Raw genomic sequence first — 141567 nt, 5'->3', positions numbered from 1 at the left:
AGAGGGTGCTACCGCTGATGGCTCAGCAGCAATGCCTGTTCAAGATGACACCGAGTGAGCCGATCGACGGTATCCGGTTGTCCATCGTTGCCCTTTCTAACAAGGAGATTCTGCATCGGGTGAGAGAGACGGTGGAGGGGCGATAGAGGAGTAGTGATTTGACCCTATTCCCGATGCGCCCGTCGCGGGGGGTACATCTCTCTGGTGAGTCATGCGTCGCTGCAGCCCCTGAGGCCTCCTTGCTCCTTATGTTTTCAATCTGTTCCCTTATTTGCGTTTGCCATTCCTACAGGGGATGAGGGATGTGCGAGCCTCCCCACCACCCATTCCCAAGGACGTAGAGCGGCGGGCGGAGAACAGGGCGCACGCCAAGGCGTACAAGGAGCGGAAGGACACCGAGGAGGCAAGGTGCAAGAGGAAGAGCCTCGAGCACGACGAGCTAGAGAAACGTCGCTGGCAATAGAGGCACGATGGTCTCCCGGAGGAGCCGTCTCCATCATCGTCGTCGAGGGATTCTTCGAGCGATGATGACGAGAGTGAGGTGGGGAGGGGTCCCTTGGACCATCTCCCTAACATCAGGGAGATGGCGCCCGGGGCATCGGCGAGCGGCCTGGCGTCCCTAGGAGGAGGAGGAGAGGGTGCCTTGTGGCTGGTGATCGCCTGTCCCTGGGCCGAGGCCGACACGCCCGAGACATGGGCGTCGAGGAAGCGCTCCATCAGCCCAATGGCCTCAATGGCGGAGGTGGAGTGGGTGATGGCGGGGGTGACCCAACCGCCTCTGCAGAGGGCCGAGGAGGTGTTGGTGTCCGGCGAGGGCCGGCCGGTACCGGTGGACACGGGGGCCGTGCCACCGCCGTCGCCACCACCATTGCCGAGGATGAGGGATGCGGTGTAGAAGCTATTGCTTCCTTGTTCGAGGTAAGTGTTTTGTCAGTGGAGTTTGCAGCATCTCCCACTCGTTCTTTGGTCGTATGCTGACCTCGTGAGTGTTTTGTCTTTAGCCGGAAGCGTCAGGTGGAAGTGCCCGCCTTGGCGTCACTTAAAGCGCTCAAGGTGAGCACCAGCTCCACCGCCCAATGGGTGGTGGACGCGTAGGCCGCCATACAGCATGGCGCGGCGTCGGCCAGGGCTGACCCGAAGGAGCCGGTCGCCCAAGGAGAGGCTACTAAGGCGGCCATGAAGCAGGTAGGGGAGGAGGCGCCTACGCCCCGCGAGGCCGGGGCCCTCGAGTCAGGTGAAGCCGAGGCGCCTTCAATCGTTGAGGCCACCGAGGGTGAGGTCGAGGCCCCTAGGACCTCTGAGGCTAAGGTGGCGGAGGCCGGGGCTTCTAGGGCTTCCAAAGCCGAGGTGGCGGACGCCGGGGCTCCCGAGACCACCGAGGCCGAGGTGGTGGAGGCTAGAGCTCCTAGGACCACCGAGGCCGAGGTGGCGGAGGCCAGCTTGGGCGTGGTGGAGCCAGCGGCCCAGGATTAGGGGACAGAGGCGGGGCAAGCTTCGGTACCACCCCCGGTCCAAGACCCGCCGCCGTCGCAGGAGAGCGCCCGGGAGGTGGAGGTTCATTCAATCTCCTCCGATGATACTTCTTGGGGGAAGGAGGTGGCAGACGCTGAGGCGGCCAGCACCGTGGAGCAGCCAGCTCCGACTTTTGGTGAGGGAAGCTTGACCCTCATCCGGGTACAACCCAAGCCCCACGGGTGGGATAGTCTGCGTGTCTTGTGGCAGAGCCAGGATGACCCTAAGGGGGAGCCTCTATTCGCCCTCAAGGACGCAGACGAGGGGGGGCACTAGGGCTCCTTTGAGTAATTCTGCCAGCTAGCGGAGCAGTTGCTGCGGACAGCACTGTCTGTCATGGCTGACAACCTGCCTGGCATTGCCTAGGTACGCACTTTCTTTTCTTGTGCTGTGTCATCTTTTTCCTGAGTTTTCTCGCAGTGCTTGACGTTTGTTCTGCCTATCCAGGAGCTCGAGGCTCGGTCCCTCGAGAAGTCGATGTTCCTTCGGCGGGAGAGGGACGTCTGGGACCAGCTCTGGCAGCAGAAAGACCTGCTCGCCAATGCTAATGAGCTTCTATCAACATGGAGTGTGGAGGTAGAGGACCTCCGCCTTCGCTGTGCTGACATGAAGGCCGAGGCGGCCAAGGCTCGGGAGAAGGCCGCCCCTTTAGCGGCGTGGATCAAGGAGCTGGAGGAGGAGCTGACCCAGGTGGTCGGTGAGCGGGACACCTTCAGGTCCTAGGCTGAACAAGAGATGGCCTCTACCAAGGCCGTCGCCGAGTAGCTAGAGGTGAAGTAGGGCGCACACCTACTAACAAAAGGTGCCCTGGCGGAGGCTGTCAAGGTGGCCAAGGCCTCCCGGGTCAAGGCCTTAGCTTGGGTGGAAAAGGCTGAGGGTGAGTCCTATCGAGCCGCGCCCCTTGTTTTATTTGTTCTTCTTGCGTTCGACCCTTAACTCCCCGATGTGACGCAAAGCTGGAGAGGGAGGCTTCTAGGGTGGCCGAGGCCTCTCGGGTCGAGGTCCAAAACTGGAGGGAGAAAGCCGAGGGTGAGTCTCATAGGCTTGCGCCCCGGTTTGGCTTGTTTTCTTTCGTGCTTAACCCCATCCCGCTTGTCTCGGCGCAGGGTTGGAGAAGGAGGCCTCCCAGGCAGCTAAGGCCTCCATCGTAGTGTAGGCGGTGCTCGAGGTCGAGATCTAGGAGCACAACGCGCTATGAAGCACCGCTCATACCGCCTGCGAGGCCCTAGAGGTCGAGGGGGTCATGTCGGGCAGCTCCCTCGGGAGCCGCTTGATCACGTTGAGCGGCCGAGTCCATGAGCGGCTCCGGGGGGCGCTGCATACGGGCGTCAAGCGCGCCCTAGCCATTGTCTCCTCGCACTACGTAGGCATCGACCTCAAGGCCATCAGCGATGGTTATGTCGTGGCTAAGGATGATGAGAAGGCCGAGGAGGAGGTCATGAAGCTGGTGGAGACGGCTGAGGCCCCTGGCACGACACTAGCCAGGTTGTTCAAAGAGGAGGAGGTTCCTCCTACGCCGACCGCCGACGCTGGCGACCCTAAGTTTTGACCTGGGCCAAAGGGGCCATGTAAATAGATTAGGACTTACATCATTGTACCATGACACTTGTGGCCATCGAGGCCTTTTAAAGTACTTGTGTGTATATGCTTTTTAATCGTTTTTTATTTGTATTTCCGAGCCTCTGCCCTCTATCTCGTCTTTGAACATATCTCTTGCAAAAACTCCCTTGGAGCCTAAGCTGCCCTTCGGGCAAAAGGTGGTGAGGGAGTTGCCGTAGCCCAGAGGCGTAGGCCATCTCGTGGCTCGGCCAGCCTTTTGGACCTGAGACAGACTTTCGGTCCTTAGGTTTTTTACAGTCGAATTGTCAGAGTACACGAGAGAGTTTGGCATAGAAATTTTTTCGAAAAATGACTAAAAACGGTGTCTAGGACTTAGGGGGGGTCCCCCTTCTAGCCCCCAAGGGAGGCTCAGTTCTACAGAGGTAGAGCCAAGTCTTGTTCGAGCCCCACGGTGGGCACCTCTGTAGAGGTAGAGCTAAGTCTCCCTTGTAGCATTATCGTAATGCTGATCCCCCATCGATGGGCTTGGGGGGTTTCTCAAAAAATTAGAACAACTAAAGAATGCTTCCCAGTGGGTGTAGCCCCCGAGGGAGGCTCGGTTCTATAGAGGCAGAGCCGAGTCTTGTTCGAGCCCTGTGGTGGGCACCTATGCAGAGGTAGAGCCGAGTCTCCCTTATAGCGTTATCATAATGCTGATCCCCCATAGATGGGCTCGGGGGGTTTCTCGAAAAATTAGAACAACTAAAGAACACTTCTTTATTGTATTTCGAGAAACAATGTATACAATGCTTGGAAATTTAAGGGTAGAAGCGACGTAGCTGTTCTATGTTCCAAGCATTGGTGAGGATTTTGCCCTTCTCGTTGGCTAGCTTGTACGTCCCAGGCTTTAGCACTTGGGCGACAATGTATAGCCCTTCCCATGGTGGGGTCAGCTTGTGGCGACCCTTATTGCTCTACCTCAGTCTCAGCACTAGGTCACCCACTTTCAGGTCTCGGCTTTGAATGCACCGGGCTTGATAGCATCGTAGGGCTTGCTGGTACTTGGCCGAGTGTAGCAGCGCAACGTCTCGGGCTTCCTCTAGTTGGTCGAGGGCGTCCTCATGGGCAGTGTGGTTGCTTTGCTTGTTGTAGGCCTATAGCCTCGGGGAATCGTACTCCAAGTCAGTGGGGAGGATGGCCTCGACTCCATAGACCAGGAAGAATGGTGTGAACCCCGTGGCTTGGCTCGGAGTGTTCCTCAGGCTCCAGATGACCGACGGGAGTTCGACAAGCCATTTCTTGCCAAATTTCTTCAACCGGTTGTATATTCTTGGCTTGAGGCCCTGTAGGATCATGCCGTTGGCACGTTCTACTTGGTCATTTGTCCTAGGGTGTCCTACGGCCAACCAGGCCACACGGATGTGGTGGTCGTCGCAGAATGTCAGGAACTTGTGGCCGGTGAATTGTGTCCCATTGTCAGTGATGATGGTGTTTGGAATCCCAAACCTGAGGATGATATCAGTGAAGAACAGCACCGCTTGCTCGGATTTGATTCGAGTGATCGAACGAGCCTCGATCCACTTGGAGAACTTGTCAATAGCTACCAGCAAATGGGTATAGCCCCGGGGGCCTTCTATAGAGGCCCAACCATGTCTAGCCCCACACGGCAAATGGCCATGTAACGGGGATGGTTTGGAGGGCTTGGGCCAAGGGGTGCATCTGCTGCGCATAGTACTGGCATCCCTCGTAGGAGCGTACCAGCTTGGTGGCGTCAGCAACCGCCGTTGGCCAGTAGAACCCTTGGCGGAAGGCATTTCCGACGAGCGTCCGAGGTGCTGCATGGTGCCCGTAGGCTCCCTTGTGCAAGTCCCAAAGTAGGGCTTGGCCGGCCTCGGTGGTGATGCACCGTTGGAGGATGCCAGATGGACTTCGTCTATACAACTCGCCATTGCTGAGGACGTAAGTTTTGGCTCATCATGCAAGCCGTCGGGCTTTGGTCCTGTCTGCAGGAAGCTCTCCTCGAATGAGGCAATCAAGGAACGGGACTCGCCAGTCTATGCCCTGGTCAGCCTCGGGAGGCTCCGCATTGATTTCCATGGCCTCAGGCTCGGCCATAGGGGTCTCGGTGACAGAGGGGGCCTCGGGCCCTATGGTGGGCCCAACTGGTGGGCCCTCTTCTACCGCCGAGGCGTAGTCGATGGAAGGCTTGTGGAGGTCTCTAGCGAAGATGTTCAGGGGAACTAGGGCCTGTGCCGATGCCATCTTTGCCAGTTCATCCGTGGCCTCGTTGAATTTTCGCGTGATGTGGTTGAGTTCGAAGCCATCGAACTTGTCTTCTAGGAGACGTACCAACTTGCAGTACACCTCCATTTTGGGGTCATGGCAGTTCGACTCCTTCATCACTTGATCGATGACGAGCTATGAATTGCCCTGTATGTTGAGATGTCGTACTCCAAGTTTGATGGCGATCTGCAAGCCATTGATGAGGGCTTCATACTCGGCTACATTGTTGGAGGCAGCGAAGTGGAGCCGGATCATGTAGCGCATGTGCACTCTGAGGGGTGAGATGAAGAGCAGACCCGCGCCTGCCCCGGTCTTCATCAGGGACCCATCAAAGTACATGGTCCAGCATTCTGCCTAGACTTGAGTAGGTGGCAGTTGGGTGTCGGTCCACTCAGCCACAAAATCAGCCAAGACCTAGGATTTAATTGCTTTCCAAGGCACAAAAGATAGGGCTTCCCCCATGAGTTCGATGGCCCACTTGGCTATTCTACCCGAGGCCTCCTGGTTCTGGATTATCTCTCCAAGAGGGAAAGACGACACCATGGTCACCGGGTGGGACTCGAAGTAGTGACGCAGCTTGCGTCGAGCCAAGACTATGGCATAGATTAGCATCTGGATGTGGGGGTAGCATGTCTTAGTCTTGGAGAGCACCTCGCTGATGAAGTAAATAGGTTGATGGATGGGTAGAGCATGCCCCTCTTCCTGCCTCTCGACCACTATGGCCACGCTGACCACTTGGGTCATTGCGGCGATGTAGAGTAAGAGGGCCTCGCCCTTGGTTGGCGGCACCAGGACAGGAGGATTGGTGAGCAGTGCCTTGAGCTTGGTGAGGGCTTCTTCGGCCTCGGGGGTCCAAGAAAAGCGTTTAGATTTTCTCAAGAGGCGGTACAGAGGCAAGCCTTTTTTGCCAAGGCACGAAATAAAGCGGCTCAGGGCCAGAAGGCATCCTATAACCCTCTGCACTCCCGTGAGGTCTCAGATTGGTCCCATGTTGGTCACGGCCGAGACCTTCTCTGGGTTGGCCTCGATGCCATGCTCCGAGACTCTGAATCCCAAGAGCATGCCTCGAGGGACCCCAAAGACACACTTCTCGGGGTTGAGCTTGATGCCCTTCTCTCTGAGGCATTTGAAGGCTATCTCCAAGTCATCGATGAGATCACTGGCCTTCCTAGACTTGACCACAATGTTGTCCATGTAGGCCTCGACAGTTCGCCCGATGTGCTCGCCAAAGACCTAGGTCATGCACCACTGGTATGTGGCCCCTACGTTTCTGAGGCCGAATGGCATAGTCACATAGCAGTACATGCCAAATGGGGTGATGAAAGATGTCACGAGCTGGTCGGATTCTTTCATCTTGATTTGATGGTAACTAGAATACGCATCAAGGAAAGATAGGGTTTCGCATCCCGCAGTGGAGTCAATGATTTGGTCGATTCGAGGTAATGGGAATGGGACTTTTGGACATGTTTTATTCAAACCAGTGTAGTCTACACACATCCTCCACTTCCCATTTTTCTTCTTAACTAATATGGGATTAGCTAACCACTCTGGATGGGACACTTCCTTGATGAATCCGGCCGCCAAAAGCTTCTGCAACTCCTCACCGATGGCCCTACGCTTTTCCTCGTCAAATCGGCGTAGGCGCTGCTTCACCGGTCTAGAGCCGGCCCAGATGTCCAAGGCTTGCTCGGCGACCTCCCTTGGTATGCCCGGCATGTCTGAGGGACTCCACATGAATACATCGGCATTCGCACAGAGAAAGTTGATGAGCACAACTTTCTATTTGCTGTCGAGGGTGGCGCTAATCCTCAGCGCTCGGTCATTAGAGCAGGTGGGGTCAACCGGGACGAGCTTGACGGCCTCTGTGGGCTCGAAAGTCCCAGCACGATGCTTGGAGTCAGGCGCCTCGCTACCAGGTTGGTCGAGGTTAACAATGAGGGTCTCGGCCTCCATGAGAGCCTTGGTGTACTCGATGCATTCGACGTCGTAGTCATATGCATGCTCGTACGTGGACTCAACCGTGATGATGCCGTTGGGGCCCGGCATCTTGAGCTTGAGGTAGGTATAGTTGGGGATCGCCGTGAACTTGGCGTAGCACGGGTGGCCCAGGATGGCATGATAGGTCCCCTTGAACCCAACCACCTCAAAGGTGAGGACCTCCTTGAGGTAGTTGGAGGGAGTGCCAAAGCAGATGGGCAAGTCGATGCGCCCGAGGGGTCACGTGTGTTTCCCTAGCATGATGCCATGGAAGGGCACGGCATTGCCTCGGAGCCGTGACTGGTCGAGCTCCAGGAGCTCTAGGGTGTTGGCGTAGAGGATGTTGAGACTGTTGCCTCCGTCCATCAACACCTTGGTGAGCCGGGTGTTGCCGATGATCAGGTCAATGACGAGTGGGTACTGCCCAGGGTTTGGGACATAATCGGGGTGGGCATCCCGATCAAAGGTGATCACCTTCCGAGACTAGTCAAGGTACCGGGGAGTGGCCACCTTAACCGAGAAGACATCCCGGTGCTCCTTCTTTCACTAACGCGCCGTGAGGCACGTTGAAGGCCTGCCAAAGATCATGAAGGTGTTGTGCACCTTGGGGAACTCGTCGTCCTTGTCGTTGTCCCTATCACCGGCATCCTTCTTCTTGGCATCGTCGTTGGGGAGCCCGAGCTTGGCGTAGTAACACCGGAGCATGGTGCACTCTTCGAGGGTGTGCTTCACCGGGCCCTAGTGGTAAGGGTAGGGCTTCTTAAGCATGTCATCGAAGAGCCTAGGGCCTCTGGTCGGGCCTCGGGGATTCTTGTGATCTGCGGTCGTGACTAGATCGGTCTCGAGGACCTCCTGCTTCCCCTGGAGACCCTTTTTCTTTTTCTTGGGGAGGTGGGGGGCCGAGGCCCCCGGGGGCCTCATCCCTCCGCTTCCCCTTGGCATTGTTGTTGGGGAAGATGGCACCGACAGCCTCTTTGCCCGAGGCGAAGTTGGTGGCGATGTCGAGGAGTGCGACCACCGTGGTCGGTACATTCTAGCCTAACTCTTGGACTAGGACTCGGTAGGAGGTGCCAAAGAGGAACACCTAGACAATTTCCAAGTCGCCGACGCTGGGCAACTTGGTGCATTGCTTGGAGAAGCATCAGATGAAGTCTCAGAGAGACTCATCCGGCCTCTGGCGACAACTCTTGAGGTCCTAGGAGTTCTCGGGGCGCATGTATGTGTCCTAGAAATTCCCGACGAAGACCTTTACAAAGTCGCACCAGTTGTTGATCTACAAGGGAGGGAGGTGTTCGAGCTAGGCTCGCGCTGAGTCTGATAGGAACAAGGGGAGGTTATGGATGATGAGCAGGTCATCATCCGCGCCATCTAGCTAACAAGCCAGGCGATAATCGGCCAGCCACAGCTCGGGGTTGGTCTCGCCACTGTACTTTGAGAGGTTGGCTGGTTACTGAAATCGAGCCAGGAAGTGGGCGCCGTGGATGGCCTTGCTGAAGACTCGAGGGCCAGGTGCCCCAGGAGAAGGACTACGGTCCTCCCCACTGTCGTAGCAACCGCCTCAGTGCGGGTGGTAGCCTCGGACGGGCCCATCATTGTTGTGGCGCCGTCGCCTGCTGACCACATCGTGGTCGCCTTGTGCCTCACGTCGGTCGCTGAGGCGGTCATGCACCGAGGGGGCCTTGTTGGCTGTCGGTGCCCGAGTAGGCTCAGGACGAACCAAGGCCTCTCTATCCTATTGAGGCGGTGCCGCGGGTAGTTCCAATGTGCCCCCGCGCCATCGAGAGGCAAAGCTTTTGGCCTGCTATACCGCGGCGGTCTCGAGGAGGTCTCGGAGCTCATCATGGACCCGTCGCCCCTTTGAGGTAGAGGGCTCGGGCATTGTCTAAAGTAACATCACTGCTGCCATGACGTTCTGGCTAGCGCAATTGAAGATAGGGGGTTGCTCGCCCCCTTTGTCATTGTCGATGCGGTGGTTGATGTCGCAATCCCTCTGCTAGGCTGCTCCGCCATCATCGTGACCCCGCTGCTCTCACTCGATAGTGTCTCGGAGCTGCTGCAGAAGGAGTCAGTCTTGTTCAACCTTGGCTTGAAGCTCATGGAGCTGCTCTAGGTCTAGGCATCGAGGTTCCTCGAGGGCAGGGTTCTCGTCCTCATCGCTCGCGCTTGGCACCTCGAGCTCGACGTTGAAGCACTCACGAGTGGGATCATGAGTGCCTTCGTCATCGGAGTCGATGTAGCCGAAGTAGTAGTCGCTCGCGGCCATGAAGCGACGCATGGCTTTAGGGTCGTGAAGCCTGGAGAAGTCCGCTCCAGCCCACGCTTCATCCTCCTTCGAGGAGTCAGCATGGGTGTGGGTTGAGGTTGTGGTGATGAGGTCGAGGGCAAAACGTTGGTGGCATCCTGGGGGCTCTACGTGAGTGGAAGCATAGGCGGCGGCGGCATTGCCCAACCTAAAGGGGTACGGGGATGATGTCATCGCTGGGCTCTGCTCCACCGGAGTCGACTCCTCAGGAGGTGGTGGGGCAGAGCTTGACGACGGGGCGTTGCTACGCGCCACTAGCATCTTTCTCTTGCCCAGGCTTAAGCTAGACAGGTCCCCAGCCGGGGACTCTATACCAATAGCCAGGTATGGGATACTGGCAGAGCGCGGTGCGTCGCCCTGAGCTCACGTGGTGTTGGGGTGGTCCCACCCGCGTCGTGCCTAGCGAGTGTGACGAGAGCGACGGCCTAGGCGCCGCCTGCGCCTAGGCTACTGGTGCGTGGTGTCATCATCAGTCAGTGGGGCTCTGGGTGGGAGGAATACCATATTGTACTCATATCCTAGAGACATGAACTCTAGGCTCCCGAACTAGATCACCGTGCCGAGTCACAGTGGTCGCACGGGGTCTACCATCCGGAACTTGTTGGGATGACTAAGCTAACACGCAGTATGGCCCCTACCTGGCGCGCCAACTGTCAGTGTTTTGGTCCGGCAGGTCCTCAACCAACTAGTGAAAGTGTACTGCGTGCCCCTAATCCTGGATGGTGATGCAAAGAGACACAAGGTTTATACTGGTTCAGGCAATAGGTGCCCTACGTCTAGTCTGAGAGAGCGATCTTGTATTCCTTGCACTGAGGTGCTTATAGTAGGGGCTTACAAGCTGAGCGAGAGAGGGAGCTAGTCCTAGGTCTCTGCGTGGAGTGGCGTGGGTTGGTTGAGATGTTGATCTCTTGTAGTGAGGAAGCGTGTGTGTTACGGAGCGTTGTGCATTACTTGCACGTGTGTGTCTCCTCTTTAGAAGCGGCCCCAGTCACTCCCTTTTATAGTCGAAGGGAAGCACAGGGGTGGTACATGTATATGCTACATGGTGTGTTGTGAGCAGAGGCGGTATGTCTGAGCCCTGCAGCTCATCACTATGGTGGCATGGTTGGTGGAGCAGCCTTGTCCTCGGTGCACTGGAGCGACGCGTTGGTCACGCCTAATCCTATGCGACGTGGGAGCTCCTATGGTGGCATGCATGCCTTCTTCTGTTGGAGGCGTGCTGGTCACTATATGTTTGATCGGCGTGGAGAGCCGAGGCTAGGTAGATACCGCCCTATGCACGATTCCAAGGCTACAGGAGCTTGGCCCTATGCACGACGTGGGGGCTCCTGCAGCTTGACGCAGGGCATGGCGCGTACTACAGACGACGTGTCAGTCCCAGAGTGCTAACAACATAGAGAGCCGAGGCCCAGTCGGTGCTGAGGCTGAACCATGGTGGGGGGCTCGGCGGGTGTGAGTCCCAAGGCTATAGGAGCCTAGAAGCGGATAGCCGAGGCTCGGAGGGTGCAGTCGGTCTTGTATGTTGATTATGAGGCTACAGGGACCCAGACTTGACTTTCCATGCCGCGCTATCCTTGAGCAGGGTCTAGGTAGCACAGTGTAGCACGGGTGTCAGCCGTGGGCATAGTGCTGAGCACAACGGCTGGTAACCCTTGCCCCGTCCTGTCTCGGACGGCATGGTGTCGATGTGACTCCCGTCTCATCACCCACTCTGCTATATCGTGCCGTCGTTCGGCTGATGTCGTGGGAGTGGTTGGACACGTTGGTTGGATGTGATGTCCTATCAGAGAAGTCGGTCAAGGCGGCGGTGATGGGGTTGATGCCAAGCCGGCCTTGAGCAAGTCGATAACTGAGTGCTCGTCCGAGGCCTCATGGCACGGGGCCTTGGTCGAATCAGAGAATCGGTACCTCGTACGAGGCCTTGTGGCGCGGGGCCTCGGGCGAGTCGGAGAATCGGTACCTCGTCCGAGGCCTTGTGGCATGGGGCCTCGGGCGAGTCAGAGAATCGGTACCTCGTCTGAGGCCTTGAGCATGGGGCCTCAGGCGAGTCGGAGAATCAGTACCTTGTTCGAGGCCTTGCGCGTGGGGCGTCGGGCGAGTCGGAGAATCGGTACCTCGTCCGAGGCCTTGTGGTTTCATTTTGGGCTGAGCCCGCTTCAGGTGAGCCCAGATATTGTTCGAGGTGGGCCGGGTGGTCCAGCCAGGCCTCGAATAAGGTGGGGGTTTGCCGGTGGTTGTCTCTTGGCTTTGATATTTACAAGGTCTAAGCGATTTTTTTTCAGTTCTTGCTTAGGGGACCCCTTTTTATGGTACTCGACATATACACTCAGGGGCTACAATAGGAAAGGCTTTCAGTCATTTGAACATATACACTCGGGGGCTACAATAGGAAAGGCTTTCAGTCATTTGAACAACTTAGATTCAAGACCCTCCAACTTTTTGTTCCAAATAGCAAGAGGCTCGGGGGCTACACTCAGTGAGTGCACTTTTTCCTTCAAAAAAAGCACACATCACTCAAAAGACTTCTTCAAGATAGACCACTTCAAGGCCACACGACAAAAAGAACCCGGACATAGCTATATCCGAGCTCCTTTTGACAAAGAACCTGGGTATATGCTCAGGAGCCCTTTGACGAAGAATCAGAGCGATTTCAAGAGAAGACCCTCCAGCTCCTTGTGCCAAACAGCAAGAGGCTCGGGGGATACACCCAAATAGGAGTACTTTTTTCTTCAAGGTACACACCACACGAAGATCTCACGAAGCGCAACACGGTTTCACTCAAGAAAGCACTCGGACGACGCTTGTTCCTGCTCGACAGGACCCGAAGGAACAAGACGAGGCTTCCAGAGCTCAACCATGAAGTGCTCGGGGGCTTATCGGTGCGGGACCCATAGGATACCCCACAAGGAAGGGAGAAGATCTAGTCTAACTAGGATTATTTCCATGTAATCTTAGTAGTAGTATTATTCTATAATCCTACTAGGAACTCTCATTGTAAACCGACTAGGATTCTGACCTCCTGACTATATAAAGGAGGGCAGGGTTCCTAGAGATGGGACTTTTACAATGCGACACAACACTTTACAATCAATCCAACGCAAAGGCTAACACCGACTGGACGTAGGGCTGTTACTCGATCAACGATCGAGGGTCTGAACTAGGATAAATTGACCATCTCTTACGTTAACCGTCGAGTTCCGCATACACTGAAGCCTGAACATTCTGCCCTGGGTACCCCCGTGGTAGGCTATGAGTGGTCAAACATCGACAGATGGCTAGTGATGCGAGTGCCTCTGAGGATGAAGAAGACAGGGGCGCTGTCGTGACCTCGGTGGAGCACCATGAGCCTGCGGCCGCATTTGTCAGTAGCGAGCATGATATGGAGATGCATGGCGACATTCCTGAGTCAAGGAGCATGCCATGAGTGAAGACACCACTGTCGAACGAGAGGCAAAGCGGGTGCGGTTGCCATGCCCTTCGGAGGCGTCGTTGGCTCTGTACCCCCCCCCTACTCTGAGTGTGGTGGAGCATGCTGGTTGGTCGGGGGGACATGATCGTTCCCCTACAACTTTGGGGTCGGTGTGCATGCACAACCCCCAATAGAGAGACACTCCGTCAGTTACTCTAGTGGTTTTGCCACAAGCTGGCGGTCGTGGCCATTCGTGAGCTGATCAGGAACTAGCTGGGTCGGCTCCTCCCTCGGCCAATATGAGGGGGCGCGGGTCGCGACCTGCGAGCGATCCTCGTCTGGTCGGCTTGTCGTCAGTTAGTCAGGGCTTCAGGACTCTACCGCTTTCGTCTAGGTATGCATTCATGCTCTCTCATGTTCTCATAGTTGAGTTTTTGAAGTGTGACTAACCCACACTTGTTTGACAGCAACCAGGGGCTGGTGGGACTAGGAATCTCCCCACCTCCCATGTGAGAAGAGTGGAGACCCAGCCTGTAGCGGGTGAGTGGCGAAGGAAGCAGGCTGGCGACGTTGCGACCTTCCTTACTGGGGGTTACGTCTTCTTGGCCAATTGTGAGCACGGTGGCAGCGGCGGTGGTGGTGATGGCGGTGATCCCTATGGTGATGGTGGAGGTTGGGTTGGAGGTGACCCTCGCGATCCCTCCCCCAATAGCTACGGAGGAGGAGAGGAGGAAAACTGGGCTCCCTTCCTCGGTCGGTGGAGGAGCGCATGGTTCGTGCCTGGTTAGAACTGGAGGGGTCCGGAGGAACCATGACTAGGCTAGAGGTAGTGCATCCGCCGACGGACCATGGAGTCCAGGTGGTGGAGATCCCCTTCTCCGGCGAGGAAAACACTAGGGTGGAGCTGCTGCCCATCCCACCATCCCGAGAGCTGGTGATGATCCGGTCGTCGCATGATACTGTGATGGCTGGATCTTCCAGCAGGTTAGAGGCGACCCGCGAGCTGGTGTGGCCTTGCTCAATGAGCTGGGAAAGGCCTAGTTCATCCTTCGTGATTAGGAGGAGGTGAAGCTCTAGCACCTGCTTAGGGGGGTAGGACTATCGAGGGAGTCCGATCTCGCCCTTACCAAGGTGAGGCTCAAGGAGGCCTTGGAGAGGGTTGAGATTGTCCATTAGGTCATGATAGTCGACCTACCACGCATTGCGGAGGTAAGTTCTCTCTATTTTTGGTGTTGTTCGTGACTTCTTGGCCTTTTAATGGTTGTCTTAGCATGTATGCTTGTTGCCTCATAGGATCTAGAGATGATGTCGATCCGTAAATCCTGATTTCTTCAGGAGGAGCACGATTGGATGGAGTAGGAAGCGACGGCATCATGGTGGGTTGACGAGCTCAGGCACCAGCTAGAGTCTGCCTGCCATGAGTCCCAAGACTAGGCAGCCGAGGCGATAGGAGCACGAGCGGCAGAACTACGTGTGGTCGAGCGGGCGACTACTGCAGAGCGAATAATTGACATGGCAAAGGTCCACTTGGCGGAGATCGAGGTAGCGCTTCAGAAGTCCTTGGAGGCTCTGGAGGCAAAGCAGCTCAGTCAAACGCTGAACAAGAAGTGGTTGCGCTCTGGGGGGGTAGATGCTCAGGGCAGAGGAGTCGAACGCTCGACTGCTCGAGAGGGTGACCCAGTAAGAGGAAGGGCTCTCCATTCTCAAATGCGCCTGCCTTGGTATGTACCTATTCCACCCTCGGTTGATGCCTTGATTTTTCCTTTCCTTTACTTCTAAATTTGTTGTCTTTTTCCAAAACTAGGTGGAAAGATCGGCTCTCTGGAGCAGGAGCTAGAGACGGTCAAAGCAGCGGTCGGTTGGGGCGCGGAGGCGCTAGCCCAGTCCCTTAAGGAGCGACACGCTCTTGAAGGGGAGCTTGACTAGATTCGCAACATAATGTAGGTGGTCATCTCTGAGGTGTTTAGGTCAGGACTGAGCACTAGTATGCCCATCGTCTAGCTGGCGGAGATCCCAAATAAAGTTCAGGCGCTCATCTCCGACGCATGTTCTATGGGACATTGGGGGTGCTGACCTCAGTGGCGACCCATCACCCCGATCTAGACTTTGTGGCCATCTATAGAGGATACGCCGACGGATGGAGCGTAGATGAAATCCATGGGCTGAGGGAGAGTTTGGTGCCACATGCATAGATGGTTGCCGAGCAAGTCACCGTGCATTGGGTGATGGAGGCTGGCCATTCGTCCGTGGTTGAAGATGTGCGCTAGGAAGATGTCATCTAGCCTATGGAGGGAGTGGAGACTGGGTCAAAGGTGAGTGTCATCCTACCCCTAATGGAGCTGAACGTCGTCCCGGTCGAAAGCGAGCTGCCTTCGTCCTTGTCGATCGTACCGTCAGCCGATGCCGCCGAGACGCCATAATAGAGTTTAAAGTAGAAGTAGTCAATTCATGTAAGAGATGAGTTTGTGGGGAAGCCCCCGTGTGAATAGCTTTACATTTGTGAATATTCTAAGTCTATTTTGTGATGAAATCACTTGTAAGGGGAAGCTTGTCCCATTGACCCATAGTGTAGCTTTGTTTTTTCTCCTTTCTTTTTCGCACCTGCCCATTGAACCATAGGCTTCAACCTTAAGAACCCAGGCATGGCCCGTGAGGCTTTATTGCTCGTAACCATAGGTCGTGGCAGGGTGAGATCGATCGGGAGGATAAAACGCAAGTTACATAGAGTAATCAAAGGAACGGAATGCCCTTTCATTTGGGCGACGCCCTTTTGTTTGGGCAAAAAGTATTACTATATGATAGTAAAAAAGGAGGGTGGTATCGCACCCCTATGGAGCCCCCGAGTGACCTAGGCCAAGAGTGCTTGGGCTAGGGTGTTGTAGGAGCAAACGTTGAAATGGAAAGAAAAAGGTAAGACCGAGTTTTAAGGGAAGAAGCGACATAACTGTTCGATGTTCCATGTGTTGGTGAGAACGTTGCCGTCGTCGTCCTTCAGCCGGTAGGCTCCTAGTCGAATCACCTCGGTCACCATGTAGGGTCCTTCCCATGGTGGAGAGAGTTTGTGTTTCTCTTTGGTTGACTGGGTTCTTTGGAGTACAAGGTCACCGACCTCAAAGATCCTCCCCCTAATTTTTCTTTCATGGTACCTATGGAGAGTTTGCTGGTAACGAGCAGAGCGGATGACGATCGTCTCATGAGCCTCCTCGAGCAGGTTGATTGCATCTTGCTAAGCCTCCATGGCTCAGTCTTGGTTAAAGACCTTTACTCTCGGGGTGCCGTGATCAAGGTCGGAGGGCAATACTGCTTTGGCTCCGTATGCGAGGAAGAAAGGGGTGAACCCCATGGATCGGTCTAGGGTCGTTCTTAGGCTCTAGAGGATTGCTAGTCCTCCTTGCCCTTCCCTTCCTTCGACTTGCTAGCCTGTCGCAGGAAGCGCTTGAGGAGCTCACAATCCTTATAGAGGTGCTTGATGGGGTAGGCATGGTTGGTGCGTGGACTCTCCATGAGCTTGTTGAAGTGGTTGGGCTGGCTCTGCTGGGGTAGCTTGCCCGCATGATCGGCTACGGCGACCAAAGCTAGGTCGGATGGTCGGCACCGATCCTTCTTGTTCTTCTTACCCCTTTGTGTGGAGGGGCCCTCACCTTAGTCCTCATGCTTGGCCTTGCCCTTGTCTTGACCGCCATTGAAGACCGCCCTGACTGCCTCCTCGCTGGAGGTGTGGTTCATGGGTGGTACGGGGCTTTAGACAACCGAGCTTGTGGATCAAGGACTCACAGGTTGACCCAGAGAGGAACGCATTGATGGCATCCGCATCAATGACATTAGGAAAGGAGTTGCACCATTTTGAGAACCTATGGATGTAATCCCATAGGGACTCGTTGGACTCCTGCTGGCAGCTCTTGAGGTCCCAGGAATTCCCAAGACGAACATATGTCCCCTGGAAATTCCCTACAAAGACCGTCTTGAGATCCGCCTAGTCGTGGATGCTGTCGGTCAGGAGGAAATCAAGCCATGCTAGAACATACTCCCCCATGCTGATGGGGAGGTTTGAATGATGAAGTGGTCATCATCCACTCCTTCGGCTCGGCAACTGAGCCGAAAGTCTTCGAGCCATATACTGGGGTTTGTTTCCTCGGTGTATCTGGTGATGTTGGTGGGTAGTCGGAAGCGCTATGGGAACAGCGCTCTCTAGATGCGATGACCAAAGGCTCGTGGCCCTAAGCCATCTAGGCTAGGGCTCCGATCATTTGGTTGGCCACCATGCCTAGGATGCGTGTCCCTGCACTCCTCAATGGTCAGGTCAAGGCCTATGTCGCCTGCTCTCGCCGCCACTCGATAGGCATCATTATCGTCCTGAGCATGGTGTCGATTGTTGATGATGCTGCGAGCATCATAGTTCGGCCTGAGGTGTTCATGCATAGGTGGTCGGTGTGGAGCAGGCATCGGGTCGGGCTGTGGTGCAGCCACAGCCTCCTGCCCCATGCCCGGCAACTATAGTGGTGAGTGGATGGAGCGACTCGACTGGTGCGGCCCCTTCCCCCTATGGGGCAAGAGGCCGCGAGTCGGTGTCGCGACATGGAGCTCTCTGCCTATTGAATGGCGGTGGTTTCCACCAGTGTCCGGAGGTTCCGGTGGATTGCCTGCTCCTAGGGGTTGGCATGCTCGAGAAGGCCGCGCAGAAGCATCGCTGCAATAGTGATGTTTTGGCCAGCCCGAGCAAACTATGGGGGGTTGTTCCCTCCATCTAGGATGTCACACTAGACCTGGCGGGCATGACCCTGAGCACCGCTCACCGGGATACGTGCACGTGGTGCAGCGTGCTATGCTGAGCATGCCAGTGTAGGTGGTGGCTGACTTTGCCGCCATTATCATAACTCCTCGCCGTGCTTTTGCGCACACACGAGGGCCTCCGCATGAGGGTTCAGAGGGGTGTGAGTCTGTAGAAACTTCGCTACCATCAGCGGCTGTCCTAGAGCATCCGCCATAGCGCTCTCCTAGGATAGAGGGTGGCTAGGTGCCATGACATCGCCAATGCTAGAGCCATCGCTTTTGACCTTGTCATCCATGAGGTCGTGAAAAGAGGCGAGAGCATAGCCCGCCATCCCCACAAATTCGGATGTGAGAGGGGGAGGCGTTAGCATCCTTCAGAGCCCCCACGCGTACGTGTCCATGGGAGACATGAAGCCATAGGGAACCAGTCGCAAGGCGGTCATGGTGGGGACAACGAGGTCCCTCCAGAGAGTCGGCAGAAGATATTAAACAGCGAGTAAAGAACAACATATACGTTACTCACCGTGGAGTTTGAGCTTAGCATGGGCTCGAGGCAAAGCGAGGGGTGTCTTGATGTTGAGGTCATAGAGTATCCTAGGGCCAGCAGAGGGTGCTCCTCCTCCCATGGGCACCGGGACAAGTGCCTCCTCATGGAGGCAAAGTACGCCGAGCTGCTCGGTGACAAAGTCCAGACTTTCAAAGAGGAAAGTTTGGAGTGGCTCGAAGATGGGAGGAACCCACATCCCAATAGGTGGGAGCGTGGAAAACTCCAGCGAGCCAAAGCAAATCATATCGCTTGAGCCCGCCATGCCAAAGATGGTGGAAAGATGGGCCATCCGATGACCAAAAGCGTGAACACACGACGTCCTCCCCATGGATGGCGCCAACTGTCGGTGCAAAAAGTGACCAACAAGTAAATATTTGTAGTTTTGTCGTGCGTTGTGATCGGTTGTGGCCTAGCACTCAATGACATAGGATTTATACTGGTTCAGGCAACATGCCCTACGTCTAGTTTCAATCGGTCGAAGACTTTATTCCTAAGCCTAGGTGCTTGAAGTTTGTTGTAGGGTTACAAACGAGTAGGAATAAGAAGGGGGTGTTAAAGGCCTAGTCGGACACTAAACCGAAGGGCTAAGAGTGATGGGGGCTCTAATGTGCGCTAAGTATTAGAGCGTGTACTATGTGTAGCTTTAGAGTTCTAGCGCTGTTCGAATGCTCAAATTCTCTAAAGCCAAATTGAGAGCCTCCCTCATTGGAATAGAGCGCATCTCATTTTATAGGTGAAGGGGATGGCCTTACAAGTTAGAGAGAAAGTGAGAAAGTGCATACGTGTGCTACCTAATCTTGTTGCCCATGCTATTGGGTACAAGACGTTGGTTGGTGCCCACAATACTGTTTCTGTCCAGACATGTCTGGCAGGCTCTACCGTGTTCGCCTGGCATGCCTGATGGCACCGTCCTATAGGTTCACAGGGCATGGCAGGGTATGGTAAATGATGGCGTCCACAATACTATTTGGGTTCTAACATGCCTAGAAGGTTGTAGACTACCTATCTGGTATGGCCTGGTGGCACCATCCTATAGGTGCGTAGGGTATAGTCCTTGGTATTGTAGTTTGACCTAAGCGCCTTACCTTATCTGCTCTACCTGATCCCTAGGCCCTCACCGAGCGGGTGTCCCCGATCGGTTGTTCCCAATCGACCCTGACCGTGTTGGTCAGGGAAAAGCTACAAGGAGAGGCTCGACGTATCCCCGGTCGGAAAAGGAGGTCAGAGTCAGACTATGTCCCCTCCTTGGCCAGGCCTTCTGGTCGGGGACCGAATCATTCCCCTGGCCGGTCATTTGGTAACTGGGCCAACCTGAGAGGCGCGTGTTGTCGCTACACCACCTGTTGGGCTGAGTTTTTACTAGGAAGTGGGCGCATTGGGGACCTCGGGTTTATAAACCCGACAATGCGCATTCAAAACTTTTATGAATAAACCCTTGGTCTGTACTCTATTTCAACGTGAAGAAGAAAAAATTCAGCAACCTTGTCATTTTTCAAAAACTCCCTGTCGATGTTTGACCACTGATAGCCTACCACGAGGATACCCGAGGTAGTATGTTCGGGCTTCAGCGTATGCAGAACTCGACGGTTAACGCAAGAGATAGTCGATTTATCCTGGTTTGGACCCTCGATCGTTGATCGAGTAATAGCCCTACGCCCAGTCGGCGTTAGCCTTTGCGTTGGATTGATTGTAAAGTGTTGTGTTGTCTAAAGTCTCCCGTCCCTAGGAACCCTTCCCTCCTTTATATAGTCAGGAGGTCAGAATCCTAGTCGGTTTACAATGAGAGTTCCTAGTAGGATTACAGAATAATACTACTACTAAGATTACAGGGGAAGAATCCTAGTTAGACTAGATCTTCTCCCTTCCTTGCGGGGTGTCCCATGGGTCCCGCACCAACAAGCCCCCGAGCACTTCATGGTTGAGTTATGGAAGCCTCGTCTTGTTCCTTCAAGTCTTGTCGAGCAGGAACAAGCGTCGTCCGAGTGCTTTCTTGAGCGAAACCGTGTAGCACTTCGTGAGATCTTCACGTGGTGTGTACCTTTTTGAAGAAAAAGTACTCCCATTTGGGTGTAGCCCCTGAGCCTCTTGCTGTTTGGCACAAAGAGCTGGAGGGTCTTTTCTTGAAATCGCCCTTATTCTTCATCGAAGGGCTCCTGAGCATATACCCAGGTTCTTTGTCAAAAAGAGCTCGGATATAGCTATGTTCGAGTTCTTTTTATCATGTGGCCTTGAAGTGGTCTATCTTGAAGAAGTCTTCTGAGTGATGTGCGCTTTTTTGAAGGAAAAAGTGCACTCACTGAGTGTAGCCCCGAGCCTCTTGCTATTTGGAACAAAAAGTTGGAGGGTCTTGAATCTTGTGTCATTTGAAAAACTATTGTCTTGAGGAAGTCTTCTGAGTGATGTACACTTTTTTGAGTGAAAAAGTGCACTCTCTGAGTGTAGCCCCCAAGCCTCTTGCTGGGTTCTTTTATCAAAAAGAACTTGGATACAGGTTCTTGGCATGTTCTCTGGTGTCCTACTGTTGTCAGATGTAGTTGTATGGTGGTGGTTGATAGTAAATACTATTTGTTCACAAGTTGTACAGTATTGGTATATTCTTCTGAATATGCTCGTTCTTGAGTACTGCTCCTTCACGCCTGAGTCCTCCTTCATTGAATTCTGTCTTTTCACTGTGTCCTTTGTTAGTTTTGTTCCATTGGTGCTCCTGATCCATGTGCACCTCTTCTTTGGCCTATAAATATCCTCCTTGTGTGCTGTTTGGATTCATCGAGCATTCTGTTGCGTGGTCTGAAATCTCCGTAGTTATGAATATGGTAGTTTGTGAAGTAGAGCAGCCTTCGGGCATATTTTGCCGTTCTTGTGTATCTTGCCGTAGCTGGAGGGAGTCTTGTGATAGGGATTTGAGGTAGGCTAATCCCACAGCAGCATTGTACTTGGAAGTATGTGGCGGTAGTTGGAGGGAGTCTTGTGATGTGGGATGTGATCCTTCATCTGGCAGTTCTGGGTTGATTCTCATCGCCTGCCCTAAGACTGTCCGATGCAGATCAACACCATATCCAGCATCACATCGGACTTGGGTAGACAGATGCCTGCTGGCCTTCTCCGCTCTGTGTTGTCCCACCGTGCTGTTGATTTCTGTCTGGGATGCACTGCGTCCGTCCTTTGAAGAAAACAGTGTAGCCGAGTGCGGTTTGTTCTACCGAGTAGCAATTTGGAACACGTAGTCGTTCCAGAGCCTAGCCGTTTCTAGGTTCCTCTTTGCTACTTTGCTTGTCGTAGTACCAAGTTCGTTGGGTCTTGTAAGATGTGTAATCTTCTATTTTTTTGAAACCATTTATAATGGAAAGAATCTTGTCTTCTGAGTTGTCATTCTTTATTCTCCTGATGTCCCAGTTGTTGATGAGATTTTCGAGTTCTTTCTATAAGGACCGGGTTGTTGCGCTCCTTGTGAGGTAACCCTTCTTTGCTTTATTGTTGATGAGTTCTTTTGTAGTAATATGATAACTCCGCCCTGGTGCTGGATGGATAAGTCTGAAATCTGCCCGTTGAACTGTACCGTTGTGAGGATTTGAGTCGTCCGTCATTTTAGCTGCGTCGGTAAATGGACCATTGCGTCCTCATGCCATGTTAAAATGGGCCTGGTGGGCCACGTTTTTACTGGTGTAAAATCTATTTAAAGGTCTTTCTCCTCCATTTCTTTGGTACCCTGCCTTTGCCTTGAAACCCTAGCCTTCGAAACTCCGCCGCCGCCATTGCTGCCATCGTCTGAGCGCTTCTGTCTTAGCCTTCTCGATTCTTAGAGCCCCATTGCCTTTGGTAGTATATGGGTAGGAAGAAGTCAGCGAGTAAGTCCCAGGCGACCTTTGTCGACGAGGAAGCATCGCTCTCTGTTATTGAAAATCAAGAATTCATGGCGATGAGGGCTGCTCAGAAGATCTGGCCGGCTCCAACAACAACTGAAGATTAGCTTCGCGAGCTCGTTAGCAATGGTCTGATTCAGAGCAAGAATGTTGCTGATTGGAGAGCTCTAGGCAAGCATCGGGTCCCTACCCTAGGCCCTGATGAGATTATTCTTTTTGTCTCCTTTATCCATGCCGGTCTTTGCCTTCCTGCTTCAACTTTTCTTCACCGATTTCTCAACTATTTTGGGATTATCCTTAACTATCTTGCTCCCAATGTTGTCCTTCATCTTTCCATTTTCGTTCATCTTTGTGAAACCTTCCTTGGAATTCCTCCTTCTCTTTCTCTCTTTCGTTACTTCTTTCGCCAGAAGCCACAACCCCGCCGCGATGACACCAATGTTCTTGGTGGCTATGGGATTCATTTTCGCTAGGGTCTTAAGAGCAAATTCTTTGACTATGACCTAGTTGATTCTGTGAGGGATTAGCGTGCTGACTGGTTTTATGCTGCCAACTTGATTCCTCCTCTTTCTGTTCATTCTAGATCTGGTCCCTTGGTTAATGACCGATGGGAAAAGAACCCTATGACGACTACTGAGCTCCAGACGATCAAGCCTTTTCTTGAGAGGATTTGCACTCTTAAACAGCAAGGCTTGACTGGCTTTAGGATTATTTCTAGTTTTCTTCGCCGCCGAGTTCAACCTTTGAAGGAGCGCGAACATTATGGTTTCGAGTACTCTGGGGCGGAGGACCCTTCTCATATGGTCCCTGCCCTTGAGTTGACTGATGAGGAGGTGCTCGAGCGTCTTTAGAAGATGCTGAAAGGAGTAAGTGTCGTCCCGCTTACTGTCCTTGAGTACAGTGCTAACAATTCGCCCCCTGCTGTGAGTTGTTCTTTTCTTATGCGGGTACTTTTGAATGTCTTTTGACGTATCCACTTTTAGCTTAATCTTCCTTGTCTTGTTGTTTTACTCTTTTATAGGAATTGGGGCGTAATTTCGCTGATCCAATTCCCCTTGATGATCTCCCTACAAATGTGGAGGCTGGGGGTAGTCTTGCTGGGGCGTTCTTGACCAGTAAGTTTCAAACTACCATGATGCTTCCTGGTGTTTCTTCCGCATTTTCTGACATATATGAAGAGTATGTTCCTCGTCCAGTTCCTTGTTATGGGGGATATACCCCCGGGTACCACAAGATGGTACATGGGCCACACCATCCGAGGTGGCCCGGCTCGTAAGATCAAGGCGTGCACATCAAGATTACAAGTCGTATTAGATATTGTAATAGTACCAAATTGGATACTTTACTTGTAACCTTGTCTCTTCGGAGTATATAAGGAGAGACAAGGGTCCCCTAGAGGAGAGGTTAATCTGTATACATCTCAATACAATACACCAAAGACACAGGACATAGGGTATTACGTCGACCAGATGGCCCGAACCTGTCTAAATCGCTGTCTCTGCGCCTTATGTCACCATCTGGTTCCTGATCACACGCACCGTCTATCGATAATCTACCACCACGGGCACCCCCCCTCGGTGGACTGCCGATAATATTTCGTCGACAGTGGCACGCCAGGTAGGGGGTGTGCGTATTGCTCTCCAAGCAAACAAGACGGTCATCACCTCCGGCTCCATGGCTACACCGAACGGCCTCACGTTCACCGTCGGCCAGATCACCTGGACCACTGGCTCCGACGATGCCATCGCCATGACCACGGAGGAGGCATGGATTCAGTCTACGCCGACCACTACTTCACTTGCATCGGCTACGGCTCCGACCACTACGGCTACGGCTCCGACCACTACGGATATAGCTCCGACCATGTTGACCATGTCCCGAGCAGCTCCGCCGAGCTCTGACCATGTCAACCAAAGACCATGTCGACCATGTCCCGAGTGGCTTCGCCGAGCTCCGACCACATCGATCACCAGACCACATCGCAATGATGATCGCCGCGAAGAACGGCACTACGACAACCACGACCACCGTCATGACGACAGGTCGGAAAGCTCGAGGACCGGACAACTTCATCATCGTCGACCAGATTTCTATCAAAGATAAGTACACTTCTAATATTTATAATTAATACAATTTTCATTACGACGTTTCTCCACAAACGTCCTCGTCATGATTATTCTTCAAATAACGTTTGTCCATGTATACTATCTTAAATATAACATACAGCTATACTTAATGCAAATCCTCGACCAGTCATGTTGACGCTCGATGCCTCTAGAGACGGCCCTGTCTCCGGCTCCTCCCTACATGTGCACGAGCGTCTGCCCTCTGCGTTATGGGTGGTCGGTAGCGGCTCCTTAGCGACGCTTTGTTCTTCCTACACGTGCACGGGCTCCGCGCCCCGCGTTATGGTTAATGGGCTAGCTAGGGCTAAAGACTCAGCTACATACTAACTGGTCGGGCAGTTTATATTAAGTATAAACACAAACTTCACATTAACACTGATGTTTACAAAGCACCAACTGCTTTATCACATCATGCTCATTTGCAAATGACTACTGAGCGTCATACGCTATTTCTTCACCGCTGATTTTTTCTCCATAATTTATTATTTTATACATCATGTACTACTATTCTACATATTTATATTGCAGGAATTTCGAGCTATGCTCGGGGACTTCGTCGCTCGCTTCTTGACCACGGCTCGGCGATTGCCTCGATCACTCTCCGACCACGGCTCGAGGACTTCGTCGCTCGCTCCTCGACCTGTGCTCGGGGACTGCCTGCCTCGATCACTCTCCGACCACGGCTCGGGGACTTCGTCGCTTGCTCCTTGACATGTGCTCGGGGACTGCCTCGACCACTCTCCGACCACGGCTCGGGGACTTCGTCGCTCGCTCCTCGACCTGTGCTCGGGGACTGCCTGCCTCGATCACTCTCCGACCATGGCTCGGGGACTTCGTCGCTCGCTCCTCGACCTATGCTCAGGGACTGCCTCGACCACTCTCTGACCACGGCTCGGGGACTTCGTCGCTCGCTCCTCGACCTGTGCTTAGGGACTGCCCCGACCACTCTCTGACCACGGCTCAAGGGCTTTGCGTCTCGCTCCTCGACCGTAGCTCGGGGACTGCCTCGACCACTCTCCAACCACGGCTCGGGAACTTTGCGTCTCGACTACATGTGACTGGCAACTCGCATACAGTTGGGATATTTTTTCTCACTTAGACCTTGCTACAAGGCTCATACCTCGCCTTCCAGCAAGCTCGGGTACTACATCGGTACGATGCACCTGCCGGTGCATCTCATATTGCTTGTTCGACAATTGGGTTCTCAACTTAATTGGAAATTCTTTTTAGACCCTGGCACCACGTGCCTACGTCACCTACTACTAGGCTCAGGGACTAAGTGGGCACACTTCACCTTGCGGTGAATGTGTTTGTTTTTCGACCCCTACGCCTCTGATGATCAAGGACGCTACGCTTCAAGACGCACTTACGTTTCTTTTCAGAAATACAAGTGGGCACACTTCCCAGGACGGAAATCTTTTTCTTTCTTCTTAAGAGCACCATACATTCTTCGGACAACCTACTTCTCTAGCGACAACGGTGGTCGAAGATGTCAAGAACTTAAGCCTCACTGTTCGAAGAAGGTTGAAATGGCGTGTCGCATCAGAATACATGGCGCTCGGGGACTAGCTATGGGGGATATACCCCCGGGTACCACAAGATGGTACATGGGCCGCACCATCCGAGGTGGCCCGGCCCGTAAGATCAAGGCGTGCACATCAAGATTACAAGTCGTATTAGATATTGTAATAGTACCAAATTGGATACTTTACTTGTAACCTTGTCTCTTTGGAGTATATAAGGAGAGACAAGGGTCCCCTAGAGGACAGGTTAATCTATATACATCTCAATACAATACACCAAAGACACAGGACGTAGGGTATTACGTCGACCAGACGGCCCGAACCTGTCTAAATCGCTGTCTCTGTGCCTTGTGTCACCATCTGGTTCCTAATCACACGCACCGTCTACCGACAATCTACCACCACGGGCACCCCCCTCGGTGGACTGCCAACCATATTTCGTCGACACTCGTGCTCCTCGTTCTTTTAGAAAGAGGGGGCGAGTGGATAGTTCTTCTTCTGCTCCATCTGCTGTCAAGAAGTCTCGCCAGTCGAGTACTCATCCAGGTACTCCAGTTATAGCTAGCATGCTCTTAGGTGAGCATATTAATATGCTCTGTCCTTTTGTTGTTTGTTTTTATCTTTGATCGAGTACTTTTGTCCTTTTTTTCAGCTAGTGCTATGGTGGCCTTGGTCGAGAGTGAGGAAGAAGAGGATGATGATGCTGCCCTCGTTACTCGTCGGTGAGTTCTTTTCTTGTTTTCCTATTGTTGAACCCCTCTTTTTGTTTTGACTTTGGTCTTGTTCTCTTGTAGTAAGCGGTCATCGGGTTCGAGTTCTTCTAGGGCTCTAGTACCGGCCGCACCGCTCCTATCGCAGGGTGGCGGCGATGTTTTTGCCGCTGTGTTTCCCCCTGTGAGGTCTTCTTTTGGTTTTATGAAGAAGATAGCTGAGTGAGTGAATTCTAGTTTTATTTCTTTGCTTCTGTTCCCCTTTTTTCTTATTCTTATTGGTGAGTTTCCTTGTCAACTTTTAGGCCTTCGTCTTCCCTGAACCTCTAGTCGACTTCTTGTCAGACCTCCGGTGCGCCCTTGTGTACTGAGTCTCAGGACTCGGAACGCACGGTCGTCGAGGTGGCTGTGAGGGGGACAGAGTACGCAGCGGCTGATTTGCTGACTCCTGAGGTGACCGTGGCCATGGCGGTGGGTTCATCTGAGGGATTGGCTGTGGCTTCCCAAGAGATTGCCCTAGTCGTGCCTTCTTCGCCTTGGCCGGCTTCTCCCTCTCCTCTTCTTCCTTCTAGTGGTCCGCTTTTGGCTGATGACGTGGTGCAGCAATTTGATGCCACTCATTGATTATCAGAGCTAACCGCCGCCTAGGGAAGCTTGTCAACCCTTGTGACTTCTTTTGGGGAAAAGCTCTAGGTAAGTTTTTCTGCAGTTCTTTCTTTGGATGTTCATTTTTCTTCTGCCCTTATGTCTTGTTTTTCTCTCTCCCTTTTTGCTTAGTCTTTTTCTCATGATCATACCGACTTCTTTTTCTCATCTGAAATAGAGAAGAAGTTGTCTTCTGAGGTGAGTACCCTAAAGGCAGAGCTTGACCTCTATCGGGTCAAGTTGGAGACCGAGCGTCAAACACATTAGAAGGTGGAGAAGGCTCTCCGTGCCTAGGTAGTTGAGGTAGAAAAGCAGAGTGATGCAGCAGCCCAGGAGGCCTTGAAAAATGTGGAGGCTATGAAGAAAGAGTGCCATGGTATCACGAGTTCTTTTTCGTTTCCCTTTGTATTCAAATTTGCCTTTCTGCTGACTTGTGTTTTGTTGCTTGGTCTAGCTCTCCGAGTTGAAAACAGAAGCTCTCGGAGGGTATCGAGGAGATGAAGACACTCGTTCGTACTAGCCATAATAAGGCTAAGGAGGTAATTACTTGAGCTGAAGAAGAACTCACGCTTGCTAAGTTGATTAGGTGTGGAGCTGATAGAGACCTTGTGTAGGCCCAAAAAACCATTGAGGACTTGACTGGCAAGTTGGCAACGGCTACTGAGAACTGGAAAGCTTTGTGGAAGTCTTTTCGGTCAGTAGCCGACCTTCTCCAGACTCCAACAGATGATGGTCATTCTTGGGCTCAGTTCATTCCCCAAGTGTCGACCCGTTTCCAGGAGTTCGTGAAGAGGTGTGCCCATCTATGTACTAGGAATGTCCTTGCCCAGGTCCAGGTTCTTTCCCCAGAGTTTCCTTTGTCTAAGGTTGTTGATGAATCCGAGAGTCAAGAGTATCTAGATGCTATTGAGAAGTTGGAGATAGAGGTCGATGATTTAGCCAGGAAGATTGTAGATAATCTTAACATTGATGTTTCTTCTCCTGATGACAATGCTTGATGTAATCGACCTTTGTATTCCAGCTTCTGTAATAAAACACTATACTTGAAGACTGAATGGAGATTCTTTATTTTTTGTTGATGTCTTCTTTGTCTGTATTTCTTTGTCTCATAAACAACCCGGCTTAGGTAAATCATTGTCTTGACAAACTTTCTTGATCTGTCGAGTGCTTTTGTGGCTTTAGTTTGTTCCTTATAAACAACTCGGTATATATAGATTGATGTTTTGATAGACTTCCTTGATTTGTCGAGTGTTTGTTTGGCTTTCATCTATGACTTGTAAACAACTCGGTATAGATCGTTGTCTCGACAAACTTTGTGTTCTTGTTAGTACTGAAAAGACTTAGGACATCTCTAGCTTCTTCTTTTTGGCTTAACTCAGAGTGTGGTCAGCATCTGGTCCTATCTTTGGTTGCAAAAACATCCTAGGATCGACAAGCCCCCGATCACTTCATGGTTGAGTTCTAGAAGCCTCGTCTTGTTCCTTCAAGTCTTGTTGAGCAGGAACAAGCATCGTCCGAGTGCTTTCTTGAGCAAAACCGTGTAGCGCTTTTTGGGATCTTCTAAGTGTAGCCCTTGAGCCTCTTGCTATTTGGAACAAGGAGCTGGAGGGTCTTGTCTTGAAATTGCTCTAATTTATGCTCAGGCTTAGTTTCAGTCATTTTGCTTTTTAGTTCGGGTGTTAGCTTATTAGCTACCCTCATCAGCGGGCTCAAGCATCTTTTCAGCTCTTTTGCTCTTGGCCGGTATGCTCAGGCATATTTTCAGCCATTTTGCTTTTTGGTTCGGGTGTTAGCTTGTTAGCTACCCTCATCGGCGGGCTCAAGCATCTTTTCAGCTCTTTTGCTCTCGGCCGGTATGCTCAGGCGTCTTTTCAGCCATTTTGCTTTTTTGTTCAGGTGTTAGCTTATTAGCTACCCTCATCGGCGGGCTCAAGCATCTTTTGAGCTCTTTTGCTCTCGATCGGTATGCTCAGGTGTCTTTTCAGCCATTTTGCTTTTTTTGTTTGGGTGTTAGCTTATTAGATACCCTCATCGGCGGTCTCAAGCATCTTTTCAGCTCTTTTGCTCTCGGCCGGTATGCTCAGGCGTCTTTTTAGCCATTTTGCTTTTTTGTTCGGGTGTTAGCTTATTAGCTACCCTCATCGGTGGGCTTAAGCATCTTTTCTGCTCCTTTGCTCTCGGCCGGTATGCTTAAGCATCTTTTCAGCCATTTTGCTTTTTTGTTCGGGTGTTAGCTTATTAGCTACCCTCATCGGCGGGCTCAAGCATCTTTTCAGCTCTTTTTCTCTCGGTCGGTATGCTCAGGCGTCTTTTCAACCATTTTGCTTTTTGGTTGGGCTCATTGGAAACAACTCTAGGAAAGCCATAATAAGACATATGTTGTCTAGAAAGAACCATCTTTATTGATCATGAACATTGGTAAGTCATAATAGTACATATGTTGTCGATGAGCACCATCTTTATTGATCATGAACATTGATCTCTTGTGGCTTGTGTATATATTTTCCCTTGAGTTGTTTTCATGCGTAGAACCTTCTTAGCTGGCTGACGTGCCATGTATTGTTGACTTCTTTTCCGTCTTCAGTTATCAACTTGTATGTGCCTGGTCCGGTGACTTTCATGACGATAAAAGGACCTTCCCATGGACTGAGTAGTTTATGGCGTCCGTCAGTTTTTTGTATTCTTCTTAGTACTAGGTCTTCGACTTGTACTGATCGATGCTGGGTATTCTTGTTGTAGTGGCATCTTAATCCTTGGAGGTATCTTGCTGATTGAAGGGTAGCATTTACTCTGATTTCTTCTGTACTATCGAGTTCTAATCTTTGGGTGTGTTCTGCTTCTCCTTCATCATATTGTTCTATCCTTGGTGACGTCCAAATCAAGTCAGCAGGTAGTACGGCTTCTTATCCGTAAACCAGGAAGAAAGGTGAGTATCCGGTGGCTCTGCTTATTTGGGTCCGTAGCCCCCATATGACCTTGGGTAATTCTTCAATCCATTTTGATTCATAGTCCACTAGTTCTTCATACAATCTTGGTTTTAATCCAGCTAGTATGAGTCCATTAGCCCTTTCTACCTGTCCATTGGCCTCTGGATGTGCGACTGATGCGTAATCTATTCTGAAGCCGCAGTCCTGTGCCCAACTTTGGAATTCTGCGACTGTGAAGGGAGAACCCAAATCTATGATGATTCGATTGGGCATGCCAAAGTAGTGCATAATGTCTTGGATGAACTTGACTGCTTTGGCTGCGCTGTATTTTGCGAGTGGTTTGTATTCAATCCACTTGGTGAACTTGTCAATTGCTATGAAGATGTACTCGAAACCGCCTTTTGCTTTCTTGAGAGGTCCTACTTGATCCAGCCCCCAGCAGGAGAAAGGCCAAGCAGTTGGGATGCAGATGAGGTTGTGAGCTAGCACATGAGCTTGTCTTGCAAAAATTTGACAACCTTTGCATCTTCTGATGAGTTCTTCTGCGTCTTTCAAAGCAGTTGGCCAGTAGAAACCGGTGCGGAATGCTTTGCCGACTAGTGTTCTTGAAGTGGCATGATTTCCACAGCAACCTGAGTGTATTTCGTCTAGGATCTCTTTGCCCTCTTCAAATAAGACGCACTTTAGGAGTACTCCTGATGATGCGGCTCTTCTGTAGAGCTTGTCTCCTACTAGGATGTAATTCTTGCTTCTACGAACAACTCGGGTAGCTTCCTCTTTTTCCACTGGCAACTTATTCTCTTTGATGTAATCAATAAAAACCTAGGTCCATGAAGTGGTGATTACCAAAATCTGGGTGCCTTTAGCTGAGATTTCAGGGGTTATCTCACCGGGTTGTTTGATAGAGGGAGCTGATAACTCCTCTATGAATACACCAGGTGGGACCTTCGCTCTATCTGATCCAAGCTTGGCGAGGATGTCTGCCACAATATTAGAATCGCGCAGAACGTGTAGAATTTCTAATCCTTGAAAATGTTTTTCGAGCTTTCGTATTTCAGCACAGTAAGCGACCATGTTTTCTTTGGTGCAATCCCAATCTTTGTTAACTTGATTGATGACTACTGCTGAATCACCGTATACGAGTAAACGCTTGATTCCAAGGGTAATTGCCACTCGTAGCCCATGGATGAGGGCTTCGTATTCTGCTTCATTGTTTGTAGCTTGCCATAGCATCTGAAGGACATATTTGAGTTGTTTTCCATCTAGAGAAATGAGGAGAACGCCTACACTGGCTCCGCCTAGCTTGAGTGATCCATCAAAGTACATCTTCCAATAATCAAGGATTGTATTTGACATAGGTTGTTGAATTTCTGTCCACTCGGCAACAAAATCGGCCAGGGCTTGAGATTTAATTGCCTTCCGTGGGGTGAAATTGATATTGAGAGCACCAAGTTCAACTACCCACTTAGATATGCGCCCTGTTGCATCTCTGTTGTGTAGGATGTCTCTGAGTGGGAAATCTGTCACTACGGTAATCTTGTGGCTTTCAAAATAGTGGCGAAGCTTGCGTGAAGTGATCAGGAGGGCATAGAGTAGTTTTTGCACATGCGGGTACCGGATTTTTTATTCTGACAGTACTTTGCTGATGTAGTATACGGGGTGTTGTACTTTATATACACGCCCTTCTTCTTCTCTTTCTACGACAATCGTTGTGCTGATCACAGTAGAAGTTGCCGCAATGTACAACATCATGTCTTCGTATTTCTTCGGAGGTGTGAGAACAGGTGAGGAGGTGAGGTATGCCTTGAGCTTCTTGAAAGCTTCATTGGCTTCTTCTGTCCACTCGAACTTGTCTGTCTTCTTTAGCAATTTAAAGAAAGGTAACCCTTTTTTGCCTAGTCTTGATATGAAATGATTGAGGGCCACCATGCAGCCTGTTAGTTTCTGCACATCTTTGACACTTCGAGGAGGGCCCATCTCTGTTATGGCTCGAATCTTCTTGGCGCTTGATTCAATTTCGCGATGACTGACCAAGAATCTGAGTAGTTGTCCTGAAGGAACACCAAATACACACTTGTTTAGGTTCAATTTCCACCTCCATCTTTTTAGGTTTTCGAAGGTTTGCTTTAAGTCTTCAATTAGTGTATCCGGGTTCTTTGTCTTTACTACTACGTCATCCATGTATGCTTCTACGTTTTCGCCGATCTGATCACCGAGGCACGTTTGGATAGCTCTTTGGTAAGTGGCACCAGCATTCTTGAGTCCAAATGACATGGTTTTGTAGCAGTAAGCACCTAATAGAGTGATGAAAGATGTCTTGCTCTGGTCTTGTTCCTTTAATGCAATCTGGTGATATCCTGAATAGCAATCAAGAAAGGATAATAGGCCAGATCCTGCTGTTGAATCAACTATCTGATCAATGCGTGGTAGCCCGAACGGATCTTTCGGGCAGTGTTTGTTGAGATCTATGTAGTCGACACACATGTGCCACTCGTCCGTATTCTTTTTCTATACCAGAACTGGGTTTGCTAGCCAATCTGGATAGAGGATTTCTCTGATGAATCCGGCTGCCATTAGTTTTGTAATTTCTTTTTTAATTGCTGCCTTCTTGTCGGGTGAGAATCGTCGTAGTCGTTGCTTCACTGGCTTGGAGCCTTCATTGATATCAATTCTGTGCTTAGCCAATTCTCTTGGGACACCTGGCATGTCAGCCAGCTTCCAAGCGAAGATATCTTGTCCCGAAGAAAATTGGTGAGCGTGAGTTCCTATTTTGCCGAGAGGTGGGCGCTGATGGTTGCCATTTTGGAGGGATCATCGGTGCCCAGGTTGATTTGCTTGATGTCGGCTTCTTTTGGTGGTGCTAGGATGCTGGGTTTTTTAGCCGATATCACTAGCTCTTCTAGGCTCATTTCTGCTGCAACAGTGGCTATTTCTTTTCTTCTATAGGCGGCATGTGCTTTTGCTGCAATTTGGATCGCCTGAACATCGCAGTCAAAAGCGCGCTTCAAATCACTCCGAAGAGAAAGGACACTATTAGGCCCTGGCATCTTAAGCAACAGGTATGGATAATGCAGTATTGCCATGAATTTTGCTAGTGCTAGGCGCCCGAGGATTGCGTGATATGATGAATCGAAGTCCGCAACTTCAAACTTGATGAACTCTGTACGGTAGTTCGAGGGAGTCCCAAAAGTAACCAGTAGAGTGATTTGACCAAGTGGCATTGCTGCCTTGCCGGGTACTATGCCATAAAAAGGCGTGCTTGTTGGTGTAATCATCTTGGCGAGATGTAGTCCCATCTTCCTTAGAGTTTTTGAAAAATGATGTTGAGTCCGGCTCCCCCATCGATTAGTACTTTCGTAACAGTCATACCGGCAATAGTTGGATCTAGAACCAGTGGGTAATGGCCTGCGTTTCCTACGCTAGTCCATTGGTCTTCTCTTGAAAATTGGATTGGATACTATGACCAATTGAGATATCTTAGTGTAGCAGGTTCTGCTGCCATGATGGTTCGTAACGCTAGCTTTTCTTGATGTTTGCTTCTAGAATCTAGAACCCTGGCAAAGATTACTGCTACTGTCCCTTTGGATTTTTGGAATCCCTTGTCTTCGTGGTTGTCTTCTTCTTTTTTCTGATTGCCTTCTTTGGTATTCTCCTTACTATCTTTCCTTGTGTATCGATCTTTGAAGGTGTAGCAATCTCCGATGGTGTGATTTCCTTTGGGGTGCAAGATGCAACGCATGTTTTCAATGTCGTCGTACCTTTTGGGCTTGGAAAACTTCCTTGATTTGTCAGTCACTGCTACGGAGTTGTCTAGTCCATGTTTTCTTTTCTGATGTCTGTTGTTTCGAAGATTTTGCCTGTCCGGGTTGTCTCAGTTGTTTCTATCCGGGAATCTTTCTCGTGTCTTTTCCTCGACGGTAATCATCTTTCCACTGTTCATCTGAATTCTTCATTGTTTCTTGGGTTTTCTTTGCAGAAGTCTTGAAATTGCCACCTGGCCATGATTCTGTGAGAGAAAGCTTCGATTACTTCTCGTTGGGTGATGTCATGTACTTGAGCTCGTAGTTCGCTAAATCGTCGATAGTAATTTATGAGACTTTCACCTCCTTTCTGCTTGAGTCCTTTTAACTCTACGTGGGTGATTGGGTGTGTAATGATACCCATGAAATTTTCATAGAAAGCTCTTTGCAAGTCCTCCCAATTTCTGATTGATCCTGGATTCAATTTGTCAAACCACTGAAGGGGCATGGTCTCTAGGGCCATGGGAAAGAACAAGGTCTTGATGTCATCGTCTCCTCCGGCCAATTCAATCGATTGCGAGTAAATCCTGAGCCACTGCCTTGGTTCGGTCTTGCCATCATACTTGGAGTGGTTGGATGGCTTAAACTTGTGAGGCAGTCATATTGAAGTAAGTCTGTTTACAAAACAGGGGAATCTATCGTGCGTTCTGGCTTCTGTGTATTCTGATTCAGCGCCCCCTTCTTGCTAATTGTTGTCTTGGTGAGAGTAGTTTTGCGTGGATGTCCGAGTAGGTGCTTTGCTTCTAGCCTTTCTTGGTTGTTCGACCCGGTCGTTTTGACTATGATTTCTTCTACTTTCTCTGTTGTGACTTCCACTTGGTCCAAGTCTCTCGAAAGCGGACTTCCTTTGATTTTGATCTTCCTGCTCATGAGATGTTGACCTGTCAGGTAGTCTTGAGTGGGCCCTTCCATCGTGCGTCCTTAGGACTGTTGATCGGAGGAAGTCCCGGAGCTATTCTTGTTTTTCATTGGGATGTGAAGTCGCCCTGAGTTCTTCTAGTGCTTCTCGGATCTTATCGTAGGGTGTATTCGCTGCTCGTCCTTCTTTGACCTCTCGCTCTGATTTTCTTCTATTGTACTCAGCTAGGTCTGACTCATATTTGATCCAAGCTTCCTTGCACTGCTTAGCACGGCATTGACGTCCTTGTTTCAATTTGTTCTTTCTTTCTCTGGCTTGCCTCTGACTCTCGGTCTCACCATTGTGCCCCTGGGTAAATGGTGATATGTTGGACTCAGATTCATCTGAAGACCTGACGTCGGGCACTTCTGGGGGGGGCCAATGGTGATCGAGGATGGCGAATCATGAATACTTCTCGAGCGTGAGTTGTTCTGTCATCGGCATTGCTTTCCGTACTATCAGAGTTGTTGATAACTTCAGTAGAGGCTTCAAGGTCACAGATCGAGTCTCCTTCTTGGTAGGGTAGAGCTGTTGTCGTTGTTGTGTCAACTAGTCGGGTACTGCTATCCTCAGGAATAGAACCTAGCTAGTGGATGATGCAGTCTTGAGATGTTACGGTTAGTACGAGACCTTCCTGAGCTCCTGTTAGTGGTATCCCAAGCACTGGATTAAGAAATCTTTCGAGCTGTGCCCGATAAGACGTTGCCATGTTGCCAAGACCGAACGGAAAAGGACCCGTCTTCTTTAGAGTACTCTGAGTGTTCTCCGAGTTGTATTCTTGATAGGTTGATGTCATGCTCTGGGGTCTTGTGGGAAAAGAACTTGGTTTTCTGAAAGAACTCGGATAAGACCCCATCTTGGAGGTGGAACCTGAGTTTGAATTGGATGCGTGAAGCCACAAAATCTAAGTTGGATCGGACATCGTGAGCTGTGCGAATCTTCCAGCAAGTTGATCCGCTGTTGTCGCCGAAATGGAAAGGTCTTGATGATGATCTGAATCTTTGAGGAGACAGCCTTGGAGCCTGCCATCGTCACCTGCCTCGCAGATCCATGAACCGAAGATGAAGGTCGATCCCATCGAGAAGATCATGTTGTCGAGGTCCATCGAGCTCTTGGATACAAAGTTGCCGAAAGCCCCTACCTGGCACGCCAGCTGTCGATGTTTGACCATCGATAGCCTGCCACGAGGGTACCCGGGGCAGTATGTTCAGGCTTCAGCGTATGCAGAACTCGACGGTTAACACAAGAGATAGTCGATTTATCCTGGTTCGGACCCTCAATCGTTGATCGAGTAATAGCCCTACGCCTAGTCGGCGTTAGCCTTTGTGTTGGATTGATTGTAAAGTGTTGTGTTGTCTAAAGTCTCCCGTCCCTAGGAACCCTGCCCTCCTTTATATAGTCAAGAGGTCAGAATCCTAGTCGGTTTACAATGAGAGTTCCTAGTAGGATTACAGAATAATACTACCACTAAGATTACAAGGGAAGAATCCTAGTTAGACTAGATCTTCTCCCTTCCTTGCGGGGTGCCCCATGGGTCCCGCACCGACACTCCCTGAAGGTGAATTTGTGGAGAACCTCCTCCTGACCCCCGACCCCAACTCCTTTCGTTCGTCGCCCTCTTCCTCCTCCTCCTCCTCCTCCTCTCTCTCTCTCTTCTCCCACCACCGCAGCCGCCGCCGCCCTTCATGTCCCTGCCACCACCGAACACTGATGCTCGCCGCACATGTTTCCAATGCCACTGTCGCTCAGTTGTTGGGAGCCGCGTGAGGTTGGTGGTATTCGGTGGCGCAATGGTGTGGGGAGTTAGGCGTCACTAGTGCGGAGATAGGTCGAAACTCACTGGCCTCCTTGGCACTCAGCCTCATCGCCCATGACATGACACCCTCATAAGCAGGCAGCCGAGATCCCAAATTGTGATGGGAAGCGGCTGCTCGCCTTCCCCCAGATCCGGCTGACACCTTCTCCATCAGATCTGGCACAGTAGAGATGACGGCTGCTTCCATGCCCATGGGGAAGTTTTGTACCACGTTCATCTTGAACTTTTTGGCTAGGTACGCATTACATGTTGGGTACCATGATACTATCATTTCTAAATGTTTTGGCATGTTTGTATCTAGATTCAATAGTACCATGATGCTATCTAGGCATTACATGCGCTTACTAGGCATTCCTCGTTGAAGATCAACAATTGCAATGATCTATCCCCATCACGATGAAATTTCTGAAGATTACTCGGGCCTGTCGTCCAAGGCTATTGTGATAGAACCGCCCAAAATAACACACTTTCAGAGGCACCTGTCTTCCACCAAACACTGAGCACCCCGAGAGCGATCTATATCGGGAGGGTTCCGTCGAGCACACCCCTGGGGAGAACTCGAATAATCCACATTTTTCCTCCAGGATCCAATAATGAGAAAGAGTTTACAATACTTAGTCCATTTCATACAATCAGAGTTCTTAGAAATACATTATTACAGTACCAAGTTCAGAGTGTGGAATTTAAACATCGGAATTAAAATAAACATCTAACAGTAGAATACAAGGATCCGTCTGTGCCCACCAGAAGAATCTTTCACACAAGAGCTACTCCTCAAGCTACACCTACAACAGGGGTAAATAAACCCTGAGAACACAATGTACTCGCAAGACTTATCTGACTAGTGGGAATAATTTTTTGACTCCAAAGGATATGATAAGCTTTATGGTTTGCTAGGTTTTCTTTTTGTGGAAAGCAATACTAGTAGTGAATCCTTATGTATGTTTCTTATTAGCAGTCATAATTAGTTCATTCTCTAACCATTCTATGTAAGCACCTGTTCTACTTTCAAGCAAGAGTTGAGCAATCAGGTCCATTTCACCATCATTCTTCTTCTACATCTTACTACGGTGCTAGATTATAGACAAGTCCTACCGGATTACCCGACGATTCACGAATCAATGTGCCCAGCTGGGTACCCTGAAACACACACCCTGCTTGTACCCCAGGCACAAGTAGGACCAACCCATCACTCTCCTATCAAGGGGTCCATGTCCCCGTCCAAACTTGGACTCCAAGCCCCCACACCTAAGTCCCGGACTCAGTGTGGTGCTTAGACCTCCACCATACCTGCCTCCAATCAGTCGGTCCAGAAAGAGCCGGAACCCACGACAAGAGAGCAACGAGCCTTCCCTGCTCCCATAAACAAGTATGTGCTCAGGATAATAAGTCTTTGACCTGACTAGAATCCAATGCAATGGCCGGTCCTTAACCGACACGGACAGGGAAAATAGTATAACCAAGCTATGCCCCACTAGTCGTGGGACACACCCTCTTACACCCACCAATACCCATACCATATCTCTGCCTAGTCTCCATTTTTCCTCTCACCATTTTATCATAAGAGTGATAATAATAATCACCTATTGTGAGTAACGGCAGATTACTCACGCTACTGAAAATACTAAGCATAGCAGCTACTTGACCAATGCTAGTAGGACTCATAGGTAGGTATATCTATGCATGTAGTTTTCATAAAATGCCTGTAACGTAAATGCACATCACATATATATATATATCCAATGATCATTCAAAATAAGGGTTATGCGCCAGGGCTTACCTTGGGCAGGCGTGGTGTCAGCAAAGTCAGCAGCTAGTGGCTCCAGGGCTCCCTCCTAGACAAGGATTCCCTCCTCGTACTCTTCAATCACCTCCTCGTACTCCTGCTCGCTCGCGGTCACGAAGTCTACCAACTCCTTATCTACATGCATGAAATGATGATGCAACACTTAGCAATACGGCAACAGAAACACTTAAAATAAGAATACATCTACCAAGCAACTAAGCTGACTCTAATGATTAAGATGCTAAGCTACCTATTATTCCCACTAAACAGGTATGAAACATTTCATGTATTATCTTAGCAACTAAAGGCATCCTTATTCTTATTACCGATTTAATATATATACTAAAACAAGGAGTACTTAGCTACCATATTTCTCAACCTATTCTAAGGCTACAAAAATTACAATGAGCAGATAATAATCTAATGAACCTACTGTAAAAATTTCATGGCCAAAGCTATTACCAAATTGCTACAAAAATTCCTATAATTATTAATCTAAATAACGCTAAACACTTTCAAATGATTTAATAGACCTTAGCATCAACATAGACATGTATAAACTAACCATACTATCAGATAGACAACATTTTTAGAAACTCAATAGAATTTCTTTCACAATTTTTGGACACCTACATGATTTTATATAATTTACTAAAGATTAGCTCAAAACTAAATAGGAAAAGCATTTACTAATTCCTAGGAAAAGAAAAACCAATTTCTCTGCACGGCCCACAATGCGTGGCCCACGCGGCACAACGCACGTGTGAGCGCGGCCTGCTAGCACGGCCCACGACCAACAGACCGGCCCAACCACTATGGCCCACGTGGGGAGGCCATGCGTGCTGGCAACCTTGCAAAAAGGACCTTGCGCTAATGGCGAATTAACCAGCGGCCCTCACCACTATTCCCCATTCTCACTGCCCTTTCACCTAGCACCCTAGATTTCTTCCAATTCCTATCACGAAGCCCTTGGCGATAGTGTGCACGATGACGCGACTTTCACCGGCATTCCACGCTCACGCCGAGCAACTAGGACCCGCCCTAGATTTTCTACGGGGTCGATGGCCATAGCTAGCTCGAACGATGACCCTAGAAAGTGGTAGGGAGCTAGGGGACGCACTAGTGCGCGCGGCAGCAACACACGGTGGTTCACTACGGCGGTGCGACCATTCCGGCAAACTAGGGCAGCTAGGCGATCAACTAGCTAGCGTACAACATCACTATCTTACCCTTGTTACGGCTGCGGTGGTGGTTTGGCCGAAGGTTCCCCAAACAGGTGGCCACGTGTGGGTGGTGGGATACGGCGGCGCTCCGAGACGGCATGGCCACATCAGTGGCTACGGCGAGGTGGAAGAGGTGCAAGTGAGGTGCACAAGGTGAAGTGGAGGTAGAGGCGGAGCTTGTGGTGAAGATGGATTAACGATGGGTGGTACGGCGGGTGACTGCCCTCGACCACGGTCGGTTCTGGCCTTAATGGCACAGCAGAGGGGGAACTTCCAAATTGGAGTTCGTCGTGGCTCAATTCAAAGCGGGGTGGGTATGGTTGGCACGCGAAATTGAAGGCGAGTGCCTGCGCCCTGGCACACCGTGGCCGCGACGCGACGGCGGAAACAGAGGTGGTCGGCGCACATAGGCAAGTAGGGGAAAAACAAAGGATAGGAGGCGATGAGGACGTGGTGGGTAGCTGGCGAGTGCACCTTGGCACGATGCGGCTGGCGCAACTAGTGCGACCCATGGCCGGTGCTAGCCGATGGCACACGCATGAGGTTGGCGTGGCCCGCGCGTCGTAGTGCCATAAATGGCATGGCGACGGCGGTCCGACCCCACGCGCACAGCGCCCAGGCAGACCAGAGATGCAGCGCGGTGTAGCGATAGGCGAGAGCGGGATGGTGACGTGACAGCAGCAGCAGCGGGCGGTGGGGCAATGAGTTGGCGTGCAGCGTGGTGATGGGATGGCGGCGGTGCAGAGGCACAGGCAGATGCGACGGCAGCCTGCTGTGGCGCGGCACTGAGGCGGGGCAGCCGCGCGCCAGAGATGTCAGGCATAGCGGCCAGCCGAGCATGGCCAAGCGTGCGTGCGTGCGGCCAATGCGTCAACGCCGTGGCATAGGGGCACGATGACCGCGCCTACGCGAGGAAAACGACCGAGGCCATGCCATGCACGCTTTTTAAAGCTTCCAAATCAACTAATCGGTTGGCCAAACACCCAAACCATCTTTGCTATACCTAAGAGGGTATATTAGGCTACTAAAACAAGCCATAATACAATACCACTTTTTAACCCAATTTCTCTATAAAAATTATCAAACATAGCTTTGTCAATCTGTTTTCAGACTTAAAAAATCGACTTAGTCTTGAGTCGGATTTGTTTCAAATTCGATTTCCAAGCTTTTAGAAATGTTAGCTAGTGATATCATTTTTTGACCGCAGGTATTTCATCGTCATCTATAAAGTTTGTACTTCAAACTTTATTCAAGTATCACATACATGTTCTATAGCATTTTTGCTTAATAAAAATTAGTTTTAAACCCTAAGTGATATAACATGACTATGGAATTAACTTTCGTTTCGCACTTTCGTTGATCGTTTTGAGTTACGGAAGTGGATCTACACTCTTTATTACATGCATTAACACATAAACATGATGCTCATGACATATTGCAGTAAATGATTTACAGTGTAACACCGAGGGTGCTACAGCTATATACTCGTTGAATACATCAGTGTAGCATGCGTGCGGCCCAGAATATCTAAGGGCATCACAGACCTGTTATTGCCTCAAACTTCCGTGGCCTAAACGGCCATAGTCCCTCTAAGAAGCTAGCTGCAGAGAGATGGCTCCGCATAGCTAGTTAGCAGGCTGAGGTCTCGTTCGTTAACGGAATTAACCAGACAAATCGCTCCACCAACTAAGAACGGCCATGCACCACCACCCATAGAATTAAGAAAGAGCTCTCAGTCTGTCAAACCTTGCTATGTCTGGACCTGGTAAGTTTCCCCGTGTTGAGTCAAATTAAGCCGCAGGCTCCACACCTGGTGGTGCCCTTCCGTCAATTCCTTTTAAGTTTCAGCCTTGCGACCATACTCCCTCCGGAACCCAAAGACTTTGATTTCTCATAAGGTGCTGGTGGAGTCCTATAAACAACATCCGCCGATCCCTGGTCGGCATCGTTTATGGTTGAGACAAGGACGGTATCTGATCGTCTTCAAGTCCCCAACTTTCGTTCTTGATTAATGAAAACATCCTTGGCAAATGCTTTCGCGGTTGTTCGTCTTTCATAAATTCAAGAATTTCACCTCTGACTATGAAATACGAATGCCCCCGACTGTCCCTATTAATCATTACTCCGATCCCGAAGGCCAATACAATAGAACTGGAATCCTATGATGTTATCCCATTCTAATGTATTGGCATGTTTGTAAATGTATGTATCCAGATTCAATAGTACCATGATGCTATCATCTTAATTGTTTCAGCTGAGTAGCCTGGCTTTAGAGTGTAATTTCCCCTTTCTTAAAAAATACACTTGCGTCTAGGACTGTAAATGTAACCAGTTTTCCCTCAAAAAAAAATTTGTTCTTGAGTATAGAATAGTGTTCTAAATTTGGTCTTTGTTGACACATTTATGTACCTTGTGTATGTCGATATTCCAATAGAATGGAAGGGCAAATTAATCAGATGTGGTACTCAATCTGTGTAGTTATTTACTCTTACATGCCAGCTGCTGCATGATCCATACTTTAAGCATGTAGCCTTTTTTTGCTAAATGATTTCCTCAATCAGATTATAAATTTATATTTTGGGTTCAGTTTTTCAGTGGTACCTCTGGTAGCTTGCCGAGCACTGGACATCGTCCACATTGATGAGCTGCGTGTCTTCCTATATGCCGATAGCAAGATGCTGTTGTTGGCAGCAATAACGTGACGTTGTGGATGCTTGACCATGCAGCAAGGCTGCCCCAGCAACTCATTGCTGAGAAGGATGGTGTCACCACCAGATCCGGTAGGTGTATGAACATATTGTAGATATCTTGAGTGTTTTCTCTTTGTTGGAATTAGCATATGCTGACATGGGGTTCAAGAAAAGACTATAGATCAAAACTATATTCTCATGTTTTTTGTTTGTCAAACTCTGCCCATAATGGATGTTTCCATTTTGAAGATTTTAGGTCTGCGGTTCTTTTTATTATACACTGATGACTGATCTCCTGCACATATGAGATATTAGTTTGTTCTGTTTTTATAGCCCCACCAACAAAAACTTCTAGACAAGCCGCTGTGCAACCATGATGAGCTATAGAACTACAGCAGCGCCACATGTAAACTATAGAACTACTTGACAGTTAAGAATGTTTATAACTTGATAGACTCTGAAATCCTAATTTGTAATTTCTTTTCCTCTATATAAACTCTACAAAATTGTGGTATATACACTGTATGTGTTTTTATTTTTTGATGTTTTAGAATACAGGATTCCAGGTCAAATACAGGATAGCAGGTAGTCAACAATAGCAGAATCCAATCAACTAAAGGCATTCCGCTCATCGTTTTAGTGCTACGTCCATAAGCATAGGGTTGTTTGACAAATGAAAATACCATTCAGTCTATATTGTAAGATCGTGCAGTCCATCTATATTAAACTTCTCTAAGAAAAATTAGTGTGCAGGGGAAGAGTTAAACTGTAAAGCCCATTTCAGTGATGCAATAACAGGAAGAGTTAAACTGTAAAAGGCCATTGCAGGCATGCTTGGACTTGGACAGTGCGCTCTGCTTTGGATTAGTGAGAATGTGAGATTTCTTTTGTGATCTTAGTCTGTTGTACTGTAACAATCAATTTATTGAATGTTTCTTTCAGTGCCACATGAGTGTCTGTGTGTCAATTAGACAATCGTTGTTCCGTTTGTCTTGATAAACACTTGATTCATAGTACGAATGATACAGGCATGCTTAGACACCACACTGTGCTGTCCATGATGATTTCTTTATCAATCATGGAGTATGCTAATATGGTCCCAACTACTAGTGTCGGCACAGGAGTTTTCCTTCTCTACTTGGTGCTTTACTGTCTGTGTGTTTGGTAACTTGCTCTGCAGCTGACTACCAGAATGAAGTCGAAGTCGGTGATGCACTCGCAGAGGGAGGATTTGTTCATCACAACCAAGGTAATCTGAATTACAGAATGCTACCTTCTGTATTCTACTGCAGGTTTTTTTTTGCCCCACTCTATTCCATAATCTTCATGTAATTGAAAGTTTGGAATCTGTTCTCATTGCAGCTGTGGAACACAGATCATGGCCATGTGCTTGATGCCTGCAAGGATAGCTTGAAGAAGCTGCAACTAGATTATCTCGATCTCTATCTTATTCACTTCCCAGTAGCTACTAGGCATACAGGTAAGTTCCTTGCCCTTTGCACAATATTTACAAAGATTCAATGGGTGCCTCACAGAAATGTGTATTTCTGTAGGAGTTGGCACAACTTCTAGTGCACTTGGTGATGATGGCGTGCTAGACATTGATTCCACTATTTCATTGGAAACAACATGGCATGCAATGGAAGAACTTGTTTCCATGGGACTGGTGCGCAGCATTGGAATCAGGTAAACCGAACCAACAATTTTTTCTGTTTTGTTAGCACCAGTTTGACATTTGAGATATTTAGTCTTGGCAAGCTTCCCTTTGTATTATGATTCATTACATTGGCAAGCTTCCCTTTTGTACTAGGAATATTGCTGGTGCTGAAAGAGTAGTGTAGTTTCGAAATATCCTGAATTGGAGTAAAATAAGTCTTACACTAAAATTTTCTTGCTGCGACTTTTTCCATGCTTGGCGATTTACTTTTCATGCTGGTGAAGTCACTTTTTTTTACAACAATAATAATACTATCAACCATCACAGCGCATACCCCCTTGGGTGGCTCCACTGCCAACACCGAGTGGTTCGGGTCGTTCTCGTGCCTCGACGACCCTGTCATCAAGTTGGTTGTCATTTCAAATCTCCATTACAACCAGCTCTAGACTATCAACCATCATGTTTGTTTAACAAACAGGAGTACATTTTGTTTGGATACTTTGCAATATCAACAGTTCTGGTGTCAATGTGATCAACTAACTTGGCATTGTGGCAGCAATACAATTTGCAGGGCTTGGCTGAGAAATACGGCAAGACGCCGGTGCAGCTTGTCCTCTGGTGGGGTCTGCAGCGTAACACAGTGGTGATCCCCATGACCTACAAGGCACAGCAATACATTAGCACGCCACTTTATATACCTTCACTCATTGGGACATGTTTAGTTTCAAGCATGAGCAATTGCCAAAGTGAGGACAGGAGCTTGCATATGTATGTAACTGTGATGTGAACATGTCACGCTTTTTCTCTCTCTCTTAAAGGGAGCAAGTGTCTGCAAGATTAAAATGTTTGGAGTATAGTGGCAACGTGTGCTCTTATTGGTTCATTCTCAAATGGATTGTGTCGATTTTATATTGCTAGCAGTTCCATATGGATAGCTTGATCTTGGAGGTATTTCTAATAATGCCTCCATTAATGTTTGAAGGCGTTCTCTAGAACGCCTCTAAATAGTATTTTAGGTAGTCAGAAAATATCTTTAAATGTTGATATTAAAAGGCTTTTTGAAAAAAACGCCTCAAAAGACCTTTTACTTACACGTTTTAGACGGTGTTTTAATAAATGTCTCAAAAGGTCTCTAAGGGCGTTTTGACATTTTTTTGAGGCATTTGTAAACGCCTCTGGACGTGTTGTAGTGCGGCGAGTTGCCCGTCGGTTATGGATGACCTCATGGCTGTGCACGGAAGAAAGAACTGAAGCAGCTAATAAATAAAAGTAACTATATGCCTTTACATGTCGCTCCAGTTCATTTGTTTCTTTTTTTCGGTGCGCCGTGACTGTGTGTCTATATGTTGTGCGTGCATTTTCGCCTCAAATTACATAAGGGCCTAGTACAATATTATGGGTCGTGGAATATAATGGGACTTGTTTTGAGTTTTTTTTTCTTGTATTTTGATTCATTAGTGTTTTATATCCGGTATTGCTAAAGGACACTCGCGTGTTTCTGTTGGAGAGAACACGCGATTTGTCCTCCGTCGGATGGGGCATCGACGGCGCGCGCTTGTGCGGTCTGTTTTCCACCCGCTCCGTCGCTGACATGTGGGACCCATTTTACTGTTCAATTTTGGATCGTCGCGCCTGCCGAGAAGTCTCCGCTCCACTCGGTCCACTCCTGTCCATTTCGCTTCCTCTCCCTTTCTCTCCCTCCTCCTTGGCGACGCCGAAAGGCGACGGCGACGACGACGGCGTAGGTCTGCTCGGGCTTCTTCCTCGCTTTTTGATTCGGAGGGTGCGTCGCGGCGGAGGTCAGCAGGTAGTACGGCTCCCTCTTCCCTTTATTTTGACCCATTTTGGTTGTGATTTGGTGGTGTGGATCTGGTGATTTCGATTCGATGGGCTCATGTTAGGGTTTGGTGGTGTGTGGATTCAGAGGGTTCATCGCACCGTTGGTGTGGATTAGGGTTTGTTGGATTAGATGTCATTGTGCCTCTCTGTTGGTAGCTCGCTGGCGTTTGTGGTGAGTGCTGCGGTGGTTGGTGCGCATCCCCTTTGATTTTGCAGCGTAGATTTGGAGTTGGATGGGTTTTTGTTTGGATTGTTAGCAGGTGGCGTGGATTTGTTTTCTGTGTTTCTCGGTTAGATTATGTGTACCATGTATCCAATTGAACAATGGATGGCCATTGCCTTATGTCAGTTTTTTGAAAATTTAGGGCTTCTATTGTTCTGCCAAGCTTGTAGATCTAAAGCAGAGCTTGGTCTGTCTTGCTGTGTTATGTGGGCTACCGTGCACATGGCTGTGTCTGTTCTCTTGAGATGACTGTCTGTTCTTTTGAGCAATTGTAGGTTCTGGTAGGTTATGATTTCAGCCTATGTCAGGGTTTTAAAATTTGTGTTGATTCTGAGGCGGTGAGCTATTGACATGCATTTGGGCAGTCTAGATTTCGTGATGATTGATTGATTATGTGGTCAGAGCTCCTGATGAGGAAATGGTACTTCAACATCCCTTTCCCTTGCTTGGAAATGGGTATTTGGTGGGTGACAAGATGTAAAGGGAAATCTTGTGGACCTGATCCATCAATAGTGCTAAACTACCCTGTGCAATCTGTTGTAGTACTTTGTTTTGGTTAGGTCTTGTGTTGATGCATCATTTTCACTCGCGGTGGAACATATTTGTCGCTACATGTTGCATGTGGCGTGGATTTGTTTTCTGTGTTTCTCGGTTAGATTCTGTGTACCATGTATCCAATTGAACAATGGATGGCCATTGCCTTATGTGAATTTAACTATTACCTGGTTCATTTGAGCCATCTTCTGTAGTGCTTGTTGCCACTTGTTGATCCCTTCAACTGTACTGAGATCATAGTTTTCTTCTGAGGTGTCATACATATCTTCAGTCCTGTTCCTGGAAGTATAGTGAATCTATAAGATATTTGTGATATCACACACATAAACTGGGTTCTAGAATGCTGCTTGAATCTAAGTAAAGTGAGCTGCCCTTTATTGGTCATGTTCTGTGTTATTACTTTTGTGGTCATATTCTGTTTCTTTAAGAAGCTTTTGGTAGGGAGTTGTCCGCTATTTCGATCAGTCTGATTGCAAATTAAGGTTTAGTTCTTTGGGGTTCAGAGGTTTAGATATGTCTGAACCCAGCAACCTGCTATGGTAGCCACTATTATATACTTGTGCCTTTACTCTAGACTAGTGTGGTTAAGGGTTCAGTGTTACCCTTGTATGCATTGTATGCTTGTGCTTGTGTTGTATACTTGTATCCATGTGCTTGAGATATCATTGTTCATACTTATTATGTGTGTCCTCTCTGAACTCTAGTTTGGAGTTAGTTAGTTTGCCCTAAAATGAGAAATGTGCTGCATTCAAGTTATCTGTTAGTATTATTAGCTACTGGTGATGAAAATAAGGCAAATTTTAGATTGAGTTTCACAATTTGCAATTACTGATAATGTAAATTGCACTTATAGGGCACTGCAATTATAGTTTTCAGCATATGTAGTATTGTCCCTTATATGTAGTATTGTTGCAGTTGTCTTATGTGAACCTTGTAATGTGAGGATTGGGTTGATGTTAAGTACCTGTTTGGTTTTATGTGAACCTCCATTTGCAGTAGTCCTTATATGGCGTTTTGTTGTTACTGTGTCTTTATTTTGCTTGTGTATGCAAAGCTGCATTATTGAAGTTGTCACTGATTTCATAATCACAGTTTGCTGGTTGTGTAGCCATGGAGGATGAAGATCATGTTTATGATAGTAACGAGGATGAGTATGAATCGAGCTCTGATGATCTGAATGAGCTAGAGGTACTAAGTTTTTATGTGCAGTTGATGCTGATTTTGGAAGCTATATTGTGAAATATTTTGTCTGATATGGATTGTTTGGTTTTTTAAGGACTCAAATACCGAAGTTGATGGGGGTTATGATGCAAGATCAATGGTGAAGACGTTCCAGCATCTGCAAGAGGCCTTTGCAGGGGTATTTGCGGAACTTAGTCTATTTTTCTCTGATTGTTTGATTCTCATCCTGTCTTTTTCAGTTTGCAAAGTTTGTTGACTCTAAAGGGAAAGCAAGTCAGCGTGGTGTCCAGACACGTGCTGGAACGGTACATTCTGTCTCATGTTTATTATTTGCTGTGCTTCAAGTGGACTGAATAGACTAAGTTGTTTAATGTGTGTGTTTGTTGCATTGGTTTTAGAGTACCAGGTCTGTGAGAGGGAGGGGTAGAGGGAGAGCGACTAGTACTGGAAGCACTTCTGAGAGAGCAGGGAGCAGGTTCAACAGCAAGTATTTTGGTGAAATTATAGCCCAGTTGGATGATCGTAAGAAGGACATAGTCAGGGATCGTGGATTTGGCATCTTACTGCAGTATGATGGTTGTTCGGCACCTAAGGGATTTATTCAATGGATCAGTGATCAGTTGGACTTGAACTGTAGTGATTTTCTTGTAGGAGGGAAAATAATCCCCTTATCTACATTGTCAGCCCATCTGTTCTTGGGCCTCCCAATGGAAGGTGAAGATATCAGGCAGGCTTATTCTGAATCCACAAAGAGCCAGTTCCTTTCAGCAATCAAAGAGTCCTCTCTACCCCTTATCAAGACGTTTGGCCAGAAGCTGCTTAGAGATACCTTATGTGATGATGATGTTTTCCGGTACTTCATGGTGGTTGCACTGTCAACGTTCCTTTGTGCAAATTCCAGCACCCTTCCCAGCCCTTTTTATTTGGCCCCCTTGATTGATGTTTCTAAGGAGAGGGTCATGGGGTGGAACTGGTCCAAGCTTGTATATGATTGGATTTTTTCTTCTATTTCGAACTACAAAAAGAAGAGAAGAAGCACCATTGGGGGTTGTCGATATTTCCTTGCTGTATGTCTTTTTTTCCTTGCTGCCTTCATTTATTCTGTCATTTGTGTTTGATCTGGATTTGATTTTAGTGATGTTGTTTGAAATGTTTTGTAGGGTTACTATCTTGATTTCATCAACTTTGGAGAGAGTAATCGGTTACCCCAAAGTCTGCCAAGGATCCAGCATTGGAAGGGGTCCATGATCAAGCAATTTTCTTCTTTTGATCGTGTTTGCGGTGACATTTATGGAAAGCGGCCGGTAAGTTCTTGGTAGAAGATGCTGAATATGTTGTTTCAGTTTGTGATTTGTCCAAGGTGGTGCCCTCTTTTGTCATTTATGACCACAGTAAATTATATATGTAGAACTGAGAATATGAATGGCTGCTGATGTTATTGAGATAAAGTACATACGTTTATACTTGTGTTTTGCTGTGTAGTCTTGTTAGTCTTGTATTGAGTTTATATATTTTTGAGATCACTATCTGAGCTGGGATATGTTTCGTGCAGGTGAAATCAATTGATGACACATGCTATGCAGGAGAATACCTGCCGGAAGATGCTACCAAAGCATTGCTTAAACTTTTAGATAAGCATTGTCATTTTCTTCCAGCAGATGTGGGTTCCTTGTCATTTATTTTTTGCTGACTGTTCATGTAAATTCAATTTTGACATGGTTGACATTGTACTATTATCTTGTCTATACAGGACAAATTACACGTGTGTAGGCTTTACGAAGATCATCAGGCAAAGCATGGTTACTGTAGCCCTGACCTTCTTGTTGCCAAGATGTTCACGTACATGCATCGTGCATACCCTGGTGTTGGTTATGATGCACGTGCTGAGGCTCAGAATCCTGATGATGGAGTTCATCATAATGTTGCTGGTGCTCATGATGCTGCGAGGTCTGGTACCAGGGTGCCCTCTCCAGCACATGATAATGTTGACTATGGTGCCTTTGCCCCGTGTCCGCCTTCTCCAGGTCGCGGTACTGTTCCACGAGATTGTTTGGATGAAAGAGTGGCTGGTGCTCCAAGTAATGCAGCTGTCAGAGCAGTTGATCCATCTGGGGTTGTACATGAGACTAAGACTGAAGAAGCATCTGTGACAGAGAAGATCGAATCAGATGGTCTGTATGATGATGCTGTTGGTACTCAGTTTTGTACTTCGCAGGCAACTGAGATCATCTCCTCAAACAACTCTTCTGCTCATGGTACAATTTGTTTTTGATGAACGGTTTTTTATTATTTTAGCATTGAATTGAAATGATTCTTTATTATCTAAAATTTTTATTTTCTTTCTTTGTGATTTGTTTTTTTGTAGAATCAGGTGAAAGGAATTTGAAGAGGAAACAAAATCCGTCATCTCCATCTGTTGAGATTCTTGGTTCACAGGACCCTAGCAGGTCAACGTACCTGAAGTTCTTTTTTTATTTGTTGTTGCATTGAATTAAATTCTGTATTTCATTTGTTTGAGCTTGGATTGAAAGACTTGTTTATCCTTGGTTTGTGGATTTATTGATTTGCAGAGTCAGTTGCAAGGAAAGGGAAGAGGAAAAGAGACACTTCATCGCCATCAGTTGGAATTGTCTGTTCACAAGACTCAGCATCTCGTGGTACTGTTTGGATTTAAGTAACTTGTGTACTTGCTTGTACTGTTATGCTCATTTTTTTGTGGAATTAGGTGCAAGGAAAGCGAAGAAGACAGTGAATGCATCTTCCCCTTTAACTGAAGTTCTCCATTCGAATGTGCCATCATCTCAAGGTATGTTAATTTTCTGTAAGACAGTTTCAGGATTAGAGTTCATTTCTTCATATTGTGGCAATATATATCTTTTGGGTATTTACTTTTATAATTTTTGGTGGTGTTGCAGGTACAAGGACCAGCAAGAGGAACAAGAACTTATCTCCATCTCCTATTCCTACCGGTGTGGCTTCGAGGACTCGGTTTGTTGCATATAAAAAGACTTCCAAGTCCCCTATTGGTCGCAAGAAAGATGGAAAGGGAAGTACATCAAATGATCCTGTTATTGTCGAGGAAGCTACAGCGCAGACCTCTAAATCTCCAACGAAAAAAGCAGGCCTCTAAGTCTCCAAGTAAAAGGCAGCAGCAAGGCAAAGCATCTAGGCCATCTGCTTCGACCCCCTTGGCTCATACTGTTGATGAAGTGGAGATAGCTAGATCAGCTGTTGCATCTGCCCCGTTGGTTGATAAGGTCGATGAGGCCCCAGGTTTGTGTCGCTTTTGATAATAAATGTTTACCAAATCTATGATATATATGAAAGTGTGTGCATTTTTATACCATTGGTTGATAAGTCTGTGCATTTTTGTACCGGTGTTGTATCTGGTGATGCTTCTGATGCAGCAAAGAAGGCGCAAGATTGTTCTAGTGCTGATTTGGTTGGAAATGCTGCTGCTGCTGTGGATGTTCAGGGTTAGTTCCTATGTTTTGGAAGTTGCATTCTTTTTATTAATAAATTGCACCTTTGTATTCATGCAATTATAGTGTTTGAACTGTGCAACCTGCCTTTATGAATTATGACCTCTCTTATTTTTGCAGTGTTTTGATTTACTTGTATTTGATTATTCATGTCCCTGACTTTAATCATCCAAATTTGTAGTTTCTACTATAAGTTCGTTTTAGCTGGATGCTATGTTGACCACATTTTTTTGTTGACTAATCAGGAAAATGGAAAGGTCCTGTTAAGAAGGCTCCGTTCTTTAATAGTCTCGAGTGTTCCTCCTTTTCGAATACTTGAAGATGAGGATGATCTAGGCAATTTTGTTGAAGATCCTAGCCTGAGGCGCCCTGTTGGTTCAAATTCTTCTTCAGTCCCTCCTGAGCCAATTGAGTTGGTTCCCAGGACTGATTTACGCAAGGCTCCTGCGTCTCAGGCAGTCTTTTCCATGGTGAGAATCTTTTGTAATTTTTTCCTTGTTGAATTTTGCAGTTCAGGTGAGGTGATTTGTCAATTGTCTTTCCATAAAAAAGAAATTGTTACTTGTTTTCTTTCAATTGTGTCGTTCAGCCGAACTAATTTGTCTTTTGTCCTTTCTTAGAAAAAAAATTGTCCCTTGTCATTGTTGAATTGTGCTGTTCAGGCGATCTCCTTTGTTCCTTTGTGATTCCATAAAAATAGAAATTGTCACTTGTCTTTTTTGAATTGTATCGTTCAGTCCGAGCTCATTTGTCTATTGTGGTTCCATAGAGAAAAAATTGTCACTTGTCTTTTTTGAAAACCATCATCTACTTCACAGGAGACCCAAGGTGTTCATATATTGCATGATGGATTTCGTGGAAATGTAAGTTGTAGTTAATGCTATTGTTCTAGTTAACTTTGCAGCCTTGTTTTGTTTTCATAGGTTTAACTCATATTTGTTCTACTTGTTCTTTTTTTAGCTTCAATCTGAGAGCACCTTCTTCTTCAACTTTGCGTCTGGATCTCAAGGTTGGACATTTGTTAATAAGATGAGTGAGATTCCACCTTCTTCAAGTGTTAATGTGAGCAATGAGGAACCTGTTGAAGCCGGAAAGAAATGAGAATGTTGGAAGTGTAAGCATCTTTGTTTGAATGGAGTTTATTGTTTTGCCTCAGCTTCAAATTTTGAATTTTTATGTCTGTCTTATCTTATGTGTTATCTTATTTCCTGGTATTTCTTGGCGACTAATACTGTTTTTTATCTAGGACTGTATTCGTATGGAATTGTTCCTTTTACTGAATATTCTGACAGCGACGACGAGCCAGTTGGTCCTCTGCCTCTAGCTGCAATCACTCCTAGGGGAAAGCAATATGATTTTTATTATTAAAACAAATGGGACTGTATATTATTTGAATGGGACTGTATATTATTTTATGTAAATGTGTGGAACACTTTTAATCTTTGTCTGATGGCATGTACAATGGAACTATGCATACTGTTTGTATTTTGTATGTTTGACGGTGAATTTGATCAACTACTGTGATATATTATATATGTTTGTATGTAATATGGTATTTTGCTGTCCTTTTCGAACAATTTGATGTGTTTGTTGTTTATTGGTTTGCAGGAACATGTTGCAACACCTGTTGCAAACCTTGCAGATGTTTCAGTTGTTGGCGGCTGTTCTGGAAAAGGTTTGAGAAGCAATGGTTTATCCAATGAGTCTGATTCATTTTCAAGCCAAGTTCCTTGGTGCTCTTCTAGTGCAAAGCTTCGCTGTTCACCGTACAAGGAGGGTTTTCATACGAAGCAAATATCAGTTGAGTCCTTTTGTGAAGCCTCACTCGAAGATTACTGTGTCCAAACTTGAAGCTGACTTGTATGGCGTTGTCTTGAGGATGGCAGATAGCAATGAGCACTCGAAGTAAGTTATGTTCGCTTAATTCCTCCTCTCTTTTCTGCATTGGTGATTAAATTTTGTCAATTTGCAGCTAGCAAAGATGTAATGGACGTTATTTTATTCTTGTTTCAGCCTTACAGTAATTGATTATGGGCATGTGATTGTTAAGTTAAGTGTCTTTGCAAGCTCTCTTAAACCTAAAGGAAATGTGCACTACTTCGTAGTGAATGCTCTGTGCAAGTTGTTATTTCATAAGAATCACCCCAAGAATTCTTACAAACATTATTTCTTCTCGAAAGTTGGTGTAAGTATCTTTTGTTTTCATCAATCAATTCTATGTCCGGACGATATGAAATAAATATTGACTAGTCTATTATGGTGTAGGATTATTTAATTGGGAATCATGGCCCTAATGATAGCAAGGAGAAGGAGCTACATGAAAATGCAGTCAAATGTTTTAGGGGGGGCGTCCCGCGCAAGGCCATTGTCACAGAGCCAATATGTAAGTTAGCAATCTTTGTATAATTGATTGCTTATTTAGGGATTGATTGATACTTATATTTGTCCATTGTGTATTTTCATGTCAGATGTACTTTCCAATTCTATTCCTTGATCGGTGGTACGTGGTGGTTGTTTATTTTAGTTCGAGAAAGATTGCAATCTTGGATTGTTGTACACTATGTTATGGAGGAGGCTCACCTATTGAGAAAGCTGTTCGTGATGAATTCGTAAGTAGGAGCAGCACATTGGCAAATACATTGTGATTATCCTTTGCAGTTTTTTCCATGTACCCGTAATTGTTACATGTGTTGCAATTGTGCCGTCTTTTTAGGTACAGAACTTGTTTGCAATCTGGAAAGAATCTAGGTCATCCTGACTCTGGGTTCCATGGATATCGTGTTTACTTTGTAGATGTGCCTCAGTAGCATGAGAAGTATGTGTAATACACTTTTTAAAAAAAACATGCATGATACCATTTTTTGGTTCTCATTGTCTTGTGGCTTGTTTTTCTTGTATCTTTGTGTCAGCTTGATCAATGATAGTGGTATTTTTGCTATGAAAAACCTTGAGGCTTGGGCTATCAATGTTGATATGATGGACAAGTTGAATGAAGCTGATATTTGCCACCTTCGCATCAAATATGTCAATGACATGCTTTCTAGTCCATTCAATTCTGCGGATGAAGGACGATTTAAAGTCCAGGAATTTGATGAAGTGGTAATACTAGTTGCAATGTCCATCTGTCTTATTATGCCATCATGCTTTTGAAATGATTGTTATTTTGGAAATTTTTCTTTTAGGTCTATGAAAAGTACTACAAGTCAGCATGAGCTGCATGTTTTGTCTAGACTTGTGTCATTTAGTGTGTAGGTTCATAGTATTAGTGCATGCTAATCTGTAAGTGAGGAATTGCCTGATACCACTTCTGTTGGTGCTATAGTGGTTGTAAAGATAAATCTACAGTGAAGAATCTAAACTGCGGTGGTTTTATATTATTTTAGTTGGGAGCTTGATGTGAAATGTTCTTTTTTCCATATTCGTAGTTGTTATCTTCCTCTGTTTCTTGGGTTTTTTTTTGTCAAATCTGTTTTAGTCTACTAACCTATTATAGCAAAGACAAGTGCAAGAATTTTGCTGCAGGATATGGTGGTGCTTGTCCCAAGATCGTATGCTGAAGTGTAGTGCCATATGATGAAGTTTGTACAGGTACTGCAAATGCTAGTTTATAAATTGCAAAAACGCTTACTGTAAATTGCTAGTACTTGGTACTGTAATTGTAGTTCTCATCATTTGCAATTAGAGGTCCAGGCATAATTTAAAGTAGATTTTTAGAATATCCTACTGATTACAAGAATGACATAAATGATTTTGCCAATACAATTGACATCAAGTCCTTCTATGTAATCATCATGATGAACTTGGTTCTATTGGAGCTGCTGTTGTCTCCTTTCTTCTCTTTTTCTGAGGCTTCACTAGGGATCCTGTGAATAATAATTGGTTGTAAATGCATTTAAGTTGTAGTTTTTGGTTTCAAATCATTGTGTAATTTTGTAGTGCAGGGTTACCTACTGTACTGTCCTTGTCTTTGGGTTTCTTGTTTTTCTTTCTTTCTGCAGCCGCCATCTTTCTTTGCGCAGCTGCCATCTTTCTTTCTGCGGTCGCCTTCTTTCTTTCTTCAGTCGCCTTCTTCCTTTCTTCAGCTGTCTTCTTCTTTTCTTCAGCTGCCTTCTTCTTCTTCTCTAGCTCCAACCTTTTCCTCTCAAAATATTCTATTCTTGTCCTGAATCTCTTTGGGATTTCTGGCCTTCCCTTTGTCTTTATTCTTTCTGGGTCCTGAATGTCTGTCTCTGATTCATCACTTTCTTCTGGATCCACCATACTGTAGCCATCTTCCATCACTTGTTCTTGTTGCCTGCTGTGTCCTTCCTCATGACCTTGTTGCTGATTGTTACCATCAATTGTCTGCTGGGTGCCAAAAAGCACATCCAGTTTGACATCTAGCTTGCTAAACTTGGACAAGAGGTACTCCATTGATTTCTTAGTTTTCGATCCTTTTGAATTCAGGATTGCTGACTTCTTGGATAGCACATTGAACCTTAGCAATGCACTTGTTGCAAGGGTCTCCTCTTGCTCTCTTCTAACATGCACTCTTGTGCTCTTCTTTCTCCACCTATCCTTTATGTATTTTTCTGGAATTGTGCTTATTTCCTTCTCAATGATCACTTTTAGGATATGTGAGCAAAGAATTCCATCTTTGCTGAACTTTGCACAGATGCAGCTGAATTCTTCATTTCCCTCTATCAGATCAGTCTGAACTGTATATCTCCTGATTCTGTGCACATTGTGGATTTGGTTGCTCTTGGGCCAGACCTCAAAAGTTTTCCCTTCCTTAGTCTCCTTGTAGCTTAACCTTGTTGTTGCCTTCAGCTGTACCTAGAACTTCCTGAATATGTTCCGGTTGTACAGCTCAGCAGCTTGCTGTTCAATTGTGTACCCAAAAATGAATTCCTTGGGTGTTTTCTGGTTGCTGTAGCTTTCTTCTAGCCTCCTGTTTTTGTTGATTGTTTCAATGACACGGTCGTATTCTCGTATGAAGCCCATCATGCTATATGTCGGCCCAACATTGTCCTTCATCCTCGAGTTCATGGACTCGCTTCTGGATGTGGTTTGGATGAATGGGAAGAAGTCATGCTTGAAGTAGACAGGAATGAACCTGTGCCTCGTTTGCCACATTTTAGTCATGTACTTGTTATTCTGCAGATTCTTGTCTTCGATCATCTTCACCTACAATGTTTCAAACTCTTCAATTGTGAGGCTATTGTTTATTATATCCTCAAAATCCTCATATAGGCCTTCATGTTGTGAGACGACCTTTGTGTTTCTGTTGTAACACTTGCTCTTGATATGGAATAGGCAGTTTCTGTGAGTTGCATTGCTAAATACTAGCTGAATTGTAGATTTCATCGCTTTGTCCTAGTCAGTTATTACCATCACTGGGTGCTTCCCTCCCATCGCTTCCAAGAATGTTTCAAAGACCCACAGAAAAGTTTCTATTATCTCATCATGCAGGAAGGAGCAGCCAAACAAACAACTTTGTGTGTGCCCCGTTATGCCCACGAATGGAGAGAAGGGAAGGTTGTATCTATTTGTCATGAAGGTGGTGTCAAAGCTTATACATTCACCATACTCTTTGTAATACTCGATTGAGCAACCGTCTGCCCAAAATAGGTTTCTGACTCTCCTTTCTTCATCTAGGTCTAGCTTGTAGAAGAAGGACGAATCTTCAGTCTGCCTCTTTCTAAAGTAATCCAGCACCTTTGTCATGTCTGAGGCCTTGATCTCTCTGTTGATTTTTGTCCTGAAGTTGCTGATGTCCTTCTTCTTCATCGGCAGGGCTGTGGGTCCTCCTCTGAGGTATGACAGTATGCTCACCATTTGTCTTGTCGGTGAAAGCATCTAGGCCCCTAGTTGGATTTCGGTGATTAATGTCAATACAAGATTACTATGACTAACGTGTGTTTTGCAGAGGCAATTAAGTTAGGTCATGGTAATGGAGATCGATTGGGCAATCGAGGTTGTCATGCCCCTACGATGGAAATCGTTTCGGTTTTCAAAGGATGGACGACAAGGTTAAGGATAACTAGTTCTAAGTGTCGATTGGAGTTGGAGAGACACTTAGAGTAGTTTAGGACTTTGTTTTTTCCTTTGGCCGTACTATGAAGGGGGGTATGAACGGGTAGCTTGACCTAGTTGAGTCTAGTGAGTTAGGTGTGGTGTACACTTGTTAAAACTAGCTCTAGGTAGCTCCTATGAATGCCTAAGATCCTATGGAGCAAACTTCATTCACATATGTTCAAAAGTTGGAAGTGAATGGAGGGTCAAATACTGACCAGACGCTAGCTCCGGTGCGACCGGACGCTGGCCTCAGGGTCCGGTCAGTTCATTTGACCGAGGAGATCAAGTCTGGTGTGACCGGACGCTGGGAGGTCATGTGACCGGACGCTGAGGGCCAGCGTCCGGTCGACTCCAGTAAGGGTCCAGACTTGAGAAAGTGCGACCGGACGCGTTCGGTCGATACTGACCGAACCCTGAGGGTTCAACGTCCGGTCGAGTCCAGTAAGGTTCCAGTAAGGGTTTTATGCGACCGGACGCGTCCGGTCAGTGCTGACCGGACCCTGCCAGCGTCCGGTCGACTCTTTACTACTGGTTCGCGGGTTAAACTGACCGGAGCGTCCGGTCATCACGACCGGAGCGTCCGGTCATCCTGTAGAAGCTCATAACGGTTCATTTTTCAGGCTGCCTTATAAATAGAAGCTCCACTCGTGAGTGGAGTTACTTTTTGCTCATTCCAACAGCTGAGAAACACGTTTGTGAGTGCCAAGAAGAGCAAGGTCCTAGTGAGGTGTTTGTGATTTGAGAATCCAAGAGAGTAGCCTCACTAGCAAATCAAGAGTAGCAAAGTGTGCATCCATCTTCTCATTAGGCTTCGCGTGGTCAAGTGAGAGTTTGTGCTTGTTACTCTTGGTGATCGCCATCACCTAGACGGCTTAGTGGTGATTGGGAGTTTGGTGTTCACCCGGCGGAGCTTGTGGGTGACCCAACTCAAGTTGTGAGCGGCTTTGGGTGATTCGCCGTGACGGAGTGTCGAAGAATCAACCCGTAGAGAGCACTTGATCCTTGCGCGGATCAAGGGGGAGCTACACCCTTGCGCAGGTGCTCCAACAAGGACTAGTGGGGAGTGGCGACTCTCCGATACCTCGGCAAAACATCGCCGCGTTCCTTTCTCCCTCTATTTACTTTGAGCACTTACCTTGAGTATTTACTTTGAGCAATTCAATACTTGTTTTACATCCATAGAATTGCTTGCTAGAGTAAGTTTGGAACATAGGTTGCGAGTTCATTGTGCGTTAGTTTAATAGAAACACCTTTTCTAGGCACAAGGGGTTAATTGGGCTATCCGTAGGATTTGATTATTGCAAGAGAATTTCGAATTAGCCCAATTCACCCCCCCCCCCCCTCTTGGGCATCTTGATCCTTTCAATTGGTATCAGAGCCTCGTGCTCACGTTTTTAAGCTTAATCGCTTAGAGCAAGATGTCTCACGGGGATGGACCTCCTCCTATCTTTGAGTGAGATGATTTTCCATATTGGAAAATCCGCATGGAGGCATACTTAGAAGCTCTAGATGTTGGAATTCTTAGAGCCGCCTCTCAAGGGTTCCCAACACCTAGGAATGCCGCACAACTTCAAGGCGATGAAGTGAATTATGAAAAATGGAATGCAAAGGCTCGCAACACCATCTTTAGAGGCCTTTGCAAAGATGTGTTCAATCGTGTAAGGAACCACAAAGACACCCATGCACTATGGTCGGACATTTGTGTGCTCCATGAGGGAACCAAGAGTGAGCGTGAGGAACGCTATCATCTTGTGATTAAAAAGCTAAATTCTTTTGAGATGTTTCCCAAAGAGAGTGCTAATGAGATGTATTCTCGATTAAATGTTCTTGTAGAGGAAGTCAATGGGCTTGGACTTACTCAAATGTCACCATCCGACATTGTGAGAAAAATCTTGAGTGTCCTCCCCATTGATAAATATGGGCACATTGTGACCGTGCTACATCAAGGTGATCTTTCCGCCGCTACACCGACACAAATCTTGGGAAAGATCAATGCTCATGAGATGTACATGCACATCACACCACAAGATGGCTCATCCTCTACAAAGAAGAAAGAGAAGGACTTAGCATTCAAAGCTAGCCAAGACAAGGGCAAAGCAAGACTTGAGTATGAGAGCTCAAGTGATGAAGATGATGAAGAAAGCCTTGCCCTCATGGTGAAGAAGACCACCAAGATGCTAAAAAGGCTAAACAAGAGTGGCATCAAGTTTGATGGCAAGAAGAAGAAGTTCTTCACTAGCTCAAGAAGAAAGCCAATCTCCGAGATGGATTGCTACAATTGTGGCGAACTTGGCCACCTAGCTCATCAATGCACAAAGCCCAAGAAAGACAAGTTCAAGAATAAGGGCAAGAAAGATGATTCAAGCAATGAAGATGAAAAGAAAAAGAACAAGCCATACAAGAAGAGAGATGGCAAAAAGAGGGACTTCTACAAGAAGAAGAAGAGTGGCAAGGCCTACATTGTTGGTGATTGGCTCACGGACATTGATTCATCAAGTGGATCATCCGATGATGATAGTGACGATGAAAAGGTGGCCGCCATTGCTATTGATCTTGCATCTTCACCGCCACCATCGCCATCATCCTCTACACACCTATGCCTTATGGCCAAAGGTGAACGCAAGGTAACTAAGAGTGATGATAGTAGTGATGATGAACATGCTAGTGATGATGATAGTGATAGCGATGATGATGACTCACCTACATATGATGATCTTGTCAAAATTCTAAGAAAATATACTAAGATCATTAGAAAGAGTAGAGCTACAAATGAAAAACTTGATGCTAAAAATGATTCACTCTTAGCTAAGTGTGATACATTAGAAAAGGCTAATGATGAGCTCAAAGAAACAAATGATTCTATATCATCCAAACTCAAAGAGCTAAAATCTTCTAAGAAAGAGCTTAAAGATAAAAATGATAAACTTGAGTGGGTGCACAATGAGCTTATCACTAGTCACAACAAGCTAAAAGATGAATATACAACTCTAAAGATCAATTATGATACCCTTATTATTGCACAAGAATTCTTACCAAATGAGCCACATGATGCTACTAACCATGTTGTTAAGATTGATATAGCTACCTCATGTGATGATTTAATTGATGAAAGCATTGAGCATGGATCTAGTAGCAAAGGCAAGCAAGTGGTTGAGTGCAATGACTATGATGAGTATGTCAAGCTCAAGAGTGACAATGAGAAGCTCATGAAAGATCTTGAAGAGATGAAAAGTCACAACACCATTGTGCTAGAAACTCTTGATCATGACAAAGAAGTGATCCTTGAGAATGAGAAGCTAAAAGAAGAAAACAAGAAACTCAAGGAGGAGAAGAACAATGATATTCTCAAGGAAGAGAACAAGAAGCTTAAGATGGAGAAAGAGCATCTCAAGGTGGGATTGAGCAAGTTTGCTAGAGGCAAGCATCTCCAAAGTGAGCTACTCATGAATACCGTCATGAAGATGGATAGAAGTGGCATTGGATATATGGCAAGTGTAGAGAAGAAGAAGGCTCAAGCTCAACACCAACAATCAAAGCCAAAGCCAAAGCCAAAGAGATGTTTTGAGTGTGGACAAGAAGGCCACTTTGCTCATGAGTGTCAAACTCCACCACCACAACCCTTGCCCAAGCATGCTAGACCCTTTGCTTTCAATGCTCACTACTTGCTTAGAAAAGATTCTAGTGGAAAGATGAAAGTCATGTTCTTAGGTCCCCCCAACAAGAGTAGGCCTAAGAAGATTTGGGTGGCTAAGTCACTTGTCGAGAAGGTGAAGGGTCCTCAACAAGTTTGGATCCCTAAAGCTTGAATCTCTTGTGTGTAGGTGAACTACAAGACCGGTGGAAGTCATTGGGTTATTGATAGTGGTTGCACTCAATATATGACCGGTGATCCTCATATGTTCACCTCACTAGATGAAGAGGTAGATGGACAAGAGAAAATAACATTTGGAGATAATTCAAAGGGCAAGGTTAAAGGATTGGGCAAAGTGGCAATCTCAAATGATCATTCCATCTCCAATGTGCTCTATGTTGCTTCATTGAGCTTCAACTTGCTATCTGTTGGGCAATTGTGTGATCTTGGCTTTCAATGCTTATTCACCGAGAAGGAGGTTGTTGTATCCAAGGTAGATGACAATCAAGTGATATTCAATGGATTTAGATACAACAACTTATATCTAGTTGACTTCACCTCTGAAGATGCAAACTTGAAGACTTGCCTATTCACCAAAACAACACTTGGGTGGCTATGGCATAGAAGACTTGCTCATGTTGGGATGAGCTCACTCAAGAAGCTTATGAAGAATGATTTGGTGAGAGGGTTGAAGGATGTGAAGTTTGAGAAGGACAAGCTTTGTAGTGCATGTCAAGCCAGCAAGTAAGTTGCAAACACTCATCCAACCAAAGCTTTCATGTCAACCACAAGAGTGCTTGAACTCCTACACATGGATTTATTTGGACCAACAACATACAAGAGTTTGGGAGGAAATCTCTATTGTCTTGTGATTGTGGATGACTATTCAAGATATACATGGGTGTTCTTCCTTCATGACAAATCCGAAGTTGCATCTTGTTTCAAGAAGTTTGCCAAGAGAGCTTAAAATGAATTTGAAGTGAAGCTCAAGAAGATAAGAAGTGACAATGGCAAAGAGTTTGACAACACAAACATAGAAGCTTATTGTGATGAAGTTGGAATCAAACATGAAGTCTCCGCAACCTATACTCCTCAACAAAATGGTGTAGTTGAGAGGAAGAACCGGACTTTGATCACTCTTGCAAGGACAATGCTAGATGAGTACAACACCCCCGAAGCTCTATGGGCGGAAGCAATCAACACCGCATGTTATGCATCCAACCGCCTATTTCTTCAAAAGTTCCTTGTCAAGACACCGTATGAGTTGCTCAATGGGAAGAAGCCGGACGTCTCCTTCTTTAGGGTGTTTGGTTGCAAGTGCTACATCTACAAGAAGCGGCAACACCTAGGGAAGTTTCAAAGACGTTGTGATATAGGTTTTCTTGTTGGTTACTCATTGAAGTCCAAAGCATATAGAGTATTTAATCATGCCACCGGCTTGGTTGAAGAAACATATGATGTGGAATTTGATGAATCTAACGGCTCCTAAGGAGCACATGAGAATCTTGATGATGTAGGTGATGAACCATTGAGGGAGGCTATGAAGAATATTCCGGTGGGAGACATCAAGCCAAAAGATGATGAAGATGATGTACAAGTCATTAACCAACCTTCTTCATCAAATGTACCACAAGATGGTGAAAAAGATGGGAGAGTAGAAAATGAAGATACTCATATCTCCCATGAGCAAATGGTGGTACAAGCACAAGATGTTGATGCTCCACAACCTCCTCCTCAAGTGGTCAATAGAAGAAATACACCTCTCCTACAAGATCATCCACAAGATCTCATCATAGGGAGTCCAACAAAGGGGGTGATGACTCGATCTCAAAAACTTACTTCATTTATTGCTCATCACTCTTTTGTCTCTTACTATGAGCCTACCAAGGTAGAAGAAGCTCTTAAAGATCCGGATTGGATCAATGCCATGCATGAAGAGTTGAACAACTTCACTCACAATGAAGTTTGGAATCTTGAAGAGCGACCAAAAGGTGCAAGAGTCATTGGAACAAAGTGGGTGTTCCGCAACAAGCAAGATGATCAAGGTGTTGTTGTGAGGAACAAGGCAAGACTAGTCGCAAAGGGGTTCTCTCAAGTTGAAGGTTTAGATTTTGGAGAAACCTTTGCACCGGTTGTAAGATTGGAAGCCATCCGTATCCTTCTTGCATATGCATCACATCATGAAATGAAACTATATCAAATGGATGTGAAAAGTGCATTCTTAAATGGCTTTATTAATGAACTAGTCTATGTTGATCAACCTCCTAGGTTTGAAGACCCAAGATATCCTAATCATGTTTATAGGTTGTCCAAGGCACTATATGGGCTTAAGCAAGCCCCAAGAGCTTGGTATGAGCGCCTTCGGGATTTCCTTGTTGAGAAGGGCTTCACCATTGGAAAGGTCGACACCACACTATTCACCAAGAAGCTTGATGGGCATATCTTCATTTGTCAAGTATATGTTGATGATATCATTTTTGGATCATCAAATGAAGACTCATGCAAAGAATTTGGTGAATTGATGTCTAAGGAGTTCGAGATGTCAATGATTGGTGAGCTTACTTTCTTTCTTGGTTTTCAAGTCAAGCAAATAAAAGAAGGCATCTTTATCTCTCAAGAGAAATACACAAAAGATCTTCTCAAGAGATTCAAGATGGATGAATGTAAGCCAATCAAGACCCCAATGCCTACCAATGGACATCTCGACCTAGATGAGGGAGGTAACTCGGTCGATCAAACTCTCTACCGTTCTATGATTGGTAGCTTGTTATATCTAACCGCATCTAGGCCCGACATCATGTTTAGTGTGTGTATGTGTGCTAGATTTCAAGCTAGTCCTAAGGAAACACATTTAATTGCCGTAAAAAGAATCCTTAGGTATCTTAAGCACACACCAAGCATTGGCCTTTGGTATCCCAAAGGAGCTTTATTTGAATTAATTGGCTATTCCGATTCGGACTACGCCGGATGCAAAGTTGATAGAAAGAGCACATCCGGAGGGTGCCATTTGCTTGGTAGATCACTTGTGTCTTGGTCCTCCAAGAAACAAAATAGTGTGGCCTTGTCCACCGCTGAAGCGGAATACATTGCCGCGGGTGCTTGTTGTGCACAAATATTGTACATGAAACAAACTTTACTAGACTATGGAGTAGTTCTAGAGAAAGTACCTCTTTTGTGCGACAATGAAAGTGTGGTAAAACTTGCAAATAATCTGGTTCAACACTCTCGCACCAAGCATATAGATATCCGCCATCACTTTCTAAGAGATCATGTAGCTAAAAATGATATATCACTAGAAGGTGTAAGATCCGAAGATCAATTAGCGGATATCTTCACTAAACCGCTAGATGAGGCTACATTTTGTAGATTGCGGAATGAGCTCAATGTACTTGATTTTAGTAACTTCACTAAAAATTGAGCTTGTGTTGTCCCTTGCATTCATTGTAATATACAACATGTTTAATTTGTGGCAATGCACATAGGGCTTGTCTAACATGGTTAAGATAACCGCCGAAAAGCGTGTGAAGAAGCTTAACCTTGGATCAAACTTGACAAGCAACTAGATTTACTTACAAGTATTGCATATGCATGAATGTTGTTTTGTCGTTTTGTTCCATTTGCCCTCTTGTTGCCTATTTTTTTAAAAAGAATTATAGCCTAAGGCAAAATATTTTGAAAAATATGAGAGTTTGAGAGAGGTCACTCACATCAGTCCCAATTAGTGTTTATTTGGATCTTATTCAAGTTGGGACTTGATTGGGAATAGGCAGCACAAAGGAAGTTTGAAGATTTGCTGGAAAAGGTGCACCGGACGCTGCACCGGACGCTGCTGTCCAGCGTCCGGTCAGTTCACAGGAGGTGAACTGCTGATGAAGGAGTGACCGGACGCTGCGTCTGTGCGTCTGGTCAGGAAGGGTTCAGCGTCCGGTTGTTCAAGGAAGGACAAGCAGTACTGACCGGACCCTGCCTGCGTCCGGTCATGGACCACCGGACGCGTCCGGTCGCTACCACCGGAGCATCCGGTCAGTGGATCTCGCGCGTTTTCAGGACTCTTTTCTCCGTTTCCTTTTCTGTCGTGTTTTGGGGGATATTTAACCGTACCACCGCAAGCCGTACCCCTATTCGACCTCATCCCGCCGTGACCTAGCCCAAGCCACCGCCAAGTCACGCCGCCGTAGCCTAGCCGCGCGCCACCGCAACCCTGCGCCGGTCACCTCGCGCCCGCGCCGCCGTGCCCTCGCCTCGCCACGCCACCGTGCTCGGCCCCCTCGCCAGCCACGCGCCGCCGTACCGCGCCAGCACCACCGCGACACTGCGCCCGAGCTTTCCCGCGTGCCGTCGTGCCTCTGCAGCACCACGTCGGCCACCTTGCGCCTCTGCAGCGCCGCCGTGCTCCAGCCTCCTCGCGCCCAAGCTCGCAGCTCCACCGTTGCCAAGGCTGTCGGTCATCACGCCAAAGTGCCCTAGCCCTACCATCCCCTTGATTGGTAAGGCAAGTTTTATTTTTTCAATCTTGATCTCCACAATTGTGACCTAGATCAAATTCTCAATGCACTGATTCCCCATTGCATTCAGGGCGTTTGACCTAACCCTAGCCGTTTCCGAGATCCCCCACGTGACATCTTATCTCTTCTCAGATCGCTGATCGTCAGGTAGAAAGCCACTCGATTCAAGTTCGCATCTACATTGCTTTCTCTATTAGGATTTCGCATCTATTAGACATATGGTATTTATTTGTATATCCATCTATTCTATCATGCAGCGAGTCGGTTCCGTTGTGTTTCGTCTGGCAGTTGGCAGTCAACTCGGAGCCAAGCTCACGAGTAAGGATCAAGGCCAAGCCTCGAAAGCGGCAGTTTGACAGTTGATCTTCATCAGCGACAGTTCACCATCTTGTCAGTTTAGATGGCTCGCACCAAGAACGTTGGTGGTGGCCCAGGTGATGATGATCGGAGGCCCCCGCCTCGCCAACCAGCCGGATCTAAGGGCAAGTCAACCAAGCAGGTAACATCCAAGAAGCGGAAGTACCCCGATGCAGAGACAGCGAAAGTAGCAGCTATTGCAGAGGCCGCAGAGCGTGCCGAGAGAGGTGGTACCCGCAGCAGAGTTGTCATTGCAGATCAGCCAGTTTCACCCGTAGTCAGAGCTGCGATTGAGGATGTTGAGCGTCGTCACGGTAGTCCAGCTGGGACTGCCACGTTTGCAGGACGACGGGTTGCCATTGAGGAGGGTCCGTCAGCACAGCAGCAGCCCCCACCAGCAGAGCCTTAGCCAGCCTAGGAGACTTAGGAGGGTCAGGAGACCGAGCCGGCACCTCAGCTACGCCGCTCGAGTCGTACCAGTGCTGCAGTTCCACCGAGGCCAGTTACACAGCGCAGGGGTTCACGCCCTCCGCCCAGACCTCAGGGTCCGCCTCTAGTGGTTCACCTCGACTTGAGGGCCGCTATAGCCAGGCAGGTTTAGCAGCTGCGGTTTGTTGAGTTTGAGGTCTGGTTTCCTCCGAGGAGGGATGAGAGAGCAGCTGAGGGGTTCTACACGCCACTGCAGGAGGATTTCTACAATGCATATCTTAACAGTGGGGCAGTGTTCAGATCTCAGAGGGTCTGTTAGATAGAGTCTATTGTGGTAGCAGCCAGAGAAAGCATTCGGCCATACTTGTCATATTTGCCAGGACTGACAGATTTGACTAGACAGACGGGCATATATGTACCATCTTGGGTCCGTCAGTTTTATGCCTCACTCTACATCGATCCTCATCACAGATTCATTCACTTTGCTTTCAAAGGCAAAGACTACAGAGTGACGAGTGGCAGAGCCAGAGAGATACTGAGGCTACAGGAGCAGCCTGTTAAGATGCATGAGGTTTGCTATGGACAGCAGGAGCCTCCCAGGCATCCTCATGGAGGGCAGGTGCCCCCTACAGATTTAGTGCGGCATTGCTTCAAGGAGCCTTTTGGTGAGGGGTCGAGCAGGAACCCTAGTGACTTGACTCCTACAGCGAGGGTACTAGAGGCCATCATCAGGAGGACACTGCTTCCTAGGTTGGGATACAGGGAGGGCCTAACTCGCTTACAGCTGTGGCTTCTCAATGCCATCATGCAGCAGACGGTATTTGATATCTAGGATCTCCTGCTTTTAGAGATGGAGGACACAATAGCTGAGGGATTCAAGGGTCGCAGGCAGCTTCCCTATGCTCACTGGATCACGTTCCTCATCCGCAGAGTAGTGCTTGATAAGCCCCTTGGCATGATGGATGAGTATACAGGTGCTACCACAGAGTTCCCAGCTTACAACCTGTCATAGAGGATTAGACACACCACTCCTCAAGCACCCAGTCAGCCTAGTCGTTGCCCCGACGTGCCAGAGTCTGCAGCTCAGCAGGATGAGATCATCAGAGGGATTGCAGCCACTAAGAAGGAGGAGCTAGAGGCACAGCAGGAGGTGAGCGAGTATAGTGACAGCTCCGACGACGACTACCAGCCTATACCTTAGATGCCTCCACGCAGACATGATGTAGAGGCCGATAGCTCCAGTTTTGCTCCACCTACTCCGCAGACAGACCTCGCTCTCATAGCTATTCTTGAGCGGATGCAGCAGGATCAGACACGACAGGCATAGGAGACAGCTGCCAACTTCGCACAGTTTCAGGCTCGTCAGGACGAGTTCCAGCGGCAGCAGCAGCTCCTTCAGCACCAGCAGTTACTTATGCAGTAGCAGCTCATGGGATTCATGCAGCATGTAGTGATAGCCATTGGGGTCCCACTGCCACAGCCTTCGCCCCAGCTTGCACAGCCTCCTACCACTTCGACGACTCCAGCAGTACAGCCCAGTGGGCTCCAGAGTCAGGGACAGCCTCTAGCTCAGTTTACTTCACCTCCTGTATAGGTGTCCCAATGGTTAGCCTCACCTGGTGTAGCCCCGCAGTTCACTCCTTATCACACGGGTTTCTCACCAGAGCAGACTTCCTCGCTATTCGTGCCTGAGACGTCAGTCTCCAGGAGTCTTGGAGCATCATTCAACGAGTTGACCGGCATGCCTACTCCGCCTCACATGCATACTGCCGGTCTGTCTACAGCAGCTCCAGCTATCATGACTACTCAGAGGCTCCCCTCATCTGTCGCCTCGTCAGATCCTATGACAGACATACTTGCAGCTTCATAGGCAGCACCAGCCCTAGCTCAGACCCAGACCGCTTCAGCGACACTTCTTGCTTCAGAGGGTCAGTCAGTTCAGAGCTCAGGGTCAGATGATGATGGCGCCCAGTTCCATCTTGCTCCACGTACTTCAGCACCCGACTCGTCCACTGCAGCCCCGCCGACCGACCCTTAGGTTTTAGTGTTTGACGCCAAAGGGGGAGAGGGGTGGAGTATGTAGACTTAGGGGAAGCGAGTTTTAGGGGGAGCTAGTTATCTAGTATTAGCTTATTATATACATTTGGAGTTTTATTTGTGTGATACACTATTACTTATACACTCGTGTGTTTACTTTCATGCATACTATTATATATATGTGATAGTGCTATCTACGTGGTTGTGATATTTGACATGTGTGACTTCTACTTTGCTTTATCTATATGTCATATCACTTGTGTAATGCTCATTTGCTTTTGCTTCCGTGTTTATACTTCGAAGCAAATGAGCTTTGTTATTTGTACTCATGCTTAATTCATATCCTTTGAGTACATTGTGTTGGCTTGGGTCATATAAGCTTGACTAACTCTTTTGTTCTTATTGACAAAAGCTTATATGAATCAAGCCCGTCTAAAAACCTCACTTCATAACATACTCGAGGTGGTATTGTCATCAATCACCAAAAAGGGGGAGATTGAAAGCATCTAGGCCCCTAGTTGGATTTTGGTGATTAATGTCAATACAAGATTACTATGACTAACATGTGTTTTGCAGAGGCAATTAAGTTAGGTCATGGTAATGGAGATCGATTGGGCAATCGAGGTTGTCATGCCCCTACGATGGAAATCATTTCGGTTTTCAAATGATGGACGACAAGGTTAAGGATAACTAGTTCTAAGTGTCGATTGGAGTTGGAGAGACACTTAGAGTAGTTTAGGACTTTGTTTTTTCCTTTGGCCGTACTATGAAGGGGGGTATGAACGGGTAGCTTGACCTAGTTGAGTCTAGTGAGTTAGGTGTGGTGCACACTTATTAAAACTAGCTCTAGGTAGCTCCTATGAATGCCTAATATCCTATGGAGCAAACTTCATTCACATATGTTCGAAAGTTGGAAGTGAATGGAGGGTCAAATACTGACCGGACGCTGGCTCCGGTGCGACCGAACGCTGGCCGCAGGGTCCGGTCAGTTCATTTGACCGAGGAGATCAAGTCTGGTGTGACCGGATGCTAGGAGGTCATGTGATCGGACGCTGAGGGCCAGCGTCCGGTCGACTCCAGTAAGGGTCCAGACTTGAGAAAGTGCAACCGGACGCGTCCGGTCGATACTGACCGGACCCTGAGGGTTCAGCGTCCGATCGAGTCCAGTAAGGTTCCAGTAAGGGTTTTATGCGACCGGACGCGTCCGGTCAGTGCTGACCGGACCCTACCAGTGTCCGGTCGACTCTTTACTACTGGTTCGTGGGTTGAACTGACCGGAGCGTCCGGTCATCATGACCGGAGCGTCCGGTCATCCCGTAGAAGCTCATAACGGTTTGTTTTTCAGGCTGCCTTATAAATAGAAGCTCCACTCGTGAGTGGAGTTACTTTTTGCTCATTCCAACAGCTGAGAAACACGTTTGTGAGTGCCAAGAAGAGCAAGGTCCTAGTGAGGTGTTTGTGATTTGAGAATCCAAGAGAGTAGCCTCACTAGCAAATCAAGAGTAGCAAAGTGTGCATCCATCTTCTCATTAGGCTTCCTGATCAGCCCAATTCGTAGGATTTGATTATTGCAAGAGAATTTCGAATTAGCCCAATTCACCCCCCCCTCTTGGGCATCTTGATCCTTTCAGTCGGGAATGTGTTGTCATTTAGCTTCCTGATCAGCCCCTTCTCCATATCAGTCATGTATTTGTGCCCTGAGAATAGTGTGTCCCGGTCTCCAGGTCGTAGTTCATGGTTGTGATCCAAATCTTGATGCATTATGAACCATGGACCTCCTGCCCATTCCTCTCTCAGTGTTATTGTACAAGTACACTCTGATTTTCCCTGGACACTGGTGTTCCTTTTGGCTGATGTCTTCTTTCCAATCTGCTTATCTACCTCTGCTTCTTCTTCAGTGGACTTTTGTTGATGTGCTTTGCCTGAATGGGTGCATTTCAGTTCTACTTTTATAATCTCGTTGTCTCTCTTCTTAGCTGTTGTCCTCATTGAATGTTTTACAGCAAATTTGAAGCCAGCCAGAAAAGCATAGAACCTACAGAAGTGTTCGGCAGCTGCTCTACTCTCAAACTTCTGTAGCGGCTGAGGTGTGTATGCGCTGTCAATGGGCCCATTATTTCCTTCTGATGCAGCAACTTGCTCTGCGATGATGAATTCATCAATCTCCTCTTCTGTCAGGAATTGGTTGTCATTGGAATTGTGTTCATCTTCTGTTGCAGTTGACGCAGCCTCTGTGGTTCTTGATATTGGTGCATTGATGCTGCTGAAGCCATTTTCTGACGTTGTGAGTTCCTGTTCATGTAAATATGTTATTAGCAGTGTGTAGTTTTTCAGATCATTGGTGTTTTGCATTTGCAAACATTCACTACGCACTGAAATAGGTGTAGAAAAGAATAATTATTTTTTCTATTTACCTCATCAATGTGCATGTTGTTGAATATGTCAATTTGCCAATGATGATTTTCATTTTCAGGTATGTCCTGGAGAAAGCTTGATATTTCTTCATCATAGTGACCACCAAAATCTTGTGTTGTACACAGATAAGTCAATTCTTCTTTGTTTGATGGTTGTAGTGCATTACTTGTATTCAAGCAATTTTGCTGATGCATGTGTGGCAAATTGTTGTGTTTGTGGACATGTACCTGGTATGCCATCCTTGAGTCTGATATTGATGAATCTGGTTGGGGTGCTAAGGTTTCTTCAAGAGCATTCATGTCATTTGCAATTAGCATGCCTGTTAATGATCCTTGTGTTGCTTCATGTACCTGTAATAATTATTTTAGAAATTGCACTTGTTCTAAGCTGAGATTACACAATGTAGCACTAGTAATTTTGAACATGTTTGTTTTGTAATTATGTACCTGCATGGTACCCCTTTCTGTGTGATCAATGTCTTCTTGTGAGCTCATAATTTGCTCAAGCATAAGCTCAGTCAAGCCACCCTGTATGGAAATAAATTTCTGTTCTTTTAAGAACATGTATCTGTTCAGATTCTATCAATCTCAGCAATGATTTGCTCACCTTTTTGATTGTGTATGGGTTGAAAAGGTGACTTGAACTAGTTGTGCCTCCAAGTATCTGTAAATGATCTGAGTGTGCTGTCATCATAGCTTCAGTGTTAATTGAGTTAGATAATGTTGCATAGTCATCGAATCTGCTTGTTGTCATATACAGCCTGTTCTGCTTCATTTAAAAACTAGATGTGATTAATTATTGTTTCTGCATTTGTAGCAGATCATGGAGAAAAGAACATAATTTTGCAAATTCATATTAGGAGATGCATTCTGTGTACCATGTATCCAATTGAACAAATGGATGGCCATTGCCTTATGTGAAGAGAACTAGTACCTGGTTCATCTGAGCCATCTTCTCCAGTGCTTGTTGCCACTTGTTGATCCCTTCAACTATACTGAGATTTTGTTGTGAGGTATCCTCCATATTTTGAAATATGTTTTTATCAAGAGCTGAGCTGAGCTGAGCAAGCAGAGATACTGACATATGTGTAATTCGATCTGTTGTAGGGACAGTTTTGTAGAGCACTGATTGCAAGGATCTAAGAACTGGAAGTAGCAGAGTACACTAAAACATGTGTCCAGTCTAGGGATTATCAAAGATTGTTCAAAAAGGTAATGTAACCACCATTCTACTCTTTTTATCTGCTGAATTGTAATCTAAAGAAGGAAAAATTGTTTGCACAGATTGATTTCACACCATGACTTGTTTGATGATGCCATATTGCAGGGATCTAACTCAGCAGATGGATGGATGTCTGTTGTACTGACATTGATTGATGTTGAGGTGAGTCTTGCCTTCTTGGATCTTGAGATTTCCCACTTTCCCTCATGCTTTGATCTGGTTTCTCTCCTTTTTGCCTACTGTGCGTGAGAAGAGTAGAGCTCCTCCTCACGAACAGATCGGTCGATCTGTTTCTGTGTGCGTTTGCTTCTCCACCAAGTTGGTGGGTGTTTTAATGGACTAAGTGTTTCCTATCGGGCTGATGGGTTTGGGCTTTTTTTTGGCAGGTTTATGGGCTACAACAGTAAACAACTACAACTAGAACAGATCTGCCCTGTTTTTTGGCCTTTTGACACAGATTTGTACTCAGATTACAACAAGTACAATTGGATACATGGTACACAGAATCGTGTGTTTTTTTTTTTGCGTGAAACACTTGAATTTTTGCCGGATCTTTTCTGTGTATTTTCCGTGCAGGAAACACGTGCGTGTTTTCTCCCCCTGAAACACGCGAGTTTCAGGTAGACAAGCCCTTTATATCTGTATCAATACCGTGGAAGCGTAAGCGTAAGCTCTCAAGCTGTCCAAATCCTGTTTTGAGTTTGAGACTTAAATTCAGGTGCACAACTATGCGACTGATAAGTTAGCCTTCCGTAGTTCCGTACACAAACAACCCAGTGTTATGGTGGCCATAGAAACATCTGGTGAGTACAAACCGAACAGAACCTCTGTCTTCAAAAAGGTGAAGGCCGGAGAATGGGCATGTGGTCTAGTGGTATGTCTGTCAAGTGAGACGCTATCTATTTGAGTTTAAATTCTAGTGATCGTATCTTTTTCTGGAATTTTTCCAAAAATTTTAGGGTACACACGTACCCGTTCGGTGGTACTGCACGTTTCCCGCACACTGGAAGCGGCAACGCCTTCCAATCTCTTCTTTGCGTGTGTACGAACGCGCACGCGTATGATGTGAGTATAGAATGTGTAGGTTATATGCATTTAAATTATAACCGATCAAAAAAGATGAAGGCTGCCTCCACGGTTTCATTTCCTCTACAACCTCTTCAAAATCTATTATATATATTAATCTATTATATATTAATATAACAGTAACAAAAAGAGCTCTACGTCCATGGAAAGAGTAGAAATTATAAGATTAATCAGAAAAAGAGAAGAATATCCATCGAGATGAACTAACAGCTGAGAATAAATTGAGTGTAAAAAAAGAAAAGAGTATGAACCGTTGGATTTTATGATGATCTAAAGACCACGAACGAATAGAGGCCCTGTTTGGTTCCTACAGTGCCTCCTAAAATTCCTGTCACATCAAATGTTTGGATACATGCATGTAGTATTAAATATAGAGTAATTACGAAACTAATTGCACAACTTACGACTAATTTGCGAGACAAATCTTTTAAGCCTAATTAGCCTATGATTTGACAACGTGGTGCTACAGTAAACATGTGCTAATGACAGATTAATTAGGCTTAAAAATCGTCTCGCAAATTAGCCTCCATCTATGTAATTGATTTTATAATTAATCTATATTTAATGCTCCTTATTAGTATCTAAACATTCGATGTGACATGAATTTAGGAGCGACTAAAGAACTAAACACCCTCAGAGTATCTATAGGAATCCAAGGCCTAGAAATTAAGAAAAAAGCAAAGAATATACACAATTGGATTTTATGACGATCTAACAGCCAAAAAAAATAGAGGATCCATGTCAAATATAAGACACAAAAATTATGATATTAATCAAAATAAATAAAAGAACATGCACCATTGGATTTTATCTTAACGACCAATAATAAACATAATGTCTGTGTCAAATACAATGTCTACAAATTACTAGATTAATTAGAGAAGAAAAAAATACAAGTGTTGGATTCATGATGATCTAACAGTCGAGAATAAATTGAGTATGTATGTCAAATATAATTAATAAATAACTCGATTCACTTCACATCTAATATGGCATGAAAATGTTATTATAATCTAATCTAGATATAAATGAAGACAATGTACTTAGACACGAATCAAAGCTTTTGTAGGTGGACCCGATTGTATGTTAATTAGATGATGATGCCAAAGAATAAATTTTGGCAATATTGATTCGAGTGAAAATTAAAAGGAAGAAGAAAGTTACTAACAACCTGTTCACTTGTTGGTTTCAGCCAGGGCTTATCAGCCAGCCAACAGTGTTTTTTTTTTCTGATAACAAACCAGCACCAGCCGAGCTTATCAGTCCAGAAATCAACCAGCAAACAGGCTCTAAAAATAGTGATTTAAAAAAAAAAAAAAACTTCATATGCTCCTTGATAATATCGTCGAAGATATTAAAAATCAAGTGGCGGCACTAAAAACCGACCAGCATGGATCTCAAGGAACAGAATTTCAGTTCCATCTTTAGGCAGCAACATTGGGTGAACAATAAAAATTGGACAGACAAAAATATGCTTGGGACAATTGGAGACTAATATGTTTTAATCTTCTATAGGTTCATTACTATTAGATGATGATGTTAAGTATATCAAACACTTGCAAAGACCAATGAAGCGACAAAGAACAAGATTCTGGCCGGCATCAGTCTAATGACCAAAATCAGTCGAGCTATGGACGATGAGAAACCACTTTTGAACAACTCAAGATGCTCCCACTGCGACTTAGCTAAGGGCAAGTATATTTCTACACGCCAACGATCTTGTAGGTAGTCTGATGAAAAACCATGTAGAAATTTTGATGGCGCTGAGAGATAGCGAGGTGAGAGAAAGATATCATTGTTTCACGAAGCAACCACTCGGATTTAAATACATAAGACAACCAAGAATTAGATAAAGACTTAGAAAGTGGTTTTTATCGGTAACAGAGGCAATAGTTTAGGGTGCCGTTCAATGAAAATTTATCGGACCCAGCGGTAGAAACGGATTTCGCGAATTTCGACGATTTTCGGAAAATTTCGGTCTAAAGAATAGTCAAACCTATTTGAATTTCCCTCCGAGATTAGACGAAATCAACCCAAATTTTGACCAAAAAATCCGATAATCTTTAATCTCCAACAGAAGATGCACTGTTGTATCGCAAAGTTGTATTGCTGCTCTGTTGCTTCAGCCGGGGATCCACAGTTCATGCACGGGAGCAGAGTGGTTGCAGGCTGATTGGCGGCGGACCGAGAGCAGCGTCGCCGCCGTGAGCGCACGCGAACGCCTCAGGCGGCTCCCTTCCCACCAGCGCCACGGGCACTCGCTCCCCCTCGCACTTTGCCCGTCCAACCGCAGAGGACTGGATGCCGGCTCCCTAGGCATGCGAGCAGCAGGAGATCGAGAGCAATGGAGGGAGGCGGCGGCGGCTGAGGGGTGAGGAAGAGAGAGAAATAAAATTCTGCTCGCTTAGGGCTTCAACCAGCATGTTATATAGTAGGGGGGCCATATAGGCTTGGTTGGGCCGAAAACAAATTCAAACTGGGTTGAAATTGAAAGGCCGGTATGGGCTTTTACTGGACCTAGCGATAGAAACGATTTTCGACGAAAATCTGCCGATATTCTGAACTACAGAGCTCACCGAAAATGATACCAAGACTTTTTTATTTGGCCTCAGCTAAAATTGCAAGGTCACATGATGATAGTAATAGAGAAAAAAAAAGAGGAGACAAAAAAAGATAACTAACTGCGCTATTTGCGTCGACCAACCTGCTAGTTGTAAACAAGTTTAGCTTTGTCTTGATTCAAATTTCTTTAGTTTTAGTCAAATTTATAAAAAATATACAAACATTTATAATACCTGTATTAAACACCAGTACACCACGATATATATTGTTGGAAACACGGACTACTACTAGACATATTGTAATGGCTGGGACCCACGCGCGAACATAAAAAAAACACTCTTCTTTAGTACGGAGTACATATTTTCTTTTCCCCATTTCACTTGCTTTCCTTCCGCCCATTGTTTGACGACCCAAGGTCCCAAATCGAGGTGAGTCGCCTGCGCCGGTGACGGTGAGGCCGCCCGGTTCCGTCTCGCCGCCATCGCAGAGGGTGGAGGTAATAAGCTCAATCTCAAACCCCAGGTTCTTAAGTTCTGTCAACTGTTCTGTTTTTCAGACGAAATCGAAACATTTTAGATCAATCAATGGAGACTTCTTTTTAATGTCGCACTTGTTGAAACGGATCCACTCGAGACTTTTTGCAGATCGACTTGGCTTATTTTCTTTCTGCTGGATACATTTCTCCGCTACTTTGTGCTCACTGTTCACTGCTCAGTGCTCACTTGCGACTCTCGGAATCGGAGTAAGCCCTCTTTAGCTGCTTTTGCGACCTTCAGTTCTCACTCTCGGAATCTCCCGTTGATTTCTGATGCCCTCGCCCGTGCAGCAGCAGCAGTCCATCACTCCATCCATGGGGGTCTCCTTCTCGAACCTCACCGACGCCGCGTGCGCCGTGCACCAGTTTAAGATCAACGGCTACTCGGCCACCAAATCCATGGCGAGGACGGACACGCTCCCGTCCAAGCGGCTGGCCGTGGGCGGGTACGAGTGGGAGGTCCACTACACCCCGAGCCTCGTCGTCGACGGCGGCTACTGGATTGCGTTCAGGCTCGTCCTCCTCAGCGCGCCGCGCCGGAACGACGTGAAGGCCGCGTTCAGATGCCGGCTGCTGTATACTTCCTCCAACTCCTACTACGGTCATGAACGCGGTGCGTGCGTCAGGGATTCAATCGGGAACGTGGAAGGCCAGATGTCTCATGCGTTCAAGCGGGCGAAGGAGAGCTCCGGATGGATTGCGCTCCGCAAAAGGAATGATGTGGAGGCGGCCCGGGTCATCGAGAACGACTCTTTCACCGCGGAATGCACCATCACGGTCGTCACCGAATTACCGGAGCCTGACACAGCAAAGACTAATGTCGTCCGGCCCCCAATTCCGCCATTGTCGGACTTGCATTCCTTGCACCATGATCTCGGTGAGCTCTTGAGCAAGGCAACGGGATTTGATGTCGTGCTGGTGGTGTCCGGAGAGACCTTCGCAGCGCACAAGGCCATACTTGCATCAAGGTCCCCGGTTTTCATGGCCCAATTCTTTGGCCCCATGAAGGAGACGCACTCGCAGAGGGTGGAGATCATGGACATGGAGGCACCTATATTCGGAGCCATGCTTCGCTTCATGTACACCGACATGGTGCCCGAGCTTGAGCGGCAGGAGGATGGCACCATCATCGCGCAGCATCTGCTTGCGGCTGCAGACAGGTACGGACTCGACATGCTCAAATCGATGTGTGAGGACAAGCTCTGCGATGGCACAAGAGTGGAGACGGCAGCGACGACTCTGGCGCTGGCAGAGCAGCACGGTTGCCCGAAGCTCAAGGCCAGGTGTGTTGAGTTCATCGCTGCAAACCTTGATGACGTCATGGCGACAGAGAGTTACAAGCATCTCATGACAAGCTCCCCTTTGGTTCTGAATGACCTCCTGAGAGCTGTGCGTGGAAGAAAGAACTGAAGCAAGTTGGTGATGACTGATGAATAGTCCCTGTAATATGTAATTTAGAGTAGTTGTATTGTATCTGCACTGTCTCTCTGAATTTCAGTGTTGAAGTTATATTTCTTCCCATTGAGGAAGGGTGGATTACTGGAAGGATCTTTGCTCTTTGAGAGCTTGGCCTGATATCTAAGAGTTGTCCCAGGTCATGTTTTTTATGGGTAGTTTCTAGAGGAAAGAGGTAAGACCTAACTATAACCTAATGCTACAGAGAAGAGAACTAATGATCATTTGCAAGTAGTAATAAACAAAGCATGATCAGCTGTAATTTGGTGTGGCCAAATGGTGCTAACGCACAACAATGACACTTTTACAGACACCTCAGTTGACATGTGTTTGCAACCAATATATCATCCATAATCCATATTAGCTGTGAGAACATTACAATTTACATAATGTCAAGTTAATCCAATCAAATCTAGAGTTAATCGAATCTAGAGTTAGCTTAGTTTACTAACTGTAAGCATTGCATCGAATTGGTGAAAGGGTTCATAGTGGTTTTGCTATGCATTTCCAACCTAGAATCCAGAAATCTGTAAATCTGTCCCCAACTTGATCTTCTCAAAAGCAAGGCCACCTCATTAGAATGCTAATTAGTAACTCTTTATTAATCCTTCTTCATTTCAACAAAGTTATCCAATCACCAACTCATGCTACTAGCTAGTATAGGCCCTATTCGGCTTACCCCATATTCGGCTCGTTCGGTTTATTTTTTCAGCCGGAAGAACGTTTTCCTCTCACAACAATTCAGCCGAAACAGTGTTTTTCAGCCAGTTTCAACCAAGTTTCAGACCAGCGAACGGGGCCACTAGTGCATGCCAATACCTTTTCCCCCTTTTTGGCTTCCTAAATTCTACATTGTATACAGAGGCTGCAAGATCTTATAATCAGACTGATGTCAAGCCAAATAATAATAGCACAGGTGTGAACAGTTTCTTCGGAAGCAAAAGAAGCATGTGTCTGTCTGTCTGTCAGAGAGCAAGAGAAGAATAGGGTCATTCATTCATATTTGAACAACAGTATTCAAACCCAGAATCTAGTGACATCATAGCTACACTACAGGAGCAAGTCGATCCATATCAACAGCATAAAACTACTAACTTGCCCTGAACCCTGACAGATTTAGTTTTGCAAGCACCGTTTATTCAGCATCGATCATGCTGCTTGCTCAAAACTTGCCCCACCCTTTACGATTAAAAAATATATATATACTACAGGAGCAACTCGATCATATCAACAGCATAAAAATACTAACTTGCCCTGAACCCTGACAGATTTAGTTTTGCAAGAACCATTTATTCAGTGTCGTTCATGCTGCTTGCTCAAAACTTGCCCCGCCCTTGCTGATCTGATTAAAAAAAAGATACACTACAGGAGCAAGTCGATCATATCGACAGCATAAAAATACTAACTTGCCCTGAACCCTGACAGATTTAGTTTTGCAAGAACCATTTATTCAGTATTGATCTTGCTGCTTGCTCAATACTTGCCCTGCCCTTTCTGATTAAAAAAAAAGTTTGCTTTCCCCTGACCTAACATATAGTTTCATAGGAAGTTATAAAAACACATTTAGGTGACACAGTGAGAAATTCCCAATGTTTCCATTTCCTTCTGTGTTTTGCTACATGCAAAGTGATCTCTGGCGATTGTGGAAGTAACAGCACTAACTAGTAACACAATTGTGGATGTAGATGTCAGCGCACAGCTAACCTTGTTGGTGCACTGTTGGTGTTCGTCGACGGCGCGCGGCCTTGGCACGAGTGGCGAGCTCCATTGCGTCCGGGGACAGCGTCGTGTCGGCGCCCACGCTGTGCTCGTCGTCGGGGACGGCACAGGAGAACCGGGGAGCCCTGGGAATCAATGAATCGCAAACAATCAAATGAAGCAGCAGAACCGACATGAGCATGGCTGGCAGGGCAGACTGTAGGAGCTCGACCTTGGGCCGGCAGACTGTACGTGCCCCTGACGACGAAGTCGTCATGGGATAGTCGGATTGATGAGGCGGAGCATGCCTGATGCGAGGTTGCATTGCACCGCAGAGCAGGCGGGAGATCTCGCTCGGCACACCAAGCGGCGGCGTGAACCTCTGATGGACGATATAAACAGGAAAGGAAATTCGGGAGCGCGGGCCGCAGCATAGATAGAGATTAATTTGGCTCGTAGTTGTCATGTAGGAGTATATCCATGGTTGAGATCTTGCTCCAAGATATCAGGAGATGATTGAGATTTATAGCAATTCTGTTGAGATACTAGCTATATAAACGGCTCCTGCCTGTCCACCGCGAACGCAGGAACGGCGTCGTTGTCTTTCTCCCACGCGAGATCCACCGCGTGCTCCACTTCCACCTCCGCTCCCTCCTCTATCCTCCATGGCCCACACCGTGAACCTCACGGAGGCCGCGCGCTCCGAGCATCTGTTCAAGATCAACGGCTTCACGGCGACGAAGCAGAAGCCAAGGTCGTTCTCCCCGTCGAGGAAATGCGCCGTCGGCGGCCACGACTGGCACATCCAGTTCTGCGCCAACAGGTCGGGGCCGCCGAACCACCCTTCCGACAGCGGCGCTGGCCGGGTCATGTTCCGCCTCAGGCTAATGAGCAAACCAGCAGGCGGCGCGGTGGCGGCGTCGTTCGCTTGCCGCCTGGTGGATCCGAACCAACCGGGACTGGGCAACTCCCCGGACCAAATCTCCTCCGCCTCGTTCCACGCATACGAGTTCCACGACGTCTACCTCGTCAGGCGGAGCGGGCTGGAAGGGTGGCAGCGTCGGTACCTGAAAGACGACTACATCCTCGTTCAGTTCGCGATCACCGTCCTGCTCGGGGAACAGAAGAATGCGGTGGCATCGGACGCCGGTCCGCCCCCGAGCGTTCCGTCCTCCGACCTGCACAGGCAGTTCAGCTAGCTGCTGCGGAGCCAGAAGGGCGCGGACGTGACGTTCCACGTCTCCGGCGAGTCCGTGCCCGCGCACAGGTCCGTGCTCGCGGCGAGGTCGCCGGTGTTCATGGTCCAGCTGTACGGGCACACGAAGGAGGCGTCCACATCCGCGCCGTGCGTGGAGGTCAAGGACATGGAGGCGGAGGTGTTCAGGGCCATGCTCCGCTTCATCTACACCGACACGGCGCCGGAGCTGGAGCGGAGCGGGTGGCAGGCGACGGCGATGGCGCAGCATCTCCTGGAAGCCGCGGACCGGTACGGGCTGGAGCGGCTCAAGAGGATGTGCGAGGAGAAGGTGTCCATGGACATCACCGTGGGCAACGTCGCCACCACGCTGGCGCTGGCGGAGCAGCACGGGTGCGCCAAGCTCAAGGCCAGCTGCATCGAGTTCATCTTGGCTGTCCCGGAGAATCTCTTTGCGCTCGCTGCGACTGAAGGGTACAAGCATCTTGAGGCGAGCTGCCCATCGGTTTTGACTGAACTTCTGTTGCACTTGGTCACTAAGAATAATAAGTAGTTGGGCATTATATACTCTGGGAGACAGAAAGCAGGCCTATGTCGTTTCTAGTATTTGTTTTCCTCTTTATTTATTTATGATTATGCTTGAAGCTTAATTATTTAGAAAATTTCAGATACAGTCTTATTAGTGAACTAATCTATGCTCAGAACCTATAGGACTGAGATATCAGACGGCAAATGGAAGTGACAGGTCCTCAGATTATACCATCCTTACTTGTGCCTCTCCTAGATTTCGAGACTATTTCTAGAGGGATGTTTACCATTGGCCGGTGTCGTTCCTTAATTTATAGAGAGATGATTAGCTCTCCTAGATTTTCTCCGTAAGTCTTTTAGCTTTCCATGAACTGTGATTATTCATCTATGAAGAAAAGAAAAGAAAACTATTTTTAAGCATTCTGGAAACAGTTGCACTGGAGCAAAAGCTGCAGAGAATAGAGCAGAGCCCTGCGAAACAACGAGAGGCATGTCAAAGCCTATTTCCACACTTCTGTAGTCCTTTCCTTCACACTTCTGTAGTCAAAATTTAGAGACTACAACTACTTACAAGAGAAAACATGCTGACTTGTGTCCTGAAGCTTCAAAAGGGTACCTCTTCTAATTCTGAAAGATCATGTTGAACTCTAGGTACAATATACTAATTCTGTTTTTTCATAGCCAAAGCATGGAAATTTCATGTAACAAAAAGGGAAAACATGGCAACTCTAACTCTGCAGCCTCGAAAAGGTAGCTGTAATAAATCTGAATTTCTTTTTGTATAGCAGTTTTTTCCATATGTTCTTCAAATAATTGTTGATATGCATGAACATGTATAGGTCAAGAAGTGGCTCAAATAAGCCTGAGACACTTCCAATTGACAAACCTGGTGTTAAGAAGGGGAAGAGCAAAAGGAAGAAGGTAATTTTCTAAAAAGACTCCAAAAATTCAGAAGCTGCAACTTGATAGCCCTGCTATGGGCACAATGAGCAAAATGGTTTAGCCTACAAGTCCTGCAATGAGCACAAGGAGTAAAAGAAGACTGAGTTTGTGAATCTGATAAACTGAAATGACATGTCTTTTGGTTTGGATGTGAACCTGTTCATGTGAAGAGAACCTGAACGTTGGTGTCTATGTGTGCATGTGAACCTCATATATTATGGTGTGGATGTGAATCTGGATGGGTGTTTGTGAACCTGGATGTATGCTAACCTGGATGTTGTTGATCTCATGTTATTGTGGATGTTCTTTCAAATTTGTTTGACTTATTACCACGGTGCATCTGAATTTATACACATGGTGTCGGTGTTGAGTAAACACCGACGAGTAAATTTGTATTATTGCGCGCTTGACTCGGATGGCGTGCTAAAAAGACACAAGGTTTATACTTGTTCAGGCAGAATATCCCTACGTCTAGTTCGTCGTTGTTGCTCGTGTTATTTGCATTGAAAAGTTCATAGTAGGAGGTACAAACTGACAAGAGAGGGACGGAACCCAAGTCTTTGATGGAAAAGTTGAAATGATGCAGAGCGCTTGGTTGCTGCTCTGCTATATGTGATGTGATGCGTGGTGTGTTCTATTGATCCGTCTCCTTAGTGGGGTGCCCTGCCTTCCTTTTTATAGACCAACGGAAAGCAGGGATTACAGATGGGAGAAAGGAGAAAAATCAGAGGCCAATAAAGTCCTTCGAAGGTGCCGGGTCTTCCTTTTCCTCTGAGCCAGCCCTGCTAACACAGCAGACGGCGCCAGAGATTGCTCCATGCTGAGCGGCTGTCCGTTGATGATGCCACGCTCTGGCTTGATCAGCAAGTGGTCACGTCCTATCCTGACCGGGGTGTCGATCCGCAACCCTACGAGGAGCGGACGGCGCAGTGACAGTATGTCCGTCACTATAGAGGACGCGAGTCTCCTCTTGGACCGTAGTGGTTGTCGTATGGTTCCGTCAGGATCCGCGCCTGAGGGCCAATGGCGGCGCCCACAACACTGTAAAACAAATGTCGGCGCCCACAACATTGTTTGGGCTCTGACATGCCCAGAAGGGCCTTAAAGCACCTGTCTTGTCATATCTTGTTGGTACTTTCCTGCAGGCGTGCAGGGTATGGTGCAGGGTATGGTCCTCGGTATTGTGGTTGACTTGAGTGTCCTGCCTTATCTGCGCGCGTAGTTATGAAGGAGCAACGCGTAGTCGTCGGACGAGGCGGAGCCATCCCCCAGACGTCGGGCGAGGCGGAGCCAGCCCCCGTACGTCGGGCGAGGCGGAGTCTGTCCCCAGACGTCGGGCGAGGCGAGCCAGCCCCCGGACGTCAGGCGAGGCGGAGTCTGCCCCTAGACATCGGGCAAGGCGGAGCCAGCCCCCGGACAAGGCGGAGTCTGCCCCCAGACGTCGGGCAAGGCGGAGTCTGCTCCCAGACATCGGGCGAGGCGGAGCTAGCCCCCGGACGTCGAATGAGGCAAAGTCTGCCCCCGGACATCGGGCGAGGCGGAGCTAGCTCCCAGACGTTGGGCGAGGCGGAGTCTGCTCCCAGACGTCAGCGCGAGGCGGAGCCAGCCTCCGGACGTCGGGCGAGGCGGAGTCTGCCCCCAGACATCGGTGAGAGGCAGAGTCTGCTCCCAGACGTCGGGCGAGGCGGAGCCAGCCCCCGGGGGTCGGGTGAAGCGGAGTCTGCCCTTAGATGTCGGGCGAGGCGAAGCCAGCCCCCGGTGGTTGGGTGAGGCGGGGGCCATGGTCTCGGTGGACGGACGAGGAGTGTCCTGGCAAGTGGTGTAGTCGTGTTCTTGATCGCGCGGATGAATCAACGTTCGACGGTCATTAACTCCTCCTCTTCGGGTACTCTAATATTGGTCCCCGACACATGGATGTTGCATTAACTCAAAATACTTCCTCCCTACATGAAATCTGTACACTCTATGCAAATAATTGGTGCAAAAATGATCCAAAAAAATGGTGCAAAAATGGTCTTAAAGAAAAAACATCAAAACAATTTTGTACTCCAAGGAATAGCAGCCATGTTAAACAGGAAAAAAATTGGCACCAAAACACCTATATAATGTGCCAAAAAAAGCTTTGTACCAGAGAGAAGATGCCCCAGGCTAAAAATTGAAGGAGGGTCAAAATCATCTTTTCGCATTCCAATTAACACCGTCACATTCCTATTCTGACGGTAGTGTCGTTTTAGGAATAAAAATTTCAAACTAGGTCGGAGATAAGAGAGATTTGAAGTTTGGGTGCTAAATTGGGAACAACCAGATTTTTTTTTGGCCAAATAAGGAATTTTCTCAAACTTAGAACCACGATCCACGTACGAGGCTCAATATGCATATGCCATCCATGCGACAGCCCGTCAATGTGGCCAGACAATTCAATTATAATTTCGACCTGTTGCTAATGTTTTTATTTATTTGGTAAAATTTGTGGCCAGAAAATTTGTCATCCACTCATCCATCCTACGCGTGCGTGCCTGATCCACGCTTATAATCGACATAAAACAAGAACAAGGTGTGCATGGCCGGACGACCGGGAATACGTATTCAACCGTATCACAATGACAACTTAACGTACTATTATAACTGCAAACTTTTATTATTTATTAATAAAGACAAACAAACAGCAACACATGTAGTACTCGAAATAAGCATATCAAATCTTTAAATCTTAAACCTTAGCAATAATCCTAAGTGTCAACAATGCCAACGTAAGACAACTCTACAGACCCAAGATATATTTTACCATCTTGTCTTTCCACCGCCTCAGTTGGCCTAACGTTTTTAGGGCCCGTCATTTCTTGGAGCTTTTCACCATGAGCACCAATCCTGATAGCGACCAAGTGCTTGTTCACGCCAAGCGGGTATGGGAGCTCATTTTTCTCCCGATGCAGCGCAACCCAATAGCCTCCATTCCCGTCGGGCCTCACGTTGTCCGGGTATCCTGGCAGGTCTGCGAAAATCTCGGATGTGTTTGTGTTAGGCCCACGGATCCAATACCTAAGCAGCTTGCAAGGTCCGGTGAGTGCGACGATGAGGTGGGTCCTGTCCTCGCTGATGGCGATGCCGTTAGGATAGGTCACGCCGGACTGGAGCACGGTGACCTGGTTGCTCCGTGGACTGTACTTCATGATGCGCCCTGTGGAGTCTCCGGACGCGGTCACCATCTGGTGCTGTGACCGCTGGTACGTCTTGCTGCTGTCAGTAAAGTAAACATCGCCGGTGATCTGATCGATGTCCACCCCATTGGTGAAGCGGAACGGCTCGCCGTCGGCCTCCGTGGCTAGCACGGTCGCCTCTCCGCCGTCCGGTCCCACCCGCATGAGCCCCATGTACGCATCCGCGATGTATAGGTTGCCGGAGTTGCGGTGGAAACGAAGGCCCAGCGGCCGGCCGCACGAGCTCTCCGTGGCGACGGGCGGGAGCTCAGACGGCGCGTCGCAGTTGTTCTTGGTGTAGCTCGGGCTGTACGTGAACGTGGTCCAGCCACCTCCTTCGCCACCGTACTTGAGGATGCGGCCGTCGGAGATGCTGACGTAAGGTCCGGCGCCGTGGCCGTCGAACGCGACGCTCTCGGGGCCAACCAGCGCGTCGGGCAGGTCCAGGCGCTGGCTATTCGATGCGTCGATGGCCTGGGCTACGGCGGCCATGGCGGTGCACGGCAGGAGCAGCAGGACGGCAAGCAAGATCCCAAGCAGAACCAGCTTTGACGTGAACCGGCCCATGGTCGCTTTTCCGCCGGCCGATGAGTAGGCAAGGTTCTCTACTTGTTTGTTGTTGGTCGATCGGCGATAGCTGATTGTTTGTGGAACGGAGCACCTTCTCCTCCGGTTTTATTGGGGCCTTCGTTTGCAGTCCGAACCGGTGCCAGGAGAGAAGGATTCCGACTCGAGGTCGAGGAGCAGGATTCCGATTCTGGTTTTATTGAACCGATGCTTGAAGCTTAATTATTTAGAGGAAAAAAAATCAGATACAGTATTATGCTCAAAACCTATATCACGGAGATATCAGACGGCAAATGGGAGTGACAGGTCCTTCAGATTACCATCCTTACTTTTGTGCGTCTCCTAGATTTCGAGACTATTTCTAGAGGGATGTTAGCATTGCCCGGTGTCGTTCCTTAGGGATGACTGATATATTGTACTGGGATCATTTTTTTTATTGAACCTCATTATTACCCGGACGTAGACGCGTGAGCTCTGAGGATTTCGTCTTAGACGTGGACACGTAGATCCGGTCTTTGTAGTGGAACGGAGTAGGATGCGGACTCGTGAGCTCCGATTGAAGGATGATTCGTATCGGACATAGATACATGAATAAGAGCGAGATTTGGTATCACCGGATAGATGATTACCTTATAGTCTACTCTTCTGGACCAGTGGAATTATCAGCAGCCAACTGGTTATCCTCGTCAGGCAGTGACTCCCAAAGAATTTCCACGACATGGAGAACTACTGGTGAACACTTGTGATCTCTGGACCATTTCATGCCACATTTAGGCCCTGTTTGGTTTCTATAAGTCAGGTGACTTATTAAGTCAGGTGACTGAAAAACAGTGACTTATAAGTCATGCCTGTTTGGTTGTAGATGACTTATAAGCTCATTAAAAGTGTGGGCCCCACGCGAAAAAGGGTGACTTATAAGTTTTAAGCAGGAGTGAACCAACTTAAAACTTATAAGTAGGGGTGACTTATAAGTTGGTGGTGTTTAGTAAAATAAGTCATTTTTTCATTTTTTAACTTATAAATAGGTGACTTATTTGGAACCAAACAGGGCCTTAAAGCACGGGCCCAAAGCCCGCCTGTGAGATTTGATGGCGGCCAGTTTAGAATCCGCAGCCGGCAGAGGAGCTGGGGTGGTCGGCACCAGCTTATCCGGACAAGGTGTCGGTGGCGGTGGCAAAGGCAATGCTGTGCGTGGAATTGCCACAGATTTAGCTGACGAAGACCAATCACCAGGGCTGGAACTCCGTGGCACAGGCTTGTTTAGTTCTAAAAAGTTTTCCTAAAAAGTGTTAAAGTACTCACCATATCGAATCTTGCGATACGTGCATGGAGCATTAAATATAGACGGAAAGAAAACTAATTGCACAATTTGGTTGGAAATCGTGAGACGAACGTTTTAAATCTAATTAGTCCATAATTGAATACTAATTGTCAAATAAAAACAAAAGTGCTACAGTAACCAAATTGCTAAATTTCACCCAACTAAACGCCTCAGACGCCGAGCCCGCCTCCTCCTGCAACATGGCAACGGTACAAGCAGTATCCAGATCTTTTGGACGCAGTACGAGAGCACAATTGCTTTAACGTCAGGACGAAGGCCGTTAATGAAACGCATGGTATAAAACATAGGATCCGTGGACTGGGAGTAAGCCTTTAACTGGTCGACTAACTCGGTGAACTGCTTGACATAGTCGGCGGCAGATGTTGTTTGTTTGGCGTGGAAAAGTTGGCGTATGAGGAGTTCCTTTTGATCGCGGTCGAAATGATCATGAAGTAGGCGACAGAAACCCTGCCAATCAGAAAAATCCAGCTCGGGTTCGATGGATTGAAACCAACCAGCGGCAGCTTTGTCTAGGTGTTGTTTAGCGACCCGAATCCACAGAGGAAGGCACATTGTACGGGTTGTCGCCATCAAAACAGGGGAAGGACAACTTAGGCAGACGTCCGGTGGCCAGTGGAGCGGTGGAGTTAGCGGCAATGGCAAGAACAGGAGAAATGGGTGGAGGCATGGGTGGTGGAGGAAGGACGAGCGGCTGTGGACAGGGGTCAGGATGTCGTGTGTGGGGGAGGGGGTTTGGGATGTGGTGGTGGGGGAGGAGCCGGGAACACAAAACCGGGAGGATCAGCTGTAGGAGTGGTGAAAGGCTTACCCATGGCCGCGACATGCGTCCAGGTCGTGACGACCCCGGAAGCCATATCCTGTGTAGTCGATGCAACGCCAGGCCCCTTGGGCAGTTTGTTGTCGACGCCGGAAGCAGATACTGTGGACGCCGGGGACGGGTGAGAAAGGAGGCCGGCGCTGGGCGGCATATTGTCGAACACCACGCGATCGCACTTGGAGTCGATCTTGTCAACGCGTAGCCGGACATCATCCAAGACGCCCTCCATGCCGGGACGACACGCCGCGAACTCCGCAGTCCCCTTCTCGAGCGCCGCCACCCGCGCGTCGCGGTCGTCGGTCATGTGGGCGACGCGGTGGGACTCGAGTTCGGTGATGCGATTGGAGTACTCGGTGTCACGGTCGATGTAGCTGGCTTCAAGAGATGATATGTGCTGCTCCATGGATGTCGCGACACGGTCGATGCGGGCAGACTCCAGCCCGGCGAGGCGCTGCTCCAGAGCGGCGGCGGCGGTAGCAGCCGCCGATGTGGCTGCTGCCTGGTTCACTGCCAACGCGTCGAGGCGTGAATCGACGACAGCGTCGCGATCTGCTGTGGCGCCGTCCCGATCGGCGAAGCGGCGGTCCAACTCGTCGAATCGGGAGTTCATGGTGTCGAGGATGAGCTGGAGCGCGGGATCCATGGCACCGAGACGGCGTCGGAGGCGGGTAAAGTGGTGATGATGGGGGTAGGGTTTCAGGATCGATTGAATCCGATACCAATTGTTAGCAGCAGGAGGGGATGGGGATCAGACACTGGAATTGGGGATCGGCAGCAAGCATAAGATGGATTCAGACGGAAGAGTGCTTGAGGAATATTACAAGTTCCCAAGTTCTTCCATGTTCTCTCTCGATGAACTCAGATACATATACTCGCGTACGCTCTCGCTCTCGCTCTCTGCCTGTTCTAGTTGTTGGACCACACTGGGCCAAAGAACCGAGTACTGGGCCTGGGCTGAAGCTTCATCATCCTCAAGTCGGCGCTCTCCTGGGCTCGACGACTCGAGCAGCCCACGGTGCTCCTGGTCCGGGTTAGCATTGGTGCTAACATGTATATAGATGAGCCCTTGGAGGCAGGTGGCGAGACAAGATGCCGCCGCTGCTGAAGGATGACCTTCGCCCTTCGGCAGAGATGAGGACAGAACCATGGAGGAGAAGGCGATTTTGCAGCGTTCCTGCCACTGATGACGGAGGAAGGCAAAGCAAGTAGCTACACTGAGCGAGAACGGCGAGAAGAGAGAATACTGTGGATTCGTTCAGCAACTGCCTCCGTATCAAGTCTTTTAGCATTTCATCAACTCTGATTATTCATCTATGAAGAAAAAAAACTTTATTAAGCATTCTGGAAACAGTTGCCACTGGGGCAAAAGGTGCAGAGAATGGAGCAAAAGCTGCGAAACAACGACAGGTATGCCAAAGCCTATTTCCACGCATCTCCCAATAAACTTATTTATAAATATATATGTTTGATAATGATACACATCATAAATATTAATACTTTTTGTTATATAGTATTTAGCTCAAGAAGGATGCCACTTGCCCATTTTGATGACAAGGGTTTTCCACAATGTTATAACAGTTCTCAAGACTAAAAAATAGCTTTGGATTTTGAGCGCGAAATAAGAGAGTTAATTACGGGTTAATAAGATCTAATGGGGACTAATTGATGGTTAGAGCCTATGAGCTTAGCTCATAGCCCATGTTTAATCTATTATTATAAGACGAGCTATTTTTTTAGCCATGGATTCAAACACCCCCTCTATCCAAAAAGATGCTTAATACTTTCTTGTTGCCTTTCATGTTTCTTGTTAGAGTCTAAAGTTTTCTTCTCTTGGTTGTCGTGTTGTTCACCTTTTTGTAATTATATCTGTTGTAAATTAAGGGCCGGTTAGGGATCACTAGACTAAAATTTAGTCTGTGGTTGGATAATATGCTAAATGTGGATTAATTAAAATTTTCTTTTTTCTATTGGGTTCCACTCATCAATTAACCTATATTAATCTTTGTTAGACCATGATTAGTTCATATTTAGGCCTTGCATTTGGCATCAAAATAAAACATGGACTACAAAAACAATCTGTTGTTTTCTTCGCATGCAATAATGCAATAGTGATATCTACAAAAACAATCTGTCGTTTCGCATAGCGATAATGTTGCCCTGGCTATGCCCCATGTTAGTGTTCCACCGGCCATCTATTAGGCAGTAAATCCATCATTATCTGTGTGAAGGATATCACTGAGCCTAGCTCAGTTGGTTACAATCCTTGTGGTGAAACATGTTTACCTAAGTTTAAGTCCTTGATTGATTTGGCACGAGTGCTTATATTTTCCTAGATTTATTTCAAGATTTAATGACGTTGAACTTTCAGTGATAGACGTCGTTTCTGTGTTCACAGAGGGTGAGTGTAACACCCCAAAATTTGCCACTTTTGAAAATAGAGTTAAAATAATTTATTTGTGAATTTTTGTGCACATGAAAACATAGGAAAATAAAAAATTTCATTAATTTAAATTTTATCATAAGGTAGAAACGTGTTTGTTGCATTCATGTCGGTCGCACCTTGTGTTTCTATGTGCAAAATGTGTGTTTTTTATACGTTTAGGAGATGAATATCTATCTTTAGGAATTTTCCATCTTCTTTCTAGAATTTAATTCCTACCTTCTTCACCTTAATCTTTATGTTCTAAGTTTCCAACAATATTTCTATGAGCTTCAAATACTTTATTTGGGTCCATCATATTCCAAAGTGTCTCTGGAAAGTTTCCCTAAATTTTTGATGGTCCCGAAGTATTTTTCGTGGCTTAAATATCAATTCTGGACTTTTCTAGAATTATTTTATCCATGAAATTAATTAATTTTGAAAATAATAAATCTCTCATTTTTTTCAACCCTCAAAGCCCATGTGCAATAATCCTAATAAATCCTAAAAGGCACATGCATTTATTTACTAATAGGCTTTAATGATTATTTAGGCCCATTAGTAAATGTGGATGGTGCAACATCAATTAGTACCATATTGCTAGTTGATGTAGATGTGGGGAGTTTTCTTTATATATATATCAATCAACCTTTGGGCAAAGCACACCAAAACTACCGTAAGGCTATCAACCCATCTCAACCCTACAACCACCTTGTGCACATGTGTTAGCATATTTTCACAAATATTATCAAGGGTGTTAGCACTCCACTAGATCCTAAATGCATATGCAATAAGTTAGAGCATCTAGTAGCACTTTGATAACCGCATTTCGATACGAGTTTCACCCCTCTTAATAGTACGGCTATCAAACCTAAATGTGATCACACTCTCTAAGTGTCTTGATCACCAAAACAAAATAGCTCCTATGGTTTATACCTTTGCCTTGAGCTTTTTGTTTTTTTTCTTTCTTCATTTCAAGTTTAAGCCCTTGATCATCGCCATGCCATCACCATTGTCATGCTATGATCTTTATTAGCTTCTCTACTTGAAGTGTGCTACCTATGTCATGATCACTTAATAAACTAGGTTAGCACTTAGGGTTTCATCAATATACCAAAACCAAACTAGAGCTTTCAAAGGTGAATATTTTAGGGAAGAGATTTGGTATTATAGAAAAGGTGGCCTAGTAATTGGAGATACCTGAAAGTTGTTCAAGGTACCTATTAGAATTTTGGAATCAGTTGAGCAAGTTACTAGGAGTAGGGATAACCAGTATGCAAAGCAAAGTGGAATTCTTATCAAGACGATGGAACTACACGATGAAGTAAAGAAAAATTCAAATATAGAGTATCTCTATCTCCTAGCCGACGTTTTCCGAATCTCGAGGATGAGATTCATCTTAAGGGGGTAAAATTGTAACACCAAAAAATTTACCATTTTTGAAAATAGAGTTAAAATGATTTATTTGTGAATTTTTGTGCACATGAAAACATAGGAAAATAAAAAATTTCATTAATTTAAAATTTATCATAAGGTAGAAACATGTTTGTTGCATTCATGCCGGTCGCACCTCGTGTTTTTATGTGCAAAATGTGTGTTTTTTATACGTTTAGGAGATAAATATCTATCTCTAGGAATTTTTCAGCTTCTTTCTGGAATTTAATTTCTTTCTTCACCTTAATCTTTATGTTCCAAGTTCCCAACAATATTTCTATGAGCTCTAAATACTTTATTTGGGTTCATCATGTTCCAAAGTGTCTCTAGAAAGTTTCTCCAAATTTTCAGAGGTCCCGGAGTATTTTTCGTGGCTTAAATATCAATTCTGAACTTTTCTAGAATTATTTTATCCATGAAATTAATTAATTCCGAAAATAATAAATCTCTCATTTTTTTCCAACCCTCAAAGCCCATGTGCAATAATCCTAATAAATCCTAAAAGGCCCATGCATTTATTTACTAATAGGCTTTAATGATTATTTAGGCCCATTAGTTAATGTGGAGGGTGCAACATCAATTAGTATCATATTGCTAGCTGATGTAGATGTGGAGAGTTTTTCTTTCTATATATATCAATCAACCTCTTGGGCAAAGCACACCAAAACTACCATAAAGGGAGCCCCTAGTTTGGGAAATCCCTCGTGTAGTAAATTATATTTTTCTGCTCTTTCTCTCGCCGTCACCGTTGCCGTCGCCATCACCGTCGCCGCCGTCGCTGGTTTGTTTTAAAAGAGCCCCTCCAGTTTTCTATTTTCAAACCCGCAGCCCATAGCACTTTTCAGAATCTGTTTTCCTCTTTGGAAAGCGTAGTTTCGTCGGTTTAGATGCAAAATACGTTTTCACTTATTTACATATTTACCACTGATTTTGTTTTGGCCATAACTTTTCCGTTTTAACTCCGATTTGATCCGTTCAAATTACGTTAGGTTCGTAATTTCATAATCTACATGTTCATACTACTGTTTAGTATGTTTTTAACTTTTAAAATTCATGATTAGATTTAATCCATTATTCGATTAAAAGAAATCTTGTTTAAATCATATCTTCTACGTCCTAGATCTGTTTTAGTCCATTCAAGTTGCGTTAGATTCATAGCATCAAGATCTACGCGTTAATAACAGTGTTTATCATGTCACTAATATTGGAATTTCATGATTTGAATCATATCTTAAATAACAATTATGCAACTAGATTTTATAAATAGAATATGATTTGTTTCACTTTAGTTTTATAAATCAAATCTAAATTTGACTTAAATTATAATCTCTATGAAATATCTTATATATGTTTTTATATATTTAAAACACATGAAGCTAATAGTTTTATATTTTCTCCTATGAGCGAATCTTTCGGTAGATGTTTCTTTTTCACCGTAGCTTCGATTAGCGTGTTTTTCGTGTCTGTGTGTTCGTAGTGAGACATAGATTTGTTTTACAAACGTTTTATCTTGATTTTATGTTTGATGTACTGTTCTAATTTAAATCTATTGTTTGCTTCATGTATGATTGTATGGATGCTTGTGTGGTGCTTTATGATTAAGTACAGTCGGTGAGATATACGTGGTAATCAAGAAGAAAAAGAAGAAGAACATTAAAGATTAAAGCTTACTGAAGGATCGGTGTTTAAGGCAAGTATAGCATGGGATCTTTCTTGTTGTACTATATACCTTTAATCATTTAATTCATACTGTATGTGTCTACCTTGACTACCACTAAGGATTTCTTAGTCTTTTGTACCTGTATCTTGTTACCTTTGGGGTATTACATTGGGTAGTATGATGCTAGTGCTTAATTAAAGACCATGATCTTGTAACTTGACTAATGGTATATGCAATAAACATTAAAAGATGCTTCTTAACAACATGGAAAAAGGGGCTAGAGCATTGGGCTATGTTATGGTGTTCTAGATTCCTCTCCCTAAGGACTTATCTGTAAGTGATCATTTAAGACTTACAGTACAACTATGAGGGCTACATGGCTCTGGCTTTAGCTCAGTATGAGGACCTTTTCTAGCTTGTTAGTGGTTACCTTTATTGGCGTAAGAATGACTTGACGAATTGGGTATAGAGCGGCCTCTATCTCTATGTGTATAGGCTGCGTGTCAATATGCCATCAGGAAAGGGGCTCTACATCTCTTTGCCAAGTGAATCTAATGGCCCTAACTTGTTAGACGAATCTTTGAAGGGTTTCATAGTGAACCCTGCCGACCTTCCTTGGTAGTGGGTCAAGAGGCTGATCACCTCGGGCGAAAGGGTAAATCACGACTCATAGTGAAAGTGTACAACCTCTGCAGAGTGTAAAACTGGTATATCAGCCGTGCTTACGGTCACGAGCGGCCTTGGAACCCTTACGGAATAGATGATGGACACTACTGATATGGATGATGAAGATGCTCACTAATGGTTAATTGTTTATGCTATTCATTATTCATGTTTACCTGATCATGTGTTTATGAGCTTGTGAATAAACTTGTTGCTACTCAATTGCTAAAATCATAACTCATTAAAAGCTAATCGCAGTTAAACCAGTGTCAACCTTTTGAGCCTCATGAACCCCATGTTATATTTGTTGAGTACGACATGTACTTACGCTTGCTTTATTTTCAATTATTTGGATAAAAATCCCGGATGCGTACCAGATTGCTAGAGTATGGAGGAATTAGGCTTGTGATCAACCAGTTAGTTGTCCCTGTGGATTTGGAGTCTTCGCTTGAAGATCGGAGTTGTCTTTCCGCTGTCTATACTCTAAGGTTATAATCTTTATACTATTACGCTATGTATTTAAGCATTGTCTTTTGATATTACCTTTATTTGTAGCTATATGTAAGATTTGACTTCCTATGCTTACATATGGTGTGTATCTGGTTTTATTCTTAAAATCGGGTGCTACAGTGAGTATGCGTGCATGTTGTGAGCGTCCGCGTCTGTTATTTTGTAATTAAAAATAATAAAGATGAAAGGGAATATGGATGAAATAACCATCCTTTATGACAAAGTTTGATTATTCTAGGGTTGGAAATATATACAAAGGGAGTTTTATCTAGATAAAATCGTATCTTCTTTTATATCTTATAAAAATGGTGTCATGTCATTAGAAATGTCTAGACGATATTCTATTAAGTATATATGGATGAAACTTTCCACTAAAAATGATATACTTAACTCTGGACACCATTATATAATTGCAGCACAAAAAATATAAAAAATGAACCATCAATATTTCTTTTTTGTCCGACGTGTGCCTAGTGATTTTGCGAAGACTATGTTTAGTCGTGTTGACAAACTCGTTTGCATTTTTTATTCAATTGACTTTCATTGAAAAAGAATGCTCCCATGTTCCCTGAGGCCTATCATAAATACGTTAAGCATGGATATACTCCCTCAGCCTTAAAATATAAAAGGTCTAAAGTTTAAAATTTATATCAAAATATAAGGTATTTTGGATCCTTAACTTCCTCTCTCTTTATTTTTTGGCAAAAATTATTGAGACTTCTTTTAAATTTGGCATCACATAAAACAACCAGTCAGTAATTAAGGAAAATAACAACGCAAATATTACCTCAATCCTAATATTGAGGAGCAAAGTGATTTCCTCCCAAGATCTTTATTTTATCAAGTAAAATCCGGTAATATAGATTAGGGTGGGAAGAGGTTGAACCGTGTGCAGTGCCGGACGCACGGTTGGTTCTTGCGAGTTGCGACGCCTTCCGGATCGGAACCCACGCTGTAGAAACAACTCCGCCGCCGCCGTTCTCGACTTCTTGTGATTGGCCGTACACAGCCCTGCGCGCGCCTTGCTCCGATCGATCCGGTTCCTCCACCATGCAGAAATACGCCGCCTGCATAAACCTCACGGACTCGGCGTGATCCGTGCAGCTGTTCAAGATCGACGCCTTCACGGCGACCGAGGAGAAGAAGAGGGGCAGCATCGCTTCGACGCGAACGAGCGTGGGAGGGTATGACTGGGTGATCAACTACCACCCAACCGTGTTCTACCGCAACCAGTACTGGATCATGTTCCGCATCACCTTGGATAGCGACGGGACAGGCGTAGTGGCGTCGTTGGCCTGCCGCCTGGTGGACGTGGACCAAACCGGGCATCTCGGCCAGCTTCTTCCCCGGTGCCGGCGGCCATAACAAGCGCCACGCTTAGTAAAGGACAGGCAAATGATGTCTACGTCACGACAAGGAGTAAGCTGGCCTCCTCCGGCTACCTCAAGGACGACTCCTTCCTGGTAGAGTGCGTGATCACCGTCCTGCTAGATAATAGACCAACGCAAGAGGCGGCGGCGGCGGCCAACCTTGCGCCGCCGACCGGCGCTGCGGCGCCTCCCTCGGACCTGCACAGGCACTTTGGCGAGCTGTGGAGGAGCCAGAAGGGGACGGACATCGCGTTCCTCGTCTCCGGCGAGCCCATCGCGGCACTCAAGTGCGTGCTCGACGCGCGGTCGCCGGTTTTCATGGCCGAGCTGTTCGGGGACACGAGGGAGAAGGCGTCGCAGCGCGTCGAGATAGAGGACATGGGGCCAGAGGTTTTCAGGGCGCTGATGCAGTTCATCTACACCGACACGTCGCTGGAGCCGCTGGAGGGCCAGGAGGAGGATGCCAGGATATGATGATGGCGCAGCATTTGCTCGTCGCGGCAGATCGGTACGGGATGGAGAGGCTCAAGATCATCTGCGAAGAGAAGATGTGCGCTGACGTTAGCGTGGACACCGTCTCCACGGCATTGGCTTTGGCAGAGCAACATGGATGTTCGGTGCTCAAGGCCAGATGCACGAAGTTCATTGTGGCTACCCCCGAGAATCTCCGAGCGGTCGTTAAAACCGAGGGTTACGCGCATCTCTTGGCCAGCTGCCCATCTGTCGTGTCTGACATTCTCCTGACCATGGCTGAGAGGCATAAATAATTGAACCAGTAGCAGTACCAACAAGAGTGTAATAACGAATAAAACATCTGTTTTTTATGGCCAGATGTAATGTCATTAGAAATGTCTAGGTGGCATCCTATTAAATATGTGGATAAAACTTTCACCGAGAATGGCATGTTGAATTCTAGATATCACTATTGCAGCACAAAAGAAAATGACCCATCAATGTTTCTTTTCCAACGTGTGCCTAGTGATTTTGCTAAAATTATGTGTAGTCTCGTTGACAAACTCATTTGCATCTTTGATTTATTGACTTTTCTGTACCCCTAAAAAAAACACAAAAGAGAATGGTATTTGTGGCTCTCTGCCGTCGCCTCGCTCCCCCTCCCTCTTGTCATAGCAAAGTGGACCACATCTCGTCAGAAACCAAGTCCAAAATGATGTCCACCTCCACCTCCACCTCCGCAGCTCCGCTCCCACTACGTTTTATTCCCAAGAAGGCAACACAGCCACCTTTCTTCCCACTACGGTAGCTTTGGAGCTGAACGGGTAGACCACCTTTTTTGACCCTCCACAGTCACCATAGCAGTCGCCACCGGCACCGAGGCCTTTGACCACACAACGCCTTCCTCGTCCCGCACCCCGGCCTCGCTCTAGGACATGTAGGCAGCCATCGCCAAGGCTGTTGAGCTGCACTAGCTCCATGCCGCAGGCCGCAGATCCTCTTGTGGCTCTTCCCCAAGTCAAGGAAGAAAGCCAAGCTGCCGATGATGGCGTCTACGACGACCATATCGAGTGCGACAACATGCCACAACTGCTGACCAAGTGGGGGGTGTTTCTCTCGAGTCCCTCAAGGAAGAGCTCGCAAAAGCCAACACGCACTGGGACTCCACGCTGTGCGAAGCTGCCGAGGTGAGGTTGTCGCTGGGGAGCTGGCCATGAAGCTGGTGATGAGTGTGGAAGCATACTAGCTACCCGTAGCTCAAGAAGGAACTGCAGGAGATCGCCAACTCATCGTTGTCTCCCGGAGATCGATGATATCAAACAAAGCAAGCCAAAAGCTCCCCATGACGGTGAGCCACGAGGTAATGGTGGAAGGCTTGCAGATCGCATTGGAGGCACGATCCTTTGTGAAGCAGCTCTTTAAGGCGCTGATCCAGCAGGTGAGTGAAGAATCCAGTGATGGCCTATCCGACAAGCTGAACCTGCTCCAGCGCCCGTGCTAGATCATGCTCAGCGGCAGCATTGGCAAGCAATGCTTGAAGGCCATGCTGCACATCTCGAGGCGATCATGAACCAGGCCATGTCCCAGGACTTCGATAACACCACATTCTAGCAGAACGGCTCGCCGAGGTGCCTCGACCCGGTGGAGGACCGCTGGTAGAGCTTCGCCACCTTCATGGCGCTTCCATTCTACCTCACCATCACCGTACCCACCTCTACTATCGTTCGACAATTTTCTTGATGGTCTTTTTTAGCGTCGTCAGCCATAAAAACCCTTGTAGCCCCAGCTCTAACCCATAAACCGCTAGGAGCTTGAGCATTGGCAAAAAGAAAAGAGCACACATTGAAGGAAGGAGACGGTGTAGGATCATCTATATGTAGCAGTTTCAAGGAACTATAAAATGTTTTGAGTCATATAAGTTTTTTTTAATGTTTTTTAAGATAGAAAATCCTAACGTTCATATTTCGGCAAGGAAAAGTGGGTGTACCCTGAAGTTTGGCCCGTTTGTTTATTATCAGCGGCGGATCCAAAGGGGGGGCTAGGGGGCTCCAGCCCCCCCTAATGACTTGATTTCAAGCCTAATCACTGTAGCAAAAGCTTGATTTCACCATTAAATCTTCATGCAAATGAACATCTCCATTGTTTTAGCCCCCCATTATCCCGCATCGTGCATCCGCCACTGTTTATTATTATTAGTATATACTCTCTTCGTTCTTTTTCATATGACGTATTATCTTTATCTTAAATTAGTCATTTACATTTAACCATCAATTTTAAGAAATACATGTAGTTTGACATGTAAATTGTATATTATGAATGTATTTGTCATAGTAAATCTAAAAAAATTAAATCTTATGTTATTAGCATCTATAAATTATTAACATCTACATTTTTTTTGAAATTTGATGTCAAAGTTAGAAATGCCTAACTTAAAACAAAACTAACAGGACATTAAAAATGAACAGAGAGAGTAGATACTGGACAGGAAAAACGATGGAAAAAAAAACAATGCTAATAGCCCATCACTACTGCCTTAGCCCAGCCGCATGGCCAGTTCCCTCTGCTCGGCGATCGTCCGTCGGCTTCAGTCTGTTCAGTCCTCCCCAATTACCCCTCTGCCATCCTCTAACCGTAACGGGAAAGGGCGAAGCTCACGCAGGCGACGGCACCATTTGACAAGGGTGGGCAGTTGGCTGCGCGCCGGCGCTAAACCGCTCAGTGGGCAGGCGCGCAGGGTGGCCGTGCAGTAGTCACGGGGTCTGCGCGGAGCCGACACCGGCACCGGCACCATCGAGGGGGCCCGCCGCCTCAACGTTGACGTGAGGTGATCACTTGACCTAGTCCTCTCTCCTTCGGATCTGATGATTTGATGGATTTAGAGTCCTTTATAAAGGCATGTTTAGCTTAGCTTCAAGCTTCAGATCTGAGATCTAGGTCAGATCTGCAGTTTGTAGACTAAATTAAAGTGGTTCAAATATTTTTTTTGTTCTAAACTATTAGTATATTATTCATATACATGCTCTTGATTTACATGAGAGCCCCTCAGATCTAAGGTTTCTTGAAGTTATGTTAGATCTGTGGATTTCTTGAGGCCTCAAATATAGGCGTGGGATCGATTGCATCTAGTGGTTTCACTTGTTATACCTAGTCATCGGGTTTGCGTCATCTTTCGAAGTAGGGGGTTGCAAATTGCAAACTAGACCACTAGCTCAGCAATTCATGGCAATTGAACCTTGTAAGGGTTTGTTTGGTTGCACTTCAACCACCCCAATTCACATGGAGGCTTATTTGGATGCACCAGCATTCATCTCAATTCACGTGTGTTGTGATCAGGATGGAAATTAGTTAATTTTCCATCCTCTCGAGTGCATTCAAACAAGCTCTGGGTTTGAAGAGATTGAGATGGAATTATTACTAATTTTCTATCTTAATCCCTTCCAACCCATGTGAATTGGGGTGATTTGGGAAAACAATCCCGAACTAGAACAAGAATTAGTAAATGATCAACTAGTTTGCATAAATTAGTTAAGTAATAGATCAGAGAGAAAAGGAGATTTGAACGTAGTTTGTCAGCTAAGAAATGAAAGATCAGTGAATAGATTATCGATGACATGGAGGTAGAGGTGTTCAGAGCCATGCTGCATTTCATCCACACCGACACGGTGCCCGAGCTGGACCAGCTGAACGGGGAGGAGGCGACAGTGATTGCGCAACATCTTCTTGAAGCCGCAGATCGGTATGGACTGGAGAGGCTCAAGATGATCTGCGTAGAGAAGATGTGCACGAACATTGGCGTGGGTACGGTCGCGACCACATTGGCTTTGGCTGAACAGCACGGGTGCCCGAAGCTTAAATCCAAGTGCATGGAGTTCATCTTGGGTGGCGCAGAGAATTTCCAGGCTGTTGCAGCCACGGAATGTTACAAACATCTCAAGGCAAGCTGCCCCTTGGTCTTCAGTAATCTTCTAAGCTGGGCATTCTTCTTCAAGGTTGAGCCTTAAGGAGTTAAGAGAAATAAGATGAGGTAGCTGGGCATTCTACTGTTTGAGACAGTAAGCAGGCCTATAGTGTTTCTACGTATTTGTTTTGCTCTTTGTATATGCTTGAACCTTATTTAGAAATGGTTACCAGAAAATTTTCAGATACTGTATTAGATAAACTGATCTATGCTCAAAACCTACTAGCACTGTGCACTGAGATACGAAGATTATCATGTGTATGATGCTGCAAATGGGAGTGACAAGTCCTTAAGATGGCGATCCTTTGTTTTGTGTGTCCTAGATTTGAAGCAAGTACTTTTTTCCCCTTCCTATTAGGATCAGTGCCATTTGAACACTGATGGTCATTCCGGTATCTGTTTGATGATGGTCATTCCGTTGTCTGTTTCTTGGACAAGCCGGATGAGGATACTGCCAATTCGCAGTCTGTAAACTTGGGAAATTTTGCTTCATGCGCGAATGTCGCATGTAACCCTATATTATCCTCAATTAGTCTAGAAGCCGTGGGTAACGGCGAGGGTGACCACGAGGCCGAAGTTATCCGGTTGGTTCTCTATCGACGGCTGAGGGAGGACGGACGGGGAGGATCGAACGCCATCCAATGGCAAAAAACCGGTTGAGAGATGTCCATAGATCAACCGGTTGACCATTAGCATTTCTCTTTAAAATTTGTTTTAAAATAAATATACCTTTAACTATAGATCAACTACCTAGTTCTAGTAGCTTTAACTGTAATTTCATAGACACGTTGATCTTCTCAATGAATTTTAGAAGTGAACTGATGATAGCAGAGCAAAATCATGCAACTGCAGATAATAACGACAGCCACATGTCCACAGCCACCCCACGCGTCACTAAGGCTGGACGAAAAACTCGAAGCTCGTTAGCTCGCTTGGCTCGGCTCGACTCGTTATGATAACGAGCCAAGCCGAGCCAAGATTTTAGCTTGTTAGCTATAACGAGCCAACTCGAGCTAGTTCGCGAGCCGCTCGCGAGCTAAACGAGCCAAGCTTTTAGGAAAAAAAAATATCAAAACTTATATTAGTTTTTGTATTACTTCATGTCTTGCACTTTACAATTGGCTGGTAACTGGTCTAGACCCTATAAATTGACTGGTAACTGGTCTATATGTATTTCTTTTATATTATTATTATTCTCAAAATTTAGATAAATGCAAATATTATATTTTGTGTATTTTTTATACCTGGCTCGCGAGCTTAACGAGCCAGCTCGAGCTTTTAACGAGCCGAGCCGAGCTGGCTTTCTGGCTCGTTAGGATAACAAGCCGAGCCGAGCTAGCTCGTTATCTTAACGAGCCAGAACGAGCTGAGCCGAGCCAGCTCGTTATCTAGCCTTACGCATCACATTACAGAAGCTTCTGGTCTCATGATCTCATCTCATCAAAAAAAAAAGAGAAAAAGAGCAATATCCTTTGATGCAATCGATCTGGGCCGTGCATACGCTTCCAGGCCCAACGCCACCGCACTAAGGCTATCTCCAACGGTGCATATCCAAACCAGATACTCATTCCCGGATTTAAGTCACGCACAGTAAATGAGTCTCAAACCCATACCGCTCGATCTCCAACAGCCTACGCAAAAAAATCCTCCCCTGCTCCCTCTCCTCTCTCTCCGCTCGATCCCTCTCTTCTCTCCCCCAGGCGACAACCCCACGGCGCCGCTCCTCCCCGCCCCTCCGCTTCCGCGCCTCCTCCTTTGTCTCCGCGCCGCCCCAAGCCGACCGGCGCTGCCCCCGGCCGGCGCCGTCGTGCCCCATCCTCCTCCCTCTACGCGCGCCCCAGCCTCGTCAACATGGAGCGCGAGCGTGCCACCCGGATCTGGGCCGCGCGGCCGCCTGCTCGGAGCGTCGACGGCTCCTCGGCGCGGTCGCACCAGCCGCGCTCCTCTCCAATCCTCTCTCTCTCCCCTCGTTTCTCTTCTCCTCCCTCCCTCTTCCTCCCGATCTCCCCTTGCCCTCTCTCTCTCTTCCTCGCTCCTCGCCAGCCGCAGATCCCACGCCTCCCTGTCGCGCCGGGGAGGCTCGCGGTGGCGCGGAGGTGGTGGTGGGCCGCCGCGCCGAGGTGGAGGCAGGCCGCTGCGTCGGGGCAGGGCTGTCGCCCGGAGCAGGTCAACGCGCCCGCGCTCGATCCCGTGCGGAGGAGGGAGATGGCGGAGGTGAGGAGGATGGCGTGGCCGAGGTGGAGGCGGGCCGCGCGCGCCGGCGGGGAGGTGGGCCGCAGCGCGGGGCAGGGCGCTGCGCCACTGCGGCTCTGACGGGCCCACCACGTTTGCGTCGTCTCTCTTCGAAGACGCAGAAATGCCTTCCGAATCGTCGAGTACCCAGAATGCGTCGGTGGTTTCGGTCTTCCGTTGGAGGATGGTTTTGGCTACCCAAACCACTGTGCCGGACGCATTTTGCGTTTGGGTGACGTCGTTGGAAACAGTCTAACTAATCCGCGTGTACGAACCCACGGCGCCGCACGCATAAAAACCCTCGACCGCTGCCCATCCAGGTCCGTAACAACCACTGACCACTGGGACCCACGTGTCAACGACGACGACACTTGGGCCCATTTCGGCGACGACGAGCCTCTCCCCAACGGGCTTTTTGGAATTCGACCATCATGGAAAGTAGGCTTCGGTGATTTGCCATCCCACAACAGGGCTTCACCAGCTTGCCATTATGAAACACGACTCACTCGGTGGAATGCCATCCGATAAGTTTGGAACCCTTTTCTTCCTCTTTTGCCCCTGCCTCGCCGCGCTGACGTTGCTAAGGCACCTCGACCTCGCCGGCAACGCGTTCTCAGGCGAGGTACCAACAGCCTATGGCGCCGGGTTCCCTTCCCTCGCCACGCTCAGCCTCGCCGGCAACGGCCTCTCCGGCGCATTCCCAGGGTTCTTGTTCAACGTCACCGCGCTCGAGGAGCTCCTCCTCGCGTACATCCCCTTCGCGCCGTCGCCGCTGCCGGAGGACGTCTCCAGCGCCACGCGGCTCCGCCTGCTGTGGCTCGCCGGGTGCGGCCTCGTCGGGGAGATCCCGCCGTCGATCGGGAGCCTCGGGAGCCTCGTCAACCTCGACCTCTCCACCAACAACCTCACCGGCGAGATCCCTTCAAGCGTCCGGAGGATGGAGAACGCTATGCAGATCGAGCTCTACTCGAATTGGCTCACCGGGAGCGTGCCGGAGGGGCTGGGGGCGCTCAAGAAGCTGCGGTTCTTCGACGCGTCCATGAACCGGCTCTCCGGCGAGATACAGACGGACGTGTTCCTCGCGCCCAGGCTGGAGAGCCTGCACCTGTACCAGAACGAACTGTCCGGCCACTTGCCCGCGACGTTGGGGCAGGCGCCTGCGTTGGCTGACCTGAGGCTCTTCACCAACCGTCTCGTCGGGGAGCTGCCGCCGGAGTTCGGGAAGAACTGCCCGCTCGAGTTCCTCGACTTGTCGGACAACCGAATCTCCGGCCTTATTCCGGCGGCTCTGTGCAACGCCGAGAAGCTGGAGCAGCTCCTGATACTGAACAACGAGCTGGTCGGTCCCATCCTGGCGGAGCTCGGGCAATGCCGGACACTGACGCGGGTGCGACTGCCCAACAACCGGCTGTCCGGACCCGTGTCGCAGGGCCTGTGGGCCCTGCCGCACCTGTACCTCCTGGAGCTCGCCGGGAACACGCTGTCCGGCACCGTGGACCCCACCATCGCCATGGCCAAGAACCTGTCGCAGCTGCTCATTTCCGACAACCGTTTCTCTGGCGCGCTGCCGGCGCAGATCGGCGCCCTGCCTGCTCTGTTCGAGCTGTCGGCCGCGAACAACATGTTCTCTGGGCTCCTGCCGGCGTCGCTAGCAGAGGTTTCTACGCTTGGCCGGCTTGATTTGAGGAACAACTCGCTGTCCGGCGGTCTGCCGCAAGGTGTTCGACGCTGGCAGAAGCTGACGCAGCTGGACCTCGCCGACAACCACCTCACCGGAACCATCCCGCCAGAGCTCGGCGAGCTGCCCGTGCTGAACTCGCTTGACCTGTCGAACAACGAGCTCACCGGCGATGTGCCGGTGCAGCTGGAGAACCTCAAGCTGAGCCTGTTCAACCTATCCAACAACCGGCTCATCGGCATCTTGCCTCCACTGTTCTCCGGCCTCATGTACAGGGACAGCTTCGTGGGCAACCCGGCGCTATGCCGCGGCACTTGCCCGAGCGGCGGCCAATCCAGAACCACCCGTCGTGGCCTCGTGGGCACCGTCGTCTCCATCCTCGCTGCGGCCAGCGTCGTCCTGCTCCTAGGCGTCGCGTGGTTCTGCTACACGTACCACCGGAGCCACCACGGTGGACACGCCGCGGAGCCCGGCGGTGGCAGCAGGCCCAGGCGGCGGGCAAGGTGTACAAGGCCGTCCTGAGGCGCGGCGGCGAGGACATCGTCGTCGCTGTCAAGAAGCTGTGGAGCGGTGGCGGCAAGGCAGCGGACGGCACTGGCAAGGACAGCTTCGACGTGGAGGTGGCGACGCTGGGCAAGATCCGGCACAGGAACATCGTGAAGCTGTGGCACTGGCAAGGATAGCTTCACCTGCACAGTAACTGCACAGTAAGGGACAGGGGCAAAATAGGCAGAAAATGGTTCCAACCTCATCGGATGGCATTCTAGCGAGTGAGTCGTGTTTTATAATGGCAAGCCCCATTGTAGGATGATAAATCATCCGAAGCCCACCTTCCATGATGGTCGAATTCCAAAAAAACCCCTCCCCAACGGCCAACGCTATAAAGAAATTTCAGCACCTTCCCGTGGCTTCCTCGAACCAAAGCTGCTCCTGTTCTTCCCACCGCACCTCGGACCCAAATCAATCAGCCCCCAAGAATGTGACCAGCTTTTTCCCTGGTAGGCTTACTTCTCCGTCTCTCGCTCAGTGCACGATTCAGTTGACGCCTGGTGTCGGGCGAAAATCGTTGCCGTGACTTGTGGGATCGGATTTGGCGCAGGGTTTAGGGGAGGAATGGCGACCAAGCGGAGCGTGGGCACCCTGACGGAGGCGGATCTGAAGGGGAAGAAGGTGTTCCTCCGCGCCGACCTCAACGTGCCGCTGGACGACAGCCAGAAGATCACCGACGACACCCGCATCCGCGCCTCCGTCCCCACCATCAAGTTCTTGATGGAGAAGGGCGCCAAGGTCATCCTGGCCAGCCATCTGGTGAGCACCGGTTTCTTGCTCTGTGTCGACTAGGTTAATTTTCCACGACTTGTGCTTGTGCGCCAAGTTCTTGAAGAGATATGATGCTAGTTTGAGCGATTGGTAGCATCGGGTACAGTTCTGTTAAAGATTCTACATTTGTACTAGTATCGATACCTGTTATTCAGGATTCAGGAAGGATAAGCGCGGCCTGAATTCTATTTATGTGCCAAATAAGCTACCATCACTCTAAGTGAAAGGGTGATTACTTAAAATTCATATCTTAGTTTGGTCGCAGCAATAGTAACGGTGATGGTTTCGCTTCAAGAAAAGGCGATATTTGGTTCAGAGCTGTGCAAGACTATCTTTTAACTTAGACATGCCCATTTGATTAATCATATAGTTGCTATAATAAGTTGTTCTGTAATTTTCTGAGTCATCAGAATTGGAAGCCATCTCTCTGACATGCTGGTTTTGACCTTTAGGTTGAGACTTTCTTCTTCAAATGATGTGGTTTGTTACCTACATTATAACCAATGTCTAGCAACCAATATTGAGTCCCATAAGCTAACAATGAACCTACATTAATGAAGCGGACACCAGTTAGCAATCTGATGTGATTTTCAACTTTTATGAGGTCAACCCAAACTCAAGATTTCCCTTAATAAGTAGCAGACAAAATATTCTATGTTTTGGAGAAACATTTGTTCCTCCCTAATGATATTTAAGCTTATAACTGCTTAATTGTTTCATTTGATCACGTCATTCTAATACAGTCACTGTTGTCTCTTCAGGGACGCCTAAAAGGTGTCACTACCAAGTACAGCTTGAAGCCTCTTGTCCCGCGCTTGTCTGAGCTCCTTGGAGTTAATGTATGCATTATGAAAATGTAGCTCATGTTCGTTCTTGTACATAGTATGAAAAACTGGAACAATAACTCATCTTATCTGCCCTTTATTTGCTTATATACATTGTTAAAAGGTTGTTATGGCCAATGACTGCATTGGTTATGGCCAAGATCTTGCATCGCCCGAGCTCTGAGAGCCCAAGCGCCTTGGCTGCTTGCAGTCGCGCGCAATGTGTCGACATCCCCTACAGTCGCGCAGAGGAAAGGCAATTGAGGCATTTGCCGAGAAGATCTGCCGGGATGCGCCTCGGTGGTCGACGACTCATCGGCTGGCCTCCGCTTGCTGGCCCTCATGGCTTAGCTGAGGCGGTTGCTGGTCGCGTCTCCTGCCGGTGGAGGATCTCCCGCCACCCATCTTGTGTTGGGGGTGGAGACCCATCCGCGGCGCTCGAGGCGCTGGCGTGCCGGGATGCGGCCCTCCACTGGCCGAGCCGGCATGCCGTACAACAGCTGTGGGTGCGGTCGACTGCGTTTCCCCCGCCTTTGCCCAGCATCCTGGTGACCCACCGCCGCACCGCCATGGCCCGACGTCAGAGGTTGAGTGCGCGGCAGGGACATCACAGGCAGCGTCGACGTCCTCGGCGGCTGTGGCTCCTGACGAACCGCGTCCAGGTAGGGGGTCATGGAGGTGGTCTGCACCTCTTCCGCATCGGAGTTGTCGATGAGGTCATCGTCCGCCCAACGACGGGCCTTGGAGCGTGCCACCGCGCTACTCCCAGGATGGAAGGGGCAGCTTGGGGGGGGGATAGGGTGGATGATAGGCTCAGGGCGGGGGCAGAAGGGTGAACGAGGAAGACGTCGAGGTCGGAGGTAGTGGAGGACGATGCTGCTGCCGTGGACCCACACCCGGAGGCCGCCTCTAGGTAGAGCACCGCTGCCCCGACCCCCATGGCATGGGGCCCTACGCCTACCGGCTGGGCGAGCACAGCAGTAGGCCCAGTCGCGGCCTAGCTGTGCGGGGCTGCCTCTGCCGTAGCCTGGTCGTGAGCTGGTGACGTGGGTGGTGGTGGCTGCGCATCTAGCGTGCCAACGCCAGTGACCGCGGTGCTTGGCTCAAGCGATGGCGGCGGCAATGAGCTCGGACCGGGGCCGCCCATGGCAACCAGCTTCTCGGGACCGACTTTCGTCGGCACCTTCTCCTCCAGTGACGTCATGGGCCATGGCGGCAGCAATGGCTACTGCGGCGCGACGGCCTCTCCATCACTGCCGGCCATGGATCTAGCCGCCCAGGGCCCATCTGCATGGGAATTGGCCGCCTCCTCGGTCTACGGCGGCAGTAGTGCCCCATCACCGGCTTCCGCGAGCTAGGTGGTCGCGGTGGTGGCAGCGGTGACTCTAGGCCCCGCTGCTGTGGAGGAGGAGCGGGCGGGGGCAAAGAGGGGAGGGAGGGGTGGAGACGGCCTTCATGGCCGCGGCCACCATGGCCGGGACAGCCCACGCCAGCGTCGGCGCTGTCGAGGATGGGGAGCATGGTGTGGAAATGGTGTCTCCCAGCGGTGGGGGAGGAGGGGGTGGGGGATGAGAGGGGGAGGGGGAGGCAGGTGCCAGCGGTGGCGCCGGGAAGGCCGCCGATGCCTGGTGCGGCTGTGAGGGTGGCGGTGCCGCCAACTAGGGTTGGGGTGGTGGTCGGGCCCAACCTATGAGTTTTCAGAAGTCTGGATGCCAGCCACTCTATTTACTGTTTGGTACTTCACGGATTTCAGGGTGACATACATAGTTGCATTCATCCCGTGTTGTGTATATCTGTCGAGTTCATAAACCCGGGGGTCCCCCAATAGGCCCGCTTCCTAGCAAAAACTCGCCCAAGCAGACGGCGTAGCGACAACGCCCGCCTCCTGGGCCGACCTAGTTACCTAACGACTGATCGAGAGAAAGATTCGGTCTTCGACCGGAAGGCTTGGCCAAGGAAGGGATATAGTCCGACTCCGACCTCTTTCTTCGACCGGGAATGCACCGGGCCTCCGCTCATGATTCTTCCCCGACCGTCACGGTCTGAGCCGACTGGAACGGTCGACCGGGGACGCCCACTTGGTGAGGACCCAAGGATCAGGTGAAGCAGATAAGGTAAGACGCTCAAGTCAACCATAATACCAAGGACCGTACCCTACCATACCCTTCACACCTACATGGCAATGCCACTAGGCCATGCTAGATGGGTACTATGCAACCTTCCAGGTGTGTTAGAACTCAAACAGTGTTGTGGGTGCTGACATTTGTCTTACAATATTGTAGGCGCCGACATTTACCATACTAGGCGAACACGATAAAACCTGCTAGACGCGTCTAGGCATGAACAGTATTGTGGGCGTCGACAATCGTCCCGTACCCGATGGCGTGAGCAACAAGACTAGGTAGCACACGTACACACACACACTCTTTCTCTAACTTGTAAGGCCATCCCCTTCACCATTCGAACAGCTCCACAGCTCTAGATCTCAACAGCTATACAGAGCATACGCTCCAATACTTAGCGCACGTTAGAGCACCTGTCACTTCTAACGGCTTGGTTTAGAGTCCGACCGGGCCTCTAACACCCCCTTCTCATTCCATACCTGTTTGTAACCCCACAGCAAAGGTTGAGCACCTGGGCTCAGGAATAAAGTCGTCGATCGGTCGAAACTGGATGTAGGGCATGTTGCCTGAACCAGTATAAATCCTGTATCATTGAGTGTTAGGCCATATCCGATCACAACGCACGGCAAAACTACAAATATTTCCTTGTTGGTCACTTTTTGCACCGATAGTTGCCACCGACCGTGGGGAGAATGCCGTGCGTTCACACTTTTGGTCATCGGATGGCCCACTTTTCCACCATCTTCGGCATGGTGGGCTCAAGCGATACGATTCGCTTCGGCTCACTGGAGTTTCCCACGTTCTCACCTGTTGGGATGTGGGTTCCTCCCATCTTCAAGCCGCTCTAGACCTTTCTCTTTGAAAGTCTGGACTTCATCGCCGACCAGCTCAGCGTACTCCGCCTCCACAAGGAGGCACTTGTCCCGGTGCCCACTGGAGGAGGAGCGTCCTCCGCCGGCCCTGGGCCACTCGATGACCTCAACGTCGAGACACCTACGCTTCGTCTTGAGCCCACGCTAGGCTCAAACTTCACGTTGAGTAACGTACATATTGTTCTTTACTCGCTATTTGATACCTTCCGCCGGCTCTTCGGAGGGATCCCGTTGCCCCCCCACGACCGCCATACAACCGGTTCCCCTATGGCTTCACGTCCCCCACGGACGCGTACGCACGGGGGCTCCGAAATATGCTGACGCAGCCCCCTCTCACATCCAATTTTGTGGGGATGGCGGGCTACGCTCCTGCCTCTTTTCATGACCTCATGGATGACGTGGTCAAAAGCGATGGCTTTAGCATTGGCGACGTCGTGGCACCTGGCCACCCTCTGTCCCGGGAGTGCGCTATGGTGGACGCTCCGAGATAGCCACCGGTGGTTGCAGAGTGTCTACAAACTCACCCCTCTAGATCCTCGTGCGGAGGCCCTCGCTCGTGCACAGAAGCACGACGAGGAGTTATGACAAAGGTGATAGAGCCAGCCACCACCTGCACTGGCGTGCCCGGCGTAGCACGCTGCGCCACGCGTGTAAAACCTGGCGAGCGGTGCTCAGGGTCGCACCCGTTAGGTCTAGCTCAACATCCTAGATGGAGGGAATGACCCCCCTCAGTTCACTCAAGCTGGCCAGAACATCGTTGCTGCGGCGATAGTTCTGCGCGGTCTCCCCGAGCCGGCCGACCCCTAGGAATAGGCAATCCACCGAAACCTCCGGGCGCTGGTTGAAACGACCATCGTTCAATAGGTGGAGAGCTCCACGTTGCGACACCGGCTCACGGCCTCTTCCCCCACTGGGGGAACGGGACCACGCCAGTCAAATCGCTCCATCCACTCACCACTGTAGTTGCCAAAGGTGGGGTAGGAGGCCGCGGCTGCACCACAGCCAGACCCAGCGCCTGCTCCACACCGACCACCGGTGCGCGAGTGCCTCGGGCCGAACTGTGATGCTCGCAGCATCATCAACAATCGACGCCATGCCTAGCACGATGATGACGTCTATCGAGTGGCGCAGATCTCAGCCTAACCATCGAGGAGTGCGGGGACACGCACCCGAGGCATGGTTGTCGACTAGACGACCAGAGCCCTAGCCTGGATGGCTCGGGGCCATGGGCCTTTGGTCGTCGCATCCAGAGAGCATCGTTCACACAATGTTTCCGACCACCCACCAACATTGCCAGATACACCGGGGAGACGAACCCCGGTATATGGCTCGAAGATTTCTGGCTCCAGAGGAGCGAATGATGACCACTTCATCATTCAGTATCTCCCCATCTGCATGGGGGAGCATGTTCGAGCATGGCTCAAATTCCCCCCGCCCGACAGCATCCGCAACTAGGCAGATCTCAAGAGGGTCTTCATCGAAAATTTCCAGGGGACATATGTCCGTCCTGGGAATTCCTAGGACCTCAAGAGCTGCCAACAGAAGCCCAATGAGTCCCAATGGGATTACATCCATAGGTTCTCAAAGCAGTGCAACTCCCTTCCTGATGTCATTGACGCTGATGTCATCAGCGCGTTCCTCTCTAGAACAACTTGTGAGTCCTTGATCCACAAGCTCGACCGTCTGAAGCCTCGTACCACCCGTGACCTGCTCGACGTCGCCACAAACCACACCTCCGGCGAGGTGGTTGGAGTGGTCTTTAGCAGCGGCCGAGATATGGGCAAGGCCAAGCGCAAGGACTAAGGTGAAGGCCCCTCCACACAAAGGGGCAAGAAGAACAAGAAGGATCGACACCGACCGACCAACCCAGCTTTGGTCACTACAGCCGATCGTGTGGGCAAGCAGCCCCAGTAGGGCCAGCCCGACCACTTCAACAAGCTCATGGAGAGTCCATGCACCAACCATGTCTACCCTGTCAAGCACCTCTACAAAGACTGCGAGCTCCTCAAGCTTTTTCAGCGGCACCCCGACAAGCCGAAGGAGGGGAAAGGCAAGGAGGAGGCGGTCAAGAAAGGAGGCATGGCGGGCAAGGATGATTATGGCTTCGCTGACCCCGAGGAATGCCTCATGATCTTTGGGGGATCCGACGCCATCCACTCTAAGCGCCGGCACAAGGTACGCTATAGAGAGGCATGTGCCACCGAGACGGTCGTCCCCTCTTTCCTTAGCTGGTCGGACTCCCCGATCACTTTTGATCAGAGAGACCATCCTTCCCACGTTGTCTGATCGGGTCACTACCCGCTCATCGTCGACCCCATCATCCACAAGAAGCGCCTCACCAAGGTGCTAATGGACGGAGGCAGCGGCCTCAACATTCTCTACGTCGACACCCTCGATGCCATGCACATCTCCTGATCGGAAGGCTGACTAGTGAGCTCTCCCTTCCACGGTGTGATCCTAGGGATGCAGGCGTACCCACTCGGGCAGATCGACCTACCCGTCACGTTTGGCGACCGAGCCAACTTTCGCTCGGAGGTCCTCACCTTCGAAGCGGTGGACTTTCCAGGGTCCTACCATGCCATCTTGGGGCAGCCATGCTATGCCAAGTTCATGGTGATCCCCAACTACACCTACCTCAAGTTGAAGATGCCAGGACCGAACAACATCATCACTATGGGTAGCACCTTTTCGCACGCCTACACGTGCGATTGTGAGCATTATGAGCTCGCCACGGCCGTCATCAACTCCACTGAGATCCCAGAGCTCGGGAATTCATTGACTCTAGCAGTCCTAGACTGCAATGAGCTGACCTCCTCGAGTGCCTTCCACCCAACGAACAAAACCAAGGCGATGGGGATCGACCCCGCCGACCTGACCAAGACTGTGCGGATCGGGACAAAGCTCTCGACCAAATAGGAGAGCGAGCTCACCGACTTACTAATGCGCCAATCACGATGTCTTCGCATGGCAACCTTCTGACATGTCAGGCATACCAAAGGAGGTCGCCGAGCACGCACTACGCCTTGTCCCGGGCTCAAAGCCCACCAAGCAACGCCTGCGCCGCTTTGATGACGAGAGGCGCAGGGCCATAGGCGAGGAGATTGCCAAACTCTTGGCAGCTAGATTCGTCAAAGAGGTATACCATTTTGACTGGCTAGCCAATCCTGTTCTTGTTAAAAAGAAGATTGGGAAATGGAGAATGTGTGTTGATTATTCTGGCCTCAACAAGGCATGTCCAAAGGACCATTTTCCTTTGCCACGCATAGACCAGATAGTCGACTCCACCTCAGGTTGCGAAATCCTCTCCTTTCTGGATGCCTATTCTGGCTACCACCAAATCATGATGAAAGAGTTTGACCAGGTCATGACTTCATTCATCACCCCGTATGGTTCGTACTGCTACGTAACCATGCCTTTTGATCTAAAGAACGCTGGCGCCACCTATCAACAGTGCATGCAGCGATGCTTCGCTGACCAAATCGACCTGCTGACCAGCCTGACCAAGTCGAGCAGCCAAAGCCAACAATTGCTGTCTATGTAGATGACATAGTGGTGAAAATGGCTAAAGCTAGCGACCTGATAGCAAACTTAGCCACAACATTCGTGAACCTCCAAAGGTTCAGCGTTAAATTGAATCTCAAAAAATGTGGTTTTGGGGTTCCAAAGGGGAAGCTGCTCGGATACGTCATGTCAGAATGTGACATTGAAGCCAACCTCAAAAAAATCATGGCCATCTCCAACATGGGCCCTATACGCAACATCAAGGGCGTACAGAGGCTCACCAGTTGTTTGGCCACCCTGAGCCGGTTCATCTCCCGACTAGGCGAGCAGGGGATGCCTCTCTATAATCTTCTCAAGAAGATAGACACATTTGTCTAGACTAAGGAGGCACAACAGGCTTTGGAGAGCCTCAAAGCATCACTGACATCGGCCCTAATCCTTGTCGCTCCCAAACAGGGAGAACCCCTCCTCCTCTACATCACGACTAACAACCACGTTGTGAGCGCTGCCCTCGTCGTCGAAAGGGAGGAGCCAGGATGCCCCCTAAAGGTTCAACGATCGATGTACTTCATCGGTGAGGTACTTACCGATGCCAAGGCTTGATACCCCTAGGTGCAGAAGCTTCTATACACCATGCTGATGGCTACCTAGAAGCTCCTGCACTACTTCACCGACCACGAAGTCATGGTCGTCACCTCATACCCGCTCGGAGACATCGTTCGCATCTGTGACATCGCGGGTTAGATCTCCAAGTGAGCACTTGAGCTCATGGGTCACGACATTAGGTATATCCCCCACACTGCTATTAAGTCTCAGGCTCTCGCCAACTTCATCACCGAATGGACGGAGGTCCAGCTTCTGACCCGAGAGGTCACTCACGAGTACTGGGCGATGTACTTCGATGGGTCAGTCATGGCGCCTGGCTCAGGGGCTGGAGTGGTTTTGTTCTCCCTAGATGGGAGTAGGCTCTGCTACATGATCTGTCTCCATGTCTTAGCCTCAAACAACGCCATGGAGTACTAGGCCCTCATCAATGGACTGCACATCGCCATTGAGCTCGATGCTACGTGGCTGTACGTCCACGGCGACTCAGAGTTGGTCATCGACCAAGTCATGAAGGAGTCCTCTTGCAAGATCCCTCTCATGGTCGTATACTGCCAGGAGGTGCGCAAGCTCGAGGACAAATTTTGAGGGATCAAACTACATCATGTCCCCCGAAAGGATAATGATGCCACCGATTTTCTCACAAAATTGGCTGCCCGGTGGATGCCATCTCCAGATGGGGTCTTCATCAATGATCTCTACGAGCTTTCTGCCCGCATTTTGGAGGATCCGATCTAGACGCATTCCAACACTAATCAAGCACCTGGGGCTCCAAGATCCCGACGAGTCCCAACACCGACCAAGTGCTCGGGGGCTTCAACCTTGGTGCCTCAATGAGGACGTCGCCATGGTGGCGCTCGATCTAGTCGACTGGAGAGCACCACTACTCGCCTACCTCCTCGAGGAGGTTCTCCCACTAGAAAGGACTGAAGCGTGATGAATCGCTCGACGCGCCAAGACGTTCATCGCCATTGGTGACAAACTTTACAAGCGGAGCCCATCGGGAATACTCATGAAGTGCATCCCGATCGACCAAGGGAAACAACTTCTCCTTGAAGTCCACGCTGAAATCTGCGGACATCACGCGACCCCGAGGTCACTGGTCGGCAAAGCCCTTTGCCAAGGTTTTTACTAGCCCACAGCACTGTGAGATGCAGAGGAGGTTGTCCACTGGTGTGAAGGATGCTAGTTCTATGCTCGGGAAACTCACCTACCATCACAGGAGCTTTAGACCATCCCCATCACCTGGCCATTCACGGTCTAGGGCCTCGACATGGTTGGACACCTCAAAAAAGCCTCGGGCGGCTTCACTCACCTACTCGTAGCAGTGGACAAATTCACCAAGTGGATAAAGGCGAAGCCCATCACCAACATCCGCTCAGAAGAGGTGGTCAAGTTCTTCCTCGACATCATCTATCGGTTTGGTGTTCCAAACTGTATCATCACCGTCCATAGAACAAACTTCGCCGGGAAGAAGTTCCTGGACTTCTGTGATGGATACGGCATTAGGATCTATTGGGCCTCGATCGGACACCTACGTACCAACGGTCAGGTCGAGCGGGCCAATGGCATGGTCCTCTAAGGACTCAAGCCCCGCATCTTCGACTGACTCAATAAGTATGCCAGGCAATGGGTTGCAAAGGTCCCAGTGGTCCTCTGGAGTCTGAGAACGACCCCAAATTGATCCACAGGGTTCACACCTTTCTTCTTGGCCTACGGAGCTAAAGCATTGTTGCCCTCCGACCTCGATCACGGCACCCCAAGAGTGAAGGCCTTCGACCTAGACTGAGCCACAGAGGCTCAGCAGGACGTGGTCGACCTACTCGAGGAGGCTCATGAGACAGCCATCATCCACTCCGCTCGCTACTAGCAAACTCTCTGTAGGTACCATGAAAGAAAAATCAGAGGGAGGATCCTCGAGGTCGGGGATCTCTTGCTCCAAAGAACCCAGTCGACCAAGGAGAAACATAAACTCTCTCCACCATGGGAAGGACCCTACACGGTCACCGAGGTGATTTGACCAGGCGCCTACTAGCTGAAGGACAACAATGACAATGTTCTCACCAACACTTGGAACATCGAACAGTTATGTTGTTTCTTCCCCTAAAGCTCGGTCTTACCATTTTCTTTCCATTCAACGTTTGCTCCTACAGCACCCCAGCCCGAGCACTCTCGGCCTGGGCCGCTCGGGGGCTTCATGGGGTGCGATGCCACCCTCCTTTTTTACTATCATATAGTAATACTTTTTGCCCAAACGAAAGGGCATCGCCCAAATGAAAGGGCATTTCATTCCTTTGATTACCCTATGTAACTTATGTTTTAAGCTCCTGACCGATCACACCCCGGCATGACCTATGGTTACGAGCAGCTGAGCCTCGCGGGCCACGCCTAGGTTCTTAAGGTTGCAGCCTACGGGTCAATGGGCAGGTACGAAAAAGAAGAACAAGAAACAAAGCTACGCTAGGGTAAAAACAAGGGCGGATGGGACAAGCTTCCCCTCACGAGTGATTTCATCACAAAAACGAACTCAAAATAGTCACAAGTGTAAACCTATTCATACAGGGGCTTCCCCACGAACTCGTCTTTTTCATCTACTGACTATTTCTATTCTAAACTCTATTATGACCGCCCGACGGCATCGGCTAATGGCTCGGTCGACAAGGATGAAGGCAGCTCGCTCCCAGTCTGGACGATGTTCAGCTCTATTGGGGGCAGGACGACACTCGCCTCTGACCCAACCTCAACTCATTCCATAGGCAGGACGACATCTTCCTGGTGCACTTCTTCGGCCATGCTCAAACGGCGAGCCTCCATCACCCGCTGCGCGGTGACCTGCTCGGTGACCATCTGTGCATATGGCACCAGACTCTCCCCCAGCGCATGGATTTCATCTGTGCTCCACCCGTCGGTGTACCCTCTGTAGATGGCCGTGAAGTCCAGAGTGGGGTGATGGGTCACCACTGAGGTCAACACCCCCAATGTCCCATAGAACATGCCATCAGAGATGAGCACCCAAACTTTGTTTGGGACCTTCGCCAGCTGGACGGCAGGCATACTGGTGCTCGGTCCTGACCCGAACACCTTGGAGACAACCACCTGGGTGATGTTATGAATCTGGTCAAGCTCTCCCTCGAGAGCACGTCGCTCCTCAAGGGACTTGGCTAGCGCCTTCGTGCCCCGACCAACCATCGCTTTGGTCGTCTCTAGCTCTTGCTCCAGAGAGCCAATTTTTCCACCTAGTTCTGGAAAAAGACGACAAGTTTAGAAGCAAATGAAAGGACAAACCAAGGCATCAACCAAAGGCAGAACAGACACATACTGTCGGTGCAAAAATGTGTCGATGCGCTAAGGCACAAAGCAAGCCTAAAGGATTTGCTTAGGATGAGCCCAGAGATCCGCTTGGCTTCAACGCAGGGTTAACCGATCCTACGAATTCCTCCCAAGGCATGCCAGTCAATTTGACATATAATTGACAAGGAGAGAAAGTTTATCAGTAATTTAAGGTGGAACATGCCGGTCTTTGCCCAGACAGTTCCAAGTGTGCTGCTTCTGGAGCAGCCAGACAGGAAAATTGACTAAATAGCCGACACACAAAGAAATCGACTGTTACGGACAGTAAACCTTATGGATCGTGATTGATTTTATGTTGATAAGTACAATGCCCATAGATGTAAGTGAAATTATCAGCTAGGTAGATATTACCAGTGTGAATCATTGAGCCAATGAATCTAACGAGAAAGGATATAACATGCGATCAAATCGACTGTATAGTATGAATGGATCTACAAACGCTCTGAATCTAATCTGTTACCATCAACAGTGAGGTTCGACTGGATCGATGGCAGCTATGATGATAATAACAAACTAAAATCAAAGAATCTGTAAAACCATCTTTACATCGACAGGCTTTTCGAAAGACACGCTATATGTGTGGATGCTCAGGCGAATCGGCTAAAATAGTCGATTCAGGTGAAAAGGGACTACAACGTGTGAACAATTGACTATTTCACATAGACAAACCTATGAACTCATCAGACTTAACCTACTATCTCTAATAGTGGGGTTCGACCGGATTGATGACAGTCATGATAAAGACAACAAATCAAACCTTTAAAGTACACATATCTATTCAAATTTAATAGAATCATGAGAACACATTGTAGGTGTTAAAGCATTGGCGATCGGCTATTTAGCCGATGCAGGCATAGCAAATAGTTAAGGTCATGCCTGATCGAGAACAAATCTACCGACTAGCATCCTCCAATCTAAAGTGCTATCAATGGGGATCGATCGGATCGTTATAGCCATAATAGCGAACCGTAGACCAAATTTAACTAGCCAACAAACCTCTTCAAGATCATACGTGCCTTAACCACGTACTATGCACGATCAAGATCGAAATAGAACAGTCGATGAAACATAAACCATCGCTCAAAGTAAGTAATATCATGTTGTAGCAAGGCAAACGATGGACTAAAAGGGTATGAGGCCGATCTAGATCGATCTCAACCGGACAAATTGATGTTGCTGAAATTAACGACAATAAGAACATCGGCAAGATTGGTAACTTAATCAATCTACCCAAAGGACGCCACCCTTAGGTAGAGCTGATAACTTGACCTTAATCTAATTCGAGTAGTGGAGGTCGACCGGATCGATGCAGCCGTACTTGAACTAGATAAGAGTCGATAACCAGCTTATACTAGAGTTCGCAGTGGTGGTCGAACTTAACCGATGCAGCCATACAAACGGAAGTATGAGCCATGATGGTACTTACAGATAAGCCAGAGGTCGGCCAAACCGATGCAACATTGCTTGTTGAAGAACTCACCGAGATCTACTCTACTCCTACTCCTAAGGGTTGGCTTGGAGCCAAAAAAAAGTAACTTATATTGATTGATTGGATGTTCCTTTTTACAATAGCCATGGTCCAATATTTATACCCGGAACCTAAGCATGAATCCTACTTAAGTATGACTCATTACAGTCTTTGGCATAAGATAAAGCATTCCTAATTTAAGACAACTTGGACCCTAATCTTTCCCTTTTTGTAGCGTTCGACATGTTTTTTCTGACGCCAACCATAGCTTTTTGTCGTTATCTGCTGGCGTCATCTGAAGAGAGTCGATTCCAGTGCCGCATCTAAATCAGCTGATATCGATTCTTATGCAATCGATTCCTTGATTGACACACTCTTGGAGGCTTCGAGTTCCCGTGTTCTTCTCCCCAAATTTTGGTGTAAACACATGCCCTCCAATTTTGGGATAAAAATAATTTTATTCCAAAATTACCATGCCTGTGCCTTTGATAGGTCCGTAGTCACGGGTAGAGAATCTTGATTTGGGGTCTACTATTTGTCACCGTTTTTGCCAGCTTATGAGCCCATGCTTCAAAGCTTTACGAGAGCATCATTGCTTCATAGGCGCTTGGATCCATCTTTCCAGACCGACTATAAATGTCTATCCGACTTCGGCGTGAGCAATTCAACAACTTAGTTATGTTTCTCTTCTGCTTGCTTCCTCGAGTGCCCTTGGCTCCGTTAGACCCTCCATGGTCTAATTCCTTGCTATGAGAATCTTGAGTGGTTAGAAGAATTCTTGTGCATAGGGTGATTGTGTCGCTCATTTCAGCGCCTTGTCGAGCAAGAGGATCAACTACTGCAGTTAGAAGAATTCTTGTGACATCACCTGAGTTTTCTCACCATGATTGTAGAGTTATTCTAGTGTTTGCAAGGGCTAATATGTGTGGACACCTTCCCCTTGTTTGCTTCATCAAATGCCCATTGGGGAAACCACAGACTTCTTTCCCACGGTTTCCCAGCCATCGAAAAATGGGCATCTTTTAGTAGGCGGCTTTCTTTCCCATTGTTTCCTAGTCACCGAGAAATCGGTTGGGTATATGGCAATCTTTTAAGTAGGTGGCCTTTCCTCTTCCCTTGATGCAATTTTATCAGTAGGCCGATATGACTTGGTCCATGATGACCTTCGACCTTGTGGGGATCCGGACTCCCTTCAATCTAAAGAAGTCTTGGTGGGTTGATCGCCAATTAAGGTAAACCTTTCGTATCAATCCCATGATATTTTGTAATTATGGGAAGCAATAAGTCCAAATATGTTATCTCTTCATGATTCGTCCCCTGAATTTCTAGAGTGTCGATCCGTTTCCATATCTGACTTTAATTCCATAACCCCGGTGAAGCCTATCTTCTCATCTCCCGGGCTATATATATGGGCCACGGCTGTGGATTGAAAAACAACCTACTTCATCCCAAACCTTTTGTTTCTTTGGTGTGATTCTACTTTCCCATAGGTTTGAAGGCATGGAGAACGGCAAGAGGTCTGCTGAGGAGGCCTTCAACGGGTCTATGTCACCACGCTGGTGTCTTCGTCATCAGGAGGGTGCAACCCGGGATGCTCCCATCATCCTAGAGCATCGGGCCGACTCCGCTCAACTTCCAGGGTCATCTTCATCAACAATTCGCCGCGAGCTCCCTTGCTATCCAAGGAAGTGGATAGACAATGACGACCTGATCGCCTCCATCGATCGGGCTGGCCAGAAGCTCGCCGACTACCTCTCCATCGTGGAATCGGCTCTGGCCATGGCTCAGCACCGATCACCCTCTAAGGCCGACCAGGTGGAGGAAAGGTTGGCCAAGGCTGAGGCCAGAATCATGGGTGAGATGCCTACCACAATTTTATGTCTCTTCTTAATTTTTGTCTTCAAGATCTTGATCATCCCTTCCTTGAATCTTTTTAGATCTATCAGCTTAGCTGGAAAGCCTTTGATCAACTGTGGAGTACGCGATAGGATTCATCAATGCCAGAGGTGCCGTGCCGATTGTTTTCTTGCACAACATCCTGAACCATGTTAGGGTGGTTGCTCTTCATGGTGTTCGCCATGGTGCTGCCATGGCACTGGCTACTGCGCAAGCTCGCTCTGGCCATGAGCTTCGACTTCTTCCCCATGGTTTTCTAGCCACCAAACACCCTAGGGGTCATGAGTGCCTGGTTGATGATTTCTTCGACGCTGCCAACTCCATAGCCCTTGCTTCCCAGGCCGATGACATAGTGAACAAAGTGCTCCCCTGCCTTTAGCTTGTAATAGGAGAAGCTGGCAAATAATTTCTTTGTTTTAATTGGTTTCTTGTACTCATATTCCATGCACCAATCTGTGTTTGTTGTTCTATAGGCGATACATATCGTACCAGCTTTTACCTCTTTGGGTTTATTTTTGAACTAGAGGCGATACCCTTCTGGTATCGGCTATTAGGGCTGATGACCGAACAAATCAGTTATCAAGTATTAATCCAAACGCCAAGATAATATTTCTTTAGATATTTTCCATTGATTGGTCTTTCAAACTCTTCGTCTCCTCCTAGTGTTTCCAAAATATAAGCGTTGCCAGGCGCATAATGTTTAATCCGATAAGGTCCTTCCCAATTAGGTGACCATTTGTCGAACTTGCTGTCCTTTGACCCGATCAGCAATTTCTCTTTCCAGACTAAGTCTCCTTCAGAAAATTGTTTGCTCTTGACCTTTTTATTGTAATACTTCGTAATCCTTAGTTTATTGGCCTCGATATTCTTAAGAGCACGTAGCCGATGGCAACTCAAGTCCTCTAGGTCATCTATCATAAGATTCTTGTAGACTTCGGCTGACAAATCATTTTGCAATGTGACATGCCTCGATCCAGTTTGATTCTCCCAAGGAAGGACTGCATTATGACCATACATAAGCTCATAAGGTGATGTTTTAATCGATCCATGAAAGGTCATCCTATATGTTCATAGTGCCTCATTAAGCGTTGAATGCCGCTTCCTTGGCTGCTCTTCAATCTTTTTCTTGATTAGCTTAATCATAATCTGATTGGAAGCCTCTGCCTAGCTATTAGCCTGAGCATAGTAAGGAGAAGAATTTAACAACTTAATTCCCATACTAGCAGCAAAATCTCCAAACTCTTCTGATGTGAACATTGTCCCTTGATTAGTCGAGATATTTTGAGGAATCCCAAAATGATACACGATACGCTCCTTGACAAAATCAACTATGTTCTTTGAGGTTACCATCTTCAAAGGAATTGCCTCAACCCACTTAGTGAAGTAATCCATTGCTACCAATATGAACTTATGTCCTTTACTTGAAGGCAGAAAAATCTGACCAATTAAATCAATTTCTCAGCCTCGAAACGACCATGGTTTGATTATTGGATTCATAGCCGATGCGGGTGTGGGGGTATTAACCCCTATACCCTTATGGCTAAGCTTGGGCTGGCCCGGATCGATGGGTTCGGTCCACCCGAAAGGCGACGTGCGGCCTAGTTAACCTGATCGGAGTCCCGCACAAGGAATCAAGACGGATTTGGTGACCAAGCAGGATCCTGGTCGGTTAGAATAGGAATCCTTATCCGGCCACATATGGCAATTGTAACTGACTAGGATTAGTTTCCAGATCTGTAACCCTGCCCCCCGGACTATATAAGGCGGGCAGGGGACCCCTCTAAAAAACATCTCTCATTGACATACAGCAATACAAATCAGACGCATGACGTAGGTATTACGCCTTCTCGGCGGCCGAACCTGGATAAAACCTCGTGTCTGTCTTGCGTCACCATCTTGTTTGGGGCTTGCGCATCTGTCTGCCGATAATCTACTACCTTGGGCATACCCCTAGGTAGACTGCCGACCATATTTCGTCGACAGTGGCGCGCTAGGTAGGGGGTGTGCGTACTGCTCTCCAAGCAAACAAGATGGTCATCATCTCCGGCTCCATGGCTACGCCCAACGGCGTCATGTTCACCGTTGGCCAGATCACCTGGACCACCGGCTCTGACGACTCCATCGCCATGACCACGAAGGAGGCGTGGATTCAACCTGCGCTGACGACTACTTCACCTGCATCGGCTACGGCTCCAACCACGGTGAACACGGCTCCGACCACGGTGAACACGGCTCCGACCACGACGAATACGGCTCCGACCATGATGGATCTAGCTCCGACCACGGTACATCTGGCTCCGACCACGCCTACAGCCATGCTGACAACCCGTCATCTGCTTCCCTGCTACAGAGGAAGGCAGATCGACAACACCGACCTACTCGACTCCATCGATCGGGTCGGCATCAAACTCGCTGAAACCCTAGCTCTGGTAAGTATGATTCAAAGCCAACCTAATGAGTAGGTAACAGCTCCCCACAATAGATCTACCTGACCAGCTTGGACCAGTCGTCCTGCGCGACTTGGAACAGATCTTGTGGTCGTATCTACTCCTGAGGGGCGCTTCGCTCGTCGCCAGCCAGCCTTCGCGACGAGTCTCCGACTCTGCGAGTACGAAGTCCCGACGGAGAACCACCAGGTCCAGCCCTACGGCCTGCAAAATGCTACCTCCAGCTATGCGTACAATCTACGACGCCGCTCGGATCTGTGTCCTATACACCGATCTCAGCCGAAGCCATGCAACATTGTCAACATGGTCCGGATTGAAGATTATCAAGAAGGATCCGTCCACACGGTCCGAGAGGGCGTCTCCAGCTCCTCATTCGGCATCACATCCAACGCATCTGTCCACACCGAGCTTCAGTGTCATGAAGATGAAGGCGTCAAATACGATCTGGATCTACCAGACCACGCCCCGGGTTTCCCCCAATTTCTGTCTTTCCCGCCAAGACGAGGGGATTTGATCCATGTTGTCAGCAATGATGAGCCGCCAGCGGTTGGCGAAACAGAACAAGAAAAGACTGCACGCGAAGCACGCAATATTGACCGGTTTAATCGCCGGCAAATCGAAGCTGAAGCAGACTAGGAGGCACAACGCATAAGGGTCCAACCACATGACCTCAACGATGCTTTCGATAGGGTGGGGGACAAACAAGTCTTCAAGACCCCAAGCGCCAACGTAGCCGTCGCCATGGCGACAATGCAGTGGCTGCCCAACACTCCCAAGACCCAAGCAGTCCGTGATGACATACAAGCTTATCTGACGGCTGCTATGGCTCAAACCGCAGAGATGAATCAAGCCCGGGCTCCATCCATTTCAGTTGAATCAAGCCACAGCCGCCAATACTCAAGTCGCTGATAGCCGCTCAACCAACGTGGCTCGCACAACAACGACCCATCGGACAACCGTCAAGGCGGAAACAGTGGTCATGATGGTGGTCGGGACGAAAACCGCCGCCGGGAGGATAACCGCCACGACGTTCGAGGTGACAACCACCGAGATAACCGCGACAATCGCCGTGATAACCACGGTCGCAGGGCTAATCCAGATGGCAATCGAGATCGCCGCGATGGCAATAATGATCTCCGCCATTACCTCGGTGGACGTGATCTGCGTGCTCGCATCAACCAGAGAGCCAACGATCGTGCATCCCATGAAAGCTATCGCCGTATGGAGTATGACACCGCCCACGGCCCGCCGGGTCTGAAGTAGTTCACTCCACACCTTCGCCAAGTCATATGACCCAAGAATTTCAAGCTCGAGAAACTTCAGAAGTACGACGGCAAGGAAAACCCCGAATTATGGGTCATGCTCTACGAAACTACGTGCCGATCAGCCATGGCTGACGAGCACGTCATGTCTAACTACTTCCCAGTTGCTGTTGGTCATGCAGGTCACCAATGGCTGGTTAGCTTGCCGGCGAACTATTTCGACTCCTGGCAGGAGCTCAAGCAGGCCTTCATTGACAATTTCATCGCTACTTGTGAACAACCCGGCAACAAGTATGATCTGCAATGGATCCAAGATCGGAAAGACGAACCACTGCGCGAGTACGTTCGGTGTTTCTCGGAGATGCGCATCAAGGTCCCATCAATCTCCGACAACGAAGCAATCAAGGCTTTTGTCACTGGCCTCCGCTTCCACGATGCCCTAAGAGACAAGCTCCTCTAGAAGAGACCTAAATCAGTCACAGCGCTCTTGGCCACCGCTAAGAAATACGCGGACGCCGACGATGCTAAAAAGATAATCGTTGAAGAAGCAGCAAGGGTTCCACGCTCCGACCACCCTCCACACCACGATGATTACCGTGGCAATCGTGGTCGGAACGACAATTTTGACCGCCGCAACCAGCGCAACGACTCCCGCGACCACCATGACTAATGTAATCAGCGGCGCAACCGCCGTGACGATTACAGGAGCAAGCGTGCTCGGGAAGACGACGGCGAAGTCAATACCGTGAAAAAGGGCGGCGGACATTGTAACTATGAGGATGACTACGCCAAAGCATTGAAGGGGCCCTGCCAGCTCCATCCTAAGTCGAACCACACCATGGAGAATTGCCGCGTCCTCAAGACTATCTACACGCGTCAACAGGCTCCGTATACGTCCGACAAGCCTAACGACGCGGGGGAACAGCGCAACGAGGACAACGACGACGACGATGCAGACCCTTGTCATAAATACGTCAAGCCGACTGATCGCGTGCACACCATCATCGGCGGCAAGGTGTCCATTGAGACCAAACGAGAACGCAAGCTGCTCACCCGCGCTTGCTTGAACGTGGCAAACACCGACAACCTTCTCACCGATCCGCGGCTTCCTCCGTGGTCTCACCGCGAAATCTACTTTAGCAGGAAGGACCAATGGGCCGCCATACCTGAGCCAGGGCGTTTTCCCCTGGTCCTCGATCCTTGTATCAACAAGGTTCAGTTCGACAGGGTACTGATCGATGGCGGCAGCTCCATTGATATACTATTCAAGAACAGCCTGCCCGCCCTGAAAATATCCAAGGCGGACCTGAAGCCGTACGAGGCACAGTTCTGGGGCGTTCTCCCCGGACAGAGCTCTACACCTCTCGGGCAGATCACGCTACCTGTGCAATTCGGGACCCCGGACCACTTCCGCACCGACTACGTCAACTTCGTGGTCGCTGACTTCGACGGCACCTACCATGCTATTCTTGGTCGACCGTCGCTCACCAAGTTCATGGCCATACCTCATTACAGGTATCTGGTGCTCAAGATGCCTACCGAGAAAGGAGTCTTAACCCTCAGGGGCAACGTATACGCAGCTTATACCTGCAAGGACGACAACTTCAAAATAGCAGAGGCCCACGACCTCTCTATTCGTATGGCCGAGACCATGCTCGACGCTAAGAAGACCTCGGCCGACCACCTAGAGATCCCAGAGCTCGAGGCTTCACGCAAGAACATCAGGTCCAAGGAGCACAAGACGATCCAGCTGGTCGATGGCGATCCCAGCAAAACGGCCCTCATTAGGGCCAACCTAGATCCCAAATAGGAAGACGTGCTCGTCAGGTTCTTGAGGAGCAACGTGGGGGTGTTTGCATGGAAACCTTCCGACATGCCCGGTGTACCTCGGAATTTGATTGAGCACTCCTTAAATGTCAACAGCAAGGCCAAACCAATCAAGCAGAAGCTACGATGGTTCGCTCGCAACAAGAAGGAGGCGATTAGGGTAGAAGTTACACGGCTTTTGGCAGCCGGATTTATCAAAGAAGTGTATCACCCGGAATGGTTAGCCAACCCGGTTCTTGTACGCAAAAAGAATAATGAATGGAGAATGTGCGTTGATTACACTGATCTCAACAAACACTGCCCTAAGGACCCCTTCGGCTTACCTCGCATAGACGAGGTCGTAGATTCAACCGCTGGTTGCGAGATGCTCTCCTTTCTCGATTGCTACTCTGGTTATCACCAGATCGCTCTCAAAAAGGATGATCAGATCAAGACATCTTTCATCACGCCTTTCGGCGCCTACTGCTACACGACTATGTCGTTCGGGCTCAAAAACGCCGGAGCTACCTACCAACACGCCATACAGGCCTGCCTCAACGACGAGATAAGAGACGGCCTCGTCGAGGCTTATGTTGACGATGTAGTTGTCAAAACCAAGGAAATACGTACCCTTGTTGACAATCTGGAACGCACCTTTGCAGCCCTCAATACGTTCCAATGGAAATTAAACCCAAAGAAGTGTATCTTTGGCGTTCCTTCTGGCATACTGCTCGGCAACGTCGTCAGCTACGATGGCATACGCCCTAACCCGGAAAAAGTCAAAGCTGTCTTAGACATGAAGCCCCCAAAAAAGGTGAAAGATGTCCAGAAGCTTACCGGATGCATGGCCGCTCTAAGCCGTTTCATATCAAGATTAGGAGAAAAAGGGCTACCATTCTTCAAACTGCTCAAAGCATCCGAGAAGTTTGAGTGGTCGGAGGAAGCAGACGCTGCTTTCACGTAGCTAAAAGAATACCTCACATCACCCCCGGTGCTTACTGCTCCCAGAGAAGACGAAACTCTCCTACTTTACATTGCGGCAACCGATCGGGTGGTTTCCACTACAATGGTGGTCGAGCGCGACGAGCCGGGCCACGCCTACAAGGTACAGCGGCCAATTTATTTCATTAGTGAGGTACTCAACGAATCCAAGACCAGGTACCCACAGATTCAGAAACTGCTCTACGCCATACTGATAACATCCCAAAAGTTGAGACATTACTTCGATGGATATCGTGTGGTGGTCATGACCGAGTATCCTTTGGGGGACATCATTCGCAATAAGGATGCGAACGGACGCATCGTCAAATGGGCAATGGAGCTATGCCCCTTTTCCTTGGAATTTGCAAGCCGTACTACAATCAAGTCTCAGGCACTCGTCGATTTCATCGTCGAGTGGACAGACTTAAGCACGCCTGCCTCTCCGGGATCCGACGAATATTGGATGATGTACTTCGACGGTTCTCTCAACATTGACGGTGCGGGAGCAGGAGTTCTTTTCGTGTCACCATCCAAGGAGCAGCTCTGGTACGTCCTCAGGATTTATTTCCCAGCATCTAATAACGCCACCGAGTATGAAGCGTGCCTGCATGGTTTATGCATTGCGGTTGAGCTTGGTGTTAAACGTCTCTATGTCTATGGAGACTCGGCTCTGGTCATCAACCAACTCAACAAGGACTGGGACACGACCAGCGAAAAGATGGACGCATACTGCAAATCGATAAGAAAGCTGGAAGGCAGGTTCTATGGCATCGAGTACATACATGTGGTCCGGGACAAGAACCAGGCAGCGGATGCGTCGTCAAAGTTAGGATCATCCTGAGCCAAAATCCCACATGGTGTATTCGTCCAAGACCTGCTCACGCCTTCCATCGAAGATGAAGATTCTACGGTCGACAAAACTCCAGATCAGCAATTAGTGGCAACGGTTCTGGCGCCGAGCACAACCGAGCCGCTTCCGACCACTCATGAGCCGGACTGGAGAACACCTTTCATCAAGTACTTAACAGATGGTAGCGGTTATATCGATCGAACAGAAAACGAGCGCCTGATGCGTCGCAGTAAGCAGTATCTGCTCGTCGATGGCAAGTTATGGCGCAAAAATGCTAAGGAGGAAATCTTGATGAAGTGTATAACCTAGGAGGAAGGCGAGCATCTCCTGGACCAAATCCACTCTGGCTCCTGCGGCAACCATGTGGCCTCAAGAACACTGGTCGGTAAGGCTTTCTGAGCAGGGTTCTATTGGCCGTCAGCAGTAGCTGACGTAGAGAAGCTAGTCCGCCGCTGTGAGGGTTGTCAGTTCTTCTCCAAGAGAATCCATGTACCAGCACATGAGATCCAGACGATTCCAGCCTCTTGGCCCTTCGCATGCTGGGGACTGGACATGATCGGGCCTTTCAAACTGGCTCCTAGGAAATTTACATGCGTCTTCGTGCTAATTGATAAATTTTCTAAGTGGATAGAATACATGCCTCTGGTACAGGCATCCTCAGAGAAAGCTGTCACGTTCCTCAACCAGGTCATCCACCGTTTCGGCGTGCCCAACAGCATCATTACTGATCTGGGTACTCAGTTCACCGGGAACGCTTTTTGGGACTTCTGCGATGAAAGGAGCATAGTTGTAAAATACGTCTCGGTGGCGCACCCTAGAGCTAATGGACAAGTCGAGTGGGCAAATGGCATGATCTTGGACGCATTGAAGAAGAGGATGTACAGAGAAAACGATAAAGCTCCTAGAAGATGGCTTAAGGAGTTACCAGCCATGGTCTGGGGCCTCCGACTCAGCCCAGTCGTAACACCGGCGTCTCACCATACTTTATGGTTTACGGCGCTGAGGCAGTCCTCCCACCAGATATAGCTTTCAGATTAGCACGGGTAGAGAACTTCGACGAGGGCAAGGTCAATGAAGTACGGGAGCTAGAAGTCAACAGCGCAGAGGAGAAAAGGCTCGATTCTTGTGTATGCACGGCCAAATACCTTGCTGTTTTGTGCAGGTACTACAACAAGAACGTTAAAGAGCATTTCTTCGAGGTCGGGGACTTAGTCCTGAAGTGGAAGACGAACCAGGCTGGTGTCCACAAACTCGCAACCCCATGGGAGGGACCCTTCATGATCAAGGAAGTCACACGTCCAACGTCTTATAGGTTAGCTCACCTGGATGGCACGGACGTACCAAACTCGTGGCACATCGACAAGCTTAGATGTTTCTATGCTTAACTACTGAGATATGTACTCTACTTGTATTTTCGATTTACTTTAATAAAGCAATTATGATTTCTCCGACCACTCTAATGTGTCACTCCGAATTTTATGGTTATTCTGACTTAGCCAGTACAAACCGACCACCACTCCTTCTACAGTTTTTGGAGCAAGTCCTATCTCCGGTTCCTCCCAACACGTGCACGGGATCCGCTCTCTACGTTGCGGGTGATTGGCAGGTCCCCCTAGTTTGACTTGTCCATGTCCACATGTGCACAGGTCATAGTACCTCACACTCCGACCACATGACAACTAGGGCCGCACAAACTCTTCGGGATGATGTGTCAAGCAAAACGGTACAACTAAACAGAACATTAACACGTTCCCACTTAGTTACACCAACAAAAAATTTCAAGCTTAAATACGTTTTGTATAAAGCAAACAAGCTTATAATGATATACAGTTACGTTATTACAAGCTTGCCTGAAGAGGCTCAAGTTTACAATAACACAACTATGTCCTCCTTCTACAGCTCTAAGCCTATTACATTGGCTGGTCGAGGTGCATGGCATTTACTGCTCGCCGCCTCTGATACCCTACTCGAGTCTCGGGGACTCTTGCGCTAGTCGAGCTGAAGGGGATGGCCCCACTGGTGCCTGGCTGGTCGAGACCGCAGGCTTCGTTGGTTGGCTTGCAGCTGATGGCATTTCCAGCTAGCTTGTCGATGGCATACCCTGTACAGGTGCTGTCCCACCTCCACACAGGTTAATATCGCCAATTATCTTTGACGACAAGTCCAGCTGGGCCGTCCGAAGCTCTTCTGCCTTGTCTGGGTCTATCTCCTTCGGGTACCCAGCCTCTAGGCGTTTGAGATCGATCAGGGGGTAGTGAGCACGCACCATGCTTAGCACATGGGCACCCGTATACTCACCCACCTCCTTCACGAATTCTTGGAACCATCCCCATGCTTGTTTGCATCTCTCGACCAGTCCGAGCTGGGGCGTCCTTAGCTCTTCCTCTGAGAGCACCGGGTCAATAAGATTGAGGACGGGCACAATGCCAGTTGCCATTTCTTGGCACCGCTTGTTCCACGTGTCCCGCTCCTCGGTGGCCTTGAGGCATCGTGCTTTCTAGTCATCGCGCTCTTTGATCACGGCCTCTAGGTGCCTCTTAGCATTGACTTTCAAAACTGAACGCAGTACAAGACATCAAACGTGATGACACGACAAGGCAAGGTGGGCGATAGAATGAGAAAGGTGATCTGGAATACTTACTTTTCAGGTCATCCTTCATTCTGGTGGTGTGGTCTTGGAGTTCAGACTGGCTGTGTGCCAGTTTCTCATTGTCCTCCTTCAAGCGACCACATTCTACGGTCACACGGCTATTTTCCCCTTAGAGGCAGGTCACTTCAGCTTCTAAACCTGCATTACAGCTGTTACTGCCAAGAACACAATAACACAAGTCCTGCACTTGCTATGATACGGTGAAAACTTACTTGTTTTCTCTCGCTCTTTGTTATTGAGCTGGCCGACCAGGTTTTGGTTCTGTGCTTCTCGGTCTGTCCTCTCCTGGTCGGCGGCTTCAAGTTGGCGCCGTAAGCGTTCCACTTCAGCTGTCAGCTCCTTATTGGTCGCCGTGATCCCTTCAATCTGGTCGAAGCACCTTTTTTGGTATTTTGCAGTTTTCATCAAGTCCTGCATACAGACAAGCTACGTCAGACAGTTCGACTACACAACAGGGTCAAGGACTCAAGCCAAATATACCTAGACTTCTGTCACTAGACACTTGGCCGCCCATTCGACTCTTAAGGTCTCTTTGACCTCTGGGATTTCTTCGTGCATGACCCATTCGTCGTTCCGATAGCGCGACACATATACATGTTGTCGTCTATCTTGGGGACGGCCCAGGACCTCTTCCACTTCTTCCTCTTCAGCCTCCTATTCGGGAGGCGGCGCTGGTCTGGAGTTTGCAGACTCCATGACCACCAGGGCTTTTTCACGAGCCGTCGCGTCGGCAAGAACGTTTTGGGCCACTTCTGGCTGCTGCTCCTCGGCTAGATCTGGCTCCCTTGGCGCCATGGTATTCGCCTCACCAGGGTTCGTGCTCGGAGCACTTGTACTCTGCTCGGCTGTCTTCTCGACCAGCCGCTCGGGGACTGGCGTCTGGTCGACCGCCTGCTGAGGTCCAGGCGGAGTTCCTACTACAGGCCCCTCCACGGCTGGCTGCTGGGCAGCTTGTCCCACCGTTGCTGGCGAAGTTGTGCCGCACCCGGCTAGCTGGTCGGGGCTCTCGGTGGATGCCGATCTAATGCATCAGAGACAAGTTCAGAAGATAATAGTATCCAATGCAAATTGCAAGCTTACATAAAAAATATAGATACTTACAGCTTTGATTTGCGGAATGATGTGGCGAAGGAACGTCTCCTCGACCGCCCCTGCTCCGCTTGCTCGGTAGTTTCCACCGGGACTCTTTCCACCTCCGGTACAGGCGTCGGGGTATGATGCTCGATGTTTCCCTCATTTATCCTCTGTGTTGTAGTGGTCGATGATGTGACCACTGCTGGCACAGAGGAGCCACCCTGCTCCATCGACCCCATTTGCCTTCTCCTCTTTCGAGGGACGAGCCGGAAGATGTCCGCATCCTCTGCTTCGTCGTCCGATAGGGGGAAGATGGCTTGGCGTCATTTACTGGCAACCGGACGCTTGCCAGCGGCTCTAGTCGATGCGTCGTCCACAGTCTTGAGTACCGCCCAGTGGACGTCGTCGGTCCTGGCGCTGGTCTGGGCGGCTGGGCCGGTAGCTTGCGGCCATTCTACACCGGGGGGAGGTGACATGAACACTGCTGCCCGGTCATGACCATTAAACTGAGACACAAAATGGGGACAAACAGTTATTTTCTTGCTATAACATGACTCTACAGTTAAAAGGAGGCATCATTTACCTTTGGGGGAGGTCGAGCCAGCTTGAAGGCGTGCTCGATGGCGTTCAGCCCGACATAATTGGGATCGGCCAGGTTGAACAGCTCTCCAATCCTGGCCTTGATTTCCATCTTGTCGAGCGGCTCCTTCTTGGTCCTCGTTGGATCAGCGCCTCCTTGGTACTCGAAGCCTGGATGAATCCTCTTCTGGCAGGGCTGGATTCTTTGGCTGATGAAGTTGCCGACCACGCTTGGGCCATCAAGCCTTCCCCACGGGATCATCCCGAGTAGTTCAGCGATCTGCTCTAAGTTTTCGGGCTTCTCCGACCAGCTATTCTTCTTCTCTGGAATCAGCCCCACGTCGCACAGGGTGATGGTGTTCGGCTCTTCACGGATGTAGAACCACTTCTTGTACCACTCGTCCAGTGAGGTGTTCCAGGGGCAGTGCAAGTATTGAGCCTTCATGCCATCGCGTAGGTTCAGGTAGACGCCTCCGGCTATCTTCGAGCCACCACTCCCTTTCTTCCGAAGACAGAACAGGTGGCGAAAGAGGTCGAAATGGGGCTGGAAGCCACCATAAGCCTCACAGAGATGGATGAAGGTGGAGACAAGAAGAATCGAGTTGGGATGCAGATTGCAAATCCCAATCTCGTAATACAAATAGAGACCCTGAAGGAAAGGGTGCACTGGAATCCCAAAACCCCGTTTGAAGAAGTCTTCGAAAACCACAATCTCACCTGGTTGTGGATCGGGGAAGCTTTCTCCTTCCGGTGCACGCCATCCAGCGAGTGCCTTGTTGTGGAGCACCCCCATGGCGACGAGGTCTTCAATGGTCTGCTCGTTGCTCCATGATTTCCACCACTCCTTCGCCATGATTCCGCCTTTCTTCTGGGCTTCTCTCTTCGCCATTAGTCTGTCCTTTCTAAGGGGGTGGATGCGGTGGCGAGGGGGTTTGGCGATGATTATCGGAGGAAGAGGGTTTGGCAAGAGGAAGACGAAGGTGGCGGTGACGAATGACAATGGGGAACGGTGTTAGTAACTTGCCAGATCTACATTATAAATAACAAAGAGTTCCGTCGTTTCGTCCGCCCGAGATTCTTGGGAGACGTGCGCACGCGCAGCGGACGGTTGTTCACACCACCTCGAGATCTACGCCAATAAACGCGCCCCTTCGTTTACAGTGTACGCGCCTCTTCGATGATAAAGTGAGAGGGCCCACACTGACGCACCTCCATACAGGTGCCACGCGACAGTTTGCCAGAAAGAGTAAGAGGGCAGAATGCCGTGCTATACCTGTTTGCTTTTTTGACCAGACGTGTCAGTTTGGACTTGGCATAGTACGGCGACAAATAAATACATCAAATAATAGTACAAGCGGCGCATGCGATAATGGATTGCCCAGACCACTACTGTGCTCGAGGACTGACCAGACCACTCCCGTGCTCGGGGACTACTCCGACCACGGTGACTTTTCTGACCATTACCGTACTCAGTAAATGCTATGACCACTGCTGTGCTCGGGGACTCTCCCGACCACTATTCGGAGTTCACTCTCCTTGGCTACATGTGATTTGTACTCACATACAGTTAAGAGACATTTCTTTAGACCTTGCTACAAGGCTCATACTTCGCCTTCCAGCAAGCTCGGGGACTACGTCGGTTCGATGCACCTGCCGGTGCATCTTGTTTTGCCTGTACGGCAATTGGATTTTTAACATCAGTGGAAATTCTTTTTAGACCCTGGCACCACGTGCCTGCGTCACCTACTACCAGGCTCGGGGACTAAGTGGGCACACTTCACCTTGCGGTGAATGTGTTTGTCTACTCGACCCCTGTGCTTTGAATGATTGTAAGGATTATTAATGTGCTCGGGGACTGCCCCGACCACTGCTTGAATAATGGTGTTCCTTGGCTACATGTGATTTATACTCACATACAGTTAAGAGACATTTCTTTAGACCTTGCTACAAGGCTCATACTTCGCCTTCCAGCAAGGTCGGGGACTATGTCGGTACGATGCACCTGCCGGTGCATCTTGTTTTGCCTGTACGGCAATTTGGTTTTCAACTAAACTAGGAATTCTTTTTAGACCCTGGCACCACGTGCCTACGTCACCTACTACCAGGCTCGGGGACTAAGTGGGCACACTTCACCTTGTGGTGAATGTGTTTGTTTTTTGACCCCTACGCTTCTGATGTTCAAGGACGCTATGCTTCAAGACCACTTACATTTCTTTTCAGAAATACAAGTGGGCACACTTCTCAGGACAAGAAATCTTTTTCTTTTTTCGAAAGAGCACCATACATTCTTCGGACAACCTACTTCTCCGGTGATGACGGTGGTCGGAGGCATCAAGGGCTCAAGCCTCACTTGTCGGAGAAGGTTAAAATGACGTGTCGCAGCATAATACATGATGCTCGGGGACTAGCTGTGGGGGTATTAACCCCTATACCCTTACGGCTAAGCTTGGGCTGGCCTGGATCGATGGGTTCGGTCCACCCGAAAGGCGACATGCGGCCCAGTTAACCTGATCGGAGTCCCGCACAAGGAATCAAGACGGATTTGGTGACCAAGCAGGATCCTGGTCGGTTAGAATAGGAATCCTTATCCGGCCACATATGGCAATTGTAACTGACTAGGATTAGTTTCCAGATCTGTAACCCTGCCCCCGGACTATATAAGGCGGGCAGGGGACCCCTCTAAAAAACATCTCTCATTGACATACAGCAATACAAATCAGACGCAGGACGTAGGTATTACGCCTTCTCGGCGGCCGAACCTGGATAAAACCTCGTGTCTGTCTTGCGTCACCGTCTTGTTTGGGGCTTGCGCATCTGTCTGCCGATAATCTACTACCTTGGGCATACCCCTAGGTAGACTGCCGACCATATTTCATCGACAGCGGGCGATTTCTGAATATTACCAAAATGTTAACAATTTTGACATCCCTTATAATATTCAAAACAATCTTCTATTATTATTGGCCAGAAATATCCAGTCATGCGAATAATCCATTCCATCTTATAAGCCGACTGATGAGCTCCACATATCCCTTCATGTACTTCACCATCAACACCTTAGCTTCTTCTTAATTTAAGCATTTAAGCAACACCCCATCGACTGTTTTGTAATATAACTGATCATCCAGCAAAACATACTTGGTCGATTTATACCTTAGCCTCCTAGCAACCTTCTATGATGGATTCTTAAGGTAATCGCCTATTTCAACTCTCCAATCATTATTCGAGGTCTCGCTACTTAAGATCTCTTGAAACACTCGATAACCTGATGCACTTTGAGCTAAACGATTAGCCTCTTGATTCCGTGCTCTCGGAATATGCTAAAGAGAGACATGAGGAAATTCCTTGAGCAACCTTTGGCACTCATCATAATATCCCCTCAGAGTATCTTCTTTGCACTCATATAGGTCGATCAACTGATTAATATTTAACTATGAATCTCCAAATACTTCAATTGCCCCGACCTTTACTTCATGAAGAAGTTGAAGCCCCTTAAGAATAGCTTCATATTCCGCTTGGTTGTTGGTAATCATTGGCTCAGTTGGAAAAGCAAACTCAAAACTTGCCCCCAAGGTGAAATAATAACAATACCAATGCCACCACCTTGCTTGCATGATGACCCATCAAAGAACAATGCCCAAGGTATCGGCTCTATGTAGCCAATACTTGGCTTATGATGCTGGGTGACAAAATCGGCTATTACTTGCCCTTTGACTGTTTTAGTCGATTCGTACCTCAAGTCAAATTCCGATAATGCAAGAATCCACTTCCCCATTCTTCCATTTAATATTGGCATTGATAGCATGTGCTTGATCACATCAGCCTAGGAAACAACTGTGCACTCAGCCGATAACAAGTAATGTCGCAGTTTAGTGCAAGAGAAATATAAGCACAAGCATAACTTTTTGATGAGAGAATATCTTGTTTGTGGATCCAAAAGTCTTCTACTTAGATAGAAAACAACTTATTTTTTTCCTTCAAACTCTTGCATCAAGGTCGATCCAATTGTTTGGTTATCGGCCGATATGTACAACTTAAAAGGCTTACCTTGCTGAGGAGGGACCAGCACAGGTGGACACTTCATATATTCTTTTATCTCCTCAAACGTCTTTTGTTGTACGTCACCCCACTTAAATTCTTGATCATTTTTCAACTTCAACAAGGGAAAAATGGCAGAACCCTTTCCGACAAATTTGAAATAAACCTCTTGATAAAATTAATCTTACCAAGCAAAGATTGTAACTTTGTTTTAGTGGTTGGGGGCACTGCCTCATCAATTGCTCTCATACTTTTTTGACCAATTTTGATTCCTCTCTCGTGGACCATGAAACCCAAAAATTGTCCAACTGATATTCCAAAGGCACACTTATTAGGATTAATCTTTAGACCATGTTTTCTTGTGCACTCCAAAGTCTTCCGCAAATCAGCTAGATGTTCCTTGTACCCCTTGGATTTTACCATCACATCGTCAATGTAGATTTCAACAATCCTGTCGATCAACTTATGAAAAATATAATTCATTGCCCTCTGATAAGTTGCACCGGCATTCTTCAAACCGAAGGTCATCATAACCCATTCAAATAAACCAACTATGCCAGGGCATCTGAAAGCCATTTTTGCTATGTCTTCCTCAGTCGTAAAAATTTGGTTATATCCTATATTGCCATCCATGAAACTAATAACCTTATGCCTGGCTGTTGCATCTACCAACATATCGGCTATTGGCATCGGATAACCATCCATGGGTGTAGCTTTGTTCAGATCTCTGAAATCGATGCAAACTCTTAACTTCCCATTTTTCTTATACACAGGAACAACATTCGATATCCATTCTGCATATCGGCACGGTCGGATAAATTTTGCTTCTAGCAACCTTTCAGTCTCCTTTTTTATATCATCAAGAATGTTTGGGTTGAATCTCCTCGGGGCTTGTTTAAACGGCCGATATCTAGGTTTGATTGGCAACCGATGTTCAACAATCGATCGGTCTAGACCAGGCATCTCATAGTATTCCCAAGCCAAACAATCTTTAAATTCCTTCAACAAATCCATTAACTCTTGTTTATACTCAGGATCCAACTTGGCACTCACATACGTCGTCCTAGGCCTATCTCCAGAACAAATATCTATCTCTTCTAATTCATCAGCCGACATAAAGCCATGCCCTAGTTTACCATCTGTACCATATATTGGATTATCAATTAAAACAAATTCTCAAAGCCGACTGCTTGGATCGGCTGTTGGCTTTCATCGCTGACTCTAATGAAGCCGCATTCCCAAAGTTTGCCAGAAAAACACTCAAAGTCTTCTAGCTCCCAATATACTGGATCGGCTATTGCAATACTCACAGATTCATCAGCGCGAACCAGCTCAATGTCATCTCCATACCACTGAATCAAACATTGATGCATGGTTGATGGCACACAACAATTTGCATGAATCCAGTCAACAACATTGATGCATGGTTGATGGCACACAACAATTTCCATCAATGACTAAGAATGTAGTGAGCAAAGTTTTACTTCTGATTGTCAATTCAACGTTCATTGCCCCCTGTCTTAGATGCATTACCTATGAAATCCTTAAGCATCATATCAGTTTCAATCAAATCTCCAGGTCCCTTGCCAAGTTTACAAAAAGTGGTATAAGGCATATGAAACGACCCCGATTTCCGCGAAGGGAAATCCACAGCGTCGAAGTGTAATAAGACCGTTGAAGATCTTATTACCCGGATTCCAGTCGAATATCACATCCATACAACGATAATATCAGAGTACAAATAGTGCGGAATTACATAATTTATTACATCACTGCATTGGCGGAATCAAAAGTAGCATTCATTTGGAACAGCTTGAAGAAAAGATCACCAAACTCGAGCGTAGGCATGAACCCCTCATCCGTCAAACTCCTCGGAGCTATACTCCTCAGCAGAACCTGTGTGCCAAAATTTATCAGTACGATTTGTACTGGCCACTCCCAACCCTATGAGCATTGCTTTGTGGAAATTAGATGCAAGTTGGATATAATCAAAGGAACCTATATGGCTGGGGTTTCCTATGCATTAGCATAACAAGTATATAATAGTAATTGGTCAAGTTTTAACACCATTACCACTCTCATTCCACCCCATTCCCATTCCAGAGCCAGGTTTCGATCCAGGGATCGATTACACCACCATCTCCACGCCATCACCATACCATAACCATACCATCGCTCAATCGATAGGCCAACTCCCTCTCAGCACTGTCTCAAGGCCCATAGCCCCTGGCTACGACCGAACACTCACTCCTAGGGGAAGGAGAGAAGGACTCATCTCACTATCTAGTTTAAGCGAAACCCAGGAAAGGTCCATAGCCGACAAGTCGGCACATGTATCGATCAATCAACCATACACTCTGTAGAGGTTTTACATAACCACAAGATCCGCCTTCCTCGCTGGCCATCGTCAACTAGGCTGATTCTGGCCGCTTGCTAGCCTAGGATAATGCCACTCTACCATTCAGCCCTGGTTCACCCCAAGTCAAGTCTAGGGTGGCTGAAACTGTGAGTCATGAGCTGGGTCCACAAGGTCTCCATGAAGTCTCGGAAGGGTGTGGGGGGAATCTTCCGTGCCTCGTACCTTCTTACACTGTCCGCTATCAACCTAGCAGTAGTGGCAATATCCTACCAAGTAGTTTAGCCGTCCGGCACCATATAGGGTGAGTGGTACGTAAGGCTTCCTGGTGAATCTGAGTACTAGTAAGTCCTTAGGGATGACCAAGCCAGAATGTCTTCATCAGGGTTTCCATTTATCATGCCACCACAGCACCTCCATCTCGGGCTCCTCCCATTACAGGTTCACACCCAGGTCCACCTCATATACCATTTACCCACCACAGGTATCCATTCTAAGGGTGCCTAGGTAGCATCCCATAGCAAGACTTGCCCTAGGCTCATCATATACTCCAACTTGGTCGACACAACCCTCACCCTCCACACACCCAAGTCACACATGCAGCACTCTCCCCATAGTCCAGATAACACCAGTTTCCACCATGCACGTAATATAAGCGTAGTAGAAGTATAAGTAATGAAATATATAGTAGTAAGCGTGTGTCTAGCCTAATAGCAGGGTATGCAGGGGTAAGGTTGCGTCAAGGTAAAGGCTTTCAAGCAAGCATACTACCATGCAAGTCCTATCATAATATGACTGCAGCAGTAAAGTAAAGCGGTAGCAGTTCTATGTTAGCCATGCGTAATAGGTGCTACAAGATTGGGTGGGATGTGGCACCTTCAGTGTAGTCGTCTCTGTTCTCCTCACGGTACTCACGGTCCTTGTCTGTCTGGTTCTCCTCTGAGTCTGCAACGATCGCATTATAGCCGCGTTAGCGACGTCTATAGAATGGCACAAAGAAGCAATGAAAATTCAAAAGAGTCAAATGCACTCAAACATGGGTTCATTGCGTAGAGCTTGATTTTTGATGAATTTTGGCCCTAGTTTTGTATTTTTCTGAGGTCATATGAATTAGTTATGAATTTCTGAAGATTAAATCCATTTCTGAAAATGAAAAAGGCTAAATTAATCCTGGGTCGACACGTGTCACGCTGTGACTGGTCCATGTGGCATGTTGACGTCAACAAGACGTCATCGTCTCGGTTCCAATCTGACAGGTGGGGTCCAGCTGCCATCATCATGACGTCAGCATGACATCATCAGTCCAGTAGGTGGGACCAGGGCTTTTGGGTCACTGACAGGTGGGTCCAGAGTGGCTGTGCCACTAACATGTGGGGCTAGGTCAACGGTCAACATTGACCGGTCAACGGTCAATACGGGCCGGGTTCAAACTGGGCCTAAACAGGGCTGGATTTGGGCCGGTCTGGGCCAGGCTGACCCGGACACGTGGCGTGCTGTGGCGCTGCCACATGGCGCAGTTGGGCTCTTACTAGGCTTTGTTTCCTGGCTATGGGCGTGAGCGTGGCTCACGGTGGACCCAAGTTCATGGTCCATGGACCCAAAGCAGGGTCCATGGTGGACCGAGTCCATTGCCATTTCCCCTCGGCTCAGCTCATGTGCACCGAGTGCAGGCGCGGGCTGCTCAACTCACCCTTTCTCCTATGTTTCTTCCATGGCGTGCTCCCGCCAGTGACGTGCTCACCGGCGAGCTTCCGCAACGGTTCAGGCATCCAATTGAGGTGGGGAAAAGCCTCCCCGTGCCATGGTGACTACAACGGTGGGGTCAGGGCGACAGATGGTGCTTCCTAAGTCACTGGTCACGGCAAACGGTGGCTCGAGCACAACCGGCGTGCGGGGATGGCGCGGGTGTAGCGGCATTGGCCGGTTCTATGGTGCGCGTGGGCGTCACAATGCTCCAGTGGGCATGTTGGGTAGGTCGAGGGGTCCTCCAGGGCCTCCGGTGGCTTTGGCCACGACGGCGGTCTTCCGATCACGTCGGCGGCGTCGGTGTGGGGGCTATGGCCTCGGAGGGGCGTCATAGTGGGGAGTGTAGGCTCCTATGGATCCGTGTGGATGCGGCGAGGGCGTCTAGAGCTCAGGGCATGACTTTCGGTTTCTAGGTGGCCGGTAGGGTCTTTTCGGTGGCCACGGTGACCTGGTGACGACGGCGAGGCACGCGGGTCACTACGGGGCTCCAGCGGGGTGGTCACGGCGTGCACGTGAGTTACCCGTGGCTTCAGCGAATAGGACGGGTGAGTCAAAGAGGCGCCAGGCGCTCCCCGTAGTGCTGGCCATGGTGGTCGGTGCTCTGGCCGGTGGTCTGGTGCTCGGACCGGCGGTCGAGTGCTTAGACCGGTGGTCTAGTGCTCGGACTAGTGGTCCGGTGCTCGGATTGGTGGTCTGGTGCTCGGAGGTGGTCTGGTGCTCTAGTGGTGGCTGCGCCATGGCGGCGGCGTGAGTGTCGCATGCGTGCTCGGCTATGGCGACCGTGGGACTTAGAGAGGCCTACAGTGTCCAAAGGCTCAGGGGTGGCGCGACGTACATGTGAGTGTGCTGTGCTTGTGTGCCTAGAGACCAGGGATGGTCTTGGCCTACGCGCTCATGGTATGGAGTGCCATGGCCGAAGTAGCAAGGTCCAGCAACGAGCAGGGGAAGAATCAGGGGCTCACCATGGGTGCTGAGGAAAAAAAGATGGCGGTGCAGTGACGAGTTGTGGCCGTGTAGCTCCGAAAGCAGTGCCGTGCAGTGTCGTCTGCTCCGGCTTGATCCGCGGCGGTGCTCCGAACTCCAGCGTGCTCCCGGTCCTCCTCCCGGCAGTGGCTTTGTTCCCCTCTCTCGATCCCTCCTCAGCCTACTACTCTCGGTGTGAAGTGGTTGGCCACCAAGTGGCGGCGGGGCGATGGAACGAGCGCTAGGGCACTCGGGATCGGGGGCTCTTATAGCCGAGCTCGGCCATGGAGCCCAACGTTCGACGGCTGGAGATTTAGGAGGATCGAAGGCGTGCATCACATCCAACGACCGTGTGTGGTTGCTTGGGCACGGCGCCAAGGGGACAAGGCCATGCCTCGAGCGTGACCCCTGGCCCGCCCTGCCACCGCTGTCGGGCGATGGTCGCGTAGGCGGTTGAGGCGTGGGTGAGGAAGACGACACTGTAGATGGGGGTGGCTGACATGCGGGGTCCAGCGGGCAGTGGCTGCGAGCGAGGCAGTTGCTGCGTGGGTGTGGGCGTCGCGCTGGGCCGGCTCATGGGCCACGTGCGCTGGGAAGACGGGAAGGGTTGGCAGGCCGGTTGG

The 141567-nt window shown here is 48.3% G+C and overlaps 7 protein-coding genes, 1 long non-coding RNA gene and 2 pseudogenes across 12 annotated transcripts; 9 read left to right on the top strand and 1 right to left on the bottom strand.

Moving 5' to 3' along the window:
• Positions 1 to 1176: 1176 nt before the first annotated feature.
• Positions 1177 to 2235, top strand: LOC136524399 (uncharacterized). The gene is made up of 2 exons (XM_066517795.1): positions 1177 to 1434; positions 1960 to 2235. The coding sequence occupies exons 1-2, from the start codon at positions 1177 to 1179 to the stop codon at positions 2233 to 2235; spliced, it is 534 nt and encodes a 177-aa protein (XP_066373892.1).
• Positions 2236 to 42246: 40011 nt separating this feature from the next.
• On the top strand, positions 42247 to 44856 carry LOC136522754 (NADP-dependent D-sorbitol-6-phosphate dehydrogenase-like). 2 transcript variants are annotated; one of them, XM_066516564.1, is made up of 5 exons: positions 42247 to 42772; positions 43524 to 43592; positions 43706 to 43823; positions 43897 to 44029; positions 44572 to 44856. In XM_066516564.1, exons 2-5 carry the CDS (start codon positions 43536 to 43538, stop codon positions 44645 to 44647), a joined length of 384 nt encoding a protein of 127 aa, XP_066372661.1. In that variant the 5' UTR covers positions 42247 to 42772; positions 43524 to 43535; the 3' UTR covers positions 44648 to 44856. The 2 variants fall into 2 exon arrangements, with proteins under 2 accessions (XP_066372661.1, XP_066372660.1); XM_066516563.1 differs by having other exon boundaries at positions 44557 to 44856.
• A 2871-nt stretch (positions 44857 to 47727) lies between these two features.
• LOC136524398 (uncharacterized) lies at positions 47728 to 50289 on the top strand. The gene is made up of 8 exons (XM_066517794.1): positions 47728 to 47805; positions 47894 to 47977; positions 48039 to 48104; positions 48198 to 48866; positions 48960 to 49103; positions 49352 to 49459; positions 49550 to 50054; positions 50165 to 50289. Exons 1-8 carry the CDS (start codon positions 47728 to 47730, stop codon positions 50287 to 50289), a joined length of 1779 nt encoding a protein of 592 aa, XP_066373891.1.
• A 63-nt stretch (positions 50290 to 50352) lies between these two features.
• On the top strand, positions 50353 to 50848 carry LOC136520880 (uncharacterized). Its single transcript, XR_010775413.1, has 3 exons — positions 50353 to 50456; positions 50525 to 50605; positions 50715 to 50848. It is a non-coding gene; the product is annotated as an uncharacterized lncRNA (long non-coding RNA).
• Positions 50849 to 75928: 25080 nt separating this feature from the next.
• On the top strand, positions 75929 to 77715 carry LOC136521058 (BTB/POZ and MATH domain-containing protein 1-like). 4 transcript variants are annotated; one of them, XM_066514782.1, is made up of 3 exons: positions 75929 to 76077; positions 76226 to 76323; positions 76411 to 77715. In XM_066514782.1, the coding sequence occupies exon 3, from the start codon at positions 76432 to 76434 to the stop codon at positions 77524 to 77526; it is 1095 nt and encodes a 364-aa protein (XP_066370879.1). In that variant the 5' UTR covers positions 75929 to 76077; positions 76226 to 76323; positions 76411 to 76431; the 3' UTR covers positions 77527 to 77715. The 4 variants fall into 4 exon arrangements, with proteins under 4 accessions (XP_066370879.1, XP_066370878.1, XP_066370877.1 ...); XM_066514781.1 differs by having other exon boundaries at positions 76408 to 77715; XM_066514780.1 differs by having other exon boundaries at positions 75935 to 76323.
• An 885-nt stretch (positions 77716 to 78600) lies between these two features.
• LOC136524397 (BTB/POZ and MATH domain-containing protein 2-like) lies at positions 78601 to 81017 on the top strand (annotated as a pseudogene).
• A 3646-nt stretch (positions 81018 to 84663) lies between these two features.
• LOC136524396 (protein STRICTOSIDINE SYNTHASE-LIKE 10-like) lies at positions 84664 to 85744 on the bottom strand. The gene has a single exon (XM_066517793.1). The coding sequence runs from the start codon at positions 85696 to 85698 to the stop codon at positions 84664 to 84666; it is 1035 nt and encodes a 344-aa protein (XP_066373890.1). The 5' UTR covers positions 85699 to 85744.
• Positions 85745 to 88946: 3202 nt separating this feature from the next.
• On the top strand, positions 88947 to 100508 carry LOC136524395 (BTB/POZ and MATH domain-containing protein 1-like). Its single transcript, XM_066517792.1, has 4 exons — positions 88947 to 89062; positions 89177 to 89264; positions 95809 to 96303; positions 99990 to 100508. Exons 1-4 carry the CDS (start codon positions 88947 to 88949, stop codon positions 100365 to 100367), a joined length of 1077 nt encoding a protein of 358 aa, XP_066373889.1. The 3' UTR covers positions 100368 to 100508.
• Positions 100509 to 103069: 2561 nt separating this feature from the next.
• LOC136522066 (receptor-like protein kinase HSL1) lies at positions 103070 to 104979 on the top strand (annotated as a pseudogene).
• Positions 104980 to 105056: 77 nt separating this feature from the next.
• On the top strand, positions 105057 to 106562 carry LOC136524394 (phosphoglycerate kinase, cytosolic-like). Its single transcript, XM_066517790.1, has 4 exons — positions 105057 to 105232; positions 105334 to 105542; positions 106316 to 106393; positions 106503 to 106562. The coding sequence occupies exons 1-4, from the start codon at positions 105070 to 105072 to the stop codon at positions 106560 to 106562; spliced, it is 510 nt and encodes a 169-aa protein (XP_066373887.1). The 5' UTR covers positions 105057 to 105069.
• Positions 106563 to 141567: the final 35005 nt, after the last annotated feature.

The sequence above is a fragment of the Miscanthus floridulus genome, chromosome 18 (genome assembly GCF_019320115.1).
Source record: "Miscanthus floridulus cultivar M001 chromosome 18, ASM1932011v1, whole genome shotgun sequence".
Lineage (NCBI taxonomy): Eukaryota > Viridiplantae > Streptophyta > Magnoliopsida > Poales > Poaceae > Miscanthus > Miscanthus floridulus.
The sequence above is the reverse complement of the archived record's forward strand: the minus strand, read 5'-3'. Positions and strand labels throughout refer to the sequence as shown.

Excerpts from the sequence above, each read along its gene's own strand:
- LOC136524394 (XM_066517790.1), top strand. The coding sequence starts at position 105,070 with ATGATGGTCGAATTCCAAAAAAACCCCTCCCCAACGGCCAACGCTATA. Across the intron at positions 105,233-105,333 it reads TGTGACCAGCTTTTTCCCTG|GGTTTAGGGGAGGAATGGCG; the intron begins GTAGGCTTACTT and ends GATTTGGCGCAG. Across the intron at positions 105,543-106,315 it reads TCATCCTGGCCAGCCATCTG|GGACGCCTAAAAGGTGTCAC; the intron begins GTGAGCACCGGT and ends TTGTCTCTTCAG.
- LOC136524395 (XM_066517792.1), top strand. The coding sequence starts at position 88,947 with ATGCCGCCGCTGCTGAAGGATGACCTTCGCCCTTCGGCAGAGATGAGG. Across the intron at positions 89,063-89,176 it reads GACGGAGGAAGGCAAAGCAA|AAAAAAAACTTTATTAAGCA; the intron begins GTAGCTACACTG and ends TCATCTATGAAG. Across the intron at positions 96,304-99,989 it reads TAGAGGACATGGGGCCAGAG|GTGTTCAGAGCCATGCTGCA; the intron begins GTTTTCAGGGCG and ends ATGGAGGTAGAG.
- LOC136522754 (XM_066516563.1), top strand. The coding sequence starts at position 43,536 with ATGAAGTCGAAGTCGGTGATGCACTCGCAGAGGGAGGATTTGTTCATC. Across the intron at positions 43,593-43,705 it reads ATTTGTTCATCACAACCAAG|CTGTGGAACACAGATCATGG; the intron begins GTAATCTGAATT and ends TTCTCATTGCAG. Across the intron at positions 44,030-44,556 it reads GTGCGCAGCATTGGAATCAG|CAATACAATTTGCAGGGCTT; the intron begins GTAAACCGAACC and ends GCATTGTGGCAG.
- LOC136524398 (XM_066517794.1), top strand. The coding sequence starts at position 47,728 with ATGGAGGATGAAGATCATGTTTATGATAGTAACGAGGATGAGTATGAA. Across the intron at positions 48,105-48,197 it reads TCCAGACACGTGCTGGAACG|AGTACCAGGTCTGTGAGAGG; the intron begins GTACATTCTGTC and ends CATTGGTTTTAG. Across the intron at positions 49,104-49,351 it reads ACATTTATGGAAAGCGGCCG|GTGAAATCAATTGATGACAC; the intron begins GTAAGTTCTTGG and ends TGTTTCGTGCAG.
- LOC136521058 (XM_066514778.1), top strand. The coding sequence starts at position 76,183 with ATGTCGCACTTGTTGAAACGGATCCACTCGAGACTTTTTGCAGATCGA. Across the intron at positions 76,324-76,407 it reads TTGCGACTCTCGGAATCGGA|CAGCAGCAGTCCATCACTCC; the intron begins GTAAGCCCTCTT and ends TCGCCCGTGCAG.
- LOC136524399 (XM_066517795.1), top strand. The coding sequence starts at position 1,177 with ATGAAGCAGGTAGGGGAGGAGGCGCCTACGCCCCGCGAGGCCGGGGCC. Across the intron at positions 1,435-1,959 it reads CCGAGGCCGAGGTGGCGGAG|GAGCTCGAGGCTCGGTCCCT; the intron begins GCCAGCTTGGGC and ends CTGCCTATCCAG.
- LOC136524396 (XM_066517793.1), bottom strand. The coding sequence starts at position 85,698 with ATGGGCCGGTTCACGTCAAAGCTGGTTCTGCTTGGGATCTTGCTTGCC.